The sequence below is a fragment of the Amblyraja radiata genome, chromosome 6, assembly GCF_010909765.2.
Source record: "Amblyraja radiata isolate CabotCenter1 chromosome 6, sAmbRad1.1.pri, whole genome shotgun sequence".
Taxonomy (NCBI): domain Eukaryota; kingdom Metazoa; phylum Chordata; class Chondrichthyes; order Rajiformes; family Rajidae; genus Amblyraja; species Amblyraja radiata.
In genome coordinates this window covers 57,013,134-57,157,312 of record NC_045961.1, presented here as the reverse complement: position 1 = coordinate 57,157,312, position 144,179 = coordinate 57,013,134, and the positions used below count along the sequence as shown (strand labels likewise).

The following is a 144,179-nucleotide window of genomic DNA, read 5'->3' as shown; positions in this document are numbered from 1 at the left end:
GGTGCATGGAAGTCCCAGGAGGAAAACTGTGGATTTCACAATCTACAATGTAAGACGCCGATTTCAGTTGGTGACTAAATATTTTGCTCAGAGATTCAATTGCATGTTGTGTTGTGTGATACAATTTTTAGATTCTCGCATTTAGCATCTTTCCTGATTTCAGGATCTTCCAATATACAGCCAGTGATTTAATTCTAAGATATTCAATATTAAAATTATGTTTAATGCAGAATTCTAATGCGATTTGCAATATTCAATTACTAACCTGTCGCATACAATCTCCCATCGCGAGAACCTAGAGCTCTGATTTATTAATGACTGTTCATCAAGACGTTGGGATCCCAACAAAGAATCTGTACACACATCACAATCCTTATTTCCTGTGGCAAAATTCCAGTATGGAAGTGCAAATGATTCATTTCCTATGAGTTCCTGTATGGGGAAAAAGAGAAAGACACAGAAATGCCTATTTCAGGCTTTGAATGAATATAAGATAGCCAAGGGTGATAGTGTGATGCAGTTGCTTCACAGCTCCAATGACTTGGCTCATTCATGATCTTCATGTGACCTCATAGGGTCTCCATTGGGTGTTGAAATTTCCTTTCACATACGAAGAAGTGTTGGTTCGTAGGTTAATTGAAAACTACAAATTACTCCCCAGTATAAATGGGTGAGTAGGAGAATCAGTGTGAAGTAGATGGGCAAGTGAGAGAGAATAGGTGACAGTGGAATGTGGGGGAATGCGATGCTCTGGCATGGGCTCAAGGAAATGAATGGCCTTCTCTTTTGTCATAAAAAATAAAAATATTGTTGTTCGTCACTCGTTCGAGTAAGACGATAAAGACCTCATCATTAATGTTGAAGCATATTGAGATGACTGATTAGACCAATCAAGGCTCCAGTGTTCCTTCCACAGAGGTGAGAGAGAGATAGAGATGCTGTGGCATCAATGGCAATTACTATCACTATCAATGACAATTACTACATTTATCTCTGCTTCCTCTATTCTAGCTTTTTATGAGAGTACGCCAAACAGGACAACCCGATCCTTGTTGTTCCCAGTGATGTATGTCACAGTCATACAATATCGAAACAGGTCCTTTGACCAAACTCAACCATGGTGCCCATCAACGCGTCCCATTTGCCAACATTAATTTGGCTCATACGACTAAAACGTTCCTATCCACATACCTGTGCAAATGCTCCTTCAATGTTGTTATTGTGCTTGCAATGTTGAAACTCTCAAGGGAAGTTCTAAGAGAGTCTTTGAAATTCTTTAGCTTGCCCTAACTCAGCACTCCATAAAGCAGCTGCTTTTGTAATCTGCCATCAGACATTCTTCTGACATGTCTTGCCCACCTGATCTGTAATTCTATCAGCAATGTATTGATGTTGGGAAGGTTTGCCTGGATGGAATCAGTGTGTCTGTGATCTGGTCTTGCCCTTTGATGTAAAGTATTATGTGTGACGAGTCACATGTAAGTGGTTATGCTATCTGGCTACACTGTCTGGAATGTCTACTGTACACTGTCTATGTCTCAAAAGTATAGAGTAAAATGACAACAACAAGATATGCTTGGTCTTCAGAATTGTTCCTACGATTCACGTCTCAGTCTTCCAGAAGCCAAGCTGGCTTTCCAGTTTAGTTTCTAGATACAGCATGGAAACAGGCCCTACGGCCCATCGAGTCTGTGTCAACCAGCGATCACCCGTGCACTAGTTCTATTCGACACACTATGGGCAATTTACAGAAGCCAATTAACCTACAAATCTGCACATCTGTGAAATGTGGGCGGAAACCAGAGCACCTGGAGAAAACCCACATGGTCACAGGGAGAACTACAAACTTCGTACAGAGAGCACCCATAGTCAGGATCGAACCTGGGTCTCTGGCACTGCAAGGCAGCAACTCTACCGCTGCGCCACTATGCTACCCAGTATTGAACTCAAATTGAAATATGTTCTCTTAACCAAATTCAAATAGTATTCTGATGAAAAGGTCATAAGAATAACAATAATTTATAAGTAATGGGACCAGAGATAAAAAAATATATACAAAATCATACATTGTCTATCCATTGTGGGCCGAAGGGCCTGTTCCTTTGCTGCACTGTTCTCTCACAAAGATGACAATTCCTACTTTTTGCAGAGAACTCTATCCTCCCTTAATTTATAACATTCAATTCACAGTTAATGAACCCATGCGTAACATAAAACAATGCACCATAATATTTAAACCAAACCAGATCATAAAATACCAACTTGTAAATCTCTCTCCAGTAACATCAAATGGTATCGATGCCAAGTAAGGAAAGATGGACCTCGATGTGAAAAATCAATACCTTTAAATGGTCGACCAGGTCCTGCGAGAATAAAAACACTGCAGCATTACATTTGTTAAAAGAAAATAAGTTCATAAGTCATAGGAGCAGAATTAAGCCCTTTGGCTCATTGAGTCTACTCCGCCATTCAATCATGGCTGATCTATCTTTCCTTCTCAACCTCATCCACCTGCCTTCTCCCCAAGAGAGAAATCAAGACCTCTACCGACAGCGCTGTAAAATTTATCTTCAAGCTAACATGCTTATAAGGAAGTTTTCTATGTGCTCTGACTCTGTGAAGTGTTCCCTGTTCAGAACCTACATCACACCGTTATATACTGCTCAATTGTGGTCTAACTATAAGAAAAAGAGTATGCAGAGGCTCAAGGTAGCATACAATGATGCAATGAGGTTGCTGCTTCGTGTCCCTAGGTGGCATAGTGCCAGTCAATTGTTTGTGTCCACTAGAGTGCCAACCTGTGAGGCACTCTTAAGACAGCTGATGTTTAGTTTTATGTATCGCCTGGACAAGTCAGAGAACCACATAATTGAAGCCCTAGTCAGCCCTCTGAAAAGCTGCTATAGATTCACTTCTAGGCTAAGACGGCATTGATGCAATAGCTTGTATATTTTTTAGGCTAATATGCAATTTTTAATGTATTTTTGTATCTCCTTATACTGTATGATGTGTTATGTGGACCTGTGTCTGAAATAAAGCTTTAATAATAATAATAATTATTATTACATAAAGTGAAGAGCAGCAGACCCCACTGATCTCTGTGGAACACAACTGGTCACTGGCATCCAACCAGAAAAAGACCACTCTTTGCCTTCTGCTATTCAGCCAACCTTCTACTCGTGCACGTGTGTAGTTATTGATTTCTTGGAGTCATGTGGTGCTACAGTATCGTGAAAATTAAAAGTTTCAGGTATGAGTGAAAGATAATTTAGAACATAAAAAATCATCTCCTTGTGGCGATTAAATAAACTCCCTCCTGCTTTCCCTCCTCACTTATTTCTTTTCTTCACTATTTTCTTTTTCCGCCTTTTACTCATGCACACTAGCCTATCCCTCACTCTTTACTACCTCTTTTTCCTTTTTCTCTTCTTACTTTTCTCTTTATAAAAATTGTTTTAAAAAGGAAGTTGTACAGAGAATGTAATATGTTAACATAATTTTGGGAACCTGTAAAGAGGTACCACTGTATTGTACTTACTTCTAATAAATAATTTTTTTTTTTTTTTTTTTAAATTAAAAAAAATGCAAGTGTGTAGGAAGGAACTACAGATGCTGGTTTACACCGAAGATAGACACAAAATACTGAAGTAGCTCAGCAGGACAGATAGCATTTCTGGAAGGCACAAAATTCTGGAGTAACTCAGAGAGACAGAAAATGCTGATTTCCCAGTTGCCCGGTATTTTAATTCTCCTTCCCATTCCCACTGACCTTTCTGGCCTGGGCTTCCTCCACTTTCAGAGTGAGGCCACACGCAAATTGGAGGAAAACCACCTCATATTTCGCTCGGACAGCTAACAACCCAGTGGTATGAATATTGATTTCACTAATTTCAGGTAGCTGGTGTATTCCCTCTTTCCGCCCACTTCTCCACCCTATTTGTCCAACTGGTTCTACTGTTTGCATCCATATATCTCTTAATTATTACCCCTTCCACAGCCAATAATCGACCATTGTGGGCTCCACCTATGCGAGCTCTGATTTGTTCTGAACCTTTTCATACCTCTAGTTTCCCTCTCCCCCAACTTAGTCTGAGGAAATGATCTCAACCCGAAACGTCACCTATTCCCTTTCTACAGAGATTCTGCCTGATCCGCTGAGTTGTTCCAGCATTTTGTCTCTATCTTCTATTCATGCTAGTCTCCCCTCTAATACCAAGAGCTCTCATCTTGTTTAGCAGCCTCATGTGCAACACTTTATCAAAGGCCTTCTGAAAATACAACTAAACTAGAAAACGGGAATAGTCCCCGAGGATTGGCGTACTGCGCATGTTGTTCCATTGTTTAAAAAGGGTTCTAAGAGTAAACCTAGCAATTATAGACCTGTTAGTTTGACTTCAGTAGTGGGCAAATTAATGGAAAAGATACTTAGAGATAATATATATAAGCATCTGGATAAACAGGGCCTGATTAGGAACAGTCAACATGGATTTGTGCCTGGAAGGTCATGTTTGACTAATCTTCTTGAATTTTTTGAAGAGGTTACTAGGGAAATTGACGAGGGTAAAGCAGTGGATGTTGTCTGTATGGACTTTAGTAAGGCCTTTGACAAGGTTCCTCATGGAAGGTTGGTTAAGAATGTTAAACTGTTGGGTATAAATGCAGGAATAGCAAGATGGATTCAGCAGTGGCTGAATGGGAGAAGCCAGAGGATAATGGTGGATGGCTGTTTGTCGGGTTGGAGGCAGGTGACTAGTGGGGTGCCTCAGGGATCTGTGTTGGGTCCTTTGTTGTTTGTCATGTACATCAATGATCTGGATGAAGGTGTGGTAAATTGGATTAGTAAATATGCAGATAGCATACCAAGATAGGGGGTGTTGTGGATAATGAAGAGGATTTCCAAAGTCTACAGAGTGATTTAGGCCATTTGGAAAAATGGGCTGAAAGATGGCAGATGGAGTTTAATGCTGATAAATGTGAGGTGTTACACCTTGGCAGGACAAATCAAAATAGGACGTACATGATAAATGGTAGGGAATTAAAGAATACAGTTGAACAGAGAGATCTGGGAATAACCGTGCATAGTTCTTTGAAGGTGGAATCTCATATAGATAGGGTGGTAAAGAAAGCTTTTGGTATGCTAGCCTTTATAAATCAGAGCATTGAGTATAGAAGCTGGGATGTAATGTTAAAATTGTACAAGGCATTGGTGAGACCAAATCTGGAGTATGGTGTACAATTTTGGTCGCCCAATTATAGGAAGGATGTCAACAAAATAGAGAGAGTACAGAGGAGATTTACTAGAATGTTGCCTGGGTTTCAACAACTAAGTTACAGAGATAGGTTGAATAAGTTAGGTCTTTATTCTCTGGAGCGCAGAAGGTTAAGGGAGGACTTGATAGAGGTCTTTAAAATGATGAGAGGGATAGACAGAGTTGATGTGATCAAGCTTTTCCCTTTGAGAATAGGGAAGATTCAAACAAGAGGACATGACTTCAGAATTAAGGGACAGAAGTTTAGGGGTAACATGAGGGGGAACTTCTTTACTCAGAGAGTGGCAGCGGTGTGGAATGAGCTTCCAGTGGAAGTGGTGGAGGCAGGTTCGTTGGTATCATTTAAAAATAAATTGGATAGGCATATGGATGAGAAGGGAATGGAGGGTTATGGTATGAGTGCAGGCAGGTGTGACTAAGGGAAGGTAATTGTTCGGCACGGACTTGTAGGGCCGAGATGGCCTGTTTCCGTGCTGTAATTGTTATATGGTTATAAACAATATCCACTGACGCTCCTTTGTCTATCCTGCTATTTACTTCCGCAAAGAATTCCAACAGATTTGTCAGGTTAGATCTCCCCGTCACAAAACCATGCTGACTTTGACCTATTTTATCATGTGCTTCCAAGTATTCAAAACCTCACCCTGAAAAATGGACTCTAAAATGTTACTAACGACTAATGTCAGGCTTACTAACCTATATGTTTTAAGAAGGAACTGCAGATGCTGGAAAATCGAAGGTAGACAAAAATGCTGGAGAAACTCAGCGGGTGAGGCAGCATCTATGGAGCGAAGGAAGTCTTCCTTCACTCCATAGATGCTGCCTCACCCGCTGAGTTTCTCCAGCATTTTTGTCTAACTAGCCTATAGTTTCCTGTTTTTTGCCTCAGCTCCATCTTGAACAATGGAGTAACATTTCCAATTTTCCATTCCTCTGGGACGTTATATTCCACAACGTGCTGGGATATAGAGAAAATGCAAGTAAATGGAGTTGAGGTACTGGTTAGTCAAGATCAAAGTGAATGGCAAAACCCAGTTATTCCTGTTCTGATATTCACAGTAATCAATTACAATAAAACTGGTTTTCATAGAGCATGTTTTAATTGTGCCCACACAATAGAGATATTGTGTCATGGTTACAAAATACCATTGTTGAATGTGCTAGTATGCTATGAGAAGATACAAATTAATTACTCATTTTAAGTGGCAGCTAGGTTATTCATTTATTTCATTATAAAATTGGTAATACAGATAATATCAAGGAAAACTTTAGGCACAAAAGCAAATATATAAAGAGTAAACTAACCTAGTAGTGTGTCTCTTGTAGAATAGTAATGAAGCCACACAAAATAATTATATATTGATATGTTTGCAACTTGTGGCTGAGTTCCATTTGGCCCCAGCAAACTCAGCCAGTGTTGGGTTGCAATGACATAATCTGGATGGATTGTCGTTTTAGCTTTATCTAAAGCATCCAAGAACTGCTCCTGCTCCGTTGGGGTTAATGAAAGAATATTTTTTCTTATCACTGGTGGTTTTCTCAGGTCACAGTTCAAACCAGCCCATCCAAATTTGCACCCTCCGCAGTTGTATCCGGCATAATTTCCTATTTAAGTGAAACGGAAAGATTCGCTGCTTACTGAAAATTATGAGCTCATTAACAACAGTACAGATCTGTTCAACTGGTGGAAAAATGACTTTATGGCTCTAATGTTATCAACTCTGCTCAACAATGATCCACCCATTTAAAACAAGACATTACAATCATTTAAAACAAAACCGGGAAATGCTTGAAACGATCAGCTGGTTCGGCCACATCTATGAAAGGAAAGAAACAGAGTCAATTACTTTATCAGATTCGGAAATAATTTGAAATTAAATATGCTTTAGGTTGCAGAGAAAGGAAAGAGGTGGAGAGAACAGGAAACATTCCTGACAGGATAGAGACCAAAAGAGACAGATACAGATGGCAGCTGAAGAGCTTCTTAATTGACATTTAAGAAGTTTTTGTGTCTGTCTGACTGAAGTGGAAATTGAAGGACTGGGAAGAGAAGAAAAAAGTCATACAAAACATCGCAATTACTGAATCTGAAATTAAAGAGACTACTGGAAATGTTAAATGAATCAAGCAGGATCCGTGCAGACAGAAAAATGGAAGTTGATGGCCTTTGATCAGAATTGGCCAATTTAGTTATCGGAAATGTTTTAATTCTGTGTGGATTCAGTATTCAATCCTAAGAACCAAGGTGGAAGACATGATACCATTTCAGAATTTTGTGTAATTTTATGAATGCCTATCATATGGGAATGGAATTAAAGACAGTTAAGTAGAATAAAAATTAAAAATGACAAGCAACTGTAAGCTCAGAATGACCTTTGCCTATCACTTCAATTATCCATCCCATTCCCATATGATAGGCATTTGCAGCACTGTATTTAATGTTAGAGTTTCAGCCATTGCAGTGCTTTGTATCTCACTTCCAGCATTAATTCCTTTTTTTCCCCCATTTCCCCCTCCTTTATCTCCTTATAATTCATATAATCATAAAATAGTTACAGCATCAAAGGAGAGTATTTTTAAATTTAGCAATTCTTCCTACAACATAGAATCATTAATCTCTGTATTTGCTGTACCAAACCCTACTTCTAGATTCACATCAAGATTCCAACCATATACTGTGTCAAAAGGTTTTTCCTCACATTACTCCTGAAAATCTATTCCATTGTATTTGATGCCTGTTCTCAATCCCTCTAACAATGGGAACAGTCTCCCACTATCCACTCTGTCCAGATCCCTCATCGTTTTACATACCTTTTAATCCCTTTACAGCCATTACTTTCTTTGTCAGGAGTCCTAGCTTCCCAAACATATCCCAATATCTGTAGCTCATCACACAAAGAAACATTCTCATAAATAACACCCTCTACTGTCTTCACATACTTTGTATAACACTGCAAATTAGACCACAATAATCCAGCTAAGTCTGAACAGTGTTTCAAAAACATTCAGGACAAGTTCCCTCTTTTATATTGTATGGCTGTGTTGATAAACCCCGCAATTGTGCATGTCTTATTAAGCATTCTCAATCTATACTATAACTTCAGTGACATGGAAACAAACTCAAAAATCTAATTTTCAATAATGGCTGGAAAGAAGCTGTTCTTGAATCTGGTTATACGTGCTTTCACGCTTTCCAACCTTCTCCCAAGGGTAAAAGAAACAAAATGAGAGGATGTGTTAACAATAGAGAATGCAGAAGAGGTTCACCTGGGCGTTGTATGGAATACAGGGATGGAGTTAAGGAGAAATTGGATATGCAGTGACAATTCTTCATGGAACATAGGAGGCTGAGGAGGGACCTTGTGGGGGTTTACAAAATTATGAGAGGGTATAGGTATGACCGATAGTCAGATTGTTTTTCACATGGTTAAAAGTATTAAAAATTAAGGCATAGGTGAGATGAGATGAGAGGAGAGAAATGTAAAGGAGGTCCGAGGGGGATGTTTGTCCATACAGAAAGGTGGTGGCCATTTGGAATGAGCTGCCAGAGAAGGCAGTGAAATCAGATAACACTACATTTAAAAGGCATTTGGACATGGAAGGTGTTTAGAGGCCTAATCATGAACAGTATGGACAAAGTGGGCCCTGCCCTGCCCACTTTGGTGCTGTACCTTCCCCTGGTTTCAAGTATAACGGTGAGAACTTTGATAGGTGTAGGAAGGAACTGCAGGTGCTGGTTTACACCGAAGATAGACACAAAATGGTGGAGTAACTTTTTTTTGTAAACTCACATCTGCAGTTCCTTGTTTCTCCGGGCCGGTTTATATCAGTTTTACTTCTGTTGGGCAGGTATGATCATTGATAGACTACATCAAGATATGTAACAATACGCTGGCCAATTAACCACAGAGCAAAGGTGACAGTAAGCCGGTAGTCTACGTACAACATCCAGGTAAGAATATAGTTAGTGCAATGAATACAAAATAGTTACATCGGCGATCGGCGATGTAATTATACCACCAAGCCGATGAAAAGATTAAGCTATTTGCACGAAATCTAATGAGTAAACATTTCTTACATATGTTACACTTAGCAAGATAAATTATATAATCTGTTGATTCACGATGACAAGTATAACTATAACATTTCTAAACAATCGATTTATAAATTGATTGATGTCCATTGAAACACATTTTACAGCAGATAAAGTAACAGAGAAAGATAAACAAGGTTGCCAGAACTCAGGAAGATAGACGTATCAGGAAATCCTGAATAAGGTTCAGGATGGTAAGATTAACATTAAACACAATGAACCAGAGTGGCTGGTTTACAAAGACACAAAGTGCTGGAGTAATTCAGTGTGCCAGGCAGCATCTCTGGAGAACATGGATATGCGACATTTAAAATTAGTTTTGGAACCATGACTAATAGATAAGCAGAAATATGAAACCCCATTACCGGTACACCTGCAGGTCCGATTAAAGAATTTGAGCGGCCACCTCTCCCGATCGTCCACGTTTCGCAAGTTATAAGGGCCACTCCAGGGTTTGTTGATGACCTGCACATCAGCGCATATGCCCCGATTGGATTCTGCCCCGCAGAGCACCGCCGGATCGGAGCCGTGGGAAGGGCAGCATTGTTTGGATTGCAAAGCAGATACCGTGGCACACGCACGGGGAAACTGAGAGGCAACTAGCTGGAAACCTCCCAAAATCACCCACAGCCAGAGAGATGCACACATTGTGTGGCAATGCATCTGACATACACTTAACGACTGCGAAATGTCTTCGCTCGTACTTTCAGTCTCTTTCAAAGTGAGGACACGTGTAAAGTCATCAGTTAAATCTCTCTGGAATGTGCATACCCAGCGGTCACCAATAATGCATGAGACGAGTCTCATGATTTGCACATGATTTGGGCCCCTTTTGCCGATAGCACATTTTCATTAACTTGAAACGATGTAGTACTTCTGATTCTGATAACCTTATGATTAGAAATAATTACTTGGATTTCAGAATTCACAAAGTCCTTTCCCTTTTGTGCAAAGGACACAGATGAAGCTCTCGAAGTCGCGTTCACACCACGGCTAATATGATTGTTGACACTTTCCAAACCTTGGCGGTTCTGTATTGGTTTGAAAAACTAAACCGATAAATGAGCACAGTGGAAAGGTTCAGTGATCAGTGGCCCAGAATTATTCGCCACTGATCCATGAAAGCCTCTGCCTTTGGGAATTCGCAGTTAAGTACTGGCCTGTTTCAAAACAGCCCTGCGTCGTGTTTCTAAATGCGGGCTTTTCAGAAATATAGAGGAATTAATCATATATATCTATTAGCAATGTTACAACATTTTGAGATTAAAAAAATCAAGTCAGCAATTTATCCCATCAGATAAAGCATAAAAAGAAGTTTAATTTGACACCTAATTCACTTTCATTTCTTCAGTTTAAAAAAAAGTTATGGCCATTTTCATACTTGGAAATTAGCATCTTGTTTCCTATTGCTTTTCCATTGACTTAACACAAAAGCTGTGATCGAAGACAGTCAAAAAAGCCCCTAACTTTCTTAAAAATTAAGAGAACTGAAATAAATTTTCAGTTATTATAGATTGAAGCATTCTGAAACTAATATGAAACAATCTTACTTGGATGACCTGAAATTAAAGCATATAATTAGTTAGTTACCCAATTGTAGCTAATTACAAAATTCAATTACTAGATCTAAACATCTATCCATTTCTTAAGAAAAGATTGACATTTTTAAATAGCCTAAGTGTCCAAATAACATTCACACAAGAATTCACAATATAACATGATTTTTAAATCTCCCTGTCATGAATTTATAGGCCAAATGGAAGGAATTTAGTGTTTAATTCCCATAAATTAATGGCCATTTTAATCATCTTGCGTGTGGGACTTTGTGAAACGCGATCAATTGGAATGTTACGGTTGCAGTGAATTTAAACCCCATATCAGCAGGAAAAATACTGCCGGTTCGTATGCGTCCAAAATCACCTTTTCGCAACATGAAATGTGGATTAAGGTAATCCTAAGAAGCACATTTATATGAAAAATAAACAGCTTTCCTTTAGCTGTCCAGTATCTGAAATCCGTCGCCGTTGTCGCCGTTCACAGCATTAGAAGCTAATTTTTATTTTTATTTATCACAGACCAGCAGTCAGAACAAATCTTCAGCATAAGCTCGCACCCCGAGAAAATAAAACGCCGGCAGGCAGGAGAAAACCGCGTTTTAACCCCGCCCCCCCCCCCTCAAAGGCGCCAAAGTTGCACACATGTCCAGTGACAGAACTACAGCGCCACTGAAGGTAAGTTTTGTAACATACCTATATCTATTAAAACTGTGTGTGTGTGGGTTACATTTTGCATGTGAAACGTATCTCCTCGAAAACCAGACGCCGAAACAGGAAAGTGTTTACATATTTCAGTAGAGATTTTCGTTACGAGTTTAGAAATCCGCTCCTCTGCACCGTTGGTACATTATTTTCCTGACTTTTTAATTAAAATTGTTGACCAATTTGACCTTTTTTAAATATCTGACCGCTGCCCTGCTGCTGACGTTACAATAAAAGTGAAATTTTTACATCTTCTGGTAGAAAAATTCCTTATGATTTCAATTTGGTCGATTACTTCCAGAGATATTTACTAACATTTATTACCAAACTGACATTTTAAAAAAATATTAAAGTTGCCCTGCTGCTGACCTCACAATGCCTTTGTACCTCCCTCCTCCCCCTCTCTCTCCCCCAGCCCCCCTGCGCTCCCCCACCCTCCTTCCCCTAAACCTCCTTCCCCACCCCTTCCCTCCACCCCATCCCCTCCCCACCCCTCCCCCTCCCTTCCCCCTCTCCCCCCTTCCCTTCCCCCCTCTCCCCCCTTCCCTTCCCTTCCCCTCTCTCTCCCCCCTCCTCCCCCACCCTCTCTCCCTCTGTCACTTGCCCTTCTGTCTCTGCCCCTTTCTCTTTGTCTTTCCCCATTCTCTCTCTGCCCTCACTCTCTAACCCCCCCCCCCCTATGTAGACGCGCCTGCGAGTTGGGGGCTATGCGTCGGTGGATAGGGCGGCTATGGGGTAAAAGGAGAAAATTAAAATATTAATATATCAAGGGGGGTAGTTAGCGTGTGTGCGGGGGGTAGTTAGTGTGTGTGACTCCGCATGCCTCCCCCCCAAACCCCCCCTCCCCCGCAACCACACATTGGGGGAACAGACCCAACGGGTCTGCACTTGGTCTAGTAAACATTAAAATTGAAATGCAAAAAAAAAAAAAAAAGAAGCAAAATGGTCGGATTTACAGCCATTGCTGCCAGTGGGACACAGTCACCGTGGGGCTCCCATGTATTAACGGATAGGCAGGGAATGGAGGGATATGGATAACATGCAGGCAGAGGACATTTGTTTAAATTGGCACCATGTTCTGTACGGACATTGTGGGCTGGCATTGTGGGCCGAAGAGCCTGTTCCTGTGGTGTACTGATCTATAGAGAGAGATGTAGACAGAAAGAACCACATATGCTGGTTTACAGAAAAAACACAAAGTGCAGGAATAACTCAGCAGGTAGGCAGCTGGAGTAATTCGGTTGGTCCTGATCCAAAACATCACCTATCCATGATCTCCAAAGATGCTGCCTGACCGACCCACTGAATGTCTGATCCAGCACTTTATGGCTGTACTGATCTATGTTCTATGTTAAAGATGAAAGTTTAAATTCCAATCAATACACCACTTAAAATAACAGATATTTTCTGGTTAAAAATAATGTAAATAACGTGAAATTAAGATTTAATGGATCAGATAGATCACAGGCATAGATCAGTACAGACACAAAGAGCTGCAGTAACTCAGCGGGACAAGCAATAAAAATCAATTACTTATTTCACAGATATCAATCAGAAACAAATTAAATAGTTTCCAATTCCAGTTTTCTCATAGCTAAATATTTTAACCATCTAAATACTTAACCATCTATTTAACCATCTGTCTAGTATAGGGGGATTGCACATAAGGTCATCGGGTCAAAGGGCGTGACGCACGGACCAGCTCAATCCATGTGGAGGACATGGCAGCTTCCGGCATATACTGTTAATACATGAAACGCGTAATTTCTTACCCGTTTAAAACCGATGAAAAGGTAATTTTTTGCACTGTAAATAATTGTGGAAATCGGGGTAAGCGTGAGAGACATTTATCCTACTTCAGAATAGCAAAAGTGAGGAGAAATGATGGTAGAGAGAAGCGAGAGCTGAAAGGACAACAACAGCTAAAGTGCTTGGCGGACATTGACTGTGCAGATATCAAGATTGAAAATATTGGGAATTATCGCATTTGCTCACTGCATTTCATCAACAATAAGGCATTATTTGTGTTTTTTCTTGATTCCTTTGGTATCTAAAAAGTTTCAGAAGTGATAAATCTGGCTGTAAAATTTTAAAATCGCCCATGGTTCTGAAGTGGGTTTGTACATGCAAAAAGAAAACGCTTCTGAAGCTAGATTTGTGTAATGAACTGGATTTGATTAGGGACCTTAAGGCAAAGCAACCCCGAGGAGGTAGTGACCATAATATGATAAAATTCAACTTGCTGTTTGAGAGGGAGAGGATGAAATCGGATGTGTTGGTATTACTGTTGACTAAAAGTAACTATAGAGGCATGTTGGAGGAGCTGGCTAAAGTTGATTGGTGAGGGACCCTTAGGAAGGAACTGCAGATGCTGGCCTACACTGAAGATAGAGACAAAATGCTGGAGTAACTCAGTGGGACAGGCAGCATCTCTGGATAGACAAAATGGGTGACATTTATTTTGCTGCGCTGGCTCGAAGGGCTGAATGGCCTACTCCTGCACCTATTGTCTATTGCTTATTGAGACCCTTCTTCGGACCCTAGCGGGAATGATGGTGGAGCAGCAATGGTGAGGGCTTCTGGGAGTAATTCAGGAGATGCAGTGTCTTGTGATGCCAAAGGGGATGAGAAATTCTAAGGGGAGAATGAGGTGACCGTGGCTGACAAAGGAAGTCAGACAACATAAAAATAAAAGAGAAGGCATATAATATTGCTAATATTAGTGGAAAGCAAGAGGATTGGGAAATTCTTAAAAAAACAACAGAAAGCACCCAAAAAAACAATGGGGCGAAAAGATGAAATAAGAAGATAAGCTAATACTAAAAAAGAGGATACCAAAGGTTTCTACAGATATATAAAGAGTTAAAGAGAGGTAAGAGTGGATATTGGACTGCTGCAAGATGATGCTAGAGAAGTAATAATGGGGAATAAAGAAATGGCAGATGAATTGAATACATTTTTGTGTCAGTCTTCACCATGGAGGACACAAGCAACATGCCTGCAATTCTTGAGTCAGGGGGCAGAAATTAGTGGAGTTGTTATTACTAAGGAGAAGGTGTTTGAGACGCTGAAAGCTCCGAAGATGGATAAGTCACTTGAACCAGATGGACTACACCACAAGTTTCTGAAAGAGGTAGCTTCAGAAATTGGGGAGGCATTAGTAGTGATCTTTCAAGAATCACAAGAAGTCAGGAACAGTCCCAGAGGACTGGAACATTGCAAATGTTACTCCACTGTTTAACAAGGGAGGCAAAAGGGGAAACTATAGGCCGGTTAGCCTGACCTCAGAAGTTAGTAAGATTATAGATTCCATTATTAAGGATGTGGTTTCTGTGTACTTACCACATAATAAAATAGGCCGAAGTCAGCTTGGCTTTGTGAAGGGGATATCTTGTCTGACAGATCTGTTGGAGTTCTTTGAGGAAATAATAGCAGGTTAGACTCAAAAAGCTGGAGTAACTCAACGGGATAGGCAGCATCTCTGGAGAGAAGGAATGGGTGACATTTCGGGTCGAGACCCTTCTTCAGACAGAAAGGATCTGCAGTTCCTTACTTTAAACCAGCATCTGCAGTTCCTTCCTACACAGTCAGTGGATGTTGTTTACTTGGATTTTCAGACCTTTGATAAGGTACTGCATATGTGGCTACTAAACAAGATAAGAGTCTATGGTATTAGAGGGAAGATACTAGCATGGATAGAAAATTTGCTGAATGGCAGAAGGTAGAGTGGGTCTTTTTGTGGTTGGCTGTCGGTGACCAGTGGTGTTCTGCAGGGATTGGAGTTGGGTCCGCTACTTTTCACGTTGTATTTTAATGATTTGGATGAAGGAATTGATGGCTTTGTGGCCAAGTTGGCAGATGAAATGAAGATAGGTGGAGTGGCAGGTAGTGTAATAAAGGAAGCAGGGTGTTTGCAGAACGACTTGGACAGGTTTGGAGAGTGGAAGGCCAAATATTTAGATATTTTAAAAGCGGAGATTGATAGGTTCTTGATTAGTAAGGGTGTCAAAGGTTACAGGGGGAAGACAGAAGAATAGGGTTGAGAGGGAAAGATAGAAAAGCCATGAGAGACTCAAAGGGCCAAACGGCCTAATACTACTCCTATGTCATGAACTTATCTTGGATGGGAGGAAGGATATGGATCATGTGCAGGCCGAGGAGATTAGTTTAATCTGGCATCATGTGCGACACGGATATTGTGGGCCGAAGTGCTGTTCCCATGTTATACTATTCTATGTTCTATCTCAATGACGGAGGGTGATAGGTTAATTGGCCACTGAAGATTGTGTAGGTGTATATGAGTGATGGAATCAGGGGCAGTTGGGGGAGTGGGAACAATCAAATTCTTCCCCTAGAATCACTGTATAGTGATTAGTGTGGGATTAATGTTTAGTTTACTTTGTCTAGAGAAACAACAAGGAAACATGTCCTACGGCCCACTAAATCCACATAGACCATCACTAACTTCATACTAGTTCTATGTTATCCCTCTTTTGTGTTCACTTCCCACACACGAGCAATCTATAAAGCCCAATTAACTTACAAACACGCACATTTTTGGGACATGGGAGGAAACCAGAGCACCCGAAGGAGACTCACACGATCACAGGGATAACATGCAAATTCCACACAGACAACATCCGAGGTCAGGATTGAACCCAGGTCTCTGGCGCTGTAAGGCAGCAGGTCGACTAGCTGCACCACTCTGTTGCCCTAATGTGAAGTGATGTTTCCTGATCGGCCACAATTTGGTGGACCAAAGGGCCTGTATAACTCTCTATGTATAATCCTATGAATAATATATAATGGAAACCCAAGAGACTGCAGATGCTGTGATATGAGTGGTGTTTGAAGCTGCACTACTTCCAACTAAATGAGAAGCATTTAATGACACTCCTGGGTTTTTCCTACGAGTTGGTGGAGATCTTGGGAAGTCAGGAAATGAATTATTCACTGCAGACAACCCAACCTCTGGCACACAGCAAGAGCAAGACAGAGAAAAATGTGGGCAGAAAACTACCTGAGAGGCAAAACGTGTCGGGTCAGTTTGACTTTAATAACTTCAGACAGAGTGGCAAAGGAAGGTTCAAGAGCTTCAATTTAGAGCAAATTTCTGTTGTATTCACAATTTCCAAACCATAGAATGATTTGGTTGAAATGAATGTCAGCAATTCAATCCAATAATCACATGCCTCGAGTTGAATACGATCGTGAATGTCTCAGAAAATTTTGAAAATTGTAAAGAATAGTTGTTCAGGTTTGTAACAGCAACCTTCACGTGGTCGACCCTGTTTTGACTAATGCAATCAACCCGACGTGCACAAACAAGATCAATAAAACAAGTTGATCTATAACTTTAGGCTGTGCACGTCATACGCAAGAAGACAGCAAGACATTAATGAAAGATGACCTTGTGATCAAACTGAATACAGAAACGATTCATTGCAAAAACCTGTGACTTAGGAGCCTCTAGGTTTAACCTTCCTAATTCTGCGAACACTGAGATGTAGTCAGAAGTTAACAAGTTAATTTAAAACAAATCACATTACCAATCTGAGCAATGTAGTTTGCACATACTCCCCGTGAGCATGTGTTTCTCTAGGTGCTCTGATTTCCTTCCACATGCCCAAATACATGCAGATTGGTAGGATAATAGGTTACTCCAAATTGCCTTTTGCATGTTGATAAATGAGGTGAGTAAAGCCCCTGTCCCACTTAGGAGACCTAAACAGCAACCTATGGTGACCTTGCCCGCCACCCAAAAAAAAAAAAAAAATAGGTTGAGTTGACCTGCAACCTCCTACCACTTCCCACGCATATGTTGAAAACCTTCCTCGACTATGAAGAAAACCGGCTTCGACTAGACATGCGAGTAAAAAATGATCGATTTTTAAAACGGCAACCTATTTTTAGTCGAGGCCGGTTTTAATCATGATGAAAAAATAGCAGCAACCTAGATGAAGCCTCGACCACGCGGAAACCACTTTCGACTATAATGGAGAGTGACCAAAACCTCCGGTGACCTTATGGAAACCTTGGGTGGCGGGCAAGATTACCAGAGGTTGCTGTTTAGATCTCCTAAGTGGAACAGGAGCGTTATAGAGCGTAGAGTCATACAGTGTGGAAACAGGCAGTTTGGCCCAATGCCCACACCAACCAACATGTCCCATCTACACTAGTTCCACTTGCCTGCATTTGGTCCATATCACTCTGAATCAGTCCTATCCATGTACCGTCTAATTATTTTGTAAATGTTGCGATAGTCCCTGCCTCAAATACTTCCTCCAGCAGCTTGTTCCATACACCCACCACCCTTTGTGTGGAAAACGTTACACCTCAGATTCCTATAAAATTGTTCCCCTTTCACCTTGGTTCTTAATTCCCCTACTCTGGTTCTCAATTTCCCTACTCTGGGCAAAAGATTCTGTGTCTAGCTGATCTATTCCAAGGAGAAGGATATTGAATTATGTGAGGTAAGGGAAACTAGTAGAGTAGCTATGGTTACTATGAGTTTCAAAGTAAAAGAAGTACTGACACTTTTGAAAAATATAAAAGTGGATAAGTCTCCAGGTTCTGACAGGATATTCCCTAGGACATTGAGGGAAGTTAGTGTAGAAATAGCCGGGGCTATGACAGAAATATTTCAAATGTCATTAGAAACGGGAATAGTCCCCGAGGATTGGCGTACTGCGCATGTTGTTCCATTGTTTCAAAAGGGTTCTAAGAGTAAACCTAGCTATTATAGACCTGTTAGTTTGACTTCAGTGGTGGGAAAATTAATGGAAAAGATACTTAGAGATAATATATATAAGCATCTGGATAAACAGGGTCTGATTAGGAACAGTCAACATGGATTTGTGCATGGAAGGTCATGTTTGACTAATCTTCTTTAATTTTTTGAAGAGGTTACTAGGGAAATTGACGAGGGTAAAGCAGTGGATGTTGTCTATATGGACTTTAGTAAGGCCTTTGACAAGGTTCCTCATGGAAGGTTGGTTAAGAAGGTTCAACTGTTGGGTATAAATGTAGGAGTAGCAAGATGGATTCAACAGTGGCTGAATGGGAGACGCCAGAGGGTAATGGTGGATGGCTGTTTGTCGGGTTGGAGGCAGGTGAATAGTGGGGTGCCTCAGGGATCTGTGTTGGGTCCTTTGTTGTTTGTCATGTACATCAATGATCTGGATGAAGGTGTGATAAATTGGATTAGTAAGTATGCAGATGATACCAAGATTGTGGATAATGAAGAGGATTTCCAAAGTCTACAGAGTGATTTAGGCCATTTGGAAGAATGGGCTGAAAGATGGCAGATGGAGTTTAATGCTGATAAATGTGAGGTGCTACACCTTGGCAGGACAAATCAAAATAGGACGTACATGGTAAATGGTAGGGAATTGAAGAATGCAGTTGAACAGAGGGATCTGGGAATTACCGTGCATAGTTCCTTGAAGGTGGAATCTCATATAGATAGGGTGGTAAAGAAAGCTTTTGGTATGCTAGCCTTTATAAATCAGAGCATTGAGTATAGAAGCTGGGATGTAATGTTAAAATTGTACAAGGCATTGGTGAGACCAAATCTGGAGTATGGTGTACAATTTTGGTTGCCCAATTATAGGAAGGATGTCAACAAAATAGAGAGAGTACAGAGGAGATTTACTAGAATGTTGCCTGGGTTTCAACAACTAAGTTACAGAGAAAGGTTGAATAAGTTAGGTCTTTATTCTCTGGAGCGCAGAAGGTTAAGGGGGGACTTGATAGAGGTCTTTAAAATGATGAGAGGGATAGACAGAGTTGATGTGGACAAGCTTTTCCCTTTGAGAATAGGGAAGATTCAAACAAGAGGACATGACTTCAGAATTAAGGGACAGAAGTTTAGGGGTAACACGAGGGGGAACTTCTTTACTCAGAGAGTGGTAGCGGTGTGGAATGAGCTTCCAGTGGAAGTGGTGGAGGCAGGTTCGTTGGTATCATTTAAAAATAAATTGGATAGGCATATGGATGAGAAGGGAATAGAGGGTTATGGTATGAGTGCAGGCAGGTGGGACTAAGGGAAGGTAATTGTTCGGCACGGACTTGTAGGGCCGAGATGGCCTGTTTCCGTGCTATAATCGTTATATGGTTATATGGTTATTCCTCTCATGATTTTATATACTTCTATAAGATCACCCCTCATCCTCCTGTGCTCCAGGGAATGGTGTCCCAGCCTGCTCATCCTCTCCCTTTAGCCCAGACCTTAGGGTCCTGGCAACATCCTTGTAAATCTTCTCTGCACCCTTTCCAACTTGACAATATCTATCTTCTCTATATTACTAAAAGTCTGTTCTTGACCGATTTTGGCCATCTGTGCTGCGATTTCTGAGAGAACGCCGCCACCTATGGCCGTCATTTTTGGCCACCTTGCTCAGAGCCCCCCTCCGCCGCATGTGTGCCGAGGATTTTTCCCGTCGATTAAAAATGAGATATTAATGTTTTTACAAAATTCCCCATTCTCTCTGCTGCCCCCGCTGGCGGCAGGGGGGGAGGGACTATAAAACAAGGAAGTGGTGTGCCACACAGTCTCTTCAAGATGGAGGAAGGCAGAGGGTCACGTTTCTCTGAGCTGTGAATAACTCTGAACACATGTCGACTCAAATGTAAGTGCCCTTAGTGGTTCTAAAGTGCTTCCAGAATGTGTCTATTGGTTCTAAACCTTGCAAAAAAAGTGTCTACTGGTTCTAAAGCTTTCAAAAAATGTCTATTGGTTCTAAAGCTTGCAAAATGTGTCTCTATTGGTTCTAAAGCTTGCAAAAAATGTCTATTGGTTCTAAAGCTTTCAAAAAAAATGTCTATTGGTTCGAAAGCTTGCAAAAAAATGTCTATTGGTTCTAAAGCTTGCAAAAAGTGTCTCTATTGGTTCTAAAGCTTGCAAAAAATGTCTATTGGTTCTAAAGCTTGCAAAAAAAGTGTCTATTGGTTCGAAAGCTTGCAAAAAATGTCTATTGGTTCTAAAGCTTGCAAAATGTCTATTGGTTCTAAAGCTAGCAAAAAAGTGTCTATTGGTTCTGAAGCTTGCAGAAAGTGTCTCTATTGGTTCTAAAGCTTGCAAAAAAGTGTCTATTGGTTCTAAAGCTTGCAAAAAAGTGTCTATTGGTTCTAAAGCTTGCAAAACAATGTCTATTGGTTCTAAAGTTTGCAAAAAATGTCCATTGGTTCTAAAGCTTGCAAGAAAATGTCCATTGGTTCTAAAGCTTGCAAAAAAATGTCTATTGGTTCAAAAGCTTGCAAAAAGTGTCTCTATTGGTTCTAAAGCTTGCAAAAAGTGTTTCTATTGGTCCTAAAGCTTGCAAAAAATGTCTCTATTGGTTCTAAAGCTTGCAAAAATATGTCTATTGGTTCTAAAGCTGGCAAAAATATGTATTAGTTCTAAAGCTTGCAAAAAAATGTCTATTGGTTCTAAAGCTTGCAAAAAATGTCTATTGGTTCTAAAGCTTGCAAAAAGTGTCTATTGGTTCTAAAGCTTGCAAAAAAAATGACTATTGGTTCTAAAGCTTGCAAAAAGTGGCTCTATTGGTTCTAAAATGCTTGCAATAAAATGTCTATTGGTTCTAAAGCTTGCAAAAAATGTCTATTGGTTCTAAAGCTTGCAAAAAAATGTCTATTGGTTCTAAAGCTTGCAAAAAAAGTCTATTGGTTCTAAAGCTTGCAAAAAATGTCAACTTTAATGTCCCATTTCGTATTATGTGCTCACATATGCACAAGCATGTACACGTAAAATAATAAATGCCCACACCCTATACTGGTGTTTTAAGCCACTGTCCCACTTAGGAAACCTGAACGGAAACCTCTGGTGACCTTGCCCGCGACCCAAGGTTTCCATGAGGTCGCCGGAGGTTTTGGTCACTCGCCTGGAAAGCCTCCAGCTGGATCGACCGCCCACACACACACGTCGCAAAGGTGGGGGCCATGGAACGCGGAGGAGTGCTGTCTGCGCGATGAAGAGGAAGGTAAACGGCTGCCACAGATCACGGTAAGTCCTTTTGAGAGCGCGGGGGGGGGGGGGGAGAGAGAGAGAAGGGGAGAGAGAAGGGGAGAGAGAAGGGGGGGGGGGAGAAGGAGTGGAGACAGTTTTAAGAAGTTTAATAAAGTTTAGCGGGCACTTTACCTACCGGTGGGTCTTCTGGGTCGTGAAACTCCAATAAGCCAATCAAAATGGTCGGTCAGCGAAGGAGATGGCCTTCGAATGCCTGTAAGTAAATAGCGACCCCACTCCACTGGCTTAGACCAAACGGCAACCTATTTTCAGTCGAGGCCGGTTTGATCATGTTGAAACAATCGAAGCAACCTAGAAGAAGCCTCGACCATGCGGAAACCACTTTCGACCATTAGGGAGAGTGACCAAAACCTCCGGCGACCTCATGGAAACCTTGGGTCGTGGGCAAGGTCACCAGAGGTTTCCGTTCAGGTTTCCTAAGTGGGACATGGGCTTTCCAATATGCTCCACTACCACTCTATATATGCTCTGCTTCTTTAAGAGGAAGGATGTAGATTAACCCTTATTAATCCATGCCATTTATAATCTCCACTACACATATATGCATGCCACCCTTTACATGGTATTATGGTACTACACAGCTTTACACTAGCAAGGTCAGCCGACCACGCAGAGCTGGAAGTGGATGGCTGGCAGTTTAAATGTTCCTGATTGCTTATGGAATAAAGATTGATCGTTCACTATGTGTGTTGCTGTGGATCATTCACAAACATGTACCTGTTCAAGGACCTTTTAAATTCTGTTACAGTACCTGCCTCAAGCGCCTCGTCTGGCAGTTCTTTCCATAAATGCACCTCTCTCTGAGTCAAAAGGTTGACTCTTAGGTCCCCATTAAATCATGCCTTCTCACCTTAAACCTGTATCCTCTCATTCTTGTTTCCCCTACCCTGGGTATAATACTCTGTGCATTCACCCTATCCATTCCTCTTATGATTGTATACGCCTCTATAAGATCATCCCTCAGCCTTCTGCATTCCAAGGTATAAAGTCCTAGCCTGCCCATCATTCCCCTATAGCTCGGACCCTCGAGTCCCTATTCTTAAAACTTCTGGAGTTGTGATCACTATCCTCAAAATATTCTTCCATTGAAATATCAGTCACCTAGCCATCCTCGTTTCCAAGCATAAGGTGCTCTCTCTGAGTGGTCCCTATGTGAGTTGAACTATCCACATACTGTTTTAGATAAATCTAACCGATTCTGCCTAGTCTAAGCAATTTGCACTAAGCAATTCCCAGTCAATATTAGTTTTAGTTTTAAGTTTAGTTTAGAGGTACAGCATGGAAACAGGCCTTTTGGTCCCCCGAGTCCACGCCGACCAGCGAATATCCAAACACCCGCTCTAAGTTTTCCCACTTGTGTATCCAAGCACTAGTGGCAATTTACAGCAGCCAATTAACATACAAACCTGCACGTCGTTGGAACGTGGGAGGAAACCAGAGTGCCCGGCGAAAACACATCCGGTCACAGGGAGAATATTCAAACTCCCCACAAACAGCACCTATAGTCATGATGGAACCTGGGTCTCCGGCGCTGTGAGGCAGCAGCTCTACCGCAGCGCCACTGTGCCGCACTCATTGGGGAAGTTAAAGTCGTCCACTATGAAAACAAATAATGACAATCCACTGTGAGCAATTGATAATTATAATAATATAAATGTTATTATATTATTAAAAAATTAAAACAGTACAAAATTTTAAACTATTTTTGCAACCAACCACCATCAAAATAATCAAAAATATAATAAAGTCCGACTAAAGACATTGATCTAATAAATGCAGATTAGTAATCTGGGCAATAAATGATTTGTAATTCTGAATAATGAGGAAATCCAAAACATTCTTATTCTCTGAGAACCAAGTGCAGATTACAACTCTGAAACAGCGAACCATGACAAACTTATGTTTGTCCATAACAGCTACTTCTAAGCGGTGATATTTATTAGACTTCTCAAGATACACAGCCCCCAATGACCCGATCTTGTCTTCAAAACAAAGATACGTCTAACATGCAGCTTTATTATCCTGAATAAAGACCGCATCAGGAATCCATGTTCTCCCTGAACTGTCTACAGAATGTGGCTCCCTACACACTCCAAAGACAGCTTCCCTAATCGTATTGCATAACGGTTCTAAAACCTTAATACAGCTTTTACCTAGAAGATTAAATAAATGAAATAGGCATTAAAAAAAAACTGATGATGGAAATCTGAGGTAAAAACAGAAAATCTTGTTAACACTCAACAGATCAGGCAGTATCCGTGGAAAGAAAAACAGCTTATCTTTTCAGGTTAAAGAGTTTTGACAAAATATTTTTAACACGCAATGTTTTTCTTTTTTTATCTAAAGATGAGACCTTATGGTGTTTTCTGATTTTATTCTGTTGAGGGGATACATTTGATGAATAAGAAACCAAGATCCAAGTTATGTTTTCTCATATATATATATATTGACACAGAAGGAAGTCCTTTGCCAATCTCAACTGAAGAATCCTAATACCCTACCTCCTCATTTCCCTGTGCCCCTATATTTTATTTTCTCTCACATATCCAATCCCATTACCTCCCCATTGTTCTTTTGCCACTTTCCTACATTAAAGGATAATTTAAAGCAGCCAATTAACTCACCAGCACAAATTTGAGGTGTGGAGCAAAATGGAGCATCCAGAAGAAACACACTTGATCACAGGGAGAATGTGCAAAATCTACACACACAGCAACATGGTGGCACCAGGGACCTGGGTTCGATCCTGACTAGGGATGCTGTACGGAGTTTGTACATTCGCCCCGTGACCACTTATAGGTCACTGGACCAGGAGCTCCAGTTTCCTGCTACATTCCAAAGACGTACAGGTTTGTAGATTACTTGGCTTCTGTAAATTGTCCCTAATGTGCAGGATAGCGCTAGTGTACGGGATGATTGCTGATCGGTGTGGACTTGCTGGGCAGATGGGCATTTTTCCGTGCTGTATCCCTAAATAAATGCATTTCGTTGTCTCTGTACTGTACACTGACAATGACAATTAAAATTGAATCTGAATCTGAACTAAACTAAGCCTGTGGGTCCCTGTTCTTAGGCAGTAATATTAACTGCTGTATCATTTATTCATGAATCCCTTTACACAGTTATAAGGAGTGAGCATGGATAAAATCAAGAACAGGATGATAAATACAAGCATATATTTTATTGACTCATAATGGAATCACATTATTACCCAGCAATTTATGTAGTGAATATCAATAGATTTAAAAATGGACAGACGATACATAGTGCATATATTTGACAAGATCTGTTTACTGACTCACCTCCTGGTGACATATTTGGCCTGTTGCTAATTGTGATTTTCCCCACCTGGGATAATAGAAGGCCAGACATGAGAAAGAAAGGATAAGAACCTTTTGCCCAGACACCTTAATATTCAGGAGTGAAAAATTATTTGAAAAAATTACTTTCCTGAAAATATTTTGATAATTATCAGTTTAAAATGTTAGATAGACAATAGACAATAGGTGCAGGAGTAGGCCAATCGGCCCTTCGAGCAAGCACCATTATTCAATGTGATCATGGCTGATCATCCCCAATCAGTACCCCGTTCCTGCCTTCTCACCATATCCCGACTCCGCTATCTGTTTTTTAATTTTTATTATTTTTTTTTTTTTTATTAGAAGTACAATAAGTTGCAGTAATACACACCACATATATCTCATTACATTTGTTGTACCCCTTCATTTTTTGAACTTTAAAAAAGATAGAAATAAAAGAAGTAAGGAAAGTGAGAAAGAGTCGTGAAGGTGCAGGAAAGTGTTGGGAAAAGAAAGCCCATTAGAAAAGGAGTTAGAGAAGAAAGTTAAGAAATAGACCCTAGAAAAGAAAGAAAGAAAGAAAGAGTAACAATCGCTCTATTATTTAAAAAAAACAACTCCACAAAAAGGGATATACCAACCGCTATCTTTAAGAGCCCAATCTAGCTCTCTCTTGAAAGTATCCAGAGAACCCGCCTCCACTGAGGCAGAGAATCCCAGACTCACAACTCTCGGTGAGAAAAAGTGTTTCCTCGAAATAAACCATTTAATAAAGGTGTTACACATAAATCTTCAAGTTAATATTATCCCTGTCCAAAAATGATGCAACTAAAATAATTCTATAATTATATTGGGGGGAAAAAGAAAATCAATGCTAAATGCCTTCAAAAATTGAACAGGAGCATTACTGGGTTGGCATTTCACATATGTTTATTTGAGTGTTCCAGTTTCCTCCTACAAAGACTGGTTGATCGGCCTCTATGTACGTGGATGGTAAAATAAATGAAGGGAGTTTATGGGGCTGAGAGAAGAGAACAGGTTATGGCAAAATAAGTGGGAGAAGGGGCAATGAGCTTAGGCAGACGCAATGGGTGGTATGATTTCCTATATGACTATGACTCTTTGCTCTCCACCACTTCAAGAACTTCAAATCCTTTGCCCCCACCACCTTATCTTTACTATGGACATCTAATCCATTTACACCTCGATTCTTCATTAGGAATACCTCAGTATGTCTTCCTAAAACCAAGACCCAACCAGCTCCCCTCAACCCTGGGCTTTATAGGAAAAGGTTAAATAGGATGGGATTTTTTTCTTTGGAGCATAAGAAGGGTGATTTTATTGAGGTGTACAAGATCATGAGGGGCATGGATAAAGTGAATCTTTTTTGCCAGGTGGAGGATTCTAGAACTAAAGGTTTAGGGTGAGAGGGGAGAGATGTAAGAGGAAACTCAGGGGCATCTTTTTCCCCTCGGAGGGCAGTCCATACCTGGAATGAGCTCCAGAGGAAGCTTTAGAAGCAGATATAATTCAGACTTTCAAAAGACATTTGGACAGATACATGGAGAGGAAGGATTTAGAGGACAATGGGTTAAATGCAGGCATATGAGACTAGCCCAGAACACAAAGTAGGCCAAAATGCCTGTTTTGTGCTGTATAGCTCCATGACTACATGATAAGAAAACAAATTACGAAAATATTTGTAGACAACCCTTATATCGTATTGTACACAAAAAAGCTGGAGAAATTCAGCGGGTGCAGCAGCATCTATGGAGCGAAGGAAATAGGCAACGTTTCGGGCCAAAATCCTTATATCGTATTTACTGTCACCGTAGTCCCAATGACATTCATACTCAAAAAAGAAATGTGGGACTGGCCAAGTATAGGGAGCTGAAGGAGTGGTCTATTTTCTTTCCTGAAGTACATTATTTATCCAGTTTACATGATTATATTAGTTTGAATTCAATTTTACTATCCACAAATCACCAGGTTCTTAATACAGCGATTTGAATACTTAAATATTGCCACACATGAAATAAATCCTCTTATATTTGAAAGAGGTGAACTAACTTTACAAATTACAGTACTTTGGCATTAGCCACTTTTGTGTTCTTCGTGACAAATTAAAAGATCCATTTGTAGCTGCTAACGAGGTAGAATTGCTGACATCTAAATAAATATTATAAATGCTGGCATCCTTTTTGAAGCGCTGATGATGGAAAGGGAGCCAATGCGTATTCTACATCTGACCAGTTGTTGAAGTTTGTTTCATACCATTTAACTAAAGGGGAAAATAGAGCAACAGCAGAGTTACTGAACTTTGTAAAATAAATTGTACATGCATCTGCTGGACTATTTCAGTACATAGTGCAACAAAGACCAAAACTGAACTAGATTCAGGAAAAAAGGTTACTTTCAAACAATTCCAACATATTTATCTCAGAGATCAAAAAACTTCCAATAATTTTCTTCATGAATGTATATCTCACATGACAACAAATCTGCTGATAAATTTCAGTAGTGTCCACATAAAATAAAACAAGCACTTTATTAACTGTAGATTAGAGTGGGGCATGCAGTTGTGAGGAAAGGCATGCCATTTCTTTCAACGAATGTATTTTATCCAAAGGATCAAATCTTCATTTAATGCTTTTAATCAATGTATTTTTGGGGTTGCATGCATGGCATTTATTTAGCTTAAAAGTCCTTAATTACTCTTGAGAAGGTGGTGGGAAGACATAAAGAACTACTTTATGTGTGGGAAATCGTGTCTCACGAATTTGATCAAGTTTCTTGAAAAGGTAACCAAGAAGATTGACGGGGGAAGGAGAACAGATGCTGTCTATTAAGCTCTCATTAAGGTATTTTATCGGCAATGACAGAGTTCTGGAATTTAGAAGGATGGTGGGGGGGGGGGGGGGGGGGGGGGGGGGGGATGGGACTTCATTTCAACTTACCGAATAGTGAATGGCCTGGATTGCGTAGTCTATCCATACTAACTCCACATCTCCTGTTTCAATGTCACCCCTTGCAAGGGACTGAATTTCATTCCTCACCAACAGAGCAACCCCACCCCCTCTGCCCACCTGTCTGTCTTTTCGATAGGAGGTATACCCTTGAATATTCAGTTCCCAGACCTGGCCCTCTTGCAGCCATGTCTCTGTAATTCCCACAACATCATACTTGCCAATTTCTAACTGAGCCACAAGCTCGTCCACTTTATTTCTTATACTTTGCGCATTCATATACAGCACTTTGACCTCCGTATTCAATTCCCCCTTCGCACCGTTCGCAATTGGCCCTGACCTTACTCTTTTATCCCTTCTCGATCTTTCCTTCCCATTAATTCGAGAATCTTTTGTAATTTTTCCTGTAGTGACTTCCCCTTCAACTCCATCTTTATACTCCCAATTTGTCAACCCCCCCCCCATTATTTAGTTTACACCCACACATTAGATAATATGAACCCACACAAATAGATAATATGAAAAGTATTTGTGGCGTTTTCACATCTTACTATACTGGTCCACGGCCAGTATGCATGTTTGTTGACTTCTGAATGAGTTCTGCATGTACATGTGTAAGTAAAGTTGTGTAGTACAAAACTTAGTCATGAATCTCCTGACTAATCATGTCTCTTCTGATTCCCATTACATTGGATAATTTTAATCAGTACTTGACATTCCAATTTTCTGTTATAATCGTGTGACTGTATGAATTAGTTCAATATACTTGCACCATTTTCTTTTGCATTGTAACATTGTAATGGACACGCTTACAGAACCATATTTGAATTAATGTATAATTGACTTTATTATTTGGTGCAGGTTTTTAAGTTGTTTGTCTCCAGTGGGTAAGAAAGCAGCCAGTAAAGACTTCAAAAGTAATCCCAAAAGTAGTGGTACTTAAGATAAGAGAATGCTGGCAATTCCATGCAGTGCTGTTGCCATTTCACCATGTAATCTAGCCTGACCAAGTTTATGCTTTTGCAGAATGCCTTAATGTTCTCATAGTTAGTGTTTTTTTCTGTTCAGTAGCAGCCTTTAGATTTGTGGTATTGCATTAGGTGTAGTTGATTGCTTCCAGAGCTCGAGGGAAGTGGTGGGCAAGTTGGAACGAAGGACCTGTTTACACACTGTATCACTCTATGACTATTGAAGTTTTGGGTTCACAGGAGAAAGATGATGTAGGAACAATAGGATAAAGCACAGTGATGTAGTGAAAGTGGAGAAAAGGCAGAGGGATTTCTTCAAGGAGCTGGCCATGGCTATTGCTGCTCCTCACAATGTTGTATATCAAGAGAAAATGCCAACCCAATCAATGTGGTGACATAATTTCCAAATCTTATTGCCCCATTGCGTTAAGCGACTAAAAATAAAAGTTCAGAAAATGTGTTTATTTATCACCCCCCTCCCTCCCATAAATTCTATAAGAATTAATATTACCCCTAGATCAAACGTTTGGGTGGTGATTTGTGAATTCTGTAAGGGTGAATTTCCAGAACCTGAATGGCTTCAACACGGGAATTGTTTGGACAGGTTCCTGAGAGCGGCAACACAATTAGACAGGGTGGTGAATAGGGCATATGACATCAGTTGGGGCGAGGAGTACAAGCTGCACAGGATGTTGGCAAAACCACATGTTTTGCATACAAAGAGTGGTGGGTATATGGTACATGTTGCCAGAGAAGTGCTTGCAGTGGTTGTATTATATTTGAAAGGCATTGAACAGATAAATGGATAAGAATGTTTCTGAAGTGTATGGGTCAGATGCAAGCGAATAGCATTATCTCAAGTAGGTACCTTGCTAGGCATAGACAAGTTGGGCAGAAGGACACATTTATTGCTGCGTAGCTCTAGGACACTGTGGTCCGACGTGGGAAGGAATTCCCAGAGTGTTCCACTTGCGGGATTTTGCTCAACCCCTACCTATCTTTACCAGCTGTCTCCCTTCTACTCTCAGTTTGAAGAGGGGTCCCGACTCAAAATGTCACCTGTCCATTTCCCTCCACAAATGTTGCCTGACCTGCTAAGTTCCTTCAGAACTGATCTAAATCCCAGCATGCGTCTCCCAAGGTGTTGGTGGTAGAGAAATCCAGGACTTAGATCCAGCAACAAGAATGGTTGGGCCCAAGACTTTGCCCTGGGGAATGCTGGCCATTATATCATGCAGCATTTGTCCTAACCACTATCATCAGCACTTGAAGGGAAACATGCAGGTGGTAGTGTTCCAATGTGTCATTCTTGATAATAGGTGATAAACTGAGGGTTTGGAAGATGCTGACACAAGGAACAGCAAATGTTGGTTAACAAAAGAAAATATTGCAGGAGTAATTCAGTGAGTGAGGCAACATCTCTGGAAGACATGGATACTTGATGTTGCGGGTCAAGGCCCTTCTTCAGACTGATTGTAGAAGAGAGAGTTGGAAAAGAGTTTGAGTGGGACAAAGTCTGGCAAATGATAGGTGAGCGGAGGTTGATTGGCAGATGGGTAGACAAATGCTAGAGACAAAAAGGAAACGGGGGCAGGATAGTAGGAGAAATGGATGTGCACTAGGAAAGACAGGGGGGGGGAGAAGGGGGGGGGGGGAGGGTTTACCTAAAATTCTTCATGAAATGAGTGGACTACAGTTATGCACAGTACTCCAGGTATGTTCTTGCCAGTATTGAATGCTTTGGACTTGTCCTTTGAGCTCATGTCCTGGGTGATCCCACCCTTAAAAATACACATGTTCCAGGAGTTTCCTTATCCGGCTAGTGATTTAATTGCCCAATTTAAAAGCCTGAATGTTACTCAAATGTGAGAATTGGCTTTAATGTATTCTTGTTATATTGTATCCTGACACATTGGAATGTTTTAAGGTCAAGAATAATCTTTATTTTTTTTAACAAGGGAACAAAAAGGTGCATGGCAGGTTTGCTTCCTTTTACGCATCAATCAAACATAGATACATAGACAATAGGTGCAGGAGTAGGCTATTCGACCGTTGGAGCCAGCACCGCTATTCAATGTGATCATGGCTGATCATCCATAACCAATACCCCGTCCTGCCTTCTCCCCATATCCCTTGATTCCGCTAGCCCTAAGAGCTCTAACTCTCTTTTGAATGCATCCAGTGAATTGGCCCCCACTGCCTTCTGAGGCAGAGAATTCCACAAATTCACAACTCTCTGTGTGAAAAAGTTTTTCCTCATCTCAGTTCTAAATGGCCTACCCCTTATGATTGAACTGTGGCCCCTGGTTCTGGACTCCCCCATCATCGGGAACATGTTTCCTACATCTAGTGTTGAGGCCAGTTCATTGGCTATATTGAAGAGGGAGTTAGATGTGGCCCTTGAGGCTAAGGGGATCAGGGGGTATGGAGAGAAGGCAGGTACAGGATACTGAGTTGGATGATCAGCCATGATCATATTGAATGGTGGTGCAGGCTTGAAGGACCAAATGGTCTACTCCTGCACCTATTTTCTATGTTTCTATGTCTAGTGTGTCCAATCCCTTAATAATTTTATGTTTCTATAATATCTCCTCTCATCCTTTTCAACTCCAGTGAATACAAGCCCAGTCGCTCCATTCTTTCAACATATGACAGTCCCGCCATCCTGGGAATTAACCTCGTGAACCTACGCTGTGCCCCCTCAATAGCAAAAATGTTCTTCCTCAAATTAGGAGACCAAAACTGCACACAATCTCCAGGTGTGGTCTCACCAGGGCCCTGTACAACTGCAGAAGGACCTCCTTGCTCCTATACTCAACTCATCTTGTTATGAAGGCCGACATGCCAGTAGCTTTCTTCACTGCCTGCTGTACCTGCATGCTTACTTTCCCTGACTGATGTACAAGGACACCAGGGTCTCTTTGTACTTCCAATTTTCCTAACCTGACTCCATTCAGATAATAAACTGCCTTGCTGTTCTTGCCACCAAAGTGGACATTTATCCACATTATCTTGCATCTGCCATGCATCTGCCCACTCATCCAACCTGTCATCCAACGTAAAAAGGCAATGCGGGGAGAAAAGATGAGGTACGAAGGTAAGCTAGCCAAGAATATAAAGCAGGATAGTAAAAGCTTCTTTCGGTATGTGAAGAGAAAAAAATTAGTTAAGACCAAAGTTGGACCCTTGAAGACCAAAAAAGGTGAATTTATTATGCGGAACAGGAAATGGCAGATGAGTTGAACAGGCACTTTGGATCTGTCTTCACTAAGGAGGACACAAACAATCTTCCTGATATAGTAGTGGCCAGAGGATCTGGGGTGACAGAGGAACTGAAGAAAATCCACATTAGGCAGGAAATGGTGTTGGATAGACTGATGGGAATGAAGGCTGATAAATCCCCGGGTCCTGATGGTCTGCATCCCAGGGTACTTAAGGAAGTGTCTCTAGAAATCGTGGATGCATTAGTGATAATTTTCCAATGTTCTATAGACTCAGGATCAGTTCCTGTGGATTGGAGGGTAGCTAATGTTATCCCACTTTTTAAGAAAGGCGGGAGAGAGAAAACAGGGAATTATAGACCAGTTAGCCTGACATCGGTGGTGGGGAAGATGCTGGAGTCAATTATAAAAGATGAGATAGCCGAACATTTGGATAACAGTAACAGGATCGGTCCGAGTCAGCATGGATTTGCGAATGGGAAATCATGCTTGACTAATCTTCTGGAATTTTTTTGAAGATGTAACTAGGAAAATGGACAAGGGAGAGCCAGTGGATGTAGTGTACCTGGACTTTTGGAAAACATTTGATAAGGTTCCAAATAGGAGATTAGTGGGCAAAATTAGGGCACATGTTATTGGGGGTAGAGTGCTGGCATGGATAGAGAAGTGGTTGGCAGACAGGAAACAAAGAGTAGGGATTAATGGGTCCCTTTCAGAATGGCAGGCAGTGACTAGTGGGGTACCGTAAGGCTCGGTGCTGGGACCGCAGCTATTTATAATATACATCAATGATTTGGATGAAGGGATTCAAAGTAACATTAGCAAATATGCAGATGAAACAAAGCTGGGTGGCAGTGTGAACTGTGAGGTGGATGCTATGAGAATGCAGGGTGACTTGGACAGGTTGGGGGAGTGGGCAGATGCATGGCAGATGAAGTTTAATGCGGATAAATGTGAGGTTATCCACTTTGGTAGCAAAAACAGGAAGGCAGGTTACTATCAAAATGGCATCAAATTGGGAAAAGAGGAAGTACAACGGGATCTAGGGGTCCTTGTACATCAGTCTATGAAAGTAAGCATGCAGTTAGAGCAGGCAGTGAAGAAACCGAATGGCATGTTGGCCTTTATAACAAGAGGAATCGAATATAGGAGCAAAGAGCTCCTTCTGCAGTTGTCCAGAGCCCTAGTGTGTCCACACCTGGAGCATTGTGTGCAGTTTTGTTCCCCTAATTTGAGGAAGGACATTCTTGCTATTGAGGGAGTGCAGCGTAGGTTTACAAGGTTAATTCCCGGCGGGACTGTCATATGCTCAGAGAATGGAGCAGTTGGGCTTGTACACTCTGGAGTTTGGAAGGATGAGAGGGATCTCATTGAAGCATATAAGAGTGTTAAGGGCTTGGACACGCTAGAGGCAGGAAACATGTGCCCGATGTTGGGGGAGTCCAGAACCAGGGGTCACAGTTTAAGAATAAGGGGTAAGCCATTTAGAATGGAGACGAGGAAACACCTTTTCTCACAGAGTGGTGAGTCTGTGGAATTCTCTGCCTGATTGGGCGGTGGAGGCAGGTTCTCTGGATGCATTCAAGAGAGAGCTAGATAGGGCTCTTAAAAATAGCAGAGTCAGAGGATATGGGGAGAAGGCAGGAACGGGGTACTGATTAGGGATGATCAGCCATGATCACATTGAATGGCTGTGCTGGCTCGAAGGGCCGAATGGCCTACTCCTGCACCAATTGTCTATTCTCCCCCTTTAAGTCCATCCTTATACTCCCAATTTGTCAATTCCCCCCCCCCCCCCCCCCGCTATTTAGTTTAAACCCACCTGTGTAGCACTGGCAAACCTGCCTGTCAGATTATTGGTCCCCCTCCAGTTAAGGTGTAACCTGTCCCTTTTGTACAGGTCACCCCTACCCCTTTCCAATAATAGAAAAATACCTCAGCCATGACTCATGCTAATATAAGAGAAATGAAATACCAAATGCTATGTACTAATTGCTCGATTTTTGATTTAGAAAACTTGGACCTGTAAAAAATGTTTTAATCATACTTGTCTTTCTAATTCCCTCTTCCCAAGATACTTTGGGTTTCCATCCAAGTCTATGCAGCTTTTTTGAATTCATTGGATATCGCAGGTCATTAGAAGGTCTAGAGGACAAAATCAATATTAATAAAATGCAAGGAGAAGCATATAATTAGTGCACAAAACATTGTTAATCACATTTCTAAATTAAAACAGATTACTGCAATGAAGCAAGATAACTTGAATGTTTCAAATACGAATTATTCAAAAATATTATCATGTGCATTTTTTTCTAGGAATCTTTTCTCACAATTCCCACATAAATTAGTTTATGCATGTGTAATTGCAACTACATAAGATAATAAAATCCAAATAAATAGGAAAAGGAGAAGGCCACAAAACCATCCAGCCTGCCCCACCATTGAATAAAACCAGGACTGATTTCCTTGGTGTCAATTCTATACCCCCATCCCTCCCCCACACCCAATCCAGCTTGATGAATTGGCACCGAGGAATCTGGAAAAAAAAAACATGCTGTGGGTTCAATGCCAGTCAGGATTAGTGGCTGCTGTGACCCCAGATAATACTGGTCCCTCTTTTACCAAATGTCAAAAAAATACACCAGAAGAAATAAAATTGTAAGTTCTCTGAGAGACCGAAAAGGTGGGACGGGTTGGTGATCTATCATTAAAAGGGGAAAAATCAGGCAGAATTCATGCATGAATAAAAAAATGTTCACCCCTTTTCTAATTTTTCTGCTAATTATTATAAAGGCTGGCTTCCTGGTTTTTGACCACTGAAATAGGTCCTTTTGATTTATTCTATCTAGGCTCCACCCACAAGCCCTTACATTTCCACGATATGGAAGGCCAAATGAGTCAATCATGCTCAATCCCTAGAAGGCATCTAGCAAGGTGGAGTTGCTGCTTATTGCGTTTGGGACTCAGGCAGCATATATGAAGAGAGAAATGCCCCATCAGGTTGATAACTTGCCAGACAATAATGAGTAGTTTCTTCTCTATTTCAATTATTGTTGTATCAACATTTCAGATGCTGGAAAAATGGTTGAATGAAAGGGATACAAGGAAAAGAAAAAATGGGATTAGGAACAGCAGCACAGGAAATATTAAATTCATACAAAAACTATAGAATAATTGATTCCCATTCTCGTATTGTGATAAAGAAGCTATTGTCTAATAAAAGCAATTAGTAATTTGCAAACCCAGCCAACTACTAGGAAAGCTGTAGTGGTATAGGACTCTGGGAGTCATAACTCTGAAATTACCCAACTCTTCTCTTTTTTCATGGACATCGATTTATCAGATTGTTTTATGTTCTTTGATGTAATTATGACAATGGAATAAGAATTACCCTGAATATTTTCCACAATAATTTGTTGAATTTTTTTAGGGAATTGAAAAAAATAAATGCTCAATTATTGATAAAGATTATTGATTTCAAGCATTAGCACCAACCTGTCACTGACATGATCAATCCAAAGTTCAAATTCAGATTCTGAAGCAATTTCTTTAATCTGAAAATTTTAACTCAATGTTTAAACCAGAGAAAGAATAAACAGAAAACATAAGACTATATTTTTCTTGCAAGTTCAATAGAATTTGTGGTCTGAATTGTCTAGTTAATAACTTGACAATTCAGAACAATCATTTGGTTGCGTTTTGACAAGAATTGCATAAAAAAACATGCTCATCATTACGAAAACAAGGAATTGCCAGTCAAGGGAAGAGCAGTCTACCTGGTTCATCTGCCAACTTGATGGAATGATGTCAATAGGTGCAGGAGTAGGTCATTCAGCCCTTCGAGCCAGCACCGCCATTCAATGTGATCATGGCTGATCATCCCCAAACAGTACCCCATTCCTGCCTTCTCCCCATATCCCGACTCCGCTATCGTTAAGAGCCCTATCACAAGAAATAATAATGGGATCTATCCCAGGTTATTGAGAGAGGCAAATGAGGAGAGCTGGGGACTTCATGGAGTTCTTTACAACGTCTCTAGCCATCGGCGAGTCCCAGACGACTGGAGAATAGCCAGTGTTGTACTCCTTTGTTTAAAACGGCCAATAGGGATAATCTAACAAATTATGGGACGGTGAACACAACTTCATTGGGAAGCTACTGATGAGGATTTTTAGGAATACGAGTTATTGGCATTTGGAAATGCACACTTACTAGGGATAATTAGCATGACATTGTGCAGGAAGGTCATGTTTTATAAACTTGATTTCATTTTTTTGAGGAGGTGTCGAAGATGACAGATGAAGTTAGGGCAATGGATGTTGGCTAAATGGAGACAACATGTAAGGCATTCGGCAATGTGCTTCATGGTAGGCTGAACCAGATTCCGATGCCTGTAATCCATGGTGACTTGGTAGATTGGATTCAAAATTGGTTGGGCCAAAGAAGACAGATGGTAGTGGTCAGGAGGAGATAGAAGACTGTTGGAGCGGTCTTTGTCAGACTGGAGATGTGTATCAGCCGTGTCCCGCAGAGTTTAATGGTAGGTCCCCTGTTGATGTATATTGGACAAAAATGTAAATGTGTTGATTAGTAAGTTTGCAGATGAAAACAAAAATTGGGAGAGTAGTGCATTGTGAAAAGGATTGTCATATGATACAACAGGTATCCAATTCCAACCAACAGATCAATTGTGGATATGGATGCAGAAATACAGTTGCGAATGAACAAGTGTGAGGTGTTGCAGCTTGGGAGATCAAATGTTAGGTATACAGTAAACAGCAACGCCTTTCAGAGGAAATCTTGGGGTACAAGTTCATTGGTCCTTGAAGGTGGCATCACGTGGACAGGATGGTAAAGAAGGCATATGGCATTCTTATTTTCATCAGGAAGGCTATTGTGTATAAGAGTCAGGAGGCAGCTGTATAAGATTATGGTTAGACTTATTTGAAGTATTATGTGCAGGTCATTAGTTCAAGAATACAAAAAGACTGAAACCATATGAAACGTGACTACAAATGAACATTCAAACTAGATTTACTACTGAGATCAAATGGCTTTGGTTGAGACACAAAACGTCACCTATTCCTTTTCTCCAGAGATGCTGTCTGAGCCGCTGAGTTATTCCAGCTTTTTGCGTCTATCTATGACTTGTTGTATGAAGGAACAGGCTCTAGGGATAATTTGCACATTAATGTTTGTGCTTTAAGATTGAGGCGTACTAAGCAAAAACTAATGTAGGAGAGCAGGCAAACATTGATGGCTGAATGCGTTGGGAATCCGAGTTTTGTTTACAGGTAAGAAAGAGGGGAGCCCATGCAGGAATCCATTATATAATCATCAGTGACCTGGGGTGGGAGCAGGAATAGAAGCCCTGCTGACAGTGATTGGAGAGAGGGAATGTAATCAGGAGACTATCACCTCATCTGACTGGATGATGGAGTGGATTTGTGTCGGAGGAGAATAACAGTATGCAGCAAAGGCTGAAGGCAGTTTGAGAAAATGGAGAAAACCTTGTTCTCAATCACATTTGGCACAGGATGTCTGTTGTATCTTTGCCAGAAGAGCTATTTTTTAGACACTATGCACATAAATTGCTACAAACATCTGGGGGTTTGGCAACAATTGTGTAGACAATGTCCTGCTAATACTTTAGTACCAAATTCTCATTTTCCAAGAACACTCTTCCATGTACCTTCCTCAACCCCAGAATGATATTATTGGGAGACATTGATCCTCCTGGGTGACTTCAATAGGTCAGAATGGTTCCAATCATCCGCTAAGGATGGACCAGGGAAAGCTAACACCAGCACAGTACATCTCCTCACAGAATGTTTGGAACAGAGTCATGCCACAATCATTGCAACTTGTCAGATGTTTAAGCATAAGAACTTTGAGCACGCTCCTTCATTTGATAAGGTCATATTTGACCCTGTATCTTGTCACTTTCCCACTGGGACTCATTACCCTCCAATCTCTGACATTCTGAACTCAACAACTGAGCACCCTGAGCACTCAGAGGCAAACGAACAAGATCAATAATGAAGAATATCATTTGGGAAATTCAGCAATCTATCTCAATGTAACTTACCAGGTGAACTAACTCTTTGGCAAGTTGAAAAATTGACAACTCAAAGTTTGTGCCCATATTGTACACCTCACCAGGTTCACCCTTTTCAAGGATTGTGAGGAACGCCTCAGCAGCATCTGTGGCATAGAGAAAATGGCGTGCTTGAATTCCTGTTCCATGAATACAGCTGAAAGTTGAAAAGAAATGAATATTGATTTCCAAAAATGAAATTAATATGAATTTACCTCAAAATGTTAATATTTACTGATTATGTACAAACATCACATCCTCAAAATGAATCCTATATAAAGTTTAAAGAAACATATTCCTGGCAAATTTTCCTCAGCTGGTTTCATAAGTAGCATCTTTGATCACTCCTAGGGTAACAGAGTTTGTAGAAACAGGCCCCTTGGACCAGTCTATACCAACCAACATGGCATTAAATTCAGATCTCTCTGTCTCTTGTTCATTCAAGTACCTATCCAATACCTCAAGTGTTGTTACTGTCCTTGCCTCCACCATTTCATCTGGCAGACTGTTCCAGATACTAACTGCTCTTTGTATGAAAAATACACTCCACGGATCCACTTTCATTCTCCCCCTTCAACTGAAACCTGCGCCTTCTAGTTCTTAAAACACCTGTACCATGGGAAACAGTTTCAGGCCACTCAGGAAACTGCAGATGCTGGAATCCTGAGCAAAGAACAAAGTGCTGCAGGAAATCAGTGCATCAGGCTGCATCTGGGGAGGTAATGGACAGGCGTGTTTTGGTTCACAATCCCTATTCAGACACAAAATCAGGAATCAGATTCTAGCTATCCACGCCTCTCATAATTTTATATACTTCTATAATGTTACCCCACAGTCTCTTTTGCTCTAGGGAAAATTGACCCAGCCTGTCCAATCACTCTTTATAGCTCAAGCCTTTTAACCCAGGATTATGGCAGCACAGCAGTGCATTTGGCGGTGCTGCTGCCTCACATCACCAGAGACCCAGGTTCGATCCTGACCATGTGTGCTATCTTTGAAGAGTTTGCACATGCTCCCTGTGACTCTTTGACACAGGGTGGGAGAATCAAAAAACAGAGGACATAGGTTTAAGGTGGGGGGGCAAAATTTAATAACAAATTGAGGGGCAACTCTTTTACTCAGAGGGCGGTGGGAATATAGAATGAGCCGCCTGAAGAAGTAATTGAGACAGGTACAATAACAACATTTAAAAGACACTTGGACAAGTACATGGACAGGAAATGTTAGGAATTATATGGACCAAATGCGTATAAACGAGACTAACTTAGATGGGGCATCATGGTTGGGATGGGTGAGTCGGTCCAAAGAGCCTGTATCCATGTTGTATGGCTATGGCTGCCTGAGCTTCCTCCAGATCCTACTACATCCAAAAGATATGTGGGTTTGTAGGTTTATTGGCTTCTGTAAATTGCCCCAAGTGTGTGGTGAGTAGATGTGAAAGTGGGATAACATAGAACTAGTGAGAATGGATGATCAATAGTTGGTGTGGAGTCAATGGGTTGAAGGGCCTGTTTCCATGCTACATCTTTCAACCAATCAACAACAAAATACTCAACAAAATATGATGCTCTTGTAGCGGCATCTGGTGGTAGCTTGGGGCATCACGAACCCTCGCTATTGGCTGGCGCGGTCACGTGATCGCGGGAGTGCTTTCGCAGGTTTTTGTATAGCATTCATTCAAGCTCCACCCTGTTAGAAGGAGCTTCGTATTTTTAGCTGTTCTAAACGCTGTTGAGTAAATCGCTTTATTATCGTTTAAAATAAAGAATCTTACTTTACTCAATCGACTTGACTCGCCAAAGCGGTGACGCGTCAGTCCGATCGTTTATTCGGACTTCGATCATGCAAGCCGCCACTAACCCCGACGCCCAGCCGCCCCAGCAAAATGCCGTGAGCCTGAAACTGCCCGTTTTCTGGGCGGAGCAGCCTCAAGTGTGGTTCACTCACATTGAGGCCCAATTTCAACTTAAAAATATCGTCGCTGATTAAATTTTGGAAAACACTTCCTTTATCATTATTAGGTAGAATAAATGCAATAAAAATGATCTTCCTACCACAATTACTATACCTATTTCAGTCTATACTGGTATATATACCAAAATATTTTTTTTTTAAATTAAACTCTAATATTACTAATTTTATTTGGGACTATAGATCACATAGAATTATAAAAAAACACTTATGTAAACCAAAAGAGGTCGGGGGACTTTCACTTCCGAATTTTATGTATTATTACTGGACAGTGCATATTAAGAATATAATTTATTGGCTGGATAGTTTTTTTTTTGTTTTTTTTTTGTTTTTGTTTTTTGTTTTTAATCAACTTGATTTTAATATTGATAAATGTATTGTGATTTTATGTCCTGTAAGGTGTCCTTGGGTGTCCAGAAAGGCGCCAGCAAATAAAATGCATTATTATTATTATTATTATTACCCAACAGACAGAATGGATAAAAATGGAGAAAGAGGATTGTCATCCTTGTAATATAGGAACCATCCTCTTCTCCATGAAAAAAAACTGAATAACACAATATATAAGAAGAACCCAATTATATATGGTATAATAAGAATTTGGAAACAAATAAAATTATCTTTAAAACTAAGAAATTTATCATTGTTAATTCCAATAGCGAATAACCCTTTATTTAAACCATCTCTTATTGATAAAACATATAACCAATGGGAAAGTTACGGAATTAGAAGGATCGGGGATATGTACGAAATGGGAAACCTACTATCATTCCAACAATTACAATTAAAATTTAAACTGAAAAACAACCAATATTTTAAATATCTTCAGATTTGCGATTTCATGAAAAAATATATACAAGGATATCAAAAAAATAACTCCTGAATTATTGGAAGAAGCAATGAATATTGAAGCTGACTCACAAAAATTAATATCATATTTATATAATAGTATTCTAAATATAGACCTACCATCGACATAGGTACTTAGAGAAGAGTGGGAACGGGAACTAATGATAAAAATTACGAAGGTTACATGGGAAAAGTATTTGATAAATATTCACAAATGTTCGATTAATGTAAAACATAATCTAATACAATTTAAAATTTTACATAGATTATATTATTCAAAAACAAGATTGAACAAATTTTATCCAAATATATCCCCTATTTGTGATAAATGTCTATCCCAAAACGCAACTATAACACACTCCTTAGTTTCCTGCATAAAACTTTATAGATTTTGGAGTGATATTTTCGAAATATTTACAAAATTATTCAAGATAAGAATGGAACCTAATACTGAAATGATTATATTTGGAGTAATGGAAGATGGGAATAAATTGAACACATCTCAAAATTTATTTTTTAACTATGGTTTAATAATAGCAAAAAAATTAATACTTAAATTTTGGAAAAATACATCAATACCAACGCTTAAAATGTGGATTGCAAATATGTTGGACACCGCACATCTAGAGGAAATGCGATTCCTCCTAATGGATAAATCAGACCAATTCATAACGAGTTGGTCTCCATTTGTCGTCTTCTTGGAATCATATGGTGCAATACAATTGTAAAAACTAACTGTTTCAGGACTGGACGAGGGTTGGTCAAGATTATAAACAATGATTTTTTTTTTTTGATTTTTTTTTTCTTTCTTTATGTCTTCTCTTTTTTCTATTTTCTTTTCCTCAACTTTCTTCACTCATTCGTCTTTCTTCTTTTTCTTCACACACTATATATCTCACGCTTTTCTATCCTTTACTATCTAATTTATTTTTCTTATTCTAATCTTTCTTTAATATAACAAAAAAAAAATAAGAAGCTGTACATAAAATATATTATGCAAATATATATTAGGCACTTTGGTGCCATATGATTGTACTTCTAATAAAATAAAATATTAAAAAAATATATATATATCGTCGCGGACGCCACCCGATATTTCCACGTGGTTAAGGCGCTTAGCCAAGAGCCGGGCTCCTGGTTGCTGCCTTACCTGCAGGATCCTCCAGCAATCGGCAAGTACGAGGGCCTCAAGGTGCTGCTGCTCCACACTTCCGGGCTCAGCCGCCGCGATCGCGCCAGTCGCCTACTCCATATGGACGGCCTTGGCGATCGGAGGCTGTCCACTGTTCGAGCAGGCCTTCCTGGAGCTGATGCCCGATGACATCCGCCTGGTCCTCGCTGGGTCGGACTCCGCCGACCCCCTGCAGCTCGCCAAATGGGCCGACGAACTGTGTCTCGCCTAGCAGCAGGACGGCGGGTCCATCAATCGGGTGTCTGCACCCGTGCACCAGCAGCCTCGCAGAGACGTCCAACCCTCCGCTGCCGTCGCTGCGCCACAGCCGCCTGCTGGAGACCAGGGTAAGCGCCAGTGGTGCAACTACCACCAACACTGGAGTGCCGAGGCCCGACGATGCCGCGCCCCCTGCTCATTTGCAGGAAATGCCTCGGCCGATCATCAGTAGAGGCTATCATGATCGGGCAGAATCACCGCCTCTACTTTCGGGATCGCTGTTCCAGACTTTGTTTCCTTGTGGACTCCGGGGCCGTCGTGAGCATCTTCCGCCCGACTGGACTCGACAACCGTGCTGGTAAGCGAGGCCCCATCCTGACCACCGTCAACCATACGACCATCCGCATGTATGGCACGCGGACTCTTTCCCTCATCTTTGACTCTCGCCGATTTCCTCCGGGCCTTTTCGCTACTGGTGGATGTGCGGGGCAGGTGACTTGTTCCACCGGTGTGCCCCAGGTCCCCGACCCCGCGGCCCGCGAACCCTCACAGCCCACAGCTGAGCGCGGTGGCCGATTGAGATGGCCCGTATGCCTCCCTGCTCGCCAGGTTCCCGGGGCTTCGCACCCTCCGTTTTCGTGCGACCGCCCTTAAGCACGGGGTGGTGCACCATTTTCCCACCGTGGGCATGCACCGGCACGCAGGCTCCCGCCTGACAAGCTGCGGATCGCTAAAGAGGAGTTCAGACAGATGGAGGACATGGGAATCGTGCGGCGCTCTGATAGTCTGTGTGCATCCCCATTGCACATGGTCCCTAAAGCATCTGCGGGGTGGAGACCGTGTTGACCATCTGGGCAACTTCTGCGCTAGTGGCGGACAAATTCGTCTGGCAGGGCCTCTGTAAGCAGGTCGCGGCTTGGGCCAGAGCCTGCATCCCCTGCCAGACGTCGAAGGTCCAGCGTCATGTGCGGGCACCAGTACAAGATTTTATGGTTCCCTCTGGCCGTTTCCGGCTCATCCACGTGGATTTGGTGAGTCCACTGCCGCTATCTCGCGGTGCCACGCATCTACTCACCATCGTGGATCGTTTTACGAGGTGGCTTGAGACTGTTCCGCTGACTGACACCTCCGCCGCGTCTTGTTGTCGGGCTCTTGTGGCCCATTGGATTGCTCGTTTTGGGGTGCCTGCGGACATTTCCACCGAACGGGGGGCCCAGTTCACTTCCGCTTTGTGGGCGGTTGTGGCGCAGCTGTACGGGGTGCAGTTGCACCACACCACCGCCTATCACCCTCAGGCGAACGGGTTAGTGGAACGTTTCCACTGGCATCTGAAATCGGCGCTAAAGGCGCGGCTCACTGGCCTGGACTGGGTCGACCAGTTGCCTTGGGTGTTGTTGGGCATCCGTATGGCCCCTATAGTGGACCTGGACACGTCGTCCGCTGAGCTGCTCTCCACTGCGGGTACCTGGGGATTTCCTTCCTGCGGCTCAGGGGCAGCCGGAGCCTGCCTCTGCTGTTCTGGCGAGTCTTCGGGAGAAAATGAGCGGACTGGCTCATGTTCCCACCTCGCGACATGGGACATCTCCGGTGTATGTGCCACCGGAGCTTAAGAACTGCCTGTTTGTATTCCTCCACAGGGACTCGCACCGGTCACCGCTGCAGCGGATTTATGAAGGTCCTTTCCGGGTGTTGCGCCCTGGCGTCGCGACTTTCCTGTTGGATGTCAGGGGCTAGGAGGAAGGCGTCTTGGTCACTCGTCTCAAGCCCGCCCACCTGGATGTCGATAGCCCGGTGGTGGTGGCTCAACCCTGGCATAGGGGCCATCCACTGGTCCTGTTGTGCCTGTCTCCCCTTCACCTGTTGTGCCTGTTTACCCTGCACCGTTTCCTGGCTCTGTTTCGCCAGTCTCACTTGTATCGTCTGTCCTATCCCTTGTTTCCACTCGGTCCAGTCGCCTTATCCGGCCTCCCGCTCGATTCCATACCTCGGGTTCTGGGGGGGGGGGTGTCCTGTAGCGACACCTAGTGGTAGCTTGGGGTATCACGAACTCTTGTTATTGGCTGGCGTGGTCACGAGATCGCGGGAGTGTTTTCGCCGGTTTTTGTATAGCATTCATTCAAGCTCCTCCAGGAGCTTCGTATTTTTGGCTGTTCTGAATGCGGTTGAGTAAATCACTTTATTATCGTTTAAAATAAAGAATCTTACTTCACTCAATCGACTCGACTCACCAAACTCTATGGATTATATCAGGTATCAAATTTAGGAATCTGAGGGGTAACTTTTTCACACGATGATGGGTGAGTAAAATGAGCTGCCAGAGGAGGTAGTTGAGGCAGGGACTATTGTTCTTGGTTTCCTGGTCCTCCAAAATACCTTAAATTTAGTTGCATCTGGTTGGGTAACTATGGTAGGGTGAAGACTATTCCATGCTTTAATTGTGCGGGGGAAGAATGAATTGCTGTACACATCTGTCTTGGTAGCTGGTATCTCAAATTGGATCGAATGGCCTCGTCTGCTCCTAATTGGTTTGGGTTTGGTGTAGGTTTTGTAATCTATGTCGAGCTGGCCATTTAACATTTTAACAAACGGTGAGCTTCACATCTGTCTTGGAGAGGGTTCCACCCCAGTGAATTCAGAAGTTTGGTAACACTCGCTTCACTCTGATAGGTATTAGTAACAAATCGAGCTGCCTGTCTTTGGACACGTTCGATGGAATAAATGTTTTTATTTGTATATGGGTCCCAGCCTGCAACTGCGTACTCCAAATGAGGACTAACGAGGGTGAAGTATAGCTTCTCCTTGACAGAAGTTGAACAATGATGAAAGTTACGTCTCAGAAAGTTTAGGACACCTGTTGCTTTCACCGTTGCATGATGAGTCTGACCATTCCAATGCAGATCATTCTGCAATTTGATGCCAAGATGCTTGGTTTGTTTGGATTCTTCAAGGGTGGCACCAAGTATATTGTAAGATGTTTAGCCTGGATTCCTCTTTCTGGTGACACGCATGGTTTCACATTTGGAAGGGTTGAACTGCATGCCCCATTGTTGTGACCACTCAAACATAATATTGAGATCCTTTTGGAGATCATCTTCATCATCAGCTGACTTAATTGGATGGTACAGCAAACAATCATCAGCATCATTTAAGAAGCAATATGATAGGTTTGGAAGGATATGGGCCAAATGTAAGCAAGTGGGACGTATAGATGGGATATGTTGGTCGGTGTAGGCAATTTCAGCCAAAGGGCCTGTTCCAAAGCTGTATGATTCTATGACTATCAAATTTGAGACAATGTCAGAATTTCTGCCTAAATTTACAGAAAATTGTGGGTTCAAATATCATACCAGAGCACATTATCCAACCAATAATTCTGTATATTGTCAATTATAAATCAAAGCCCATCTGCTCTTTTCAGTGAGCACAAAATATGAAATATATATATCAAAACAAGATGAACAGCCACAACCCATGTATACACAAGGAACCACAGATGCTGGTTTACAAACAAAGACCCTAAAGTGCTGGTGTAACTGAGGGTTAGGCAGCATCCCCTGGAGAACATGAATAGGTGATGTTTCTGAAGAAGGGTCCAGACCTGAAATGTCACCTATCCATGTTCTCTAGAGGTACTGCCTGACGCATGGAGTTACTCCATCAATCGGTGTCCTTTTTTTAAGCTCAAACCAATGAACATTTACTTTCACACAACATCGAATCTCAAACCTACTTACCACTTTTGGTTACGTTGTAATAAAGCAATGAATTTTGGAATAACCTAAAGAAAATTAAAGAAACAGATCACATCCAAACTGTTCATCTATTGCAAATACAAGATTACACATTTTTAAAGCCCTCCTACACATCTATGATACATCTATGATTAAGGTTACACCTTAACTGGAGGGGGACCGACGTTCTGGCAGGCCGGTTTGCTAGGGCTACACGTGTGGGTTTAAACTAAATAATGGGGGGGAGGGATTGACAAATTTCGAGTACAAAGAAGGAGTTGAAGGGGAAGTGAGTACAGGAAAAGTTATAAAAGACTCCCGAATTAATGGGAAGGAAAGTTCGAGAAGGGATAAGAGAGGAAGGTCAGGGCCAATTGCGAGCGGTGCGTGGGGTGAATTGAATACGGAGGTCAAAGTGCTGTATATGAATGCGTGAAGTATAAGAAATAAAGTGGATGAGCTTGAGACTCAGTTAGAAATTGGCAAGTATGATGTTGTGGGAATTACAGAGACATGGCTGCAAGAGGGCCAGGTCTGGGAACTGAATATTCAACGGTATACCTCCTATCGAAAAGACAGACAGGTGGGCAGAGGGGTGGGGTAGCTTTGTTGGTGAGGAATGAAATTCAGTCCCTTGCAAGGGGTGACATTGAAATAGGAGACGTGGCGTCAGTATGGATAGAACTAAGGAATTGTAAGGGTAAAAAGGCCCTAATGGGACTTATCTACAGCCCCCCAAACAGTAGCCTGGATACAGGGTGCAAGTTGAATCAGGAGTTAAAATTGGCATGTAGTAAAGTTAATGCTACGGTTGTTATGGAGGATTTCAACATGCAGGTAGACTGGGAAAATCAGGTTGGTACTGGACCCCAAGAAAGGGAGTTTGTGGAGTGCCTCCAAGATGCCTTAGAGCAGCTTGTATTGGAGCCTACCAGGGAGAAGGCAATTCTGGATTTAGTGTTATGCAATGAACCGGATTTGATAAAGGAACTTGAGGTTAAGGAGCCATTAGGAGGTAGTGACCATAATACGGCCAGGTTTAATCTACAATTGGAGAGGGAGAAGGGTAAATTGGAGGTGTCAGTGTTACAATTGAATAAAGGGGACTATGGAGCCATGAGGGAGGAGCTGGCCAAAGTTGACTGGAAAGATGCCCAAGCAGGGATGATAGTTGGGTAACAATGGCAGGTATTTCTGGGAATAATATAGAAGGTGCAGGATCGGTTCATTCCAACGAGGAAGAAAGATTCCAAGGGGAGTAAGGGGCGACCATGGCTGACAAGGAACGTCAGGGAAAGTATAAAAATAAGAGAATAGAAGTACAACGTAGCAAAGATGAGTGGGAGAGAGAAAACAGGGAATTATAGACCAGTTAGCCTGACATCGGTGTCATAAAGAAGAATGGAATAATTTACTAATAATACAACATTGGAGATAGATTAGAGAATTATTAACATATAAGACAGGAAACAAAGAGTAGGGATTAACGGGTCCCTTTCGGAATGGCAGGCAGTGACCAGTGGGGTACCGCAAGGCTCGGTGATGGGACTGCAGCCATTTACAATATACATTCAAAGTAACATTACTACATTTGCAGGTGACACAAAGCTGGGTGGCAGTGTGAATTGTGAGGATGCTATGAGAATGCAGGGTGACTTGGACAGGTTGGGTGAGTAGACAGATTCATGGCAGATGCAGTTTAATGTGGATAAATGTGAGGTTATCCACTTTGGTAGCAAAAACAGGAAGGCAGATTATTATCTAAATGGTGTCAAGTTGGGAAAAGGGGAAGTACAACGGGATCTGGGGGTCCTTGTTCATCAGTCTATGAAAGTAATTATGCAGGTACAGCAGGCAGTGAAGTAAGCGAATGGCATGTTGGCCTTCATAACAAGAGGAGTTGAGTATAGGAGCAAAGAGGTCCTTCTGCAGTTGTATAGGGCCCTAGTGAGACCATACCTGGAGTATTGTGTGCAGTTTTGGTCCCCTAATTTGAGGAAGGACATTCTTGCTGTTGATGGAGTGCAGCATAGGTTTACAAGGTTAATTCCCGGGATGGCGGGACTGTCATATGCTGAGAGAATGGAGCGGCTGGGCTTGTATACTCATGAGTTTAGAAAGATGAGAGGGTATCTTATTGAAACATATAAGATTATTAAAGGATTGGACATGCAAGAGGCAGGAAACATGTTCCCGATGTTGGGGGAGTCCAGAACCAGGGGCCACAGATTAAGAATAAGGGGTAAACGGAGATGAGGAAACACTTTTTCACACAGAGCGTTGTGAGTCTGGAATTCTCTGCCTCAGAGGGCGATGGGGGCCAGTTCTGTGGATACTCTCAAGAGAATGCTAGATAGGGCTCTTAAAGATAGCGGAGTCAGGGGATATGGGGAGAAGACAGGAACGGGATACTGATTGGGGATGATCAGCCATGATCACATTGAATGCGGTGCTGGTTCGAAGGGCCGAATGGCCTACTCCTGCCCCTATTGTCTATTGATACAGAAAACATAAAACAGTGCAGCATAGGAGCAGGCCCTTTGACCCACAAATTTTGTGCCAGCTCTGATGTCTCTTTGAATTAATCCCAAATATTTGCACATGATCATAATCCTTCCATTTCCTGCCTATTCATGTATGTCAAAATCCTACTTTTCTAAATAAATTGTTTAGCTATTCCAGGAAGTACAATGCATTGCAGACTTTGCCAAGTTAAATAACTTACTTTTTCTGGATACTGATGTGGTCCATAAACATTACTACTTCTGGTCACAATAACAGGAAACTATAAATGAAATAATAGAAAGTAATTGTGATCGTGCATTTCCTAAACAAGAATTTCATATATTTATGCAGTCCTTGTATAAGAAGAAAATTTCGCAAATATAAAAGTTACTCTGGATGCCAAGGCCTAAATATGCAAGGGAAGCAAAGAACAATTCAAAACATCTAATTTGATAATCCTCTAGTTGGGTCTAACACATATATCCAGCAAGAAATAAGATGCCAGAGACTGTGTCGCCGGTGCATTAACAATGATAATGATCATAAGGGTGGATAAGAGTGACTGGGAAGGCTGAGTAGTAAGAGTAGCAAAGGACAGGTGAATAGCAATTAATGAAAAAGGCTGGTAGTGATTGGTGGTGAAGGAAGGGGAGAACAATGATTGGAAGAGATGGTGGTTAGAGTAACAGAAAAAGGATGTGCATTTTGATGGCACAATTGACCAGAAGAGAAGCAGTGATTGCACTTTTTCAAACCTCTTGAAAATCTATGTGCATAATATTATCCTTTACCCATTCTGAACTCATTTAAAACCCAGAGTATATGCCGTTAACAAACTTGTGTTAATTGTCATTTTCTATTTTTCGAAGACTTTTTCATCCATCTTCAAGGCAATCAATGCTTTTGCTTACAATCTCATCCAAAATGTTGATCTCCAGATAGAAATGAATGGAAATGGAAACTTTAATTAAGCTCAAATGTCTTAAATAGGAGCTGAATTGATAATCCTCTAAAAGTTACAATTGTTACCATTATAACAATACAGGTCCTCCCTAGCAAACACCTAACTTATGTACAGTCTGTATAAATGAGCGAGCATTTGGGATTTGCAGTTGTTGCAGAGCTCCAGGCATCTTTCGCCTTTGAAACTCAGTTTACAGCTGTGTTTCTGACGTGAACTCTTCAGGTTATGAACAGTTCTCAGGAATGGAACACTGCCATAACCAGAGGTGAACCTATACTGATACTATTGCCAGGGTCCAGATGATTCTGAACAGAACCGGCTTTGTTTACTCATTTAAATGGAAGCAAGCTGAAGACTTCCAGGCACAAACTGTCAAAGGTGAAAGTACTGGACTTGAAGAGCACAGTCGTCTTGAGATTCCCCAGCACTTACACAATGCGGAGATCATGCCAAGAATGCAATGGTAATTGTGTGGCCGCAGATTAGAAGGCAAAGGTGTGCTTTCCTTCAGTTAAAAAAATCTTGTTCAGTTTAATGTATTTAATTATTTCTACTTGTTTGAATGCATTAGATAACTTTGCATTAATTTGTTCTAAATATAATCGTTTTTTAATATTTAAATTATCTTGTTTTAATTCAGGGATATTTAGAAAATCATGAAATGTTTCCACAGCTTCTACTGCTAACAAAGCTGGGGTAGTGCTTTGCTGGCTGTCAAAACTGCTAAATATAGCTCTTTTGTTGATTGCCAGAAGTCCCGTCACTGCATAAATAGATAAGGGCCTGTCCCACTAACGCGACTTTTCAGCGACTATCTTCGACCTTCAAGCTCGAGGGCACTCGCCTGATAAATCTCGAGCTGAATCGACCGTCAGCGATAAAACCGCGAGCTGGATCAACCGTCTACACACACACACAAACACATCGCTAAGGCGGGGGCCAGGGAAAGCGGGGGAGCGCTGTGTGAAATTCACACCCGCGATGAACAGGAAGGTAAAAGATGGCTGGCACAGTTATGGTAAGTCCTTTGGTGAGCACGGAGGGGGTGAGGGGGATAGAAGGGAAGAGAGGGGGCATGTTTTCAGCATGCTGAAAAAAACGCCGCGACCTGGCTGAGGCCTCGAGTACGCGGGGACTACACTCGACAATGAAGGAGAGTTACAAATACCTCCTAGGATTTCCTAGGACCTCGTGTCGACCATGCTGCGAGTATGAATCGAGGGCAAACTCTTCTAAACTCGCGAATTAGGTTGGGACAGTGGGACAGGCCCTATACCGTTGAAATTCAAAGTGCTTTGGGTCAGCATGACTAACCCCCTAAATCTCAACCTAGTAGGTACAGGTATGGAAAGATAGAAGGTGGAGATTCCATGCAAAGTCATTATGCAAGCAAGATATGGCACAACATGTGCAGCATGTGAAATTACTTATTCAAAGTCTGTCAGCCAGAAATCAGAAAACAAAAATCAGTCAAAAATAAGGTTCATGATGAATTTAAAGTACGAGTCAAAAATATTTGTAAGCATAGCAGAAATCCATAAGAGTATATTCTGACAACATATAAAACATACCCTGAAATGTTCCCAATAGGACAAAACTATACATTCAGCTGCTGCTTTTGTTGCTGCATAGGGATTTGTGGGACATCTGGGTGATGTTTCATTGAATTCCTATATAAAAGAAGACAAAACACATTTACTGGATGTACAATTGGGATATGAAATTGTAAAACTATTTTAAAAAAAGCTTCAAGATGCATATCTCTGAATATCTGTCCTAGACCCAGCACATTGAGGCAATCAGAATGAAAGCTCATGAATGCCTTTACATCCTAAAAAGTTTGAGAAGATTCAGTAGGTCAACAAATACTCCATCAATACTTTTACAGGTGTACGGTAGAGAGCACAAGGATAGACACAAAATGCTGGAGTAACTCAGCAGGTCAGGCAGCATCTCTGGAGAAAACGGATAGGTGACTTTTCGGGTCGGGATGTTTCTTCAGACTGATTGTAGGAGGGGGAGCGGGTAAAATACTAGAAGAGAAAAGAGGCAGGACAAATTACGGCAGGCAACAGAGGGTCTCATGCGAGGAGGTTCCCTGATAAGCAGATTGTTGGTCAAAGACTAGAGAAACGGGTGCGAGCCCAAGAGGGATACATTGTTATGAAATATGAAGCTAGTTAACAGACTTTTAATGAAGGGGGGGGGGGGGGGAGAGAGAGAGGGAAACTGGTGCCAGATCAGCCAGGGTTTAGGGACAGGGAGCGGGCACAGAAAAGTAAGTGCAGGGGTGAGAAGAGGCCGGTGGAAGAAAGGGGACGGGGAAGGGAGGTGTTTGAATACGTTACCTAAAATTGGAGAGTTTAATGCTCATATAATTTAGTTTTAGGCTACCCAAGTGAAATTGGGGTGCTGTTCCTCCAGTTTGCATGTGTCCTCACTCTGGCAATGGAGAAGGCCCAGGACAGAAAGGTCAGTACAGGACTGGGAATTAAAGTTTATAGCAACTGGGAGATCCAGTAGGCTCTGGCAGAACGAGCGCAATTGTTGGGCAATATATATATAATACACACACACACATATATATATAGGGTACTATGTTTACATATTCTGTTGTGCTGCTGTAAGTAAGGAATTTATTGTTCTAACTGGGACGTGAGGGAATAAAACACTCTTGACGCATCGCTAATGTGTGGGATAGAACTAGTGTACGGGTCGGCGTGGACAGTGGGCCGAAGGGCCCGTTTCCACGCTGTATTTTTAAATTAAACTAAATACACTAAAACCAGAGGGAGTCTAAAGAAGGGTCTCTACCCAAAACCTCACCCAATTTCTTCTATGCAGAGATGCTGGTTGCTCCATGGAGTTTTCCCTGCACAATTAAAGCATGGAATAGTCTTCACCCTACCATAGTTACCCAACCAGATGATTTAAGGTAGCTATTTTTTCCCAAGAACCATTTTTTGCTTAAGTCCAAGTCAAGTCAAGAGAGTTTTATTGTCATGTGTCCCAGATAGGACAGTGAAATTCTTGCTTGCTGCAGCACAACAGAATATGTAAACATAATACAGAACAGGAGATAAAATTTCAGTGTGTCTATATACCATAGACCATATATAAATAAACAGATAAAGTGCAATAGGCTTTTATTGTTCAGAGTTTGGTGGTGGACGCTCCATCATCTCCAGTTTAAATTCCATTTGGAATATTTTTGGAGGACCAGGAAACCAAGAAGCAAGAGTTACTCCAGGGAGTTACTCCAGCTCCAGGGAGTGATTCTGCGATAGTTTTCAGCTGTCGCGGTGAGGCGGCGGCCGATGATGTGCTGGCCGTGGTTGTGCGCATGTGCAGGGGGAGGATGTGCAGGCCATGGTAGTGCGCATGTGCAAGGCGGCGGGCCGTGCCAGCAGATGAGGAGTGGCCGGAGGGCAGAATCCCGGCGGCCCGGTCACGAATGGCGGGCGGAGACGGAGAGTGACAGAGAGAGATAGAGAGGGGGGCCCCGCTCAGAGTTGAACGGCAGGTGTCCCGGGTGCTTGCCAAGCCAGGCAAAATGACACGGCTTTTAGGTTGCCTGGCGGGACTTTAGGTGGCTATTAGCACCCGGGCAACCGTTAATTTCGAGCCCTAATTTATCTGTGTGCATTAGATTTACTTGTCTTAATGACTACAGGCCTGTCGCACTGACCTCTTTAGTCATGAAGACACTCGAAAGGCTTGTGCTGGCCAAGCTGAATAATATCACAAACTCCCTGCTGGACCCTCTGCAGTTTGCATATCGGGCCAATAGATCTGTGGATGATGCAGTCAACCTGGGCCTGCACTTCATCCTACAGCACCTAGACTGCCAGGGAAACTATGCAAGGATCCCGTTTGTTGATTTTAGCTCTGCATTCAACACCATTGTGCCAGAGCTAATACACTCCAAACTTTCCAAGTTGACTGTGCCTGAACCCCTTTGTCAGTGGATCACCAACTTCCTGACAGACAGGAAGCAGCATGTGAGGCTGTGAAAGCACATTTCGGACCCACAAACACTCAGCATAGGAGCACCGCAAGGCTGCGTACTCTCTCCTCTCCTCTACTCTCTCTACACCAACGACTGCATCTCCACAGACACCTCTGTCAAGCTTCTCAAGTTTGCGGATGACACAACCCTGATTGGACTGATCCAGGATGGGGAGGAATCTGCCTACGGACAGGAAGCGTCACAGCTGGCGTCCTGGTGCCGTAGCAACAACCTAGAGCTCAATGCTCTTAAGACAGTGGAATTGATTGTAAACTTTAGGATAGCTACCACTCCCCTCAGCCCACTCACCATCATCAACACCACAGTCACATCTGTGGAGTATTTTAATTTCCTGGGAACCATCATCTCCAAGGACCTTAACTGTGGGGCTACCATCGACTCCACAGTCAAAAAGGCACAACACAACTGCGGCAACTGAGGAAGCATAATCTGTCACAGGCAATGATGGCCCAATTCTACACGGCCATCGTAGAGTCTGTTCTCACCTTCTCCATCATGGTCTGGTTTGGCTCAGCCACCAAGTACGACACCTGGAGGCTGCAGCGAATCGTCCGATCAGCAGAGAAGATTATTGGTTGCAACCTTCCCTCCATTGATGAACTGTACACTGCAAGGGCCAGGAAGCGAGCTGGCAAGATCATCTCTGACCCCTCTCACCCTGGCCACAAACTCTTTGAATCACTTCCCTCTGGAAGGCGACTACGAACTGTCAAAGCTGGCACAGCCAGACATAAAAACAGTTTTTATCCACGAGTAGTTGCTCTACTCAACAGCCAAAAATCTGTAGCCTCCCCTTGATCTGGTATTTTGTTGGTTCACATGCTTGATCGATGGTGTTTTATCATTAATGTTTTATTATTATTAATGTTTAGTGTTTTCTGAGTCATTCGTAACTGTCACTGTATGTCATGTTGTTACTTGTGGGCGGAGCACCAAGGCAAATTCCTTGTAGGTGAATACTTGGCCAATAAACTTACTTACTTACTTACAGGCCTGTAAGCTGCAACGTCAAAATTTTATTTACCCATTCCCAGTACATAAACAGTCTTGACTATCTTGAAATGTTTTTGATGGTTTGCATAGTTATAGTTAGCTATACTTAACTATACTTAGTTATGCTTAGTTATACTTATTCAATGCGTCAAAGCATATTCCTTAATTACCAAGTAACTCACAATGTCTCCAGAAGTAATAGGACTGAAAGTTTCAAAAAGGATGAGACTAATGTCAGGCAAAATGGGGGGCCATTTCGAGAAGAGGAGTGGTGAATACTGAATTAATTGTGTTATATTTGACTATGCACAGTATATTGAACAAGGTGGAGGCTTTTGTGGCGTAGTTAAAAATTGGTAGGTACAACTTTGTGGCGTCACAGAGACGTGGCTGAAAGACGATCAGAGCTGGGAGCTGAACATCCAAGGATACACACTATCAAAAAGACTGGCAGGTGGGCAGAAGGGGCAGGGTGGGTCTGCTGGTAAGGAATGAAATGCAATCCTTAGCAAGAGATGACATAGGATCAGGAGATGTAGAATCCTTGAAGGATGAGTTAGGGAACTGCAAGAGTGAAAAGGCACAGATGGGAGTTATTGTATATACAGACGGCTGGATAGATGTAGGGTACAAATCAGGAGATACAATTGGCATATAAGAAAGGCAATGTTACAGTGGTCATGGGGGATTTCAAAATGCAGATAGACTGGGAAAATTAAGTTGGATCTGGTTCCCAAGAAAAGGAATTTGCAGTGGGCCTACGAGATGGTTTCTTAGAGCAATGTGTAGTCAAGCTTACTAGGGAAAAGGTAATTCTGGATTTGCTATTGTGTAATGAACCAGATGTGATTACAGAGCTTACTGTAAAAGAACCCCTAGAAGGTAGTGACCATAATATGATATAATTCAACCTGCAGTTTGAGAAGGAGAAGAGGAAATCAGATGTATCCGTATTACTGTTGAGTAAAGGTAAGTACAGAGACATGAAGGAGGAACTGGCTAAAGTTGATTGGAAAGGGACCCTAGCTGGAATGATGGTGGAGCAGCAATGGCAGGAGTTTCTAGGAGTAATTATGAAGATGCAGGATCTTTTCATGCCAAAGGGGAAGAAAGATTCTAAGGGAATAAAAAGGGGACCATGGCTGACAAAGAAAGTCAAAAGACAACATTAAAGTAAAAGAGAAGGTATATGAAGATGAAAAGATTAGTTGGATGCTAGAGGATTGGGAAGCTTATAAAAACCAACAAAAGACAACTAAAAAGGCAATAAGGGGAGAAAAGATGAAATATGAAGGTAAGCCAGCCAATAATATAAAAGAGGACACCTAAAGTTTCTTCAGATATATAAACAGTAAAAGAGAGGCAAAAGTAAGCATTGGACCACTGGAAAATGAAGTAGTAATAGAGAATAAAGAAATAGCATGCAAGTTCAATAAGTCATTTGTGTCAATCTTCACAGCGGAAGACTCCAGCAACATGCCAGAAATTCCAGTTGCGAAGCAAAAGAGGGGAAAGTATAGGCTGGTTAACCTAGCTTCAGTATTTATTAAGATTTTAGACTCCCATTAGTAAAGATTAGGTTTTTGAGTACATAGAAGCACATGATAAAATAGGCTGAGGTCAGCATGGTTTTGTGAAGGAGAGATCTTGCATGTGAAATCTATTGGAATTCTTTGAGGAAGTGAATATCAGGATAGACAAAGGAGAGTCAGTGGATGTTGTTTACTTGGATTTTCAGAAGGCCTTTGATAAGGTGCCGCACATGAGGCTGCTAAACAAGATGGGAGCCCATGGTAGTAAAGGAAGGATACTAGCATGGGTAGAAGATTTGTTGACGGGTAGAGGGCAAAGAGTGGAAATAAAGGGGGCCTTTTCTGGTTGGCTGCCGATGACTAGTGATATTCCACATGGGTTGGTGTTGGGTCTTTTCACATTACTTTTAATGATTTGAATGATGGACTAGACAATAGATAATAGGTGCAGGAGTAGGCCATTCGAGCCAGCACTGCTATTCAAAGTGATCATGGCTGATCATCCCCAATCAGTACCCCATTCCTGACTTCTCCCCATATCCCGACTCCGCTATCTTTAAGTGCCCTATCTTGCTCTCTCTTGAAACTATCCAGAGAACCGGCCTCCACCACCCTCCGAGGCAGAGAATGCCACAGACTCACAGCTCTTTGTTTGAAAAAGTATTTCCTCATCTCCATTCTAAATGGCTTACCCCTTATTCTTAAACTGGGGCCCCTGGTTCTGGACTCCCCCAACATCGGGAACATGTTTCCTGCCTCTAGCGTGTCCAAACCCTTAATAATCTTATATGTTTAAATAAGATCCCCTTAATAATCTTATATGTGCTAATACTACAATACAAAAGCGGGGATATAATGCTTATGCTTTATAGGTCATTGGTCAGACTGCCTTTGGGGTATCGTGAGCAGTTTTAGGCCCCACCCCTGAGGAAGTGACGTGTTGGTTTGGAAGGGTTCCCGATGAGGTTCACGAGAATGATCCCGGGGATGATTGGATTAACGTATGATGAATGTTTGACGGCTCTGGGCCTATACTCGCTGCAGTTTTAAAGGATGAGGAGGGATCTCATTGAAACTTACTGAATAGTGAAAAGCCTGGATAGATTGGTGTGGAGAGGATAGGACCAGAGGGCATAGCCACAGAATAAAAGTATGTACCTTTAGAAAGGAGATGAGGAAACATTTATTTAGCCAGAAGGTTGTGAATCTGCAGCTATGGAGGTCAAGTTTTAGGTTATTTTTAAAGTGGAGATTGATAGGTTCTTGATTAGTAAGGATGTGCAATGTTACAAGGAGAAGTCAGGAGAATGGGGTTGAGAGGAAAAGATAGATCAGCCATGATTTAATGGTAGAGCAGACCCAATCAGCCATATGGCCTAATTCTGCTCATATGTCTTCTGAACAATCTCTAGTCTCACCCCAAATGGAGACAAAATGCTCAATCATAAGAATCAATGAATCTATATTTATGAAAACATTACACTTAGCTATTTTTAAACTGAATATTAGACATATGATTAAATATTTCCAAACATCTGATCTGTATTCTCATAACTAATGAAAATACATAGAATTGTCTATTGATCTTTTTGCTCTATCTCATATAGCTACAATTGCACTGTTATTTCTGAGGTAAATCCTATGGAAATCATCTTTAACAGTGATAAAGCTCAGCAATCCCTCTACAATACAAATCAAAGCTCTGCTGTCCCCCTTCATAACCGTGGGCGGCACGGTAGAGTTGCTGCCTTGCCATGCCAGAGAGCTGGGTTCAATCCGGACTACGGGTGCTGCCTGTACAGAGTTTGTATATTCTCCATGTGAAGGAGTAGATTTTCTCCGGGTTCTCCAGTTTCCTACCACACTACAAAGACGTACAGGTTTGTAAGTTAATTGGCTTCTGTAATTGTAAAAATTGGCTCTAGTGTGTCGGATAGTGCTAATGCATGGTGATTGCTAGTTGGCTTGGATTTAGCAGGCCCAGTGGCCTGTTTTCCCACTGTATGTCTAAAGTCTAAAGTAAAGTTAAACAGCTAATAGCAGATGGAGGTTCGCCAGAAAGGATTTTAACAGTTCAGTGCCATGGCTCATCACTGATTTTTGTGCAATAATGAGTGGGATTAAATTGTAGTAAGGTCCCATGATCTGAGTACAAGACAAAAAGAAACATCTGTTCATCAGTTACCTCTTCAACACTTCCTCCATAGACTTCATCAGTACTAACATGAATGAATTTTTCAACATTAGCCTGATAAGCAGCTTTCACTAGGATTTCTGTACCATAAATATTCACGTTTTTGAATTCTGAGGAGCACCAAAATGACTTATCTGGGGGACAGAAAATCAAAACAAATTAATGTACCAGCAGCATGGAAGTCTTGATCATATAACAACAATATAAAATGAAAGTTCAAATTATTTATGTGCTAATATATTTTTCTTTGAACACCCAAATACACAAATCCTAATCTGATTTAGATGTGGGCAAGTACCTCAAAATCATTTGTTTACATGTGATCTTATTGCCTGATGTATATTTATAATAACATTTGTAGAGAGAGACATCACAGTTATTTTCCTATGGGAAGGGAATCAAGAACTAGAGGACATAGGTTTAAGGTGAGGAACCTGAGGAACAACTTTTTCTCACAGAGGGGGTTAGTACGTATATGGAACGAGCTGCCAGATGAAGTATTGAGACAGGTACAATGACAACATTTAAAAGACATTTTGACATGTACGTTGATAGAAAATATTTAAAGGGATATGGAGCAAGTGTGAGCAAATGGGAATAGCTTGGATGGAGATCTTGGTTGGCATGAACAAGTTGGCTAAAGGGCTTGTTTCCATGCTGTATGACTCTACGACACACAGTAAGACTTGGACAGAATCTAGACCAATGGATTTTATTTCCAGGTAAAACTATCTGATTATACAAAAGTATGTGAAAAAAGATCCTTAAATTGCGATAATTTGAAAATCTGCTGAATCAATTTGGCTTTGAGGCGGGGACCGAAATAAAAAACCGAAATTAAATTCCGATATCTGTTGATAATATTTTCAGATAATCTGTGCAAGATACAGCAAGAAAACAGATCCTTTGGCCCACCGAGTCCATTCCGACCATCAATTACCCATTTACCCCTGTTCTATGTAATTCTACTTTCTCATCCACTCCCTAAATACTATACAAGCTACATATAAGCCAATTAATTTACAAACCCGCATATCTTTGGGATGTGGGAGGAAACCGGAGCAACCAGAAGAAACCCACAGGGTCACAGGGAGAACAAGCAAACGCCATACAAACAACACCTGAGGTCAGGATTGAACCCGGGTCTCTGGCACCGAGAGACAGCGGGTCTACCAGCTGCACCACTGTGCCGCCTTATGATCAAAAGGGATTTTGATTCTGTGTTAAAATTCTAGGCAAAAGAATAAAAAGAGGCACAACACCATCACACCGGATCTAAATTTACTTGCTGCTCTGATAACATCACTTTATCTGTAAGCTTCTGACTGCTCTTTGTGGCAGAAGTCTACACCAGTATGATCTGTAACCCATATTGGTATATTCCTCAGAAACTCAGCGGGTGCAGCAGCATCTATGGAGCGAAGGAAATAGGCAATGTTTCGGGCCGAAACCCTTCTTCAGACTGGTTTCGGCCCGAAACGTTGCCTATTTCCTTCGCTCCATAGATGCTGCTGCACCCGCTGAGTTTCTCCAGCTTTTTTGTGTACCTTCGATTTTCCAGCATCTGCAGTTCCTTCTTTAACACTTGGTATATTCCTCGCTCTACTGATACAATAACGCCAGGTTCAATGAGGATTGCAAAAGATATACTAGCAGCAGAATCAAACGTAGCAGAAAGTGAGGTACCATCTTGGTAAAGTTGTGATAGAAAACTACATGTGTTCTAAACAACTTACAACAACAGATCTAAGCTATCCAACAACCAACTGCCCACATCAAATTCCTAACATATATTGTCATGAGTAGTGGCAGAAAAGGAAATAATCAACAGGAGGAATGAAAAGCAGAAATGTTGGCAATAGGCTTGGCATTATCTGAGAAAAAGAGAAACAGATTTAACACTTCAGCTCAACGGGCCTTTATCAAGAAAGACAAATCCAAGAATATCCTCCCCTTTAATGATCCATCATAAACTCTAATGATGATTTTGAAGTGCTCGCAATCACGTTCAGCAAAGTTAAAAAGAGTATTATGCAATTGTGCTTCAAAGTACATTAACTTAAGTATAAAAAATTAGTTTCACATTGGACTTCATAACTAAGAGCGTATTAACATAGTAAAATTGAACGGCGTGTGGATAAAGCCAAAATTCTTCAATTTTATGTATAAAATGAATTTGTAATAGGAAGCAATATACTGAAAATATTTTTTACTGAAATGCCTTACCAACGTGAGTCTGTGCTGCAAAATGTAGAACTATATGAATGTTTTCAGTTCCAAACAATTGCTTCATAAAATATTCGTCACAAATATCACCCTACAAATAAGAAATCATATTTATTTATTTACATGCTTACAATAAAAGTCCTGCATTTATGTTTCATTAAAGTCTTAAGTATTGAATGTCATTTAAAATACACCAACAAATGTTACAAAAGAAAATAAACGGAAATTTACAAACAGATAAAATGACCTACAAAGTGAAATATGCAGCATCTTTTTGTTTTAAAAACATATAACTCTTGTTGATCCTGAGTTTCTCATGCAGCTATGGAGAGAGATGTGGAAAAAATAAATTCTGGTTTATTTCAAACCGCTTCACTAGTTTTCAGATGGAAGGTAGACAAAAATCCTGGAGAAACTCAGCGGGTGAGGCAGCATCTCACCCGCTGAGTTTCTCCAGCATTTTTGTCCACCTTCGATTTTTCCAGCATCTGCAGCTCTTTCTTAAACATTAGGTTTTCAATGGAAGTGTGTTTTGACAAAATGGTGAACATTTATTCCTCACCCTTGCTTTTAAAAGTAGCTAAACAAAGCAATGAATTAAGATTATAGAGATAATTTTTCTAACATTTCATCATGTTTGCTTGCTAGAGTGGATTAAAAAGATGCCAGGATGCTTCCTTAAAAGCGAGTTCAACCAATTCACCTTTCAACCAATTTCACCAAAACAAGTTAGCTCTCATGCTTGAAGTTTACATGATTTTATAGTGTGTGAATTGGCTGCCTTTCAGGAGTGAAGTTAGGAAATATTTAACTTCAAGTGAAGTTAGGATACAAGTATTAATAGTAAGATTAAACGAGAACTTACCAGTTTGAAGTTTGATCGTTATTTTATGAGGAGTAACGTTGAGGGATTACGTGAAGAACCCCGCCAGGACGCATGCGTATCATTCTTCAAAGCAGCGGTGTGAAATCACAGATAACTGTAATGACTAAACATAGTAAGATTAGAGAAGAGATACCAGTTGAGTATATGATCAAGGGTGGGAGCGGAGGGCACGTAATCCCTCAACGTTACTCCTCATAAAATAACGATCAAACTTCAAACTGGTAAGTTCTCGTTTAATCTTACTATCTTACTTCGGAGTCACGTGAGTGACTATGTGAAGATTTTAAAGCTCTGTGATTTCATGCCGTGGAAACGAGTACATGCATCACATCTGCCTTGATTATGGGGAGAATAGTGTTAACATCATTAGACATCAATACGATATTGAAAACCCAACGATAAATATATTAACACCAAATTATAGCCCCTATTTATGGGGTAAATTATATTACAGAACTTAAAATTGTTTCTGCAAATGTTCCAGGTTTAATGACTGGTTTGTTATAAAATCATTGGAAGTTTTCTCCGTTGACCATCCGGCTGTCTTGAGGATTTGGTCCATAGGAACATCCAACTTCATAGCTGCCGATGTAGCGGCAGCCCTGGTGGAGTGAGATTTAAAATGCTAGTGTCTACTCCAGCCTTATTAGGACCTGTTTTAGCCATCTAGAGATGGTCTGGACTGTCACTGTTTTGAGTGGCTGTTTGTAGCTGATTAAAAGTGACATTTCTTTCCCTCTGATGATCTTAGTATACTCCATATATAATAGTAAGTGTGTTACAATACAGAGACGATCATCTGTCGGTTATGCCCTGAATTCTGTTTTTAGGCCAGCTGACCCCTGTCTGTTCTGTTTGACTAATTCATTGATGTGAAAAGTTAAATTTCCAGATGAAATAGTCATGTTGTCCAGCCTTAGGTTCTGTAGTGACTGGACCCTTTGTGCCGTGACCAAGGCCATCAGCACGACTGTTTTCATAGTCAGTTTCTGTAGGGACAGAGCTGTAGCTGGAGACCAGTTTCTTAACATGGTCAGTACAATGCTCACATCCCATATTTGGGAGTACCTGGTTCTTGGGGGATTAACATTAAAATGCCCCTCATGAGTTTGGTTATCAGGGTGTGTCTCAACAGAATGCCGCTCTGTTCCTTGCCACAGGTATGTTGACAGAGCACTTCTGGCGCAGTTGATGGCACTATGACTGAGCCTCTCATCGTAATGGAGGCTTGCCAGGAATTCCAGAACAGATGTTCATAGATCTGTGGGTGATCTTTCCTTTGTTACCGGATGGACCAGTAAATTAGGTCTATGATGGATGGTGATGCATGGTTCGAATGCCATGTCTAGTATCACCGGGAACCGTGGTTGAGTAGGCCAATCGGGTACTATCAAAATACCAGACGCAGTCTTGCTGTATTTTCCTTAACACCCGACTGATGAGGCAGAAAGGAGGGAATGCATGAATAAACAATTTCCCCCAATGCAGCGAAAATGCATCTGTTGCCGCTGCCCCAGGTCTGGTTCCCATGAAACATAATTTGATAACTGGTGATTGAGCCTGGATGCGAAAAGATCGATATCTGGTGTTCCATACCATGCTGTAATTTCAGCAAATACATTTTTATCCAACATCCATTCAGTGTTTTCATTGAATTTGCATGACCTGGTGTCTGCCACTAAATTTAGTTTACCTGGTAAGTAGGTAGCTGATATCCAAATATCTCTCTGGATACACCATTGCCAAATTGTGTTGGCCAGATTGTCACATGATGTCGATTTGTTTCCACCCATATGGTTGATATATGCTACCACGGTGGTGTTGTCAATTTGTAGTCTAACGTGCTGGTGATTTAACCCAGAACAATATGACTTAAGGCCATGGAATGCACTTAACATTTCCAGGTAGTTTATGCCCAGTGTTTGTAATAATGATGCCTCCTGTGCATTCCATCTCCCTCCACAGCTGGAGATGGAATTGGTAGCACCCCAACCAAGTGCACTGGCATCAGTTTGTAGTACCATAGACGGGTTGCTGATAATTATTGGATTGGAACGATACCTGATGTTATGTTCCCACCATTTTAGTTCCATTATGGCCTCTGTTGGTAGCTTCATTGGTCTGTTAAAATGGCCACCATTAATTTTGAGTGCTCTTATTTTTGCTCTCTGTAAATTTCGATAGTGTAAAGGTCCGAATTGTGTGGCTGGAAATGCAGCCACTATCTTCCCAATTATTCTAGCTACCAGTCTAATGGGTGGTTTGGTGATGTCAATGATTTCGCTACAAGCCTCTATTAAGGCTGTAACCTTTTCTTTCGGCAAAGTCACTGACATGAGAACTGAGTTAATGGTGAACCCCACATAATCCATTTTTGTTGAAGCATTAGATTAGACTGAACTGGATGGATGATAAACCCCAGTTTTCCAAACAATTGTTTTATGGCTGTTACCGTTTGTTTAGCCAATTCCAAAGTTTTGCCAACAATAAGTGTGTCATCTAGATATGCCATTACCATGTGTTTTTGTTTCCGCAGTAACGCTAGGACTGGTTTCAAAATTTTTGTGAACAGCCTGGGGCTGATGTTAGACCATTAGGTAGTGCCCTGTATTGCCAGTCCTGACCCATCCAGTTGAATTTTAAATAACATCTGTGGTCACCTCTTGTGGGTACTGTATAGTAAGCATCTTTTAAATCGATGCTTGCCATGTAGTAGCTTTCGGAAATCAATTGCTTAGCAGTAACAAAGGTTTTCATCTTGAAATGAATATATTGTACAAAGGTATTCAAAGTAGTCAAATCGATGATGATGCGGCAACCACCATCTTTCTTGTTTTTTATAAAGATGTTGGACACGAATTCCTGTGATTCGTGTTGGGTTTTCTCAATTACTCCTTTTTTATATAGCCGCTGTAGTTCAGCATGTGCTTTAGATTTTTCTATGCCTGTGAGCACGGACATTCGGTTCGGTGCCTGCTGAACTGGAGGGTTATGTTTTTGTATAAATTCTATGGTATAACCCTGGATACGGCTTAGAATATAAGTGTCGGTAGTTAACTTATTCCATGCATCCAAATAATATCGTAATCACCCACCAACTTCCATGCTCCCTTTAATTCTTAAGGAACCAGACCCACCTACCTCCATGGTTACCAGTGGTAGGTGTGTTACTTCTTCGGCATCCTCCGTGGACGTTGAGGCGCCGTTGTCTGGGTCTGTAGTTGGGTTGGTGTTGAGGGCTTGCGCATTTTCCAGGAAGGTCGGTCTGGGCCATGGCCTAAAAAAGACCGATGTTGGGTGTTCCTGGTTTTTGCGCTTTCTCCAGTTTGTCTTGGCCGACTGGTGGGTGCGTAGGGGTGATGTTTTTGGCCGTAGTAGCTTTTGGATGCTGCTTTTACGAGCCCCAGGGTTTTCGCCTCTTCGTCAAGTTCTTTGACTTGTTTTGATAAATCCCCTCCAAATAGTAGTATTGATGGTTTGGAGGTTCCAGGTTTGCAGAGGCCTGCAAATTTGGGGTCTAAAGCCGGTTGGATAGCACTTTTCCTAATACTGTTTAACTCGTATTGTGAGTTGCAGAGTAAAGCCAATGCATCTTGGTGGTCTTGGGTCATGTTTTGCTCATTCAATGTGCGGGCAAAAGCCGTAATTCCTGCTGTTAGGACTTTTAGGACTTTCTATATTTTTAAGTCCCTGGTTCTAATTGATGCCCCGACATGTTTCCAGATGCACTGGTTGACACTGGGAACATTTAGCGACTTGCAGTTCCCTGGTGGTAAGTGTCGTGCCGTGGTGTCCGATAATGCCTGTCCCTGTAGTTGGATAAGAGACATGTAGTCAATGCTTGCCGCTATTTTCGGCTCCAGGTTTAGGCCAGTTTGGTCGGGTTGGATAAACTGGGACACCATATCCAACATGTTTTCTTTCACCCCAGGCATACTAGGGGTATGTTGATCACTCCCCTCTTCGGGGTCAGCCCAGAATTGACCCTCCGTGCTCCCCTCTGATGAGGGAGAAACACTGTGCAGCCCCACAAGAGGTACTGCTGTGGGGCTTACTAACTGCCCACTGTGGCTAGCCTCCATCTCCCGGAGCCTGCCACTTTGGAGTATTTCCTCCAGCAGCCGCTCCAACTGGCTCTTATGCTCTCGGGCATAGGCCACTCGCGGCTGCTGCTGTTCCCCCAGCCGCTCCAACCGGCTCCAATGCTCACGGGCACTGGCCGCTCGCAGCTGCTGCTGTTCCCCCAGCCGCTCCAACCGGCTCCAATGCTCACGGGCACTGGCCGCTCGCGGCTGCTCCTGTTCCCCCAGCCGCTCCAACCGGCCCCAATGCTCACGGGCACTGGCCGCTCGCGGCTGTTCCTGATCCTGCAGCTGCTCCAACCGGCTCCAATGCTCACGGGCACTGGCCGCTCGCAGCTGCTCCTGTTCCCCCAGCCGCTCCAATCGGCCCCAATGCTCACGGGCACTGGCCGCTCGTGGCTGTTCCTGATCCTGCAGCCGCTCCAACCGGCTCCAATGCTCATGGGCACTGGCCGTCGCGGCTGCTCTTGTTCCCCGCTCCCAGCCACTCCAACCAGCTCCAATGCGCACGGGCACTGGCCGCTCGCGGCTGCTCCTGAAGCCGCTCCAACCGGCCCCAATGCTCACGGGCACTGGCCGCTCGCGGCTATTCAGAGTCGGACTCATCGGAGTCAACGACTCTGTTAGTTTTTTGCTTCGCTCTACCGCCCGGCCGTGGCCGGTGCGGGAGCGAAGTCGGGGACAGCTGTTCCCATTTCGGGAGATTGGCGTGCCGTTGGCTGCTGCTGCCGGCTGCCCGCAACTCCGCGGTTCTCCCCCGCCAGCTTTTTCGCAGCCTTCGTGGATCTGGTCCATGTCTCCACCTGTAAGGTAAGTAGAAGGAACGCAGAGTCTCCTTACCTGCTGTTCCCGGCTTTCAAATTCTGCCGCTAAGGGGAACGTCGTTCCCCCTGCTGTGACTCGTTGCAATGCGTGTAGCGATATGGCACGCATGCATCCTGGCGGGGTTCTTCACGTAGTCACTCACGTGACTCCGAAGTAAAATAGAAATTTATAACAATCTTCCACAACGGCAATTGAAACTTAAGACAATAGTTACTTTTCAAAATCCCAAATTGATAATGTTTTGGACAACTGGAAATATTAGAACATATAAGATTATTTGGAATTGTGTAACGACTGAAGGGTAGATACGTATCCCTGTTTATGTTTCATAAACAAGAATACATTTCAAATGTGGTTTACTGAGATAAAGGTAATCAAATAAATATGTAATATCTTTCCAACTATTCTAAAAATTAGATCATTAATGCTGGATTTCTTCCAGTGGTATTGTTCAAACCAACCTTGCCTGGTTAGAAACACTATAATACAATGGCTGGAATTCCTGTAGAACATTTATTTATGAAATGGTTAATCTCCACACGATGGCAGCAACATAACAATCAATGTCTAATATAAAGGATAATAATGACAGCATTCTGAACTTCAAGGATTGCCATTTTTCAAAATTCAAGACTAAATCCTTACCCCACCCTTAAAAACAGTGCAAACATTACATTTAGAACTATAGGAAAGATGCAATTAATGCAATGATGGAATGCAAGAGGGCATGCAGAACAGATTAATGAGGATGTTTGAGTATGAGCAAAGATTGAATAAGCTGGATCTATTTTCCCTAAGGCAAAGGAGGATGAGAGGTGAGGTAATGGAGGTCACGGTTGAACACCGATTTTCTAGCAAGCTCGGTTCCAGAGCATTTCTGGGTTTTCTGTTTTTCTGGACCAACAGAGGTCACATGATATTGAAACGACAATACAACCCTGGCCCACTAAAGGGCTTGTCCCACTTTCACGACCTAATTCACGACCTCTGCCGAGTTTGCCCTTGACTCATATTCGCAACATGGTCGTCACGAGGTCGTAGGAGGTCGTAGGTAGGTCGTAGCAGGCCGTGATGCTAGTCGTAGGTACTCGTGGCATCAAGTAGGTCGGGGCGTAGGCCCACGGGTAAAAAAGGTCGTGAAAGTGGGACAGGCCCTTAATAACGCCCCTCTTGTGTCTCTAAAGCACCATGGAGCGCCAGAAACTTAAATCAAATATAAAATGTAAAATGAATGTGAATGGAATGACCTGCCGAACCATCCGTGGCACCCACCATCTCCCCTGCCGTCTTCCAACCCCACTCCCGACTCCCGACCAGCGAGCCCTTCTTCACCCACTTCAATGATACGGCTGTTGTTATAACTCACATTGTAGCCCCTGGGGACATTGTTTCTTCACGTCGCCGTCTCATGATACGGCTCTTATAAGACTTTGGTTAGGCCACATTTGGAGTGCATTGTGCAGTTCTAGTCGCTCCATTCCAAGAAGAATGTGGAGTCTTTGGAGCGGATGTAGAGGTGGTTTATCAGAATTCTGCCTGAATTAGAGGATTTCAAATACAAGGCAAAGTTGGATGAACTTGCATTGTTTTCTATGGAATGTCAGAGGTTGAGGGGAGACTTGAAGTATTTAAAATCATGAGAGGCGAAAATAGGGTAGACAGTAATTTTCCTCAGATGAAAATGTCCAACTAGAGGGCATAGATATAAGGTGAGAGGGGGAAAATTTAATGGAGATATGCAGGACAAGTTTCTTTTTTTACGCAGAGTGGTGAGGGCCTGGAAAGCATTGTCAGATGTGGTGGTGGTGTCAGATACATTAGTAGCATTTAAGAGTCTTTTTGATAGGCACATGGAAGTGCAAGGAATAGACGGATATGGATCATGTATGGGCAGATGAGGTCAGTTTAACTTGGCATAATATTTGGTGCAAACATTATTGGCCGAAGGGCCCGTTCCAGTGCTGCACTGTTATATGTTCCAATATGAAGCTTAACAGCTTAACACTGATTTACATACCTGTATAAATTTGTAGTTTTTTCTGTTGGAAACTGCTTTCAAATTCTTTAGGCTTGCACAGTAATCAAGCTGCAGTGGGGGGAAAGTAATTAAAGAAATTGGAATAAAATAGTTGACTCGATTTACCACAGCATGACATTCACACCAGGTTCTCGCTAACCAGCTATCCACATATCCCCTCAATAGACAGAGCTAGCATCAACATCCAGAACACGAAGTCATGAATGAAGGAGGTATAGCGAGACATGTGTTGTTAAACAAAGTGATCTTTATTAAGTTGAATAAAGGACAGCTCACACTCATCAGTCTGAAGAAGGGGTTTGGCCCGAAACGTTGCCTATTTCCTTCGCTCCAAGGATGCTGCTGCACCCGCTGAGTTTCTCCAGCATTTTTGTGTACCCACAGCTCCCACTCGACTGGTGAGGATTCACCCAAAGTTCTATATATATCACCGGGCACACCCTTAAACTAGGTTTGGCGGGACTTCTTCCTGCCAAACCTAGTCACGAGACCCTGCCAGTCCTAGGGCTGAGGGTTCGCCCAATAAGTGGCCTACCCACTGGGAGGCGTCACAGGACACTCCCAGAACCAGAGGCACAAAACGAGGCGGCCGGACCGTGTACGCACATTCCCCCGACACAACCGGTAAAGGCGAATCGGAAGTGGCCAGGACCACGGGCGACGAGGCTGGGCCACCTGCACAGGTTCACTAATGTCCAAATCGTCCGTCTTCAGACGAGCCACCGACAGTTTCGCGCCGACCTCCCATGTCCAAAACAAAAGTGCTAAGTCCATGCTGCAGCACCCGGAAAGGACCCTCATACGGACGCTGCATCAGCGACCGGGGAGTGACGTGGTGCAGGAACACATACAAACAGTCCTGAAGAGCAGGGGGAACATGGGAACAAAGCACCCCATGGCAAGATGCTGGGACAGGAGAAAGAGTGCTCACCTTCTCCCGCAAACGGGCCAACACAGACGAAGGTGGCTCCTGCAACCCACGGGCCGCTGGAACGAAATCCCCTGGAACTGTAAGTGGAGCACCATAAACCAATTCCACAAAGGAACAAGCCAAATCCTCCTTCGGGGCGGTACGAATCTCCAGCAAACCCACGGAAACTCGTCCATCCACTCCGGGCCCGTGAGTCATGTCTTCAGAGCGGCCTTGAGATGACGGTGGAACCGCTCCACCAAACCGTTGGATTGGGGATGATAGGCCATGGTTTGGTGGAGCTTAGCCCCCAACAGGCGGACCATAGCAGACCACAGCTCAGAGGTGAACTGAGCCCCGACCGAACCAAGAAATGTCCACCGGGACACCAAAACGGGCGATCCAGTGGGCAGCGGGGGCACGGGCGCACGTCACAGCAGAAGTATCAGCCAGTGGGATAGCCTCCAGCCACCCCGTGAAACGATCAACCACCATAAGGAGATACGAGACACCCAGGGACGGGGGCAGCGGACCCACAATATACACATGAATGTGATCGAACCGCCGTTGAGGCACAGCAAAATCCTGAACAGGCTCCCTGACATGCCGCTGAATCTTAGATGTCTGACATGGAATGCACGCCCGGGCCCAATGACCAACCTGCTTACACAAGTCATGCCACATGAAACGAGCCACCACCAACGCAATCGTTGCTCGGGTGGAAGGGTGAGCTAACCCGTGGATGAGGTCGACTTTTTTTTTTTTTTTGTGTGTCCAAATGTTTGTTTTAGTGTCTCTTGGTATGTCTCTCGGTATGTCTTGTGTGGGGGGTGGTGGGGAGGGACCATTTTCGGTCGCCTCCTCGATGGAGAGGTGACTTTTTCTGTCGCCTCCCTTGCGGCATAACAGCTTGGATTAGAGTGGCCTTTCAATAGACAATAGACAATAGGTGCAGGAGTAGGCCATTCGGCCCGAGCCAGCACCGCCATTTAATGTGATCATGGCTGATCATCCTCAATCAGTACCCCATTCCTGCCTTCTCCCCATATCACCTGACTCCGCTATTTTTAAGAGCCCTATCTAACTCTCTCTTGAAAGCATCCAGAGAACCTGCCTCCACCACCATCTGAGGCAGAGAATTCCACAGACACAACTCTCTGTGAGAAAAAGTGTTTCCTCGTCTCCGTTCTAAATGGCTTACTCCTTATTCTTAAACTGTGGCCCCTGGTTCTGGACTCCCCCAACATCGGGAACATGTTTCCTGCCTCTAGCATGTCCAAACCCATAACAATCTTCTCTGTTTCAATGAGATCTCCTCTCGTCCTTCTAAACTCCAGAGTGTACAAGCTCAGCCGCTCCATTCTCTCAGTATATGACAGTCCCGCCATCCCGGGAATTAACCTTGTAAACCTACGCTACACTCCCTCAATAGCAAGAACGTCCTTCCTCAAATTAGGGGACCAAAACTGCACACAATACTCCAGATGTGGTCTCACTAGGGCTCGTACAACTGCAGAAGGACCTCTTTGCTCCTATATTCAACTATTCTTGTTATAAAGGCCAACATGCCATTCGCTTTCTTCACTGCCTGCTGTGCCTGCATGCTTACTTTCATAGACTGATGAACAAGGACCCCCAGATCACGTTGTACTTCCTCTTTTCCCAACTTGACGCCATTTATATAGTAATCTGGAGACTTTCCTGGAGTCGGGCCCAAGAGCTTCAGCAGCCAGCGCCACGTGGACTTTTCCATCGCCGGGGATCGCCAGAGAGGAGTGCTCCGATCGCGTGACTGGTGACTGTGCTGTGGTGAATGTTTGTGTTAAATCTTATTGTGTATTGTGTGCTCTTTTTAAGTGTATCACTGCTGGCAAATTAATTTCACTGCACCTTCGGGTGCATGTGACTAATACATTTGACTTTGACACCCGATGGCGCCAGATCGCAGGTACGATGGGCCGCTGCTGACCGGTGGACATATCGCATAGGACTGTAGCACCAGCAGAACCAAACGACATGTCTTCCAACACCAAGCCGGAAATCGCAGTATGGTCGGTGGGCATGTCCCCATCCTCCAGCTGAGCAGCCGCCAAGGAGGAATAGTCAATACCCGGGGCCACATCCAAGACGGCACCGATGGCGGGCCGGGACAATGCATCAGTGACCCAGTTACTTTTACCCTCGATATGACGGATGCTGGTAGTGAACTCCGAGATATATGCCAGCTGACGCTGTTGCGGAGAGGACCAGGGATCTGACACCTTCGCAAATGCAAAGGAGAGGGGCTTGTGATCAGTAAAGGGAGTAAAATCCCGGCACTCAAGGAAATAGCGAAAATGTCTCACCGCCAAGTATAGTGCAAGGAGCTCCCGGTCAAAGGCACTGTGCGTCAGCACCGCTGGGTTAAGTTGCCAGCTGAAAAAGGCTAGGGGCCGCCAGCAGCCCTCGAACAACTGTTCCAGCACACCACCCACACCACAGTTAGAGGCGTCAACCATCAGGGCGGTCGGGGCATCAGCCCCCGGGTGGATCAGCATCGTCGCCCATGCCATCGTCACCTTCACATCATCGAAAGCGGCCACAGCCTCATCGTTCCATGTAATGTCCCGCTGCTTGCCGGCCAGTAACTGAAACAATGGCCGCATGATCCGGGCTGCCGCGGGCACGAACCGATGGTAAAAAGTCACCATACCCATGAATTCCTGGATTCCTCGCACCGTGGAGGCCTTGGGAACTGGCGAATGGCCTCTACCTTATCCGGGAGCAGGACTGCACTGGGATGACCCAGGAAATCAATCGAATTGAGTCCGAACTGACATTTGTCCAGATTGATGGCCAGGCCATGCTCGCTGAGCCGCTGGCAGAGTAATCGGAGGTGGGCCCAATGCTCCTGGCGAGAACGACTGGCGAAAGTCCAAGCCATGCCCCATCGTGTCCATCAGGCACTGGAAAGCCTGCGCGGTGTTCTTCAGGCCAACAGGCATACGGAGGAATTCCAATATGAGTGATGATGGCAGTCTTAGGCATGTCCGGTCGCACAGAAATCTGATGATAACCCCGTACCAGGTCGACCTTTGAAAAAAACCTGGCCCCGGCCAGATGGGCGGGAAAGTCCTGAATGTGTGGGATAGGGTATTGATCTGCAGTCGTGGCTTCATTCTGGCGTCGGTAATTTCCGCAAGGCCTACAGCCCCCGGAGAACTTGGGAACCATGTGTAGCGGAGAAGCCCACGGGCTGTCGGAGCGCTGTACAATTCCCAAGGCCTCCATCTGGCAGAACTCCACCTTGGCAATAGGGAGCTTGTCGGGAGGAAGCCATCGCGCACATGCGTGGAGCAGCGGACCTGAAGTGAGGATGTGATGCACCACATCGTGTTTAGGGCTGACCGAATGAAATTGGGGGGTCAAAAGGTGGGGAAATTCTGCCAATATCTGGAGCATAAATATTGTCCACGGAAGACATCGGGTCACGTTGGGGCGTAGCGGATGCGGCATGGCATAAGGAGATCGACTTAAACGTTGCAGCATGAACGAGGCGCTGCCCCCTCACATCCACCAACAGGGATTGAGCGCAGAGAAAATCGGCTCCCAGCAACAGTTGGGAGACGTCGGCAACTGTGAACGGCCACATAAAAGGAGCCAAAGATGAGCGGGACCATGCGAAACCCATACGTCCGTATGGAGCTGCCATTTGCTGCGGTTAACAAGGGCCCCTGCTTTTCAGAACAAGTATCGACCCCCGATGGGGGCAAAACATTAACCTCCGCCCCCATATCAACAAGGAACCGTCGTCCTGAATGTCGGTCCCAAGCGTAGAGGCGGTGTATCTGGCCGACCGCCGCAGCGATTACTGGTGGCTCTCCCGGAAACGAGCAGGACGGGTGGTATTGATGGGCTGCGAAACTCCAGCGTTGATGGTAGTAACACCACTTCCCTTTACCGGCTCCTCCTGGGACCAGCGGCGCAGCCGAGCTTCCGGTGGATACAGGGCCTGGTCGCTGAGCCTTCCAAGGCACTGCCGGCACCCGATCTCCTGCTGATTGGACTGCCACAGCTCGTCCGCACGCTCCTCTAGCTCCAGGGGGTCTTCAAAATTCTCACCCGCGAGGAGCAGGCGGATGCCATCCGGCATCTGCTCTAGAAAGTTCAAACAGGAGACAGGGCTAATGACCGTCCATCAGAGTGAGCATTTCGCTCATGAGCACCGACGGCTTGCGATCGCCGAGCCCGCCCATGTGCATGCGCTGTGCTGCTCGATCCAGGCAGTGCAAGTAGATAAGGGACCAGGCGACCAGCCATCTCCTGATCCAGCGCACCGACCACATAATCATACCGGGTGTCATCAGCCGTGATGCGGCAAATGTGGAACTGGGCCTCAGCCTGCTGAAACCACACTTGGGGCTGTAATGTCCAGAACATGGCAGCTTAAGAGCGACAGCGTTTTGCTGGGATGGATCGGGGGCAACTTCGGGTTGAGCGTTGGCTGCTTCCATTTTTCAAATCCAAAATAACAGTTTTGGATCGTCGGGGTCACCAATATAGAGAGACACGTGTTGTTAAACAAAGTGATCTTTATTAAGTTGAACAATGGACAGCTCACACGCGACTGGGGAGGGTTCTCCCAAAGTTCTATATATATCACCGGGCACACCCGAGTCACGTGACGACTTCTTCCCGCCAAACCTTGTCACGTGACCCTGCCAGTCCGAGGACCAAGGGTTCGCTCAATAAGTGGCCTAACGACCGGGTGGCACCACAGAGGTGTGACGCTAGAGCTGGGACTTCAAGCACAGACCAGCTGCGAGGCCAGACCAGGGCTTGGGACACAGGGTGTCAGGAATTTGTAAGGGTTTGCAGCCAGAAGGAAAATATAGAGTGCTTGACAAGATGACACGTTTAAAATTGTTATATCCATGGACGGAGAGCTGCTGTTTATCATTGTAGGTTCAGTTTCATCAAGAGTCAAGAGTGTTTAATTCTCATATGTGCCGAAATGGTACAATGAAATTCTTACAGGTTTATAAACACAATACTCACTGGATAGCATAATAAACAAAAACAAAAAAAGTTCAATTGTAATTATGCTCCTAAAGCTTACCCCATTAGTCTAGTTCAGTAAAACACTGAGTCAAGCACTGGATCAATTAAACTCTTTATTATCACTCACAAACGAATACCTATACGATACCTAACCAACACCACGGGTCCGATGCTTGTCTCTACTCGTCCAAGGCCTTCAGCCTCGTGCGAATGGACACCTCTAGACGGTCAACACAGTCCCAAGTGCACCTCCAGAAGATCGGCCTCGATCCATGTGGTGTCCCCTCTTTTATACTGTATCAGACCCGTGGCGTGTAAATACATGGGGGGAAGGGGGGAGGCAACCCCTACAAGCCAATCACAAATAAAGATAATATAATACATTTATTGACAGCTCACTAACCTAATCACAAAATACCCCATTACATTGTTTCCACAGAAGGTTCTAGTTGGAAGACAGTTCACCAAAGTAAAGAAACATTTCCCCAGATAATATAAACAATATGAGCAAGGCTCCATACTTTGACCAATCACAAGATAACAGTGCAAATGCTCTGCAACATAATTAACAATACTTTACAACACCCCATTCTGTAACCAATCCTGATCATGCATTTGCAACCCAGCTCAACTTTTTCTGCAAAACCCTCACACATATTAACAATTGAGGGGACATCTGGACATCACAGTTAACTCTGTGATGTTTTTTGGTCTCACATCTGAGGAGGGATGTGCTGGCATTGGGAGGGCCCAGAGGAGGTTTATTAGAATAATCCCAGGGTTAGCGTACGATGAACGATTGATGACTCTGGCTCTGCACTTGCTGGAGTTAGGAGGATGAGGTGAGATCTCATTGAAACTTACCGTATAATGAAAGGCCTGGATAGAATGGATGTTGAGAGGATGTTTCCACTAGTGAGAGTCTATTACCAAATGGCATAGGCTCAGAAAAAAGCAGACGCAAGGACTGGTTCTTGATTTCTGAGGGTGTCAAAGGTTACGGAGAGAAGGCAGGAGAATGGGGCTGGGAGGGAAAATTAGATCATGATTGAATGGCAGAGTAGACTTAATGGGCTGAATTGCCTCATTCTGGACATGGTGGATATCAGTACCTGTGATGGACTGGGCAGAGGCCACCACTTTTGTAATCTCTTTCACTCCTGGGCATTCGAGTTGAGATTTTGTTGTTATCCAAGGAAAGACTGTGTCCTCATTCTTACAAGTACCGATGACAATGCTCTACAACTTCATAGTTTTCACCAGACTTACCTTGTCTAAATTTATGATCAAATAATCTGGATATCTTTCCAACAGGCAAATAATCACATGCGATGCACTTCAAAAGAAAAACAAATTGGATCACTCACTTAATAAAAATGTATCTGGGATTTGTATATTTCAATCATTCTCGTACTAAAGAGAAACTTGTATTATAGTTTAGTGATGTAAAAGCCATCCAATACAGACAAATCAATTGACATTTTGTTTTGAAACCGAATACTTATTAATGCAAGAATTTAGTGCAGCTGAATATTTAATTATTAGACTTGGAGATTTCGTAAAGCTAAATAAGATTTTCATTTGAACCCCATATTTTAAATTTACTTGGTCATTGGAAGACTTATACAGCATGGAAAATGCCCTTTAACCTAACTTGTTCAAACCAAACTGAGCTTGTCCCATTTGCTTGCATGTTACCCATACCTCTCCTACTCACGTACCTATTTAAATGTCTTTTAAGCATTATGATTATACCCACTTTTACAGCTTCCTCTGACAGCTTGTTCAAATACACCCATCTCACTGTGTGGAAAAAGCTGCCCTGCCTTTAATTCCTTCTTCTCTCACCTTAAATGTCTGCCCTCAAGTTTTAGTCCCCTATGTTGGGAAAAGTCTGTGACCATTCACTTTATCTTTGCACCTCATCATTTCATGTACTTCGATAAGGATGCCAATTAGCCTCCTATGCTTTACAAAAAAAGTGCAGGCCTTTCGAGCCTCACCTTAAATCAAGCCCTTCAGTCCTGGTGACGTCCTTCACAAAATGTGTAGGAAAGAAGTGCAGATCTGATTTAGATCGATGGTAGACACAAAATGCTGGGGTAACTCAGCAGAACAGACAGCATCTCTGGAAAGAAGGAATGGGTGACGTTTCGGGTCGAGACCCTTCTTCAGACTGATGTCTCGCCCCAAAACGTCACCCATTCCTTCTCTCCAGAGATGCTGCCTGTCCCACTGAGTTACTCCAGCATTTTGTGTCTAATGTCCTTCACAATACTTTTCTACATAATTTCTAGCAACAAAATTCGTCCCATTCCTCAGTGAACAGAACTGCACACAACACTCTAAGTGCAATCTCATGAATGTTGAATCATTATACTCCAGATCCTGTATGTACTCGGTGCCCTAACTAATGGATGCAAGTGGGCCAAATGCCTTATTCATCACCTTGTGTCTCCACTTTCAGGGAACTTTATACCTGTACCCCTAGGTCCCTCCGTTCTGCAACACTCACCACGGCCCTTTCATTGACTGTGCAAATCCTGCTCTGGTTTATTTTCCAAAAGTGCAACACCTTGTACTTGGCCTAGTTTAATTCCCTCAGCACTAATTGGCCTAGATCCTGTTCTAATCTTACATAACCTTCACCATTGTCCAGTACACCACCAATCTTGGTATAATTCACAAACTTTATCGGCATCTGTTAAAAACATTGGCATTCAAATCATTAATTTAGATGACAAACAGTGGACTCAGCACCGATCCCTATGGCACACCACTTGTCACAGGCCTCTAATCTATAAAACAACCACCCACTTACTCCTTCCACCAAACCAATTTTGTATCCAATTGGCTAGTTCATCACAGATCATAGGAGACATAATCTTCTGGACCAGCCTACCATGCAAGACCTTGTCAAATGCTTTATTGAAGTTTATGTAGACAACATCACCCAACATGCTCTAATGAACCACTTCAAAAGATGCAATGAAACCTATGAGACACAATTTCCCATGCACAAAGTCATGTTAACCATCCCTAAGTCCTTGGCTATCAAATTTATGGTAGATCCTGTCTCTCAGAATCCTCTCCAGTAACTCTCTGATGTTCGACTCACCAACCTGTAGCTACCTGGCCTGTCCTTGCACCCATTTTAAAATAAAGCTACAGCATTAGTCACCTCCAGTCGTCCGCTTCCTGACCCATGGCTAAAAATAATGCAAATATTTCTACTATAATCCTTGCAATTTCTACCCTAGTTTCCAACAATGAATTAGAACACACTTGCTTAGGCCCGGGGATTTATCCATTCTAATATGCTTTATGATTGCACCTCCACCTTCGTAATGTGGATATGTTCCAAGACATTTCCTTTTTCCTAGCTTCCATGACAATTTCATCAATTTATCAGTGGTCAATACTTCACAAATTTAATCACCATCACAAATTGTCAGTCTATAAGGTTAGATTGCATCCCTCCAAGGCGAGCTAGCCAATTGCATTCAAGACCAAATAATCTAGAGCTGGAGGATTTCTCTGCATCAGGAAACATATGTGGAGGGAATGGACAGACTATGTTTCAGATCAGGATCCCTATTTAGATTGCTGGATTGAGGCAGAGCAAGTAAGTGATAGGTGGATACAGGTGATGGGGGCAGTGGGGGAGGGTTGATTGGTAGATGGGTCGAGTTAGTGACAATAGCTGGAGGACAAAAGAAGACAAAAATATGTTAGATAAGGAAAGGAGTGAAGGCCTTTTTGATCATCCTATCTGAGGAAGGACATTATTGCCATAGAGGGAGTGCAAAGAAGGTTCACCAGACTGATTCCTGGGATGTCAGGACTGTCTTATGAAGAAAGACTGGATAGACTTGGTTTATACTCTCTAGAATTTAGGAGATTGAGAGGGGATCTTATAGAAACTTACAAAATTCTTAAGGGGTTGGACAGGCTAGATGCAGGAAGATTGTTCCCGATGTTGGGGAAGTCCAGGACAAGGGGTCACAGCTTAAGGATAAGGGGGAAATCCTTTAAAACCGAGATGAGAAAAACTTTTTTCACACAGAGAGTGGTGAATCTCTGGAACTCTCTGCCACAGAGGGTAGTTGAGGCCAGTTCATTGGCTATATTTAAGAGGGAGTTAGATGTGGCCCTTGTGGCTAAGGGGATCAGAGGGTATGGAGAAAAGGCAGGTACGGGATACTGAGTTGGATGATCAGCCATGATCATATTGAATGGCGGTGCACGCTCGAAGGGCCGAATGGCCTACTCCTGCACCTAATTTCTATGTTTCTATGTATCTACATGTCACGCCACTTTCAAGGAACTGTGTATTTGCAATCCCAAATCCTTCTGCCCTACCACACTCCCCAGAGCCCTGCCATTCACTGTGCAGGTCCTGCCCTGGTTAGACATCCCAAAATGCACCAACTCGCCTTTCTCTGTATTAAATACCATCAACCATTCGTAAGCCCACCTGCCCAACCAATGAAGATACTGTTGTAATTTTTGACAACTATCTTCAACAGCACTCACTTGAGTATCATCTGCAAACTTGCTAATCATGCCTTTTACATTTTCATCCAAATCATTGAGTTTGATGACAAACAGCAATGGGCCCAGCACCATACCCTGAGGCACACCACCAGTCACAGGTCTCCAGTCCAAAAACCAACCTTCCACCATCACCCACTGTTTCCTTCCATCAAGCCAATTTTCTATCCAGTCAGCTATCTCTCCTTGGATCCCATACAATCTAACCTTCCAGTGCAGTCCACCATGCAAAAACTTGTCAAATGCCTTGCTGAAATCCATATATACAACTTCTCCAGCTCTTCAGCCAAAAGCCTTCATCAACCTTTTTGGGCACATCTTCAAAAGATTCGATCAGATTCGTGAGACGGGATCTCCAATATACAAAACTGTGCTGACTATCCCTAATCAGCCATTGTCCATTTAAATGCATATATATCTTATCCCTCAGAATACTCTCCAGTAACTTTCCGACCACAGATGTTAGGCCCTCTGGCCAGTAGTTCCCTGAACTTGACAACACAGGGCAATAGGTTGGTGAAGAAAACATGTAATATGCTTGGCTTTATTGGCTTGGACAAATAATGTGGGATGTTACGTTGCAACTCCACATAACAGTGGTCAGGCCACACTCAGGGTATTGTCTGGAGTTCTGGTCACCACACTATAGGTCGGACATGATTGTGATGGGAGTGAGGGCAGAGGAGATTCAATGGGATATTGCCTGGATTGGGGACATTTAGAAATTGAGAGAGAATGGAATAACAGGGCTTTTATTCCCCAGCAGCGAAGAAGGCTGAAGGATGACCTGGTAGAAATATATAAGATTATGAAGGGCATTGTAGTCAAGTCAAAAACCTTTTTCACTAGGCTTTTCACTATTAAGCTGGAAAGAGGGCAAAGATTGAAAAGATTGTTGCCAGGACAGGAGAGCCTGAACAATAGGAAGAGGTTGGGCAGGGTAGGACTTTATTCCTTGGAGCACAAAACACTGATGGGTGACCTTATAGAGATAAGTAAAATCATGAGGGGAATAGATAGGGTGAATGCACAGTCTTTAACACGTGGTAGGGGAAAACAAGCACTAAATGATATAGGTTGAAGGTGAAAAGAGAAAGGTTTAACAGGAACCCAAGAGGCAACCTTTTCAAAAGGTGATGAGTATATGGAACAAGCTGTCAGAGGAAGTAGTCAAAGCAGGTACAACAAATTTAAAAAACATTTAGGTACATGGATAGGAAAGGTTTAGAGGGATATGGGACAAACATGGCCAATTAAGACTCTCTTGGATGATACATCTTTGTTTGCATGGATGAGAAGGGGCCTATTTCTGTGTTCCCTGTTTCTGATTCGCTATGATCAACTTGGTCAATTATGTTTATCTTCAGTAATCACTCTGGATCAAGGATGGCTTGCTTTTAATCTAATCATGTGGATTATTAGGTAGTTGAAGAGGTATTTATGGGAACAACAGACTCTACCACATGTGGGGCAGCTGGTGTTGAACCAAGCTGATGGGTGGCAGTGTGGAAAGTGAGGCACTCCTGCCATAATTTTCAGCTTCTACACGTTTCCAACTAATTCCAACTTTTGGTTCCCAGAACTTTCCGGCATGTTCATTCAACATTTTCATCGCCAAATATTCCACAAACTGATGGAGATCTTTCACTTTTTCAAAGTTTAAAAACCTTGGAGTATTTTCTTTGTCTTCCTGGTAAATGACGACAACCAGTTCGTCAAAGGTAGACAAAAAAAGCTGGAGAAACTCAGCGGGTGCAGCAGCATCTATGGAGCGAAGGAAATGGGTAACGTTTCGGGCCGAAACCCTTCTACCTATAAATTCATAGATGCTGCTGCACCCGCTGAGTTTCTCCAGCTTTTTTGTGTACCTTCCATTTTCCAGCATCTGCAGTTCCTTCTTGAACAACCAGTTTGTCAATTTCCGTGTTATACCATACAAATCCCAGTCTGAAGAAGAGTATCGGTATCGACCCGAAACGTCGCCCATTCCTTCTCTCCAGAGCTTGTCCCGCTGAGTTTTACTCCAGCTTTATGTGTCTATCTAATCCCAGTGACTCCCGTGTCAGACCAATACCAATACCAATCCTATAGCAGCCCCTCTGCCAGCATTTGTTTCATTCTGATGCTCCTGCTTTCACGGTAGCTAGATGTTGCTGTTGTGTCAGCTATCCCATATTACTCGCGTACCCCTCCCCACACTGCCAGAGTATCCGATACCTACATAAAGCCGGCACCGCCCGTCACCAGCAGCCGCTTGTGGAAGGTGGAGGGGGTCGCGCCGGCTCCCCTGGCAACCTCGGACATCCTCCTCCACCGCAGCCTGAACCGCCGTAAAGTGTACACGTTCATGACTTAAACATCATATTCCAACCAACATCCCAAATTCAGATGCTTGTGAAACACATGCAGTACACAATTAATGACTCATTTTACAAAATCAATAACGACATTGTTTTGCGACGATGCGATTTATTCTATTCCAACATTTGATGGGCTGATCTTTACCACAGTGTTATTCAAGAGCACTTTGCGACACCGTTGACACGTTGGAGAGTCCGCCTCCGCCTCCGCCGCGAGGGTGGGTGGCGTCGCTATACAGCTGTGACAGGAGCTGTGACAGGAGGTGGCAGAGTTAAGGCTTTTAATAAGCAACCGAAGCAATGAAGCTTCTAATTGATCAGATCTTCTCTTGACTATGGGTGTTTTGTGTATGGGTCTGCGTCTAAAACTGTTCTGGCTAGGCTAGATGTGATGCAGGCAAAGGCTTTGAGGCTTTGCTGTGGAGCCTTCAGGACTTCCCCAGTCCCTGCCCTGATTGTTGAAATGGGAGAAATGCCCTTATGGTTAAGGCGCATTAAGCTAGGGTTACATTACTGGGCTAAACTTTGTGGGTGTAATGATACCTTCCCAGCAAGGTGTTTGTTGCAAGAGGTTGATGATGGTAACAAATATAACACATTTTTTGTCACTATAAATCAGTGGGCTAGGAAGCTGGGTTTGGAACAAGGGGGTATTATAGAGCATACAATATGGTTACCTGTGCCCTATTGGGTTCTTCCTGAACTGTTTATTGAGCTTGCTTTTCTTCAGGAAAAAGATAAGCGCGAGGTGACTCCAAGAATAGTGGAATATCTTAATTCAATCAGTGAGAGCACTTTGATTGTTTTTACAGATGGATCTAAAGATCCAGTTAGTGGGAGAGCTGGGTTTGGAGTGTATGTGGAGCAGCTTGGGTTGAAGATTGGCCGGCGCATTTCTGATGGAAGCTCTGTTCTCACGACTGAATTAATGGCAATTCAATGGGCTCTATGGTGGATTGAGGAAGCCAGTTTTAGTGAAGCCATTATCTGTTCTGATTCTGCAGCTGCTCTTGAAACTTTAAGAGTAGGGAAATCTAAAGCTCGTCCTGACATTCTAAATGAAATCATGAGTGTGTTTTCTAGAATTGGGTTTGCGTGTAACATCACTTTTTGCTGGGTTCCCGGGCATGCTGGGGTGAGGGGGAATGAGCAGGTGGACCTCATAGCAAAGGAGAGTTTAAGAAGAGAAATAGATATCCATGTATTATTGGGGAGAGTGGAACTGAGAGAAATAATTAAAGAGGGCTTAACAAAAGAATGGCAGAGAGGATGGGAAATGGAAGTCAGGGGTAGACACTACTTTTCTATACAATCTGAAGTTAGGAAAATATGTTTCTGTACATCTCTGTCCCGTAGGGACTCAGTTAAACTGTGTAGATTGGGACACTGTGGGTTAAATTACTATTTGTGCATTGTAGGGAAACATGTTTCTGGCTTGTGTGAATGTGGGAGTAATGAGACAGTTAAGCATGTTTTCCTAGAATGTAAAAAGTACAGGGTAGAAAGAGAAGTATTGTTTGTTAGACTGACAGGACTTGGAGTTGAGGCTTTTTCTGTTTCATCTTTGTTTGGACACAGTGAGAAACATCAACTGATATCCAGGACTGTTCTTCAATTCCTGCAAGTTACAGGACTGTATGTAAGGATTTCGTTCAAACTTTGACCTGTGGAGGGCAGTAATACGCATAGCAGCGTCTACATTGCCGGAATCCTACAAGAAGAAGAAGGAGAAGCTTCTAATCCTGTCCACTTTTGCAGCGGTGCTGGTGTTGATGTGTGATGGGAAAACGGTGACTGGATTTTTCAGCAGCGATATGGCGAGACAGAGTGGAGCACAGCAAGTTGCTAAGTTTCTGTTTCATGGTAGGCACTGATATAATTAATTGTAAGCATTTGTTGCAAACATTTTGCAAATCGTTTTGGTACTTTGTTAGCATTTTTTAGGTCATTTGTTGGTTTAAAAAATGAACAGCAGTCCGCTATTATCGATATTGACTTAACTGCATTTTATCAGCCTAGGTACGACTACTTTTAATAACTTACGGCACTGGAAATATGAAATGACAACAGGTAATTGACGCGTGGCTGGTGTTTAGCAGCGAATTCTCCTTAGTGGCGTAACTTGGGTTGGGAACACCACAAGGATAGGCTGGGTTGTGTCTGTGCGCGGGTGCGTCGGCATTGCCAACGCATCATGACTCCAGAACAACTATTATCTCCAAATCGTTCGTCTCAGAAGGAGATGAGAACTGAACATGGTAAATTGGGATCCCGAATTTGAAAAACAAATCAAAATCGATGTCCAATACTACGAGGGAAGGGGAAACTGTCGGAGAAGAATGTAAGGTGGATGCAAAGAGGCTCTAACTTTATTTGAAAGTGATCAGTAGCAGCTGGTGGAGCTGCCTCATAGGGCCAGAGTCCTAGGTTCAATACTGACCTTGGATCATGTCTGTGTGGAATTTGCATGTACTCTATGACTGTGTAGGTTTTCTTTGCTTGCTCTGGTTTCCTCACACATCCACCCTAACACAGACTGGGACATACACGGGGCAAGAGGATTAGACGGGGCAGAATTTGTATTGAGGAACGAGCCTGGCCAGGTGACTTGTGTTGCGATAGAAAAATAATTTTGAGATAGTGGTCACAACTCCATTAATTTTAAAGTAGTCTTGAATAGGGATAGGTCTGGATGTTGGGGGAAGGAACTTAATTGGGGGAAAAAGCAGATTACAATGTCATTAGGCGGAGCTAAGGAGGGTAGATAGGAATAAGTTGTTATTGGATAAGTCCACAAAGGACATGTGGGTGTTGTGTAAAGGCCAGCTGATCAAAGTGCAGGATCAGCATGTACCAGTAAGAAGGAAGGATAAGGATGGAAAGGTAAGGGAACTGTGGATGACCAAGGAAATTATTAACTGCCAGGAAGAAAAAGGAAGCATATGTCAGGTTTAAGAAGGTGGCATCAAACGGGGCTTATGAGGAATATAAAGCGAGTTGGAAAGAACTCAAGCTGGTGACTAGAAGTACCAGAAGGTGCCATGGAATGTAATTGGCAAGTTGGATTAAGGCAAATCCCAAGGTGTTTTATACGTACATTAAAAATAAGAGGTGACAGGAAAAGATAGGTAGACACAAAATGCTGGAGTAACTCAGCGGATAAGGCAGCATCTCTAGAGAGAAGGAATGGGTGACGTTTCGGGTCAAGACCCTTCTTCAGACTGATGTCAGGGGAGGGGGCGGGGCAGAGATAGAATATAGTCGGAGACAGTAAGATTGGTGGGAGAACTGGGAAGGAGAAGGAGAGAGAAAGCGATGACTATCTGAAATTGGAGAAGTCAATGTTCATACCGCTGAGGTGTAAACTACCCAAGCGAAATATGAGGTGTTGTTCCTCCAATTTGCACTGGGCCTCACTCTGACAATGGAGGACGCCCAGGACAGTAAGGTCAGATTGGGAATGGGCGGGGGAGTTGAAGTGCTGAGCCATCGGGTGATCAGATAGGTTAAGATGGACTGAGCGGAGGTGTTCAGTGAAATGATCGCCGAGCCTGTGCTTGGTCTCGCCGATGTAGAGAAGTTGACACCTGGAACAGCGGATACAGTAGATGAGGTTGGAGGAGGTGCAAGTGAACCTCTGCCTCACCTGGAAATACTGTTTGGGTCTTTGGATGGAGTCGAGAGGGCAGGTAAAGGGATAGGTGTTGCATCTCCTGTGGTTGCAAGAGAAAGTACCTGGGGAGGGGGTGGTTTGGGTGGGAAGGGACGAGTTGACCAGGGAGTTTCGGAGGGAACGGTCTCTGTGGAAAGCAGAAAAGGGTGGAGTGCGAAGATGTGGCCAGTAGTGGGATCCCGTTGAAGGTGGTGAAAATGTTGGAGGATTATATGCTGTACTAGACTAAGTGGGACCCGTTGGGTCCCATGTTCACATGGGAGGGCTGGTCCCCCGACGCAATATTCCACCTCTCCACCAATTCCAATATTGGTGGCCAGTGGGGGGGGGGGGGGGCTTTCTGGAGTGCTGGTATGGATTCTTGGGGTGGCAGCTCAGCCCCTCAAGCCTGATCTGCTGGCAGCTCACTCACGGCTGGTGGGCTGGCAATTGACTCATGACTATTCCTTGAAATTCCTTTTCAAGCAGGGTGCAAGGCCACCAAATTCAAATCCATGTTCCTACCATTTCAAGCTGGATCCAAGGCCACCAAATTCAAGTGCAGTTTCATATCACTTTCAGCAGGGTGCAAGGCCACCAAATTCAGTGCAGTTTCATTCCATTTCAAGCAGGGTGCAAGGCCACCAAATTCAAGTGCAGTTTCATTCCATTTCAAGCAGGGTGCAAGTCCACCAAATTCAAATGCAGCTTCGTACCATTTCATGCAGGGTGAAACCACCATAAAACCACATAAAACATCAAACTCACAGTTCGGTAGACATTCAGTGTGTTCAGTTGATTCACAGCTCAGACAGAGTCGTGACCTCTCCCTCCCCCATCATGCAGACTGAGCCACACCCACACTTACGGGTTTTATAACCCCTCCCCCTCCCACCGGAAATGGTGTGGCTTTCATGGCGTGATTGACAGGAGATAAATTGTCAACATTTTTTAAACACTAATAACACTTTTATTTTTCATTGATGGGAAGAATTCTCTGCACCTGCTCAATGGAGGGGGACGGAGTAAGATGGCCAAAAATCACAGCCGTAAGTGGTAGCGTTTTATCAAAAATCAATATACAGTGCAAACAGGAAGTAAGTGCATTTGCAGTAGTGCCTTTTAACTTCAAGCCAAAGCACCCAAGCCACCATTTGCAGTAAATAGTGCCTTTCAACTTCAAACCAAAGCACCCAAGCCACCATTTGCAGTAAGTAGTGCCTTTCAACTACATGCCACCATTTGCAGTGAGTAGTGCCTTTCAACTTCAAGCCAAAGCACCCAAGCCGCCATTTGCAGTAAGAAGTGCCTTTCAAGCCAAAGCACCCAAGCCAACATTTGCAGTAATGCCTTTCAACTTCAAGCCATGGCACCCAAGCCACCATTTGCTGTAAGTAGTGCCTTTCAACTTCAAGCCAAAGCACCCAAGCCACCATTTGCAGTAAGTAGTGCCTTTCAACTTCAAGCCAAAGCACCCAAGCCATCATTTGCGGTAAGCAGTGCCTTTCAACTTCATGCCACCATTTGCAGTGAGTAGTGCCTTTCAACTTCAAGCCAATGCACCCAAGCCACCATTTGCAATGCCTTTCAACTTCAAGCCAAAGCACCCAAGCCATCATTTGCAGTAAGTAGTGCCTTTCAACTAAAAGCCAAAGCACCTAAGTCACCATTTGCAGTAAGTAGTGCCTTTCAACTTCAAGCCAAAGCACCCAAGCCACCATTTGCAGTAAGTAGTGCCTTTCAACGTCATGCCACCATTTGCAGTAAGTAGTGCCTTTCAACTTCAAGCCAATGCACCGCCACCATTTGCAGTAAGTAATGCCTTTCAACTTCAAGCCATAGCACCCAAGCCACCAAGCAAAGGTCACTGGGGAGACTTTAAACTAGAATGGTTGGGGCGAGGGACTCAAATAGAGAAAGCTAGTAGACAGAATGGGAGGCAGGAAGCAGAAAAGGGAAGCACTCGGACACAAGAGGAGAAAGAAAAAAAAGGAAATAAACAGAAGAAGAGACGGGGGGTTTCTTAAATGTGCATATTTTAATGCTAGGAGCATTGTAAGAAAGGTGGATGAGCTTAGAGTCTGGATAGACACCTGGAAGTATGATGTTGTGGCGATCAGTGAAACATGGTTGCAGGAGGGCTGTGATTGGAAACTAAATATTCCAGGATTTTGTTGCTTCAGGTGTGATAGAATTGGAGGGGCAAGAGGTGGAGGTGTTGCATTGCTAGTCAGGGAAGATATTACAGCAGAGGGTAAAACAGTGGATGTTGTCTATATGGACTTTAGTAAGGCCTTTGACAGGGTTTCTCATGGAAGGTTGGTTAAGAAGGTTAAACTGTTGGGTATAAATGCAGGAATAGCAAGATGGATTCAGCAGTGGCTGAATGGGAGAAGCCAGAGGGTAATGGTGGATGGCTGTTTGTCGGGTTGGAGGCAGGTGACTAGTGGGGTGCCTCAGGGATCTGTGTTGGGTCCTTTGTTGTTTGTCATGTACATCAATGATCTGGATGAAGGGGTGGTAAATTGGATTAGTAAGTATGCAGATGATACCAAGATAGGGGGTGTTGTGGATAATGAAGAGGATTTCCAAAGTCTACAGAATGATTTAGGCCATTTGGAAAAATGGGCTGAAAGATGGCAGATGGAGTTTAATGCTGATAAATGTGAGGTGTTACACCTTGGCAGGACAAATCAAAATAGGACGTACATGATAAATGGTAGGGAATTGAAGAATACAGTTGAACAGAGGGATCTGGGAATAACCGTGCATAGTTCCTTGAAGGTGGAATCTCATATAGATAGGGTGGTAAAGAAAGCTTTTGGTATGCTAGCCTTTATAAATCAGAGCATTGAGTATAGAAGCTGGGATGTAATGTTAAAATTGTACAAGGCATTGGTGAGACCAAATCTGGAGTATGGTGTACAATTTTGGTCGCCCAATTATAGGAAGGATGTCAACAAAATAGAGAGAGTACAGAGGAGATTTACTAGAATGTTGCCTGGGTTTCAACAACTAAGTTACAGAGATAGGTTGAATAAGTTAGGTCTTTATTCTCTGGAGCGCAGAAGGTTAAGGGGGGACTTGATAGAGGTCTTTAAAATGATGAGAGGGATAGACAGAGTTGATGTGATCAAGCTTTTCCCTTTGAAAATAGGGAAGATTCAAACAAGAGGACATGACTTCAGAATTAAGGGACATAAGTTTAGGGGTAACATGAGGGGGAACTTCTTTACTCAGAGAGTGGTAGCGGTGTGGAATGAGCTTCCAGTGGAAGTGGTGGCGGCAGGTTCGTTGGTATCATTTAAAAATAAATTGGATAGGCATATGGATGAGAAGGGAATGGAGGGTTATGGTATGAGTGCAGGCAGTTGGGACTAAGGGGAAAAAGTTGTTCGGCACAGACTTGTAGGGCCGAGATGGCCTGTTTCCGTGCTGTAATTGTTATATGGTTATATGGTTATTTGCAGTAAGTAGTGCCTTTCAACTTCATGCCACCATTTGCAGTGAGTAGTGCCTTTCAACTTCAAGCCAATGCACCCAAGCCGCCATTTGCAGTAAGAAGTGCCTTTCAACTTCAAGCCAAAGCACCCAAGCCAACATTTGCAGTAAGTAGTGCCTTTCAACTTCAAGCCAAAGCACCCAAGCCACCATTTGCAGTAAGCAGTGCCTTTCAACTTCAAGCCAAAGCACCCAAGCCACCATTTGCGGTAAGCAGTGCCTTTCAACTTCAAGCCATAGCACCCAAGCCACCATTTGCTGTAAGTAGTGCCTTTCAACTTCAAGCCAAAGCACCCAAGCCACCATTTGCAGTAAGTAGTGCCTTTCAACTTCAAGCCAAAGCACCCAAGCCACCATTTGCAGTAAGCAGTGCCTTTCAACTTCAAGCCAAAGCACAAAAGCCACCATTTGCAGTAAGCAGTGCCTTTCAACTTCATGCCACCATTTGCAGTGAGTAGTGCCTTTCAAGTTCAAGCCAATGCACCCAAGCCACCATTTGCAGTAAGTAGTGCCTTTCAACTTCAAGCCATAGCACCCAAGCCACCATTTGTTGCAAGTAGTGCCTTTCAACTTCAAGCCAAAGCACCCAAGCCACCATTTGCAGTAAGCAGTGCTTCAACTTCATGCCACCATTTGCAGTTAGTGCCTTTCAACTTCAAGCCAAAGCACCCAAGCCGCCATTTGCATTAAGTAATGCCTTTCAACTTCAAGTCATAGCACCCAAGCCACCATTTGTTGTAAGTAGTGCCTTTCAACTTCAAGCGAAAGCACCCAAACCATAATTTGCAGTAAGTAGTGCCTTTCAACTTCATGCCTCCATTTGCAGTAAGTAGTGCCTTTCAACTTCAAGCCAAAGCACCTAAGCCGCCATTTGCAATAAGAAGTGCCTTTCAACTTCAAGCCAAAGCACCCAAGCCAACATTTGCAGTAAGTAATGCCTTTCAACTTCAAGCCATAGCACCCAAGCCACCGTTTGTTGTAAGTAGTGCCTTTCAATTTCAAGCCAAAGCACCCAAGCCACCATTTGCAGTAAGTAATGCCTTTCAACTTCAAGCCAAAGCACCCGTCACCGTTTGCAGTAAGTAGTGCCTTTCAACTTCAAGCCAAAGCACCCAAGCCACCATTTGCAGTAAGTAGTGCCTTTCAACTTCATGCCACCATTTGCAGTAAGTAGTGCCTTTCAACTTCAAGCCAATGCACCCACACCACCATTTGCAGTAAGTAATGCCTTTCAACTTCAAGCCATAGCACCCAAGCCACCATTTGCAGTAAGTAGTGCCTTTCAACTTCAAGCCAAAGCACACGCCACCATTTGAAGTAAATAGTGCCTTTCAACTTCAAGCCAAAGCACCCAAACAACCATTTGCAGGCAGTGCCTTTTTACTTCAAACAAACCATATTTTCATTTTCAAACCACATTAAGGGGACTCACAGTTGTGTAGACATTTGTTAAGTGTTATTCAGAGCTCAGAGAGACATGACCCTTGGCATCATCCACCTTGCAGGGACTGAGTGAGGCACACCACTTTCTGGTTTTATAGTCCCTCCCCCTCCCTCCAGCAGGGGCAGCAGAGAGAATGGTGATTTAAAAAAAAACATTAATATCTCTCTGATTTGTCAACAATGGGAAAAATCCTCTGCACCCGTAAGGCGGAAGGGGGCTCTGAGCGAGGTGGCCAAACATGACGGCCGTAGGTGGCAGCGTTCTGTCGGAAATCGCAGCACAGTGGGCCAAAAGCGGTCAAGATCAGAGTTTTAGTAATATACTAGACTAAGTGGGACCCGTTGGGTCCCAGTATCACACAGGAGGGCTGGTCATCCAACGCAATATTCCACCTCTCCACCAATTCTAATATTGGTGGCCAGTTGGGGGGATGGGCTTTCTGGAGCGCTAGTATGGGTGTTGTGGGCTGAAGGGACTGGTTTCCAGAGGGCTAGTATGCAAATTGTGCGCCAAATGGATTCTTGGGCTGGCGTCTCAGTCAATCAAGCCTGTTGTGCTGGCAAATCACTCACTCACGGCTGGTGGGCTGGTAGTTGACTCACGGCTAATCCTTGAAATTCTATTTCAAGCAGGGTATAAGGCCACCAAATTCAAGTGCAGTTTCTTACCACTTCTAGCAGGGTGCAAGGCCACCAAATTCAAGTGCAGTTTCATACCATTTGAAGTAGGGTGCAAAGCCACTAAAGACAGCGAGTCGTGACCGCTCCATCTTGCAGAGACTGTGCCACACCCACATTTCCGGGTTTTATAACCCCTCCCCCCCCCCACCGGAAAAGGTGTGGCTTTCATGGAGTGATTGACAGGAGAGAGATTCTCAACATTTAAAAAAAAACTAATAACACTTTTATTTTTCATTGATGGGAAGAATTCTCTGCACCTGCTCAGCGGAGGGGGGACTGAGTAAGATGGCCAAAAATCGCAGCCGTAAGTGGTAGCGTTTTATCTAAAATCAATATACAGTGCAAACAGGAAGTAAGTGCATTTACAGTAGTGCCTTTCAACTTCATGCCACCATTTGCAGTAAGTAGTGCATTTCAACCTCATGCCACCATTTGCAGTAAGTAGTGCATTTCAACTACATGCCACCATTTGCAGTAAGTGGTGCCTTTCAACTTCAAGCCAATGCACCCAAGCCACCATTTGCAGTAAGTAATGCATTTTAACTTCAAGCCATTGCATGCAAGCCACCATTTGCAGTAAGTAGTGCCTTTCAACTTCAAGTCAAAGCTCCCAAGCCACCATTTGCAGTAGGTAGTGCCTTTCAACTTCAAGCCAAAGCTCCCAAGCCTCCATTTGCAATAAGTAGTGCCTTTCAACTTCATGCCACCATTTGCAGTAAGTGGTGTCTTTCAACTTCAAGCCACACCCAAGCCATCATTTGCAGTAAGTGGTGTCTTTCAACTTCAAGCCAAAGAAACCAAGCCACCATTCGCAGTAATAGTGCCTTTCAACTTCAAGCCAAAGCTCCCAAGCCACCATTTGCAGTGTGGTGTCTTTCAACTTCAAGCCACACCCAAGCCATAATTTGCAGTAAGTGGTGTCTTTCAACTTCAAGCCACACCAAGCCACCATTTGCAGTAAGTAGTGCCTTTCAACTTCAAGCCAAAGCAACCAAGCCACCATTTGCAGTAATAGTGCCTTTCAACTTCAAACCAAAGCTCCCAAGCCACCATTTGTAGTAAGTAGTGCTTTCAACTTCAAGCCAAAGCACCCAAGCCACCATTTACAGTAAGTAGTGCCTTTCAACTTCATTAGATTAGATTAGATTAAACTTTATTAATCCCCTTATTCAGGGGAAATTCTGATGTCCTTGCAGCACACTAATAAAAATACAACATAGCATTCAAAAAGAAGTTCAACACAAAAACATCCCCCCACAGTGATTCCCACTGTGGGGGAAGGCACAAAGTCCAGTCCCCATCCTCTTGTCCTCTTGTCCACCCAAAGTCGGGCCTAATTGAGGCCTCCACAGTCGCCGCCACGGCGCCCGATGTTCTCGCCCGGTGATGGTGCGCTGGCGTCGGGAGAACCCCCAGCGGCTTGGGGTGCCAGGAACGGCCGCCTTCCCACCGGAGACCGCGGCATCCAAGCCAACAGACCGCGCCGGACGGAGTTCCGCACATTGGCGATCTCAGCAAGAGATCCCAGGCTCCGGGATGTAACGTTCAGCGTCGCAGCTGGCCGCTCCGCAGAACCGCGGCTCCACAATGTTCTTATCGGCGGTCCCAGCATACTGGAGTTCCAGCGCGGCGACCCAGGAAAGGCATCGCCCGCTCCTCCTTCATGCCACCATTCCTCCTCCTTCATGCCACCATTTGCAGTAAGTAATGCCTTTCAACTTCAAGCCAATGCACCCACGCGCCCCATTTGCAGTAAGAAGTGCCTTTCAACTTCAAGCCACACCCAAGCCATCATTTGCAGGAAGTAGTGCCTTTCAACTTCAACCCACAATTTGTAGTAAGTAGTGCCTTTCAACTTCAAGCCAAAGCAACCAATCCACCATTTGCAGTAAGTGGTGTCTTTCAACTTCAAGTCAAAGATCCCAAGCCACCATTTGCAGTAAGTAGTGCCTTTCAACTTCATGCCACCATTTGCAGTAAGTGGCGTCTTTCAACTTCAAGCCACACCCAAGCCACCATTTGCAGTAAGTAGTTCCTTTCAACTTCAAGCCAAAGCAACCAAGCCACCATTTGCAGTAAGTAGTGCCTTTCAACTTCAAGCCAAAGCAACCAATCCACCATTTGCAGTAAGTAGTGCCTTTCAACTTCATGCCACCATTTGCAGTAAGTGGTGTCTTTCAACTTCAAGCCACACCCAAGCCACCATTTGCAGTAAGTAGTGCCTTTCAACTTCAAGCCAAAGCAACCAAGCCACCATTTGCAGTAAGTAGTGCCTTTCAACTTCAAGCCAAAGCAACCAAGCCACCATTTGAAGTAAGTAGTGCCTTTCAACTTCATGCCACCATTTGCAGTAAGTAGTGCCTTTCAATGTCAAGTCACACCCAAGCCTATGAACCATTTTAGAACCAATAGACATATTTTTGCAAGCTTTAGAACCAATAGACATTTTTTTGCAAGATTTAGAACCAATAGTCATTTTTTTGCAAGCTTTAGAACCAATAGTCATTTTTTTTGCAAGCTTTAGAACCAATAGACATTGTTTTGCAAGCTTTAGAACCAATAGACACTTTCTTTGCAAGCTTTAGAACCAATAGACATTTTTTTGCAAGCTTTAGAACCAATAGACATTTTTTTGCAAGCTTTAGAACCAATAGACATTTTTTTGCAAGCTTTAGAACCAATAGAGACATTTTTTGCAAGCTTTAGAACCAATAGAGACACATTTTGCAAGCTTTAGAACCAATAGACATTTTTTTAAAGCTTTAGAACCAATAGACACTTTTTTTTGCAAGCTTTAGAACCAATAGACACATTCTGCAAGCATTTTAGAACCACTAAGGGCACTTACATTTGAGTAGACATGTGTTCAGTGTTATTCACAGCTCAGAGAAACGTGACCCTCTGCCTTCCTCCATCTTGAAGAGACTGTGTGGCACACCACTTCCTGGTTTTATAGTCCCTCCCCCCTGCCGCCAGCGGGGGCAGCAGAGAGAATGGGGAATTTTGTAAAAACATTAATATGTCTGTCATTTTTAATCGACAGGTAAAATCCTTGGCACACATGCGGCGGAGGGGGGCTCTGAACAAGGTGGCCAAAAATGACGGCCGTAGGTGGCGGCGTTCTCTCGGAAATCGCAGCACAGATCGCCAAAACTGGTCATGAACAGAGTTTTAGTAATATAGAAGATACTAGACCAAGTGCGGACCCGTTGGGTCTGTTTCCCCAACGGGGGGGGGGGGGGCTGCGGCGTCTCACTCACACGAACCACCCCCCAAACACACAGGCGGGAGGAGGGGGGGAGAGGGAGGGAGGGGGAGACGGGGTGGGGAGAGGGAGGGAGGGGGAGGGGAGGGGGAACGGGAGAGGATGGGTGAGAGAGAGGTGAGCGGGAAGGGGAAGAGCGATGGGAGGGGTGAGGAGAGTGGGAGTGAGAGTAGAGGTTGGGAAGGGGGGAGAGGTGTAGGGCGTGTGGGAGGAGAGGGGGGGAGGGGATGTTAGAGGGGCGGGACAGAGGTAGAGAGAGTGGATGAGGAGTGATGGTCAATATTTAGGGTTGAAGCCCTGCACCAGGACTGCATGTGAAGGGGTTATCCACTCTTCCACCAATATCATTACCCATTCCCAAATTTCAATGGCATATTCCAACCCCAGCCCGACACAACCCTCAATCTTTCTCTGAGCTGCTTTCCCCCCACCACCCTGTGAGGCGTCTCTGCATTACCCTCTTCATACCTCATGCCTTGTCCTTGCCAGTTTATTTTAGAGATAGTGCACGGAAACAGCCCGAGTCTGCACCAACCAATGATACCCACACATTAACACAATCCTACACACACTAGGGACATTTATACCAAGCCACTTAACCTTCAAACCTGTACGCCTTTGGAGTGTGGGAGGAAATCGAAGATCTCAGAAAAAATCCACATGGTCACGGGGAGAACGTACAAACTCTGTACACACAGCACCTGTAGTCGCGATTGAATTTTGGACAAGCAAGCAAGTTTATTTATATAGCACATTTCAGCAAAAAGGCAATTCAAAGTGCTTTACACAAAGCATTAAAAAGCAATCAAAAGCAATTAAAAACAGTAATTAAAAAGAATAGAAAATAAAAATAAGCTAAAATAGAATAAGACGCATAAAATATAAGATAAATCCTAATGACGAGCAAGATACATCATAATGACGAGCACTTCTTATAATGCCTCCACTTCCATGTCTATTTCTTTAGCAAGGAGAAATCAGCCCGTTCTGAAGACTCCTTCTCTATATTAAAAACAGTCCTGATCCAGGATCTCGAGCTGAAATGTTTAACCCTAACTTTGTCTTCCGAGATGTTGACTGACCCGATGAGATCCTGCCGGTTGTTTTCCTTGTGCCAGTACTGATGTGCCAGGTTACTGGAGCTTTGAAGTAATGGTTCTAACCATTGTGTCACCCTTAAAAGCAAATAAGTTAGAAGAGGATAGGGAGAAAGTGTGTTATTTGAAATATTTATACATAAAATATATTAATTTCTGAGTAAAACAAGAAACAGCATTTGAATAAATTTAAATTAAGCTTAAAAATAACCTTTTCTATAATTCATAGAAATCTACTTCAAATGCAATTGATTTGCTTTTCTCAAGCTCCTTTGTGATATCCATTGTCTGAGATTCATGTTTTACCATTATTGGTTAAGTTAAATTTCCTTCTGACCTCTTTGATTATGAAATTAAATTTGAAACACTAAATTACTGTTATTCAAGAGCTGTTGTGACAGCTAATTGCTCCAACAGAATATGCGTGTCAAGTTGTCTTTCATTTCCCAACAATAATACTTGGCCTGTCAAGAGACTATTTTTAAGCCATGATTTAAAGAGCATTGTTTAAAATGTTACAAAAGAAAATAAAAGGCCAGCATATCTTTTCATGAAACAAAAGATACTCAGCCTTTGATGTCATGAAATTGAGAAACCTATTTAACAGCATTTCAAAGCTCCTGTGATCGAGGCAATTCGTAATTCTATATAATTAAGTATTAAATTATTATGACTATTATTATGAAGCAAATTCAGCTTGAACTGAACAAAGCAAAATACTAGTCCTAAAATGTTAAAAAAAAAAACCTTTAACACCATTCTGCAATGAAATTAATGCTGGCTATTCAAGGTTCCATTTTGTACGAAATGTGACAGCAACGACGTGATTGTTTCCTTCTGCGATGTTAAATATTTTATCAGATAAATTTTAATTATATTTTTTAAGATTAAGCTACACGGAAGTATAACAATGAAATTATCTTTCAACAGTTTGTCAAGCTAATGGTTATCCATCTGGTATTATGGACAGAGCATAGAATAGTATTTTAGCACAGCACAGGAACAGGCCCTTTGGCCCAGAATGTCTGTGCCAACCATGTTGCCAAACTAAACTAATCCCATCTGCTTGCATATGGTACATGTTCCTCGATTCCCGGCCTGTTCATGTGCATGTCAAAAATGCTTTTTAATCACTGCTATCGTATATGCTTCCTCCCCAGGCAGCATGTTCCAGATACCTAGCAGTCTTTGTGTCAAATAAAAACTTGCCTTGTAAACCTCCCTTTAATCTTTTCCCCTCTCACTGTAAAGCCATGCCTTCCAGTATTTTACCTTTCCAGCCTGGGAAAAGACTCTGACTATCTACCCTATCTATGTCTCTTATAATTTTATATAATGCTATCGTCGCCCCTTGGCTTCTTACGCTCCTGACGAAACAACCCAAGTTTGTCCAATCTCTACTGAAGCCAATACTCTCTAATTCAGGCAAAGTCCTGGAAAACCTTTCTGCACTCTTTCAAAATTCTCTATATCCTTCCGGTGATGCAATGATCAGAACTGCACACAATACTGTAAATTTAGTCTAACTAAGGTTTTATGCGGCTGCAACAGGATGGCAACTTTTATACTCAAGGCCCCGACCCATTAATCAAACCTGGACATATGCTTACTTTACTACTCATTCCACTTGCATTGCCACTTCTAGGGAGCCACTAGACTAAGTGGGATCCGTTGGATCCCAGCATCACACGGGAGGGCTGGTCACCCAACGCAATATTCCAACTCTCCACCAATTCCAATATTGCTCGTCAGTGGGGGGGGGGGGCTTTCTGTTGCGCTAGTATGGGTGTTGTGGGCCGAAGGGACTGGTTTCCAGAGGGCTAGTATAGACATTGTGGGCTGAATGGATTATTGGGCTGGCAGCTCAGTCACTGAGGCCTGGCAGTACAGTCACTCGGACCTGCCAGGCTGGCAGCTGAGAAACTGCCAGAAATTGTGCCCAAAACAGGTGACAGACTGTGAGAGAGAAGGGGGAGAGGGTGGACTTAATGGATTATTCGGCTGGCAGTTCAGTCACTTACGGCTGGTGGGCTGGCAGTTCACTTACTCACGGCTCGTGGGCTGGCAGTGCAGTAACTCACGCCTGGTACGCTGGCCGTTCACTCAGTCACCCCTCCTCCCTTCACACCCCCACTCTGCTGCTTGCCATTCCCCTCCCCCCCCCCATGCATTCAGTGCATCTCCCCCCCAACCTCCCCCCATGCACTCTTAGTGGCTCTCCCACAGAGCAGCCATTTCTGCCCATTAGGTTCCCATTGTGATGAAGAGCACACAGGCATTAAAAGTGCAAAAAGGATTTATTAAAATTTAAAATGTGAATGATTCTTAAAATATAAGAACAATTTAAATGTTAAAGATGAGAATTATTAAGTTCTTTCTTGTTGTGTCTCTTGTTGTGTTCTGTTGCTCACTGCCTCTTGATGACTATTTCTTGTTGATAAAAAGAGACAATTTTAATATAGAGAGATTCAGCGGTCAAATTTTAAGAAAGAAAATCTGAGAATTTATCTCAGAAGTCATCATTCAACGAAGCACGCTTTTAATGACAACATTCTTGGTCGATGTTCCATCCTTCAGGAAAACTTTGACATTTCCCTTCATCTTTCCTCGGCTAAGAGCCACATATAGTTATCCATGCTGAAATACCGGTTTGCCGAGGTAGATCAACACCTTCTGCATTGTTTGTCCTTGTGCTTTATGGATCGTCATAGCAAAACTTGATTGAATGGGGATTGGGTCCGCTGAAAGGGAATGTCTTCACCTTCTGTCAAAATGAGTGCTATCCTAGGAATGAGAACAATGTCATCTTTGAAGGCTCCCATGTTGATTCTTGCAATGATCAGATTATTGTATAGCTCTTCCACAATCATCCTCGTTCCATTGCATAGCTTTGGCGGCTCCAAGTTTCTCATTAATATGAGAATACGTCACCCTCTCGCTGCTTGCCACGAACCGGAAATGACGCACTCAGCGCCAGCATGCTGCTCTACGGAAATAACATCATCGGCGCCGTCTTGCAACTAAGCGAAAATCACAGAATGAGCGCCAATTTTGAAATTAAACGCACTACTGTTGCAAGCAAGCCCGTTAAAAAGCAAGTCAAATGGGCAAAAACACTTAGCCAGCCAACAAAACACATTCGTTTGCTGAAAGCACTTTAAAAAGCCAGCCAATTGGGCAAAAACACTTAGCAAGCCAACAAAACACATTTGTTTGCTGAAAGCACTTTAAAAAGCCAGCCAATTGGGCAAAAACACTTAGCAAGCCAACAAAACACATTTGTTTGCTGAAAGCACTTTAAAAAGCCTGTCAATTGGGCAAAAACACTTAGCAAGCCAACAAAACACATTCGTTTGCTGAAAACCACATCCCGGGGATTTACTGTGGAGTAACCGTGCGTTCAGTGTTATTCGCAGCTCAGAGAGCCGTGACCCTCTCGCTTCCTCCGTCTGGCAGAGACTGAGTGAGGCACGACACTTCCGGGATTTATAGTCCCTACCCCCTGCTGCCAGCGGGGGCAGCAGAGAGAATGGCGAATTTTTGTTAAACATTAATATCTCTCTGATTTTTCATCGATGGGAAAAATCCTCCGGTCCAGTCCGGCGGAGCCCCCCCTCCTTAAAATCAGAGAGATATTAATGTTTAACAAAAATTCGCCACTACGGTCGTCATTTTTGGCCTCGGTCAGAGCCCCCCTCTGACCGAGGCCAAAAATGACGACCGTAGGCGGCGGCGTTCTCTCGCAAATCACAGCACAGCAAGTCAAAAGCGGTCAAGATCTTAGTTTTAGTAATATAGATGGACTTGCCTCCCAAGAACCCTCTGTAGGAACTGTTCCTAAAGATCCTGCCATTTACCTCGTTATTTCCTCTAAAAGTAAAAGTCATTTTCTGGATTAACTTCATCTGCCGTTTCCATATCCATATTCCAACTGACCCATATCTTGCTGTTTTTGACAATCTTCCTCACTATCCTCAACTTCAATTTTTGTATCATCTTCAAAATGACCCAATAGACAATAAACAATAGGTGCAGGAGTAGGCCATTCGGCCCTTCAAGCCAGCACCGCCATTCACAGTGATCATGGCTGATCATCCACAATCAGTACCCCGTTCCTGCCTTCTCTCCATATCCCTTGACTCCGCTATCTTTAAGAGCTCTATCTAACTCTCTCTTGAAAGCATCCAGAGAATTGACCTACACTGCCTTCTGAGGCAGAGAATTCCACAGATTTACAACTCTCCGTGTCACAAAATTTTTCCTCATCTCCGTTCTAAATGGCTTACCCCTTATTCTTAAACTGTGGCCCCTGGTTTTGGACTCTCTTAACATCGGGAACATGTTTCCTGCCTCTAGCGTGTCCAAACCCTTAATAATCTTATATGTTTCAATAAGATATCCTCTCATCCTTCTAAATTCCAGAGTATACAAGACCAGCCGCTCCATTCTATCAACATATGACAGTCCTGCCATCCCGGGTATTAACATCAGCCAACCAACATTTTTGTCGAAAACATTTACATTGTTGGTGACACAGTGGCACAGCTAGTTAAGCCACTGCCTCACTGAGCCAGAGACTCAGTTCAATCCTGACTTTTGGTGTTCTCTGTGTGGAGTTTGCATGTTTAACCTGTGACCTCCTGGAGTTACCTCTGAGTGTTCTGGGTTTCTCCCATATCCCAATGAATTGTGGTTTGTTATGTTAATTGATCACAATAAATTGCCCCTAAATTTTTGGTAAATAATAGAATCTTGAGAGGAGGAGGAGTTTTGAAGATAGTGAAGGGAGAAGTTTTTAAAAATGGATTAATGTAAGATGGGAGATCATTGGTCAATGGGCTGAAGGGCCTATTTCCTTGCTGCAACATCTCTGCAATTCTAATTATTAGAGAGATGTTAATTAAAGTTTCCTCCCACAGAATCAGCGAATATCCCCATGAGGATTCTGGTCTAAATCCTTTGATGCCTCACCTCAGAGGTTCCTGCACTGATCCTTGTGGACCAGCACTGGTTAACAACCTCCAGTCAGAATAATACCCATCCATCACTGCCCACCGTCTCTGATGACCAAATCAATTTTGAATCCAATCCACCAAGTCCACGTGTGCTTTAATATTCTGGATCAGCCTATTATGAGAGGCCTTGTTGAATGCATTACTAAGTTCCATGAATACCATATCGTCTACCCTCTGGATTAGGGTCGCTACATTACTCTATCCATGATGAAAACACACCTAATGTTCTACGTACAGGGTGACAGACTGTGGGGAGAAGGGTCTGGTATAGTCCCTCCTCGAGTTGGACTATCAACATACTGTTTAGAAAACCTCCTTGGATATACCTGGCAAATTCTCCCCCGTTGAATCCTCTTGCCCTGAGTAAGTCCCAGTCAATATTGAGGAAGTTAAAGTCACCCAGTACAGCGTTCTTGCATCCTTCCATAATCTGTCTACAAATCTGACTATCTCCCGCTAGTTAGAGGGTGACCTATAATATAATCCCGTTAGAGCAATTGCTCCTTTGTTAATTTTGACCTTAACCCATAATGCGTCAGTAGACGTCCCCTTCAGTATATCCTCTCTGAGTACTGTTGTGATATTCATCCTGATTAGTAAAGCAGCAACTCCATCTTGTTTACCCCGTCTTCACACCCGATAAATCTTTGAAGTTGGGTCATAGGGAGCTCTTTTTCGTTTTCTCTCTTCCTTTTTTATCTTGTCATCCCGTGTTGTGCAAAATAATAATAGGATTAGGACCCGTTTACAAGCCAGGAAAATTGTGATGGCTGAAGCCGAGACAAAAGAGACTCCAGAGATTCAAATCGGGAAGAAAAAAAAGAATGCTGGATGAACTCAACAGATCAAAAAACATCTTGGGTCTAGACCTGATGTAGGATCCTGACCCAAACGTGGCCTTGCACTATTTGTATTCTGACTTTTAAACATGAAACAAGATTTGCTCAGCACTGTACTGAAAGGTACATTTTCAGTGCGGTGTAGGCATCAAAAACATTGTTCAGAAATCTACTAGTGATTTATATGATGCGCTGTCTGCATGGATTCAAGGTAAGAGTCCTGACTGGATTAAAGAGCCAGAAATAATAATAGCTTTAATCAGTCTGAAGAAGGGTTTCGGCCCGAAACGTTGCCTATTTCCTTCGCTCCATAGATGCTGCTGCACCCGCTGAGTTTCTCCAGCATTTTTGTGTATCTTCGATTTTCCAGCATCTGCAGTTCCTTCTTTCCACAATAGCTTTAATCTCCCAGCAGACGCCAGTTGAGCAGGTGTGTAAACTCATAGCAAATGTAGTGGATTGTTACCAATTGTTAGAATCTTTTGGATATTATCACATTCATCTTGCTTTGTGGAGTGTTTAGATAAAGTTCTGCATTGTTTTTTATGCCCTTAATGTGATCTGAGTGCTCAAGTTATTTACCTTTATCAGAAATGTAATTTAGATGCATGTAAATACATGTAATTTAGATACATGTATTCAGATAATTGTAAATGTTTAAAAGATACTCTTCCCCTTCTCTCTCTTTTCCCCCGCTTCCCCCTTGCTCCCCCGCTCCACCCTTCCTACCACCTCACTCCCTCCCTGTTTTCCCACTCTTCCGCCCCACCTATAAATAATTCATATTTATTTAATCCAGTGCACGCATTGATTGATGGAATATAACAGTAATTTCTTTCCCCAGTTTCATTGGATGATGTGGAAAACAATCAAACCCTTGCTCCGTTTACACACCCTGAGGCTTATTACATTGTGTATGCTGATAAATACACATGCTTAGAAAATGAAGATAAAAGAGATAATGACAGCTTTGGTGCAGAGACCATTAAGTTTAAACTTGTGTTACTGAACCCAGACGCAGCTAACAATCCACTAGATCACTTCAGTGCAGAAGAGTCTGGTAAGTAGCTGTACTCTCCTATTTTTTAACTATATTCTTTACTGTACTAAGAGTCCCCATTGTTAACTCTTTATCTGGATTTCCAAGAGACATTAAATAAGTCACCACATAAATGTTTGTCACAAAACTCGAGTGGCATAGTGGTACAGCTAGTCGAGTGCTGCCTTGTAGCACCTGAGCCCTGGGTTCAATCATGTCCTTCGTTGCTATCTGTGTGGAGTTTGCACATTCTCCCTGTGACTGTAATTTCCTCTGGTCCTTCAGTTTCCTCCCACATCCCTAAGAGCTGCAAGTTGGTGTGTTTATTAGTTATTGTACATTGTCCCAAATGAGTTATAAAATCTGGGAAGAGTTGATGAAAATGTAGGGAAAACAATTTTTTTTAAATGGGATGAATGTTGGATTAGTGCAAATGGCCAGTTGATAGTTAGTGTGAACTCCATGGGTCATGGCCCTGATTCTGTTCTGTATCACTGTAAAATAAGGACTTGTGATGGGAATAATGTACGTGCATTCATAAAGGATTGGTTGAGGTCAGGAAATTGAGAGCAGGTTAATTTTATTTGTCATGTTAGCAAGTTGTTATTAGTTGGGTTTGATAGAAATCAGCAATAAGTCCTCAGCTATTCATAATCTTTACAAATCAGTTGTTCGCAACCCAAAGCCAGGCAAGTAAATTAACTATTGGGGGGGGGGGGGGGGGGGGGGGGGAAGTAAAAACACTACAAAGTAATACGAACTGGTTATGCAATTGGGCAAAAAAAAACAAATACTTAAGAAACTGTGAGTTTCGTTTTGGTGGAAAAATAGTAAAACAATATTTAAACATTTTTATTATCTACTCTTCGGTCACAGTTGGATGCTCTTAAATAATATTTTTAAATGACTGCACCAGGATTGTGAAGAGTGTTGCATTTTCATGGCTAGACCTACATCTCTGGTAGCACTGTTTCTCCTGCAGATACCAAATGAAAGGCAGAGTCCTTGTAAATCAATTGTACTGGAATTTAATGTGTAAGTTATTCATGCTAGTATGAAATGGTACAAATTGCAGCTGAATTTTCTCTCGTACTAAAAGCAGTGTCCATTCAGCATCAAAAATGGCAATAAGCAATAAAGGACTACATCCCCTCCATGGTCCGTACGAGGGCTTGTACAATATTTAAAGATGTTTGGACAGGAAAGGTGTTGAGCGGTATGGGCCTGTTGCAGGTAAAAGGGATCAGCTTTGATAGGTATTATGATTGACAAATTATGATGTGTGCCAAAAGGGTTCATTTCTGTGCTGTACAGTTCTATGTACTTGGAATTTTGACACCCTTGGTGTGATTTTACAACCTTTCTATTATTTTGTTACAATATGGATTTCTTGCACAAGGTGGCACTGTGGCACTGAGTTGTGAAGATTGTGAATTATTGATTACAGTCTACACCAGCACAGCTTGCTAACAGTCTCACTCTGTACAGTGTTTCCCTTATCTGGAAGGAAACATGGCTGATTATTTTGGTGTGGAATAGCCATCTTCCTGTAAAATCATCAGAGTAGCTGGAGAGTAGCCTGGAATCCTTAAGCCAGCCCAAATACCATAAAGGAAGTACTAAGGTTCATAATTATGGAGCAAATGGAAAACTTTGAAGCCAATCACCTGGCATCAGGATCACTTTGTGCTGCAAGACTGTGGCCGTAGGCCTTATCACCTTGGGTGCAACTTTGCCTGCAAACCTGTTCCATGCTTGATGCTCGGTGCCGTAGTTTTTGTGCTCATGAGGCTGACAATATCTCAATTTCCTCCAGAGTCAGGTTCTTCTTGGTTCTTGGTTTCTTGGTCCTCCAAAATATTCCAAATGGAATTTAAACTGGAGATGTACAGATGTAGAGCTATCCTTAATGAACATTGGGTCTGGAGGAGAAGAGACAGGATGGAGAGTGGGATCCAGGGAGAGCTACATCTCTGTCACTGTATTGCTCAGCATGGATTTGCCTCCCACCACACAGAACATGACCGTTCAATCTTTTGAGTTTGTGAAGCCTGAAAAAGTGTTTTCCCGTTTTCCATCACTTGAACTGCAGCCCTGCAGGTCATGACTGTTCAAGTGCATATTCAAATGCTATTTTTTCTAATATGATGAGGATTCATGCCTCTGCATGTTTGAAAAAACATACTGATATATAAAGAATCTTGAATAAATCTTTCTTTGGAGTATTCTGTGCAGTTCTGGTCACCCTATTGCAGGAAGCATGTGGGGCCTTTGTAGAGGTTGCAGAAGATGATACCAGAATGCTGCCTGGATTAAAAGAGCATTGACTATAAGGAAAGTCATAGTCATAGAGAGTCGTAGAGTCATACACTATGGATATGGCCCTTTGGCCCAACTTGCCCCCACTAACTAAGATGCCCCACCTGCCTGTGATTGGCCCATATCTCTCTGAAACTGTCCTATCCATGTACCTGTCGAGATGTTTCTTAAACATTGTGATAGTACCTGCCTACTACCTCCTCCAGCAGCTTGTTCCATACACCCACCACTGTTTGTGTGAAAAAGTTACCCCTCGGGCTCCTATTAATTCTTTCCCCCCTTACGTGAAACTTGCGTCCTCTAGTTCTCAATTCCCCTACTTTGGGCAAGATACTCTGTGCATCTACCCAATCTATTCCTCTCATGATTTTGTACAACTCTATCAGATCACCCCACATCCTTCTGCGCTCCAAGGAATAGACTCCTAGTCTGCTCAATCTCTCCCTATAGCTCCGGCCCTCGAGTCCTGGCAACACCCTCGTAAATCTTTTCTGCACCCTTTCCAGCTTGACAACAGAACAATGCAAACAGACAAGAGAACACCTACTCTGTTTGGTGCCAAAAATTTACAATCTTTCTGAGTACAAGGATTTATAGACAATTTGTGCACTAGATTGTTTCATGTTCCTCAAGAACAGTAATAAAACTTGCACCCAGGTTTTATAGATTGTAATATCCAGTATAAATAAATGTTAATCTACCTGAAATTGGGGTGGTTTTATAGATTCTTTGGACCTTGGCCTTGGAGTTCCTGTGAGCAGAAAAGAGATGTGTGGTAGTTAATCTTAGGCCAAATTGAATTTCATGTTGAGTCAGAGATGTAGATTGATGGAGCAATGGTTGAGCTAGCAATGAGGAATTAAAAACTTTCTTGAAATTAAATAGTGATATCAGAAAAGGGAACTGAATGTGGAACTAATCATAAGACCAGTCCGAAGACAGGCTGGAAGATATGAAAAGAAAGTGGAATAGAATGTAAAAAAAAAATCTTGGGTTGGCACTGGTGAATGCCACTTGGGTTGGGTTGGCACTGGTGAAGGCTTTAAAGTCAGGTATGCATGGAGGTATTGATCAGGTTAGGAACAGGGGAGGTGATTGTAGATCAGCAGAGGAGCAGAATCACACGTTTTATTTAGATTATTTTGCCATTTTTATTTGCAAGATAGTTGATTATGTGGTTTTGAATGAAATGAATAAATCATTCAATACATAAAACTACAACACTACGTTGTAAGATGTATGTTAATGTTTATTTGGTTTTTCTTTGGGAAATATTTTCATAACACCTTCCTACAAAAATGCATGTGATTAAAATGAAAAATCACTGTTTTTCCCTTAAAACAGCTACACATCATCTACTTTTTTTCAGATACTCAGTGGATGGAATTGGAGTTCCTTTACTGGGAGGTTTGGCTGAATGTAAGATCAAAACTTCCTCTGAATATTTCAGATATTCCAGCTAACTTGGCTCTTAATAAACACTGATCTTGTAATAGAATTTCAAACTACCATTTTTTAATTTACGGAAGTACAATACAGAGCATGCATCTATGTACATTTAAATTGGATGTAAAGAAAATTATAATATATATAAAATATATTGTACATAAATGCAATTCTATATATTTACTGATTAGTAGATGTTCATTTTATGATTGCTCAGCATGATGAACATTACATGCCTTACATATTCCTGTTATGTTTACTGACTAAACACATAACCATAAATGTTAATATTTAAATATTGTGTAAATTTTGATTTTATTGTGGAATTAGCTTATTAAAGAGTGAGAAATACATACCAGTGAACTTTACATCAGTGGTGGGGATATTACAGCAAGGGATTGAGGAACAGGATTTATATGCACTTGGAGACTGATCAGTGCTAGTCAGCAAGACTGTTTTCTTGGGATCATATCTCACAAGTTTGATTGTGTTTTTTGAGGAGGTGAATGAGGATTGACAAGTCAGGGTGATGGACTTTGGCAAGGTTTGACAACATCCTGCATAGTTGGATGGTCCAAAAGTTTACAATACATGGGATCCAGGATGAGAAAGCAAATTGGATACAAGCTTAGTTTTGTGGTAGGAGGCAGTGGATGGTAGTGGAGGGTTGCTTTTCAGATTGAAGACCTGTAACATTTGATGTGCTGCAGGGATGAGTGAGTATATTATTGTTTGTCGTATGTATTAATGATCTGGAAGGGAATGTATGTGGCTTGCTTACTAAGTTTGCAGATGACATGAAAATCAGTGGTAGAGTGGAAATAAGGTTGGCGAGATTATAACAGGATATAGATCAACAAGAAAAGTGGGGGAGGGAAGAGCTGATGGAATTTAACTGTGACAAATGTAAAGTTAAGCATTTTAATAAGTTAAACCAGTCCAGAACATACCCAGTGAATGGGAGGGCCATGGGCAATGCTGCAGAACAGAGAGACTTCGGGGTACAAGTACATAGATTTCTGAAAGTGGTTACACAGGTAGACAGGGTGGTGAAGGTGGCAAATGGTATGCTTTCCTTCATCTGTCAGGGCACGGAATACAACAGCTGGGACCTCACGGTACAGCTGTTCTAGACGATAGTGAGATATAACTGTGTACAGTTATGGTTGCCATATTGGAAGGCTGTGATTAAGCTAGAGAGAGTGCAGAAAAGATTAAGAGAAATGCTGCCTGGAGTAATTGTGATGTATGAGATTTAAAATGAGAGTGAAAAGATTTAGAGGGGATCCTGAGGGACAGGTTTTTAACACGGAGGGTGGTGGATATATAGAACAAGCTGCCTGAGGTGGTAGAAGCAAGTACAATTACCTCATTTAAAATGCACTCAGACAGGTACATGGATAGGAAAGATTTAGAGGGATACTAGACGGTGGGACCCATTGGGTCCCAGCATCACACGGGAGGGCTGGCCACCCAATGCAATATTCCACCTTTCCACCAATTCCAATATTGCTTGCCAGTGGGGGGGGGGGGGGGGGGGGGAGCTTTCTGTTGCGCTAGTATGGGTGTTGTGGACCGAAGTACTGGTTTCCAGAGGGCTAATATGGAGTTTGTGGGCCGAATGGATTCTTGGGCTGGCAGCTCAGTCACTGAGGCCAGGCAGCTCAGTCACTGAGGCCTGGCAGTACAGTCACTCGGACCTGCCAGGCTGGCAGCTGAGAAACTGCCAGAAATTCTGCCCAAAACAGGTGACTGTGAGAGAGAAGGGGGAGAGGATGGACTGAATGGATTATTGGGCTGGCACTTCAAGCACTTACGGCTGGTAGGCTGGCAGTTCACTTACTCATGGCTCGTGGGCTGGCAGTGCAGTCACTCATGCCTGGTACGCTGGCAGTTCACTCAGACACCCCTCCTCCCTTCACCCCCCCCCCACTCTGCTCCTTGCCATTCCCCTCCCCCCCACACATTTAGTGCATCTCCCCACAACCTCCCCCCATGCACTCTTAGTGGCTCTCCCACAGAGCAGCCATTCCTGCCTATTAGGTTCCCATTGTGATGAAGAACACACAGGCATCAAAAGTGCAAAAAGGATTTATTAAAGTTTAAAATGTGAATGACTCTTAAAATATATGAACAATTTAAATGTTAAAGATGAGAATTATTAAGTTATTTCTTGTTGTGTCTCTTGTTGTGTTCTGCTGCTCACTGCCTCTTGATGACTATTTCCTGTTGATAAAAAGAGACAATTTTAATATAGAGAAATTCAGCGGTCAAATTTTAAGAAAGAAAATCTGAGAATTTATCTCAGAAGTCATCATTCAACGAAGCACGCTTTTAATGACAACATTCTTGGTCGATGTTCCATCCTTCAGGAAAACGTTGACATTTCCCTTCATCTTTCCTCGGCTAAGAGCCACATATAGTTGTCCATGCTGAAATACCGGTTTGCCGAGGTAGATCAACACCTTCTGCATTGTTTGTCCTTGTGCTTTATGGATCATCATAGCAAAACTTGATTGAATGGGGAATTGGGTATGCTGAAAGGGAATGTCTTCACCTTCTGTCAAAATGAGTGCTATCCTAGGAATGAGAACAATGTCATCTTTGAAGGCTCCCATGTTGATTCTTGCAACGATCAGATTATTGTGTAGCTCTTCCACAATCATCCTCGTTCCATTGCATAGCTTTGGCGGCTCCAAGTTTCTCATTAATATGATTGAAGGTCCTTTTTTCAACTCCAATTTGTGTGGTGGTAATCCAGAGAGCTCGAGTGAATCAATGAATTCTGTTGGGAAGCGAGTATCATGAGTTCCATCAGTGACAGCATTGAAAGAAAAGTACTCCTTACCGATTCCAGGGAAGCGTCTGATGTATGTAGAATTGATGCTTCTCATGGTATCGTTGTGAGGAACCAAGATACAATTGTTGGAGAATAATTCTACAGGATTATCAAATGTGGGATAGATGAAATCAATACAATCCTCCAGTGTTTCTGATGATAGAAGCATGTCTTGTGGTATTTCAATTTCATCGTCTTCATTCTATAAAATCTTGTCTTCTCCAACTTTCAACAAAAATTGAGAATGGTCGCCTTTTCCCTCTGTCAATCGGATATTTGTGTCCAATTGAAACTTGGTGAAATGTCTCCACAAGTAGGATTTCTTGATGCAGGCATTTTCAACATCAGCATCATTTCCCCTTTTCACCACAGCAAGTAGTTGTCGAAAATCGCCACAACAAACGATAAGAATGCCGCTAAAGGCTTAGTGTTGCTGCAGACACCTTGAAGAGTTCTGTCCACCGCTTCAAAGCTTTCTCGCCTAATCATTGGACATTTATCACAAACAATGACTTTCACTTGCCTCATGAAATGTGCTGTCTTAGAGTTCTTCTCGATGTTGCAGAATGTATCCTCGGCCACTTGGATGGGTATCTTGAATCGACAATGGGCAGTTCTTCCACCAGGCATTAATGTAGCTGCTATCTCAGAGGATGCTACAGGAATAGCCACATCACCTTGACCTCTAACTTTGGAGAGGATCAAATTGGTGATAAATGTTTTTCCTGTCCCTCCTGGTGAATCAATGAAAAACATTGAAGGGAGATTCCTTTTCAAGTAGTTGCACACCTGGTCATACACTGCTCTCTGCTCATTCAGCAGAGGCTCCTCCTCCTCAACAAACTGCTGTTGTTCATTTCTATCGTATTGCAATTCCTGCAGAAATTCTGGATTGTCACCATCAAGGTGCATCCTTCCATTTCTTGGTTGTGGCAAATTAAAGAATTCCATTGTTTTGTTGTAATTCTCAAGCTTGTCTTAAATATACAACAGAGCCTGATCATGATGCTTCTCTTCAATCATGATATTAGGATCATTCATTGTTCTCCTTTTTCAAGGTAATCTTCAGACATTGAATTCTTGAAGTGATCCCATAATTGTCGAGGATCGTTGATCTCAGTATTCGTCAACAAAACAACAAACAAATCTCACACACACACACGCACACACACACTACTAAAATGCCAAGTAACTTCAGAACGTGTTGAATATACAGTGTGTAAAACGAATGTTTAAAGCCAACTGTAGAGGCTGCTGCTGCTGAAGCAAAAACGTGCTTTAAATAACGTCCAACAAAAACACTTACCATAGACAGAGCAGTCAGCTCTCTTGAATTATTCAACGGCGCCATCTTGACGTCACCCTCTTGCTGCTTGCCACGAACCAGAAATGACGCACTCAGCGCCAGCATGCCCCTAACCGGAAATGACATCATGGGCGCCATCTTGCAACTAAGTGAAAATCACAGAATGAGTGCCAATTTTGAAGTTAAACACAGTCCTGATCTAATAAAATGTTTATTCACTTTATCCATCCGAAAACTGTTGCAAGCAAGCCCTATAAAGCCAACCCAACTGGGCAAAAACACTTAGCAAACGAACAAAACATATTCGTTTGCTGAAAGCACTTAAAAAAGCCAGTCAATTGGGTAAAAACACTTAGCAAGCCAACAAAACACATTTGTGTGCTGAAAGCACTTAAAAAAGCCAGCCAATTGGGCAAAAACACTTAGCAAGCCAACAAAACGCATTTGCTGAAAACCATATCCTGGGGACTCACAGTGGAGTAGACGTGCGTTCAGTGTTATTCGCAGCTCAGAGAGCCGTGACCCTCTCACTTCATCTGTCTGGCAGAGACTGAGTGAGGCACAACACTTCCGGGTTTTATAGTCCCTCCCCCCTGCCGCTAGCGGTGGCAGCAGAGAGAATGGCGATTTAAAAAAAAACATTAATATCTCTCTGGTTTTTCATCGATGGGAAAAACCCTCCAGTTCAGTCCAGTCCGGCGGAGGGGGACTCTGAACGAGGTGGCCAAAAATGACGGCCGTAGGTGGCGGCGTTCTCTCGGAATTCACAGCACGGCGAGTCAAAAGCAGTCAAGATCTTAGTTTTAGTAATATAGATATGGGCATTTATATGCAGGCAAATGTAATTAGCATAGATAGATTGGCATGGATGAGTTGTGCCAAAGAGCCAGTATTCCATGCTGTATAACGCAATCAATCTGAATTCAAATAAAATAGAGTCACAGCATATCTTCAATGCAGAAGGAGGCTATTTAGCCTGTTCAAGAAGGAACTGCAGATGCTGGAAGATCGAAGGTACACAAAATTGCTGGAGAATTTTGTGAGGCTATTTTGCCTGTTGTGTCTCTGCTGGTCGGATAGGAGCTTGATCTTACCTGCTATGATTAGGTCAATGGTCTTGCAGGCTCTTCAAAGCAAGTAGTAATGATTGTAAAAATATTCTGATCGAAAAACTTCCACTCCTTTTTTGAGGAAACTCTGAAGAATTTATATTTCAAAGATACTTTAAGGGGGGGGATGATTGATTTTTAGGGCTGTGTGGGCAGGATTGGTGGTGTTTAACTAGGAGAATTGACAATGTACAGTGAGCGGGCTGTAATCCACTGACTTTTGCATTTAACTCCAAAGCATTCGGCTGTGTGCGAGCAATCACTTCAGGAGAAATGGGTTGTCAATTTTAATACGTCAGTGATTCAATTTGAGCTATGTTAAACTGCCTTTTCAAATTTAACTGTGATTCCACGAGTTTCCCACGCTTCTTGGGACTTGCTAATGAAATCAAAATGAGAACACAGCAGCAATTGAGGGCTAAAGAATTGGCAGGGAAATATGCCAATAAGTAGTAAAGTCTCACAGCTGCTTCTGTTGAAAGGCTTTGTTCACAATAGTCACGCTGAGAGGTTACTCTGACTACTTTGGAGTTACTTTGACAACTTCAGAGATAACATTGACACATTTGAAGCTTATTTGTCTACCTCAAAATTGTATATCTCATCTCCACTTTGAATCCCAAATGCTTCAGATCATCATTGGTGCCAATTGTGCTACGTTACTTAATTAGACCAGATGCGGTCTAAGGTGAATAGTAGCATTGATGAGAGCCAGAGCGTAGGGACTGCTTCAAACTCCTGTATTCAGATCTACATCTCGTTAGGAGTGAGTGGATCAGCATAGTTAAGCTTCAAGGGGACCATAGTTAAGCTTCACTCGCGCTATAAGAGCAAAGGATAAAATTCCTCTAACTATCTGAACACAAAAAGGCAAAGGTGTTCAGGGTCTCGTACTAGATAATGGTAGACATTTGCAGCTTGAATATCTCTGCCAAATACTTAGAGGCTACACTCACTCAACAACTCTAAAATTCACTTTTGGCCTGTGGAGCTTTCCAATACCGTGTTAGAATTAATTGTAGAACCTAACAGACGAGCACTCATAGCCATATCACTCACTGAGTGACTGATATCTTCTTTGCCAAGTTGAAGCAATGATTTCAACATTTTCTGAGAGGATGCCAATTAGAGTAAGTGGGCAAAAGCTGGCCTCCTGTGGATATCTAGTAGTGTTGACTGCAGTGTACCCTGGTGAACCAAAATTATTCACTAATGACATGTGGAACGATCATTAATTCAGTCTTTAGGTGCCCTTTAAAGACTTTGATATCCAAGATGTCTATTTGGATAATTGCTAATTGTGAGATGACTGTTGGTTCCCTTTGGTTTCTGGCACTCCTTCATTTTTCTCTACAAGGAGGTAACTAAGGAACCTATGAGCAAAAGTAGATGAATGTACAGAAAGCATTTGACTGTAATGAATAGATGTGGTGTTGCAGAGAGATGAGAGTGCATGGCGGCAGTAGCTGGATTGGGGAAGTTTGGCAGAAAGATTTGGATGAATCTGCAAGGAAATTACTGCGGGGAATGATGAGCAGTAGTGAGATTGAAGACTCTTTGTAATGGGGTGTAGGTGATATGCTGAATAGGATTAAACGGAAGAGCCATTGCATTGGGCTTTCCTGAAATGCATAGCTTATTAAAATGTTTTTGAATGGTGGCTGAAGGACGTAAGGCAAAGAGTGGGAATAAAGGGAGCTTTTGCTAGTTGGCTGCCAGTGACTAGTGGTGTTCCAGGAGAATGGGGTGGAGATCAGCCATGATTGAATGGTGGAGTAGACTCAATGGGCCGGATGGCCTAATTCTGCTCCTATGACTTATGAACTTATATACAGTTTTGAATCCATGAGCCTTGTCACCACAACCAGCCAAGTGGCAACTTTCAACCATGCCTCCTTGGTTTCATGACCAGTCGGCAGTCTTTTACCTATTTTTGGAAGAAAGCATCTCCCTGCATTATTGTGTCCACTCAGCCTCAAGTCGAGTGAGATGCCCCAAAAATGCACAGGCTTTGCCTAAAAAGACTATACCATTAGCACTAACAAACTTCCCTGTGAGGAGGTACACAAAATTGCTGGGGAAACTCAGCGGGTGCAGCAGCATCTATGGAGCGAAGGAAATAGGCGACGTTTCGGGCCGAAACCCTTCTTCAGACTGATGGGGGGTGGGGAAAGAAAGAAGGAAAAAGGGAGGAGGAGGAGGAGCCCGAGGGCGGGCGGATGGGAGGGTGGGAGGAGACAGCTAGAGGGTGAAGGAAGGGGAGGAGACAGCACGGGCTCGTACAGTTGGAGGGCAGGGGGGATCACAGAAGGTGTGCAGTTAGAGAGGAGGTTGTGAAACTGTCTCCGGAGAGAGGAGGAGAACTTCTTCAAAGTAGGCATACCTTGAAGAGATATCGCAGTGGAGTAGACAAAGTGTTCAAAAGGGAACTGCAGATGCTGGAATATCGAAGGTACACAAAATTGCTGGGGAAACTCAGCGGGTGCAGCAGCATCTATCCCCCCTGCCCTCCAACTGTACGAGCCCGTGCTGTCTCCTCCCCTTCCTTCACCCTCTAGCTGTCTCCTCCCACCCTCCCATCCGCCCGCCCTCGGGCTCCTCCTCCTCCTCCCTTTTTCCTTCTTTCTTTCCCCACCCCCCATCAGTCTGAAGAAGGGTTTCGGCCCGAAACGTCGCCTATTTCCTTCGCTCCATAGATGCTGCTGCACCCGCTGAGTTTTCCCAGCAATTTTGTGTACCTTCGATATTCCAGCATCTGCAGTTCCCTGTGAGGAAATTGGTTTAGGTGCAACCCATCCCTTTTGTACAAATCCCACCTGCCTTGGAACAGACCCCAATGACTCGTATATCTGAAGCCCCTCCTCTCGTACTGGCTCCTTATCTATGTATTCAACTGCACTCTCTTTTTTGGCTTCACTAGGGCACCCACTCTACTTTTCACCTTCCTCACGTAAGAAGTACCAGAAATTATTTGTATATTGTCTAGTGTAGCATGCCTGAATGTCTCAAAGGTCAGATTAAATTGTAGAGCAAATGCGAGCTTCAGACACAATACAACCTCATTTTATAAGGTTTAAATTTAGAAATAGGGAAGCATTGTTACACTTTTGCACTTTTTATAATGCATTTTTAATTTTGCTTTTCTTTTCTTTTAGTTCTTCTATTTTATTTCATTTTATTATTTCATTTATTGTATGACATGTTTTTATGTGAAGCACTTTGAGTCTGCCTCGTGTATGAAATGTGCTATATAAATAAAGTTGCCTTGCCTTGCCTTGCCTTGCCTTGCCTTATACAGGGTACTGATGAGACCACACCAGGAGTTTTGTGTAGAAATTCGGTCCCCTTATTTAAGATGGAATATGTCAACATTTGAGGCAATTCAAATGCAAAGCCCCAAAGTACCTATGTGTGGTCCTCGATCGCACGTTATCATATCGCTAACATGTTGAGAAAACCAAGGCAAAGGTCAACACCCGGAACAATGTCATCGAAAAATTGGGAAACAGCTCATTTGGAAGTGACCCAACCAATCCGCACTGCAGCCCTGGCGCTCTGTTTCTCATTGGCAGAATATGTAAGCCCCGTCTGGAGCTGCTCTAAACATGCACACAAGGTGGACTCTACATTGAACACTGCTTGCAGGAAAACCACAGGATGCCTGAAGCCGACAAAGGTTGCACATCTGTACGAGCTGGCTGGCATCGACAAACCATCTCGAAGACGTGATCGGGCAGCTGCAGTAGAATGCTTCATGCGGACACAGACCCCCGTCACCCCTTGCACATCACCAACATGCCAAGAAACGCTTGAAGAGTCGGAACAGCTTCATGGAACTAGAGCCAACCGTGTCAGGCACCAAAACCAGACAATAGATGGCACCAGGACACCACCTGCCTTATACTACTTGGAAAGCCCTAAACTGCCTCCACACTGGAGTGGGACGTTGCAGACTCAACCTGAAGAAGTGGGGCTTCTCGGACTCTATGACAAGTGCAACTGTGGAGAGGTACAGACAACGGCCCACCTACTGACTTGCGCGGAGAGGCATGCACTGCGGACGATCTCCACAGAGGCACAAATGTGGCACTGGCTGGCAAAGCGAAGGCAGAACGCCGTCTGACACACGAGCGAACAAATTTAAAAGAGATTAATAAGGCTAATTCCTGTGATGAGAGTGTTGTCCTATCAGGAGCGTTTAAAGAAATTAGATATACTTTAGCTTTTGGGAGAATGAGAGGTGATCTTATTGAAACACGATCTTTAGGGGGTGAATGTGAAGATGTTTCCATGAGTGTGAGAATCTCAAATGAGTTGACAAAATTGGAGCATGGTCCGTTAAGACAGAGGTACATGGGAATCCCCAGAATTTTGGAGAATTTGTGAAATTCTCTATCCCAGTATGTTATGGAGGGTCAGATATTGGACGTATTTAGGAAGAATATTTTTGGAAAGATCAAGGAACTGAACATTATGTGGATCCGACATAAGAGGAAATGAGGCCTTGAGCAGATCAGCCCATGATCCTGTTGAATGGCTGGCCAAGATTTGAGAGGCTGAAAGGCCTATTCCTGCTCCTGTTTACTTTTTTCTAACTGTGGAAAATATGGGCTAGTTTTGGCTGGAACTTGCTACTCAAATTATAGGTCCTATGCTGACGAAATCAATTAAGCCAATGAATAACAAAGTTCACACTGCAAATGGATATTAGCTGATATTTTGATACCATCTGGAATTTTAATTGTGATCCATGTGACTGCTGTGAGATGGCAAATACATCTAAGCCCCCGACAATATCTATTAGCAGATTGTAATTACTACAACATTCAATATTACATACTGAACTAAAAAAAAAATTTCAGTAGAGAGTCAAGTGTAATATGTGATGTGACTTAAAATATCGCCACAAGGTGTAATTCTCTCCCTCTGTTTGTTTTAGACATTATTTTACACATGTGGTTTTAATTTTTTTAATTGGTGGTACACTTTATTTTATTATTTGTTGAAGCTATAGATTCTTAAATTCCAAATTTCCATTAAATTGATGGAGACGGTTAAATAACAGGTCTGTTGATTCTTTCCCTTAACAGTATGTGATATGATCTCGCAAAATCAGATGCTGTACATGCTTCTGAGTCTATGTATGGGATGGAGTCTTGCTAGAATGGGAAGAACCCAAAGTAGGCTTCTGGAGTGGGACTCAACCCCTATATCAACTGCAATAGCGATTGTAGCCGTTATTACTCAGGTCAGTGCAGTTGCTATTTCACTGCTCCATATAATCAACGTCTTTCAACATTTGATGATTATTTAACAGCCATGAAAATAATTAGTAAACCGCCAAAGAGAGAAAACTGCACAAATCTGTTACAATCCAGGGATCGAATTAAAAACTGTGAAAACCTATTCATAAACTAATTTCCATGACTGTAGTTTATCTTTTCAATGTCATGTTCCTCTGTCCTACTGCTCATTCTCCTTCTCATACTCTTTTAAAGAGATCTCATATTGTTCTGTGCAGTAGGCACTATATAAACGTCAACTGTTATTGTTACAATCTAGGATATGTTGGGTTGCTCATTGAAAGGAATGATTGACAAGGAAGCAAGAGGTGGAGGAGTTGCACTACTGATTAGGGAGACCTTCATGGCGTCACTCAGAGAGGACATACTGGGGAGTTTGTCCGCTTTGGTAGTATGGGTGTAATTTATAAATAGGAAGGGTCCAAGTGCTTAGTTTAGTTTAGAGATACAGCGCGGAAACAGGCCCTTCGGCCCTCCGCGTCCGCGCCAACCAGCGATCCGTGCACATTAACACTATCCTACACCCACTAGGGACACATTTACCAAGCCAATTAACCTACAAATCTATACATCTTTGGAGTGGGGGTGGAAACCGGAGGTCTCGGAGAAAACCCACGGGGAGAACTCCGTACAGACAGCACCCGTAGTCGGGATCAAACCCGGGTCTCCAGCACTGCATTCGCAGTACGGCAGCAACTCTACCGCTGCTCAACTGTGACCGCTCTAATGGAATTGTGCTAATGGTCCCCAATAGCATACTGGAGATAGAAGAACAGATTTGTAGGTTACAAAACAAAAATATTTATAAAGTGTCATAAACAATATCTATAAATAAATGAAACCATATGTGTCCGAAAAGGAGCAGGAAGAAGCCAAAGCTTATTAATTCCCACCCCTTATTCAACTGCTTGTAATTATCTTCACTACATAACACTAAATCCAGAATTGCCTTCTCCCTGGTAGGCTCCAATAGAAGCTGTTCTAGGAATCCATCACAAAGGCACTCTACAAAGTCCCTTTATTGGGGTCCAGTACCAACCTGATTTTCCCAGTCTACCTGCATGTTGAAATCTCCCATAACAACCACAGCATTACTTTTGCTACATGCCAATTTTAACTCATGATTCAACTTGTGCCCTATGTCCAGGCTACTGTTTGAGGGCCTGTCCCTTTAGGGTCTTTTTACCCTTACAATTCCTTAGTTCTATCCATACTGACTCCACATCTCCTGTTTCAATGTCACCCCTTGCAAGGGACTGAATTTCATTCCTCACCAACAGGGCAACCCCACCCCCTCTGCCCACCTGTCTGTCTTTTCGAAAGGAGTTATATCCTTGAATATTCAGTTCCCAGCCCTGGCCCTCTTGCAGCCATGTCTCAGTAAATTCCCACAACATCATACTTGCCAGTTTCTAACTGAGCCTCAAGCTCGTCCACTTTATTCCTTATACTGCATAAATGCTGCATTCATATACAGCACTTTGACCTCCATATTCACTTCCCCCCTCACACCGCTCGCAATTGGCCCTGACCTTACTCTGTTGTCCATTCTTGAGATTTCCTTCCCATTAATTCGAGAATCTTTTGCAATTTTTCCTGTAGTCACTTCCCCTTCAACTCCATCTTTATACTCCCAATTTGGCAATCCCTCCGCCCCATTATTTAGTTTAAACCCACACGTGTAGCCTTAGCAAATCTGCCTGCCAGAATGTTGGTCCCCCTCCAGTTAAGGTGGAACCAGTCCCTTTTGTACAGGTCACCCCTACCCGAGAAGAGATCCCAGTGGTCTATAAATCTAATTCCTTGCTCCCTACTCCAGCCCCTCAGCCACACATTCAGATCCCCTATCTCCCTGTTCCTGTCCTCACTAGCACGAGGTACTGGAAGCAATCCAGAGATAACCACCCTAGAAGTCCGGCATTTCAGTTTTCTTCCCAACTCTCTGAAATCATGTTGGAGAACCTCCTTCCTCGTCTTCCCGATGTCGTTTGTGCCTACGTGCACAACTACTGCCGGCTGTTCACCTTCTCTCTCGAGGATGTTCTGAATTTGGCTCGTGACATCCTGAACCCTGGCACCAGGGAGGCAACAGACCATCCTCGCATCTCGTCTGCCGCCTCAGAATCTCCTGTCCGCTCCTCGGACAATGGAGTCACCCACCACTATGGCTCTGCCCGACGTCGGTCTCGCCAGTCGAGTCCCATCTCCAGGGTTGGAGCCACCGACGTGTCCGCCGCTCGGACTGGAAACATCGTCTCCCCGGACAGTTCCCAAGACGGCGTACCTGTTTTCATTAGGCACAGCCACCTGGGTCTTCCGCACTACATGATTTCCACCCTTTCTCTCCGTCACACTCCTTGGTTCTTTCCGTATCCTCGGCGTGACTACCTCACTGTAGGTCCTGTCCAGGAAACTCTCGTTTTCCCGGATGGCCCTGAGGTCATCCAGCTGCTTCTCCAGTGCCCCAACATGGTTATTTAGGAGCTGAAGCTGGACGCACTTGCCACAGTTGTAGCAGCTAGAGGCTCCATCCGTATCCCTGGGCTCCCACATTCTGCAAGCCTCACACTGTCTCATCTACCCCGACATGTGTTCACCGCGTTCCGTCCTCTCGAGCTTTATGCGTAGCCTCCTCTCCTCGCCGAAGACTCTCGAGCCAAAGACTCACACTTTACTCTCAAGGCCGCTCCCTAAGAGCCGTCTTGCTTATATTGACTGATAAATTGCCCAATTTACCAATTTACAAACCAAACTCCTCAGTTTTAAACTGTTTTTCCCCCTCTCCTCCCACTCGGGCTGGAGCCAATCACTGCTTTTTCCTGCTTCTCTTTGCTGCTGTTTCTTCAAAATCCACGGGAGCTCTGAGTTAAGTCTGTCTGTGCTTTGCCTCTCTTTTTAATCTATTTTCCCCCTCTGACTCACTTCTAACTCTCCTCCCACTCTGGCTACAGCCAATCACTGCATTTTCCTGCTTCTCTTTGCTGCTGTTTCTTCTAAATCCACGGGAGCTCTGAGTTAAGTCTGTCTGTACTTTGTCTCTCTTTTTAAACTGTTTTCCCCATCTGACATTTCTAACTCTCCTCCCACTCGGGCTAGAGTCAATCACTGCTTTTTCCTGCTTCTCGTTGCTGCTGTTTCTTCAAAATCCACGGGAGCTCTGAGTCAGGCAGTCATGATGCAGCTTTAGGACTTTTGTTCAACCACATTTGGAGTAATGTGTGCAGTTCTGGTTGCCCTACGACAGGAAGGATGTAGAGGCTGTGGAAAGGGTGCAGAGGAGGTTTATCAGAATGATGCCTGAATTAAGGTGTATTAGCTATAGAGAGGTTGGACAGACAGATTTTTTTTTCTGGAACGACGGAGGTTGAGGGGTCCTGACAGAAGTTTATAAAATTATGAGAGACAGAGATAATGTAGACAGTGAGAATCTTTTTCCCAGGATGGAAAAATCAAATACTAGAGGACATATTTTAAGGGACATAACTTTGCCACAAAGTTGAAAGGAGACGTGCGGGGATAGTTTTTTTACACAGCAGGTGATGAATGCCTGGAGTGCGCTGCCGGGCGTAGTGGTTGTAGGAATGGGCTAATCAGGGATACCCAGCATGGTTTTGTGCATGGCAGGTCATGTCTCATTAGATTGATTTTTTTGCAGAGTTGGCTAAGGAGATTGATGAAGGTAGGGTGATGGATATTGTATCCATGGATTTTAGTAGGGCTTTCGATAAAGTCCCTTGTTGTAGGCTTATCCGCAATATTAAAAAGTACAGGGTTCATGACTTGGTCGTATGCATTCAGAACTGGCTGCATAGAATAGAGGGTTGTGGTGGAAGGTGGCTATTCTGGCTGGAGGTCCGTGACCAGTGGAGTTCCGCAGGGATCTGTGCTGGGACCTCTCTGCTGTTTGTGATATATAAATGACCTGGATGTAAATGTATAGGAAGGAACTGCAGATGCTGGTTTAAACCGAAGATAGACACAAAAAGCTGGAGTAACTCAGCGGGTCAGGCAGCATCTAAGGAAAAAAGGAATAGGTGAAGAAGAAGGGTCTCTACCCAAAATGTCTACTATTCCTTTTCTCCAGGGATGCTGCCTGACCTGCTGAGTTACTCGAACTTTTTATGTCTATAGACATAAATGTTGATGGGTTGGTGCGTAAGTTTGCTGACAACACCAAAAGTGGAGGAGTTGCGGACAGTGACGAATGCTGTCAGAAGATACAGTGAGATATTGACCAGCTGCAGAAATGGATGGAGAAATGGCAGATGGAGCTTAACCTGAGCAAGTTGGAGGTGATCCACTTTGTTAGTTTGAATGCAAGGAGTGAGTATGCAGTTAATGGCAAGACCCTTAACAGCATTGATGTGTAGAGGGATCTTGGAGTCCTAGTTCATAGCTCACTTAAGGTGCAGCACATATAGATAGGGTGGTTAAGAAGGCGTATGGTATGCTTGTCTCTTTGCTAAGGGTCTTGAATCTAAGAGTCAGGGAGTCGAAGGTGTAAGAGTTTGAAAACTGTAACGTCCAGGTTCAAGAACTGCTTCTTCATAACCATCAGGCTGTTGAACACGAGGAACTGCAACTAAACTCCAAACTACGGACTGCCTTAGTTGCACTAGGGACTTCAGGCTTTGACGTATATTGGGTTTTCTATTTATTGAACTTTTTGTTTTGTTCACATTAATCTATTATCACTTCTTATCTATCTACAAACCTGTTGTGCTGCTGCGTAATAATTTAATTGTTCCGTTTAAGTACATATAACAGTTAAACACTCTTGTGTGTCTCCCCCTCCCCCTCTCCCTCCCTCTCCCTCTCCCTCTCCCTCTCCCTCTCCCTCTCCCTCTCCCTCTCCCTCTCCCTCTCCCTCTCCCTCTCCCTCTCCCTCTCCCTCTCCCTCTCCCTCTCCCTCTCCCTCTCCCTCTCCCTCTCCCTCTCCCTCTCCCTCTCCCTCTCCCTCTCCCTCTCCCTCTCCCTCTCCCTCTCCCTCTCCCTCTCCCTCTCCCTCTCCCTCTCCCTCTCCCTCTCCCTCTCCCTCTCTCTCCCCCTCTCCCAAATCATATATTGCTCTGTCATTTAAAGGAATTCCTGGAATTGCACTGACGTTTTGGCATTGTGGTCCATGTCACTGGAGGCTGCTGCTACTACTATGGTTGGAAGAGATGAACTGGAACCATAAATGCCAGAGGTCAACAGGAACCCAGGCATAGTAGGACTCTGCAGCAGGAGACATTGACAAGCTTACCAGGGAAGAACGTACCCATAGGAACTATAGCTCCAGTCTGATGTCCACTGTGCAGTCAAGAATCAAGACTGTTTTATGGTCATATGTCCCAGATAGAGCAATGAAATTCTTGCGGCAACTACAACAGCAGTGACTACAAGGTTAAGGTTAACCAAAATCTGTGCTCTTCCACACTCTTAGCTACAGACTTGCATATATGCTTGGACTGTGCTGACATTTCAACACTAGTCCTCTATCACATTTAGCCAGCTTGTCAGAGGATTATTCCAGGCGGCTGCCTTTGATATATGCCATATCTCACAATATGTAATTCACCACAGCATTTCTGGATTCACTGATGCTGCATGTTCCAGACAAAAAAAAAATTTACATTTTCTTTAGCCTTGAAAATTGGGCAGACAAGGAGCAGTGGTTTGCCATCATGTCTGGTTCCTCAAGGTTTAAGTGCTCATGGATTACTCTTATGTCCTACTTCATAACCCAGAAATTATAGGAGATATTAAGGGCTTTCGCTCGTTGTTCACATTATGGTTCATTTGAGAGATGCTCTCTTACATGACATACGAAAACTGTCCATACAGATCACATGGCTTGTCCAGTGAAACAGTGCCCATAGAATCATTACCTTGATGCTGTCCAGGTCAGCCCTGTCCAAAGTTTCCAGACTTGACACCAGTCCTGTCGATTGACTGCAGAGACCCGTGACTGACTGCAGAGATCGCGTATGGAAACACTGGAGTTGTTTGATGTGTAAAGCTCCAGGTCCAACATCCTTACAGAGAAATTGTGAGTACAACTTCTTTGTACACTTTGATCTTGGTTGGCAGCTGTTTCTGTGGTTCATCCCGAGAGTTCAGGAACCAAGCGACTGACCACCTTGTTGATTCAAGCCGCTATTTCCATGTTGAAAGGGCTATCGGAAAGATGACACTTCCCAGGTGTCTGAAGTGATTGACTTTCTTCAGCCGAATGGCATGGAAGTTTATCCTGAAAGTATCTGTCACAGCACGTGCAGCATATTGATGCAAGACTGCAGTCTTGTTGAGACTGATTCCAAGACCAAAGATTCGTGAGGTTTTGGCAAACTTGTCAAAGATGACAATAAGGTCAAACTCTGAATTTTCCTTAAGGATATTGTCATCAGTGCCTCTCAGATCATCCTTGCCTTCTGTTTCTGGAGGTCGAAGAGCGAGACGCCCAGTCTCTTTCTGAAGTATCCTCCTCTTTCAAGGTTCAGGACATGTGCGGAAAAACAGGTTGAACAGGATCGGAACAAGTGCACAGCCCTGAAAATGTCAAATAATTTGGAGTGTTGTAGCTAGAGAGGACGAGATCCAGCATATCATCATGGAAAGGGTGAATGATGGGAAGACATTTCTGGGGATAGCCAAGCTTTGCAAGAGTGCCCAGAGTGTTTCCCTGTCGAAGCTCTTTGCCAGATCGATGAAGACATCGTAGAGGTCTATGTGCTGCTCAAAGCATTTCTCCTGGAATGTTTTACTGATGGGACCAAGTTTAAATGGCATTCGGAGCCTCTAGCAGTGTTTTTTCTGATATCAGGTGCTTGAGAATTACCCACGCATGGATCTTCCCAACAATGTCTCAGTAGTTGCCACAATCTACTTTGTTGCATTTATTTATTGAAGAGGGAGATAAATGTACCTCACAAAAATGTTGTGGCATTGTCTTTTCCTTCCAAGTGCTTGTTAGGATATCATACAATGCACCTAAAGTCTGGCAATAGTTTAGCAGGAAGACTGTCCAGGCCCGATGCCTTTCCAGAGCTGGTCTGGGTAATTGCTTTCTCAATCTCATCCAGCGATGGATGTTGATCAAGGCCATTCATAGTTGACTAATGTGAGAATATTCCAGGCCTGCAGGATCAACAGTATAGGTACCCTCACTACTTAGGGTTCACTATTTGTCATACCTCCACATTTCTTTCCCCGCCTTCCATTCTTATCAGACCACCATTTTCACCCTTTTGCCTCGCCACTGATGTCCACCTTTACTCCATGTGACTCATCTGCCAATCAATCCTTCTTAATCTGAATCTACCCACCACTTTCTGCTCTTACCTACCCTTTCTCCTCGCCACTTACTTCCAGCTGTATCCCCTCTACTCCAACAGTCTGAAGAAAGGCCACAACTGGAAATGTCATCTGCCGTTAGGTTTTGGCTCAGGATTCCAGCATCTGCAGCCTATTCTGTCCCCATTATCCTGTCCTCACTCTTAGGTTTGCATCAACTTCATTAACGAACCATGTCTCACTGAGAGGACAGTTGTGAGGACTGTTCTTTTTTGGGGGTTTATTGTACTCTTCTCTAGTCTGAAGAATGCATATATTTCACATCCCATCGGCTTGGCCCTCACAGTCTTCTGTGGCAATGAATTCCACAGATTCACCACCCTCTGACTAAAGAAATTCCTCCTTATATCCTTTCTTAAGTTATGTCACTCTGGTCTTAGTGTGGAAACAGACCCTTTGGTCCAACTTGCCCACACATGTCCCATCTCCACTCGTCCCACCTGCCTGCATTTGACCCATATCCCTTAAAACTGCTCTCTTCATGTAACGGACTCAATGTTTCTTAAACGTTGCGATAGTACCTGCCTCAACTACCTCCTATGGCAGCTCATTCCATACACCTACCACTCTTTGCTGTGAAGACGTTACCCCTCGGGTTCCTGTTAAATCTTTCCCCCTTACCTTAAACCTATGTCCGCTGGTTCTTGATTCCCCTACTCTGAGCAGGAGGCTGTGTGTCTACCTGATCTTCCTGATCAATGATTTAGTACACCTCTATGAAATCACCCCTCATCCTCCTGCGCTCCAAGGAATAGAGTCATAACCTATTCAACCTCTCCGTATAGCTCAGACCCTTGAGTCCTGGCAACATCCTCGTAAATTTTCTGTGCCTCCTTTCCAGTTTGACACCATCTTTCCGATAATGTGGTGCCTCGTGTTGGTTTGGGTGTCTCTCGGTGTGTCGTGTGTGGGGAGTGGTGGGGAGAGGAAAGGGGGGAACCTTTTTCGGTCACCTCCTCCACGGAGAGGCGACTTTTTCCATGTCGCCTCCCTCGCAGCCTAACAGCATGGATTGGAGCGGCCTTTCCCGGAGTCGGGCCCAGAGCATCAGCAGCAGGCGCAGCGTGGACTTTACATCGCGGAGTGGACGAACCCTTGCTAGGGGTCGCCAGAGAGGAGTGCTCCCTCCGAATGCAGTTCTGGTGACTTTGGCATCATAGGATTGTGGTCTACGGAGCTTCTAGCTGCGGGCATGGCATGGACTTACCATCCGGAGCCTGGAATCCCTCACCGGGGATCGCCGGAGAAGAGTTCGGACCACCGGCCTGCGGCCTATAGCATCCTGAAGCCGCGGTCTCCGGTATGAAAGTGCCGATTCGAGACCTCCAAGCCGTGGAGTGTGTTCGACTGTCCAGACTTCAGAGTTTTAATCATCCCGACAAGAGGGCCTGTACATCCGGCCGTCTGTAGCGGCGACTGCGGAAGGTTTATGACCCCGATCACGGGTAAACAAGGAGGAGACTGGCTGAACTTTGTTGCCTTCCATCACAGTGAAAAATGCTGTGGTGGATGTTTGTGTTAAATTTTATTGTGTATTGTGTGTTCTTTTTAAGTGTATCGCTGCTGGCAAATTCATTTCACTGCACCTTCGGGTGCATGTGACGAATAAAATTGACTTTGACTTTGCCCAAAACTGAACACAATACTCTAAATGTGGCCTCATCAACAACTTTGACAACTGCAACATGACCTCCCAACTTCTATACTCAATGCACTACCTTCTGAAGAACAATAGGTGAATGTTTACATCTACACCACTTTAAGGCAGAGTGTACTAGATCGTACCTGCATACATTTGGAAAACCTCAAATTTTCTGTTAATCTGGTACACTCAGCTTCTTGATTCCTTCACCAATGTTCTCCTTTTCCTTATCTAAACCCATTAAGATTAATACTTGTGCATGGGAAGTGCCTCATCATTTTTTTTTGAAGAAGTGAACAAAAGGATTGAGGGTGGTTGGTGGTAGAGATTGTCTGCATGGACTTTAGCAAGGCTTTTAACACGGGTCCTGCATTGCAAACTGATCTGGAAGTTGGGATCACAGGGTCCAGGGTGAACTAGACAATTAGATGCAAAAATGCTTTGTTGGAAGGAGTCAGAGGATAGTAGTGGAAGTTTGTTTATGAGATTAGAGGACTGTAATCTGTAGAAATCGGTAAAGGCTCCCTGTTGTTTGTCATTATATAAATGATTTAGATAAGAATGTAGTTGGCATGATTAGTAAGTTTGTCAATGACACCAAAATTGGTGGGATGATAGATTAGGTTATCTAAGGTTCAATTGGAAAAGTGGGGAAACGAATGACAGATGGAATTTCAGGTCAGACGTAAGTGGAATGATGCATTTTGCTGTCAATGGCAGGGCCCTGGGGAATGTTGTAGAACAGAGTGACCTATGGGTGCAAGTACATGGTTTCCTGATAGTGCTGACTGAAGCAGAAAAGGTGCTAAACAAATATTAAAAACAGAAGGATCATATTTGATGTAAATGCGCCCAGTCTTTTCCCCAGGGTAGGGAAGTTAGAAGACATAGGTTCGAATTGAGATAGGAAAGACTTAAAGTGGACCTGAGGGGCAGAATTTTCACACAGTGAATGTAAGAAACGAGCTGTCAGGGGAAGTAGTAGAGATGGGTATAGCTACAACATTTAAAACACATTTAGACAGCTACATGGATCGAAAGGTTATGGACTAAACACAAGCAGGAAGGAGCCTTGGCCAGTATGGACGAGTTGAGCTGAAGAGCCTGTTTCTGTGCTGTCCGTCTCTAGGACTCCAACACATCTATAAGTCTGAAGAAGGTCTCGACCCGAAAAAAATCCCCTTTGTCTCCTGAGGTGCTGCATGGCTTGCTGAGTTACTCCAGCATTTTGTGTCTATCAAATCTGTCAACTTTTTCTACTCTAAGACGGGCCTCATCTCTAGAAGAACACTAGAAATGTCTTTATCTTCAATATTGTTTTTATATTTTCAGTAAATATCGCACTAACTATTCTCCTTGTTCACTTTTTACAGGGTATTTTATTGCTTTGGGAACAGTTTGAAGATATTGATCATCATAGCTACCATGCATTTAATAGTATGGCAAGTCTGCTACTCATGGTTTTACGGGTGTGTCTGGTCTTGCTCCTAACCTCCAGTCTTTACCAGATCATTACCATGGAAAGAAGTGTGCTCAAGAGAAATTTCTACATCAGATTTGCTAAAGTAAGTATGAGTTCTTTTGATCTGCGACTGGCCTAATTTTTTAACATCATGTTCCATTTAAATCCACCAAATAATAATTTGTGATGAAAATCATTAATAAATATTTTCGAATAATGCAATATATTCCTTTGCTTAAATTAGGAATATCATAAATATTAGCAATGTTACAAAATGTTGAGATTTTTAAAATCAAGTCTGCAATGTATCCCATCAGATAAAGCATAAAATGAAGTTTAATTTGACACCTAATTCACTTTCATATCTTCAGTATTAAAAAAGTTGTGGCCATTTTCATACTCGGAAATTAGCATCTTGTTCCCTATTGCTTTTCCATTGACTTGACACAAAAGCTGTGATCGAGGACAGTCAAAAACCCATAACCCAAAACCCATAACCATGATTTTTAATTTACTATAGTAATTAAATGATCCAATTTAGTTTAAAAATAAGTGCAGAGAACGGCAGTCGCATTTGACGAAAAATCGCTGCGACTGCCGTTTTCTGCACATTTTTAAACTAAGTTGGATCATTTAATTACTATAGTAAATTAAAAATCATCTTCTAAAGCCGTGAAAGCCGACAACGGGACGGATCTCACGTAGGGGACAAGGCAAGGTAGGCTGTTTATTTTTACATTAAAAAGTGCTTCTTAAGATCCCTCTAATCAAAATTTTAAGTTGCGAGGAGGTGACTTGGAGCCCATCCAAACCGGCAGTATTTTTCATGCCGACATGGGGTTCAGGCTGATCAACATCGATTTAAACAGCCTGTAGGAAACGGCGTTTTAAACCTGCCCCCCTCTCAAAGGCGCCAAAGTCGCGCATACGGGCAGTGACAGAACTGCAGTGCCGCTGAAGGTAAGCTTTGCAACATACCTATAAATATTATCCTGATACTTTTAAACATCATTGCAGCAGTTCAATCACCAACATCGCAAGCATAATTAGAAATTATCAGCTTCATTTCATAACATTTTTTAAAAAGAAACTTGAGATGGTGTTCTTGCTTCTCTGATAACACAAATAATATTATAAGCTTTTGTAGGGCATTTTTACGGACATGATTTTCCATCCATAATGATTGACCATGTTATGATACAAATAAGGAGATGTCCCTTTAAGTAGGTATGTTACAAAACTTACCTTCAGCGGCGCTGCAATTCTGCCGCTGCCCGTGTGCGCGACTTTGGCGCCTTTGAGAGGGGGGCGGGTTTAAAATGTGATTTTTCTGCAGCCTATTCAAATCGATCTCTGTTAGGCTATTTAGTTGCTAAAGAAAAATCGCTTCGACTGCCATTTTATTAAGTTTAGTAAAATTAGTGCTGGATCACTTAATTGTTGGAGTAAAATTAAATTAATCTTCAAATGCCGTCAACGCTGACAACGGGACAAATCTCACGTAGGGGACATGGCAAGGTATGCCGTTTATTTTTTTCATTTATTGCTTCTTAGGATGCCTTTGATCAAAATTTCAAGTTGCGAAAATGTCATTATGTAAATATACGATCCGGCAGTATTTTTCCTGCCGATATGGGGTTTAAATTCACTGCAACCGCAACGTTCCAAACCAGCGCGTTCCACAAAATCCCACTCGCAAGATGATTTAAATGCCCATTAATTTGCAGGTATTAAACACTAAATTCCTTCCATTTGGCCTATAAATTAATGACAATGAGATTTAAAAATCATGTTATATTGTGAATTCTCGTGTGTGTGTTATTTGGACACTTAGGCTATTTAAAAATGTTGATCTTTTCTTAAGAAATGGATAGATGTTTAGATCTAGTAATTGAATTATGTAATTAGCTACAATTGGGTAACTAACTAATTATATGCTTTAATTTCAGGTCATCCAAGTAAGATTGTTTCATATTTGTTTCAGAATGCTTCAATCTATAACAACTGAAAATTTCATTCAGTTTTCTTAATTTTTAAGAAAGTTATGGGCTTTTGACAGTCCTTGATCACAGCTTTTGTGTTAAGTCAATGGAAAAGCAATAGGGAACAAGATGCTAATTTCCGAGTCTGAAAATGGCCATAACCTTTTTAATACTGAAGATATGAAAGTGAATTAGGTGTCAAATTAAACTTCTATTTTATGCTTTATCTGATGGGATAAATTGCAGACTTGATTTTTTAAATCTCAAAATTTTGTAACATTGCTACTTTAAGTGAGGATGAATACAAAATCAAGAAAGACATTACGGAGTCGTTTTCCTAGTCTACACTACCATTAGAAATCTAATGTGAAGGTAGTATGTATCAGAACATTTGATTCAGAAGTCAATATGTAAGATTTGCACTATTCCTTTTTTTTTCAATTGTTTCCTACCAAGTAAAAATGCATGCATTCTGGTTCATACCAAAAATGGTTCATTCTGTCAAGACAGAACACAAAACAGTACTGCATAGGAACGGGCCCTTGGGACCACAGTGTTTGTGCTGAATATGATGCCTAGCTGAAGTGATCTTGCCTGTCTTCACATGATCCATATCCCTCTGTTCCCTGCACTCCATCTGCCTGACTAAAAGCCTCTTAAACACCACAATTATATCTGCTTCCACCACTACCCATGGCAATGTGTTCGAAGCACCCACTCTTTTGTCACCTCCTCATAAAACTCATTCAAGTTAGTGAGACATCATCTACCATGCATAAACCCATGCTAGCTATCACTAATTAGCCCATTCTCTTCCAAATGGGTGAAAATCCAATCTCAAAGAATTCTCTCCAATAGTGTCCGTACCACTGACATGAGGCTCACCAGCCAATCATTCCCTGGATTTTCTCTACTTCCTTTCTTAACTCAAGGAACAGCACTGGCCTTGATTTAAGCCTTGGGGACTTATCCACCTTAATGTTCATGACATGGTGAGGCACCACCTCCTTCACGATCTCAAACTGCCTTAGCATAGTTGTATTGTCCACACTGATCTCACTGTCCTCCAAGTCCTCAGTGAATACAGATGCAAAGTACTTGTTAAGTAACTCACCTACATCCTCCGACTCCAAGCATCACTTTTTCTTCCTGGTCACCCTCTTATTATGTACTTATAAAAAGCCTTGAGATTTTCCTTAATCCAACTCACCACAGACAGTTCATGGCCCCTTCTGGCCCTTCTAATTCCCGGCTTGAGTTCTTTCCTACTCTCTTTACATTCGTCATAATCCCTGTTTGATGCCATCGTCTTAAACATGACTCAAGGGCCTGTCCCACGTGGGGATTTTTTCGGCGACTGCTGGCATCATTGACTGACGTATCAAGTTACGGAAAAAGTCGCGACGGGACGCGGCGTGATGACGTATTGACGTGCGGTGTTTCCTCAGGTGTCGTAAGATTTTTTTTGTCGCTGCTAGATTTTGAAATGTTCAAAATCTTTCGGCGACACTGATACGTCAGTCAATGACGCTGGCAGTCGCCGAAAAAATCGGAAAGGCCCTAAAGGCTTTTTCGTCCTGACCAAGTTTACAACCTCCTTGGTCATCCAAGGTTCCCTTACCTTCCTGTCTTTACATCTCCTTGTTGGAACATACTGATCCTGCACTTTGATCAGCCGGCCTTTAAACGATTCCCATATGCCCTCCGTGGCATAACCCAAATCAGAGAATCTCTTTAGCACATCATGACAAGAACAAAAAAAAGTTATTTGGTTGATTAATTACAGGTATGCAAAAATAATTTCTAATGAAATAAACACAAAAAAATAAAATGTGAGCTTAATCCACTGCCCCCACCCCCCCTACTCAGCATTTATTGACAATGCAGGTACGAATCAAAAATAAACTGTGACTTTTCAGTTATTGATATTACAACGCATGAGTGTTGAAGCCAAGACTGGTAGTTTCTCATGTAAATTGGAATTGAAGAAACATTCAATAATTTCTTGATTCTTGGCCTTACTATATGTTGGTAAAGGGTTTTTATGGACCGATAACCAACACAAGGAATCTTTCTTTTTAATATACCAGGGCTGCATTCTTTGGTTGCTCTGTCATCCAGTCTTTGTAGCTGCAACATTAGTTTTTGCAGAATACCAACGAGAGAAGGTATGTACTTGTAATTTGCATGACTGAATGTAGTTTTTCTTTCAGAATCTGTCACAGATTTTAGTTACAAAACATTGTTTTATTTTGACTAAATCTGCAATAATGTCATATTATCAACGCGGGATATCTCAATGACTACAGGTGCCACCTCCTGCACACAACTGACTGACTTCATCCGCTTCACCACTAACTTCCATCTGGCACTCAAATACACCTGGACCATTTCCGACACTTCCCTACCATTCCTTGACCTCACTATCTCCATCGCATGTGATAGACTTCTGACCGACATCCACTATAAACCCACTGACTCCCACAGCTATCTTGACTACTCTTCCTCCCACTGTGCTTCCTGTAAGGTCTCCATCCCCTATTCCCAATTCCTCCGTCTACGCCGCATCTGCTCCCAGGATGAGGCGTTCCACACCAGGGCATTGCAAATGTCCTCATTCTTCAGGGAACGGGGGTTGTCCTCCCCTACTATAGCTGAGGCTCGCACCAGGGTCTCCTCCATACCCCGTAACACTGCTCTCTCTCCCCATCCCCCCACTCGCAACAAGGGCAGAGTCCCCCTGGTCCTCACCTTTCACCCCACTAGCCGGCACATACAACAAATAGTCCTCCGTCAGTTTTGCCACCTCCAACGTGACCCCACCACTCACCACATCTTCCCATCTCCCCTCCTGTCTGCCTTCCGCAAAGACCGCACCCTCCATAACTCCCTTGTCAATTCTTCCCTTCCCTCCCGCTCCACCCCTTCCCCGGGCACTTTCCCTTGGAACCGCAAGAGATGCTACACTTGTCGCTTTACCTCCCCCCTCGACTCCATTCAAGGACCCAGCAGTCGTTCCAGGTACAACAGAGGTTCACCAGCACCTCCTCCAACCTCATCTATTGCATCCGCTGCTCTAGATGTCAGCTGATCTATATCGGTGAGACTACACTTGTGAGGCTACACGGTGAGGCTTGGCGATCGTTTCGCCGAACACCTCCGCTCGGTCCGCATTAACCAACTGACCTCCCGGTGGCTCAGCACTTCAACTCCCCCTCCCATTCCGTATCCGACCTCTCTGTCCTGGGCCTCCTTCACGGCCAGAGTGAGCAACACCGGAAATTGGAGGAACAGCACCTCATATGGGGAGTCTGCATCCTGGTGGCATGAACATTGAATTCTCACAATTCTGTTAACCCTTGCTGTCTCCTCCCCTTCCTACCTCTCCCTCAGCCCTTGGGCTCCACCTCCTCCTTTTTCCTTTCTTCTCCCCACCTCCCCCCACCCCATATCAGTCTGAAGAAGGGTTTCGGCCCGAAACGTTGCCTATCTCCTTCGCTCCCTAGATGCTGCTGCACCCGCTGAGTTTCTCCAGCATTTTTGTGTACCTTCCAGCAAAGACAATTTTCTTAAAATGTATTAATGTTGATTTAGCATGTTATATCTTTAAAGTAGGCATCAGTCTTAAGTAAAATAATTGTAATTTCTTCCCAGATTATTGTTATTGCTGTCACTTTCTGTCAGTCTGTCGCCATGGCCATCTTGTATAGACTCTTCCTTTCTCGAAGTCTTTACTGGGAGGTTTCATCGCTTTCTTCAGTTATACTACCTCTCACTATGTCGTCTGGACACAGATGTCACTACCAATCCTAGCGTTCCAAGCATAGCTAAAGAAAGATTATCTATTTATAATATGTAGCAAAACTATTGTGTTAAGTAACATTTTATTGCAAGTTGATATATGCCAAAACAATCCAGTCTAAGTCATTTATAAATACTAATTTATGTCAAATGCTCTTGAATCAATGAATTCAGAATATTGGAACAAATTCTTAAAGAGCAAACTGCCATTTATGTGATAAATAGAATCATCCATGTGCTTTGGGGGAAAAAGTGATTTAATTGGGTATGTTTACATCATAGTTCATTTCTGTAAAATAATTGGTGAAACACAAAACATATAAACTTAATGTATGAATATTATTGATTTATTTACATTATGTATTTTTGTAATATTTACAATGTAATTTTATGTATTTAACATGTTATATTGTCAAAGCTACGTATTTATACCGGAAATTGTACCATCTCATTCCATAGGAAAACTAAAACACAAATACACAAATAAACTAAATATTATCAAAATCTGTTGTTGAGATTCATGGTCCATAAGTCCTAGAAAAATGTAATTTAAAAAAAAAGTTTTATTCCCTCACCCAAAGTCACTGCTCAAAACCACCACCACTGCATCAGCAAAAGGACAGTTTATTCTTTCAATGGTGCTGTGTGGTCACATGCTCATAGGGTGGGGAGTATTTTCATATTTCTGTAATATAAATTATTTTGTGTTGAAGTCCTCAGTCTTGTGGCCTTGTTGGCAAACGATCTAATTTCTCAGTTATACTAGTGGGTTATTCAGAATCATAACCGACAGGGTATTTTAAAGGGGAAAATTAACCAGAATAAGCTTAAATTTAAGATAAACATTATTTTTAATTCTAACAATAAAATCGATCATTGATAATTGAAGTAAAAGATGAATTTCCATATTAAAACATGTCAGTGTGTCATTAATATCAGCAGGGTCCCCAGAGTGAAAAATCATAAAACACTACCAGCACAGATTTTCACGGTGTGGCTGAAGGCTCATAATCATGGATGTAGATTTGCACATTGGCACCTGATGTGTGAACATGGGCACAGGTTCAATTTTCACCTTGGGTACACTGAACATTGATATCATTGTGATGTTTAAATAATTGTGCAGATTAGACACAGTTGAGATTTCTAATTTGGCTGCTTGCTCAGGATGGATGATGATCCCCAACACTTAGATGATCTATTTTCTAACTGACTATTTCTTTAAAAAATTAGTTTGTAATTAAAATTTCATATCATGACGCAGACAAAATCTTCACTCTCTCAATTGACATTTTAAGCCATTCTTTTCTTGCAGTGCAATGTTTATGTATTGTTCCAGGCCTACATTCTTTAATATGCATGGTCAATTAAAAGTGGGTTGGGTGTGGAATTAAATCCACAACCAGTCAATAAAGTGTTTACATGAAGGCACACGTGCATCTTATTCTTGTGTTAAATCACAGATTGTTCCTTTATGGGGAAAAAAGGATGCATTTGCTGTGTTTCGCACAAGGAAATGAAGTATGACACAACTGTACTGTAATAATGATTTTTTAGCATGCACAGCTTTATTATAAAAGTACTTTCCTTTTGCAAAGAACCATTTCTTTCAACCACTTTTATCATAAAGTTGAGGTTGCATTTTGTGTTACCATTCAATTTGCCCTGATTTGCAATTCAGGGCAGGTTCTACATTGTCTTATTCTTCATATTTAAGAAATCTGTTAATTAAATATGTGTACATTTCAATTGTAATTCCAGTCATTGTTAATATTTAAGAAGATGAATAAAGGCTTGTGCATCAGTTATCTGTTTAATTAATTAACTAATTCAATGTAATCATCATCAAATATAGCCTTGTGATCAATGCTGTTAATAATGACAAATTAAAAATCAACACTCTTGCAAATAGATAAAGCCACTGAAACCTCAACAACAGTATTTCTCAAGTACTGAAAGCATCGATGGAACCATCTGTTACTTTGACAAATTAAGAAACAATAATAATGCTTTAGCAGATCATTTTCGATAGCATATATTCTATACTTTAAATTGAATACCCAGTCAACGACTGGTACTCAGTAGTAAAGCTACATAAGGACATAGTAGATCTAACCAAACCAACCATGGATAAGAAAGGTTAAGAGAGATATGGGCCAAACACAGGCAGGTGGGACTGGTGTAGATAGAGCATCTTGGCTCAGAACCTTCTGTGTTTCAAGAGACCATCAGTCATTCTGATTTTTCCTAGTGCCATTTAATACGGTTGAAACCTCAATCCATGACTTAACCCAAACATCACTATACCACAGCCAGGCTGATCTCATACTATTGTACAACTCAAGTTTGTGCCTGTTCACTCACTTTCGACCCCTGTGATTGCTTGCTATTATTGTTCCCTAATAAATAAATCCCCCAGCATTACATTTTTCACAGTTGAATTTTCAAATTCTTCCCAAACACACCCTTTCCTAGTTCTGCAACCTCATTCTAAATGCTAAAAAATGTGCATGCTAAAAAATCATTCAGTCTGAGTATCTGGTCTGCCCAATTTTGACCATCCTGAAATTTAGTTTCTCCACCATTGATGTCTGGGCTTCACCAACCTAAAGACATTCCAGAGTTCTAGAATTTCCTGTTTAAACTTGCACAACTACTTCCCCTCTCGTCCTCCTTTAAGACACACCTTTAAAAACTACAGGCTTTTGCTCATCTGCTATGGTATCTCCTTACATGGCTTAGTGTCAAGTTAAGTTTGGTATGACACTTGGAAGCACATTGGAACATTATCTGAATTACCTATGATAAATAAATGATGCTGAAAGTCAAAGGCAATTCCATTGTTATTTGGATTTGAATATTATAGGCCCTTGCACCTTCATTCAGGTGACACAAATTAATAAAGTTTGTCTAAAGATGGATGCCAAATCGTTTGTAGAGGGAAACTACTAAAATAGCAAGCCCTGTTGAAAGGAAAATTTACTTAGAAAATGTAATGGTAGAAATTTATGATCATTTATTCAAGAAAGTATTCACCACCAGTCAAAATGACATGCAAAAAAACAATGTTATACAAAATCTAGAACTCTGAAATATGAATGGAAAATGTTAGAAATATTTGACAACAATCTGAAGAGAGAAAACTGAGAGGAGTGTCTTTTGCAAATGCCTGAAATTGCTTCACAACCCTATTTTACTAAGTTGGTTAAGGGAGGCATGTTTTATGGATTCCTGAAAACCCAGCAATAGACCTTAAATGTCTCCTTCAATGTGAAGATCAGGATATTCTCAGGATAGCGAGGTTAGTTTAATGATTGATATGATTAACATTTCAAGTTTTGAAGGAGGCAGAAGGGTAATGGTGGAAGGTTGCTTCTCAGACAGGAGGCCTGTGACTGTTGGTGTGCCTCAGGGTTCTGTGCTGGACCCATTACTGTTTGTCATCTATATCAATGATTTGGATGAGAATGTACATGATAAGATTAGCAAGCTTGCAGATGATACAAAAGTGGGTGGTATTGCAGATAGTGAAGCTGGTTGTCAAAAAATGCAGCGGGATCTTGATCGGTTGGCCAGGTGGGCTGAGGAATGGTTGATGGAATTAAATATAGAAAAATGTGAGGTGTTGCATTTGGAAAGTCTAACATGGGAAGGACTTGCACAGTCAATGGTTGGCTCTGGGGAGCATTGTAGAGCAGAGGGATCTAGGAGTGCAGGTGTTCCTTCCTTGAAGGTGTTGTTACGGGTAAATGGGGTGGTCAAAAAGGCTTTTGGCACATTGGCCTTCATCAGTCAGAGTATTGAGTAAAGAAGTTGGGAGGTCATGTTGCAGACGTATAAGACGTTGGTGAGGCCGCATTTAGAGCATTGTGTTCAGTTTTGGGCACCATGTTATAGGAAAGATGTTGTCAAGCTGGAAAGGACGTTGGCAGGACTCGAGGACTTGAACTATAGGGAGAGGTTGAGCAGGCTAGGACTATTCCATGGAGCCCAGGAGAATGAAGGGTGATCTTATAAAGGTGTACAAAATCATGACAGGAAGTGATCGGGTAGACGCACAAGTCTCTTGCCCAGAAAGGGGGAATTGAGAACCAGTGGGCATAAATTTAAGGTGAAGGGGGAAAGATTTTATAGTTATCTGAGGGGTAACTTTTTCACGCAAAGGGTGGTGGGTGCATGGAACAAATTGCCGGAGGAGGTAATTGAGGCAAGGACAATCGCAATGTTTAAGAAGCAGGTCCATGGATAATACAAGTTTAGAGGGATATGGGCCAAATGCAGGCAAGTGGGACTAGTGTAGATGGGATAAGTTGTTTGGTGTGGGCAAATTGGGCCGAAGGGCCTTCTTCCACCTGTATGCCTCTGACTGTTGATAACAGATATTTATTTATTTGAAGAGGTTTTTTTTAATGCAAGCATACACAATTTAAACAGGGTAGAAGGTAACAAATAAGATGGTGTCAGGAGGCAGATTTTCTTGGTTCTGAGGTCACAGGTAGCAGTTTCATTTACGACATGGTTTTGTTCTACATAGCAAGAGGATGGGGCATCAAAATGTCATCTAATGGACAAAGTATCATCTGAATCTTAAGCTTCATTAAATTTTCAGAGTAAAAGGTAACTGCAGATGGTGTTTTTTACAAAAAAAGACACAAAATGCTGGTGTAATCGAACAGGGCAGGTAACATCTTTGGAGAACATGGATGGTGTTTTCGGTCAGGGCACTTCTTCAGACTGATGGAGGCGGAGGGAGAAAAAAACTGGAAGAGAGGAGGAGCAGGCCAAAGCCTGGAAAGTGATTTGAGAGGAGGTGAGCTTCTTCAAGGCTTTTCAGACTAGACTATAATCGTGCTGAAAATTATGCCACTTTTTTGAATCTGGTATAATTAATCATAAAACATGTTGGGGTGAATTTGGATAGCTAAAAAAAATGGGTGCAAAGTTCATGATAAATGGTTTACCTACACCTGTGGCTTTTGATTTTAGCTGCTGTCAACACTGAATTAATTGTTCACATTGTTGCATGCTATGAGAGCTAACCATACTGTTGAGTAACTGCGGAGTGGCGGCGCCTAATGGCAGCAGCTCGACAGCAGTCCGTCTATCTTTTTTTAAATTTTTTGTCCGTTAGATGTATGTTTTTGGTTATAATATTTATTATTTTTTTAGCTGTGTATATGTGGGGGGTGGGGGGGGGAGCCGTTTAATCTCTTCCCTGTACGGGGACCTGACTTTTTCCCTGTCGGGTCTCCGGTGTCGTTGGGCCTAACATCGTGGAGCCAGCGGTGGCTTCCAACCGGAACCAACCTGAAGGCTCCAGTCGCAGAGCCTGCAGACTCACCATCACGGAGCTGGCCGACTTCGGAGCGGGGAGAGCTGCAGTGGCGCACGGCTGCAACCCGACTTTGGAGCTTCGGAGGCTCCAGCCGCAGGTCCCTGGTGGGAGACCGCTTTTCGGAGCTCCCGCAACAGCAACTTCTCCCGCCGGAATTGCGGGGTTTAAATGACTCGGAGCGGCTTAAACGGCTTAACATTGCCCCGTGCGGCTTAAACGGCCGCGGGACTTACCATCACCCGCCGAGGGCTTTAACATCATGAGCCCCAGTTCGCCTCGACGCTGCAGTTGGACTGCTGGACCGGGGGAGAAGAACAAAGGGAAGAGATAAGACTTTTGCCTTCCATCACAGTGAGGAGGTGTTGGAAATTCACTGTGATAGATGTTGGTGTAAATTGTGTTAAGTGTGTGTCTTGGTTTTTTTTTTTGTAATGTCATGACTGCAGGAATGACATTTTGTTCAAACCTTGTCTGTTTGAATGACAATAAAAGGCATTCTATTCTAACTATGCCTTGTTAGGCGGCCTGTACCATGCGCCACAACCCACTTATAGTTAGCCTGCAGCAAATAAATCCGGCATGCTTCCCTTGCAGCCTGGAGCACTTACAGGTAATCTCATAGGGTTACACAGCACAGAATCAGACCCCATGTCCATGTTGACCATCAAACCCCTATCCATACTAATCCCATTCACTTGCATTTAGTCTATAGTTTACTAAAACCTTGTTGATTCAAATGCTCATTCACTTGCTTCTTAAATGTTCTGAGAGTACCTATCTCCACCAACTTCTCAGGCAACATATGCCAGAATGCAACTTCCCAGTGGATGAAACAATCTTCCTCAGGTCCCCTCCAAACCTCTTACTCCTCAACATAAGCCTTTAACCTCTGGTTTTAAACAAGCCTTTCATGGGAAAAGCTGTCTAGTATTTATTGCTTCTCATGATTTTGTACATTTATATAAGGTACCAACTACCTACTGTGCAAGGAAAGCAACCAATCTATCCAGTCTCTCCTCATGTCTGAAACATTCCCTCTTGGAGCAACATCCTGGTGAATCTCCTCTGCACTCTCGGCAATGCAATCACTTCCATACAACAACTTGGTGAGCAGACCACATACAATATTCCATCAGTGGGCTAACCAGTCTTTTATAAAGTTGCACTAAGACCTTCCTACTCTTATATTCTAAGCCCCAACTAATGAATGCCAGCATCCCATATCGTTCTCACCACTTCTGAAGCTCGGTCTGACCTAGAAATATTGGAGAATGGTGTTTAAGAAGAAACTGCAGATGCTGATTTACACCAAGGATAGTCATAAAATGCTGGAGTAACTCAACGGGACAGGCAGCATCTCTGGGAATGGGTGACATTTTGGATCAGTTAGATTGAGTCGAGCTATACAGCATGAAAACAGGCCCTTCAGGCCACCTTGTCCATGCTGACCAAATTGGCATAATTGGCTAGTCCCATTTGCCTACATTTGGCCCATATCTGTCTAAACACTTCCTATTCATATATCCATCCAAATGTTTTTTGAATGTCAGCTTCTATAGTTTCCTCAGTGTAATTCCCCATTTCAACTGAATCCACCCATCATTTGCCAGCTCTTGTCCAGCACTCCTCACCTTTTTGTACTGGTTTACACTTTCAGTCCAGATGAAGGGTCCCGGTTGGAAACGTCACTATCTACTATGGTCTACAGATACTGCTCAACCCGTTGAGTTTCTCCAGCAGATTGTTCGCAGATAACTTACACGCCTTCTGTCCTCTCTCTCCTAATTTACCTGTGATCGCTCACACACACCCTTCTTTTCAACCCCAGCCCCCTATCATCCAATTTCTTACCTCGCCCCCACTGACCCCATTTGTCCTTCACCCTTCCCTGCTTTTATATGATGTGGGTGTGTTAATAGAATCCAGTATTGTAATTACCTTATTAATTGCTTCCTCAACCTGCCCTGCCGCTGTGAATGTACCCATACACAAGGCCCATCCGCTCCTTTTAGAACAGTATTTTATACTGCCTCTTCTCATTCCTCCTATCAAACTGTATCACCTCTTATGCTCTTGAACTTAAGTATGATTGGTTTAGCAGTTAACGTTATATGGTTGAATGCATTGTTCACCTCATAGAATCATATACTCATACAGCACAGAAACAGGCTTCGGCTCAACTTGTGCAGCTGACGAACATGCCCCATCGACACTAGTCCCATCTGCCTGCGTTTGGCTCATATCCTTCCAAGCCTATTCTATCTATGTACCTGTCCAAATGTTTTTGAAATGTTCTGATAGTACCTGCCTCAATTACCTCCTCCTGCATCTGCCTGAATTACCTCCTCCTGCATCTCGTTCCATATACCTACCCCTCAGATTTGTATAAAAATGTTGCGAAAGGGCAGCTGACAACCAGGGAAAGACCTAGTGACGGCCTGGAGAGACTGCTGACCGGAGGGAATAGACCCCACCGGGGCTGGCATGGGCTAGCTCCTCATGCCAGCAGGATCCATCGCTAATCAGCGTTTTGGATCCACCCTTATATTGCTACGGAAGGAATCGACTATGAATAAGAGAACTAGCACAGCAATTGACAGAGCGGCAGCCCCGGCAGGACATAAGCTACGAAGCTGCATCTGTGGCTGGGAAAAGATAACATCAGAGAAGGGTCTCAAGATCCACCAGGGCAGGGAAAATTGCCTGGGAGAGCTTGGTGTTGGCATTGACCATTACCTTCCAAGAGGTAGGCCAAATCAGTCGAGTGAAGCCCAGTGGCAGGATACCCACCACAGTCCACAGGGTACCAGCACCCCAGGCGAAGCTCAACCAAGTACTGTCCCACCAATCGACACAAGTCCAGAGCCCAACCAGCCACAGTCAGCGGTAGAGAGGAAGATGGAAGGAAAAAAGCAGAATGGAGTAGTCACTGGCTGTGCCTGAAGAGAAAAGATGCTGTCTGGGCTGCCATGTGACCATCTAGAGGCTAACCATAAGACTCACACCCAGGGCTGATCACCCTGCGGTGGGCCTGCCTCGACTGAGGGTGTCTTGGGATAAAAGGCCGAAACACCCAGTGACGTTGAGGTACACAACTGAAGATGTGTCTGATTGGTAGCAAAATCACCTAGTGGTCATCCCCAAGAATACCGAGTGTCAGTTGTGGTGAAGAACCTTAGGGATTGTAACATCCAGTCCTACTAATCAATATCTTTCGCCCCTCACCTTAAACCTATGTCTTCAGAGTCACAAAAATTAATATCATACCTATATAACAGTATTTTAAAAGGAGAACTACCATCAACAGAGGCAATTAGAGAAGACTGGGAAAAAGAATTAATGACAAAAATCTCAAAAGAAACATGGGAAAAGTATTTGATATCTATATTACTAAAACTCTGATCTTGACTGCTTTTGACCCACTGTGCTGCGATTTCCGACAGAACGCTGCCACCTACGGCCGTCATTTTTGGCCACCCTCGCTCTGAGCCCCCTTCCGCCTTACAGGTGCGGAGGATTTTTCCCATTGATGACAAATTAGAGAGATATTAATGTTTTTTTACAAATCACCATTCTCTCTGCTGCCCCTGCTGGAGGGAGGGGGAGGGACTATAAAACCAGGAAGTGGTGTGCCTCACTCAGTCTCTGCAAGGTGGATGAAGCAAAGGGTCACGTCTCTCTGAGCTCTGAATAACACTGAACAAATGTCTACACAACTGTGAGTTCCCTTAATGTGGTTTGAAAATGAAAATATGGTTTGTTTGAAGTAAAAAGGCACTGTCTGCAAATGGTTGTTTGGGTGCTTTGGCTTGAAGTTGAAAGGCACTACTTACTGCAAATGGTGGCTTGGGTGCTTTGGCTTGAAGTTGAAAGGCACTACTTACTGCAAATGGTGGCTTGGGTGCTTTGGCTTGAAGTTGAAAGGCACTAACTGCAAATGGTGGCTTGGGTGCTTTGGCTTGAAGTTGAAAGGCACTACTTACTGCAAATGGTGGCCTGGGTGCTTTGGCTTGAAGTTGAAAGGCACTACTGCAAATGCACTTACTTCCTGTTTGCACTGTATATTGATTTTTGATAATACGTTACCACTTACGGCTGTGATTTTTGGCCATCTTACTCAGTCCCCCTCCGCTGAGCAGGTGCAGAGAATTCTTCCCATCAATGAAAACTAAAAGTGTTATTAGTGTTTAAAAAATGTTGAGAATTTCTCTCCTGTCAATCACGCCATGAAAGCCACACCTTTTCCGGTGGGAGTGGGAGGGGTTATAAAACCCGGAAGTGTGAGTGTGGCTCAGTCTCTGCATGATGGGGGAGGGAGAGGTCACGACTCTGTCTGAGCTGTGAATCAACTGAACACACTGAATGTCTACTAAACTGTGAGTTTGATGTTTTATGTGGTTTTATGGTGGTTTCACCCTGCATGAAATGGTATGAAACTGCACTTGAATTCGGTGGCCTTGCACCCTGCTTGAAGTGGTAGGAAACTGCACTTGAATTTGGTGGCCTTGCACCCTGCTTGAAGTGGTAGGAAACTGCACTTGAATTTGGTGGCCTTGCACCCTGCTCAAAGTGGTAAGAAACTGCACTTGAATTTGGTGGCCTTGCACCCTGCTTGAAATGGTAGGAACATGGATTTGAGTTTGGTGGCCTTGCACCCTGCTTGGAAAGGAATTTCAAGGAATAGTCATGAGTCAATTGCCAGCCCACCAGCCGTGAGTGAGCTGCCAGCAGATCAGGCTTGAGGGACTGAGCTGCCACCCCAAGAACCCATACCAGCACTCCAGAAAGCCCCCCCACTGGCCACCAATATTGGAATTGGTGGAGAGGTGGAATATTGCGTCGGGGGACCAGCCCTCCCGTGAACGTGGGACCCAACGGGTCCCACTTAGTCTAGTATATACATAAATGTTCGATTAACGCTAGACACAATTAAATCAATTTAAAATATTACATAGATTATATTATTCAAAAACTAGGTTGAATAAATTTTATCCAAATATCTCACCCATCTGTGATAAATGTCTTTCTCAAAATGCCAATATTCCACACTCATTTGTTTCTTGTACAAAACTTCATAAATTTTGGTGTGATATATTTGATATATTCACAAAGCTATTTAAGATAAAAATGGAACCGAATACTGAAATGATTATATTTGGAGTAAGGGGAGACAGGAATAAATTAAATGAACCCCAAAACTCATTCTTTAATTATGGGTTAATAATAGCAAAAAAACATATACTTAAATTTTGGAAAAATGTTAATACACCAACAGTTAAAATGTGGATCAGTAATATGTTGGACACAGCACATTTGGAAGAAATGAGACTCCTCCTAATAGACAAACAAGACCAATTCTTAATGAGTTGGTCTCCATTAATTGATTTCTTGGAGTCATGTGGTGCAACAGTATTGTAAAAATTAAAAGTTTCAGGTAAAAAGACGACCTAGAATATAAAAAATCATCTCCTTGTTGCGATTGGATAAACTCCCTCCTGCTTTCCTTCCTCACTTATTTATTTTCTTCACTATTTCCTTTTTCTGCTTCTTACTCACGCACACTAGTCTATCCTTCACTCTTTATTACCTCTTTTTCTTTTTCTCTTCTTACTTTTCTCTTTAAAACAAAAAAAAAGGAAGTTGTACAGAGAATGTAATATGTTAACATAATTTTGGGAACCTGTAAAAAGGTGCCACTGTATTGTACTTACTTCTAATAAATTAAAAAACAAAAAACAAAAAAACCTATGTCTTCTGGTTCTTGATTCCACTATGGATAAAAGACTCTGTACATGTACCATTTCTATTCCTCTCATTATCTTATACACCTCTATAAGATCATCCCTCATCCTCCTGTGCTCCACGGAATAAAATCCTAGCCTGCTCAAACACTCCCCATAGTTTAGGCCATTGAGTCTGGCAAAATCCTGGCAAATCTTCTTTGCACCCTTTCCAGCTTAAACACATCTTTCCTATAACTGGGTGATCAAAACTGAACACATTAGTTTAAATGTGCCTCACCAATGTCTTTTACAATTGTAACATAACCTCCCAAATTCTATACTCAATACTCTGACTGATTTAGTTTAGTTTAGTTTGGAGACACAGCGTGGAAACAGGCTCTTCGGTCCACCGAGTCCCCGCCGACCAGCAATCCCTGCACATTAACACTATTCTACATACACAAGGAACAATTTACAATTTTACCAATTCAATTAACCTACAAATCTGTACATCTTTGGAGTGTGGGAGGAAACCGGAGCATCCTGGGAAAACGTACAAACTTCATATGGACAGCACCCATGGTCATGTTCAAATCTGGTCTCTGACGCTGTAAGGCAACAACACTACCACTGCGCCACCCTACAACCCCTACACCCTAACTGATGAAGGCCAATGTGCCAAGCCTTCTTGATCACCACATATACAGTACCTGTTACGCTATTTTCTAATAACTATGTACAGTACCTACACTGCTTGATCCTTCAA

At 42.9% G+C, this 144,179-nt stretch overlaps 3 protein-coding genes across 4 annotated transcripts in view; 1 reads left to right on the top strand and 2 right to left on the bottom strand.

Moving 5' to 3' along the window:
• dct (dopachrome tautomerase) overlaps window positions 1–10,082 on the bottom strand; it is a 20,743-nt gene extending 10,661 nt beyond the window's left edge. Inside the window, exons 1-4 of the mRNA XM_033022924.1 lie at window positions 9,729–10,082; window positions 6,576–6,875; window positions 2,263–2,363; window positions 266–432 (exon numbers count right to left, since the gene is read on the bottom strand). Of these exons, the coding sequence (XP_032878815.1) occupies window positions 266–432; window positions 2,263–2,363; window positions 6,576–6,875; window positions 9,729–10,026 (866 nt within the window). The 5' untranslated portion in view covers window positions 10,027–10,082. The remainder of the gene's footprint in view (window positions 1–265; window positions 433–2,262; window positions 2,364–6,575; window positions 6,876–9,728) is intronic.
• Window positions 10,083–26,262: 16,180 nt separating this feature from the next.
• tgds (TDP-glucose 4,6-dehydratase) lies at window positions 26,263–81,406 on the bottom strand. 2 transcript variants are annotated; one of them, XM_033022922.1, is made up of 12 exons: window positions 81,141–81,406; window positions 75,635–75,701; window positions 68,395–68,463; window positions 60,585–60,675; window positions 58,350–58,492; window positions 51,181–51,279; window positions 48,866–48,925; window positions 46,144–46,187; window positions 38,191–38,356; window positions 35,598–35,656; window positions 34,150–34,247; window positions 26,263–27,228 (listed from the first exon to the last, which is right to left on the bottom strand). In XM_033022922.1, the coding sequence occupies exons 1-12, from the start codon at window positions 81,266–81,268 to the stop codon at window positions 27,128–27,130; spliced, it is 1,125 nt and encodes a 374-aa protein (XP_032878813.1). In that variant the 5' UTR covers window positions 81,269–81,406; the 3' UTR covers window positions 26,263–27,127. The 2 variants fall into 2 exon arrangements, with proteins under 2 accessions (XP_032878813.1, XP_032878814.1); XM_033022923.1 differs by lacking the exon at window positions 68,395–68,463.
• A 43-nt stretch (window positions 81,407–81,449) lies between these two features.
• gpr180 (G protein-coupled receptor 180) lies at window positions 81,450–134,167 on the top strand. Its single transcript, XM_033023439.1, has 8 exons — window positions 81,450–81,581; window positions 83,009–83,142; window positions 101,617–101,832; window positions 105,418–105,549; window positions 115,921–116,078; window positions 126,484–126,675; window positions 130,645–130,722; window positions 132,209–134,167. Coding segments are annotated over exons 1-8 (1,071 nt in total). The 5' UTR covers window positions 81,450–81,579; the 3' UTR covers window positions 132,368–134,167.
• Window positions 134,168–144,179: the final 10,012 nt, after the last annotated feature.

What these genes read in the sequence shown, in the direction of transcription:
- tgds (XM_033022922.1), bottom strand. Translation starts at nt 81,268, where the DNA reads ATGAACGTGTACACTTTACGGCGGTTCAGGCTGCGGTGGAGGAGGATG. An exon ending in AAAACTACAAATTTATACAG is followed by an intron (nt 60,676 to 68,394) that starts GTATGTAAATCA and finishes TCTTATTTGTAG; the next exon opens with GGTGATATTTGTGACGAATA. An exon ending in TTACAACGTAACCAAAAGTG is followed by an intron (nt 38,357 to 46,143) that starts GTAAGTAGGTTT and finishes TTCAACTTTCAG; the next exon opens with CTGTATTCATGGAACAGGAA.
- gpr180 (XM_033023439.1), top strand. An exon ending in TGCTAAGTTTCTGTTTCATG is followed by an intron (nt 83,143 to 101,616) that starts GTAGGCACTGAT and finishes TTCTTTCCCCAG; the next exon opens with TTTCATTGGATGATGTGGAA. An exon ending in CAGAATACCAACGAGAGAAG is followed by an intron (nt 130,723 to 132,208) that starts GTATGTACTTGT and finishes ATTTCTTCCCAG; the next exon opens with ATTATTGTTATTGCTGTCAC.